The 123,178-nt window shown below is 50.8% G+C and overlaps 6 protein-coding genes and 2 long non-coding RNA genes across 42 annotated transcripts; 4 read left to right on the top strand and 4 right to left on the bottom strand.

Annotated features, from left to right (window-relative positions):
- The first annotated feature begins 12,035 nt into the window (after positions 1-12,035).
- LOC116656783 lies at positions 12,036-17,372 on the top strand. The gene is made up of 3 exons (XR_004311732.1): positions 12,036-12,252; positions 15,599-15,683; positions 17,252-17,372. It is a non-coding gene; the product is annotated as an uncharacterized LOC116656783 (long non-coding RNA).
- Positions 13,187-17,722, bottom strand: HEXIM2 (HEXIM P-TEFb complex subunit 2). 12 transcript variants are annotated; one of them, XM_032457406.1, is made up of 3 exons: positions 17,579-17,722; positions 16,590-16,779; positions 13,187-14,214 (listed from the first exon to the last, which is right to left on the bottom strand). In XM_032457406.1, exons 2-3 carry the CDS (start codon positions 16,626-16,628, stop codon positions 13,411-13,413), a joined length of 843 nt encoding a protein of 280 aa, XP_032313297.1. In that variant the 5' UTR covers positions 16,629-16,779; positions 17,579-17,722; the 3' UTR covers positions 13,187-13,410. The 12 variants fall into 12 exon arrangements, with proteins under 12 accessions (XP_032313297.1, XP_032313303.1, XP_032313294.1 ...); XM_032457412.1 differs by having other exon boundaries at positions 16,667-16,779; positions 17,579-17,721; XM_032457403.1 differs by having other exon boundaries at positions 17,134-17,701.
- Positions 17,723-24,765: 7,043 nt separating this feature from the next.
- Positions 24,766-27,452, bottom strand: HEXIM1 (HEXIM P-TEFb complex subunit 1). Its single transcript, XM_032457394.1, has one exon. The coding sequence runs from the start codon at positions 26,763-26,765 to the stop codon at positions 25,341-25,343; it is 1,425 nt and encodes a 474-aa protein (XP_032313285.1). The 5' UTR covers positions 26,766-27,452; the 3' UTR covers positions 24,766-25,340.
- Positions 27,453-31,402: 3,950 nt separating this feature from the next.
- On the bottom strand, positions 31,403-38,688 carry ACBD4 (acyl-CoA binding domain containing 4). 16 transcript variants are annotated; one of them, XR_004311727.1, is made up of 11 exons: positions 37,166-37,552; positions 36,654-37,060; positions 36,275-36,395; positions 36,106-36,190; positions 35,720-35,840; positions 35,413-35,499; positions 35,182-35,288; positions 35,031-35,101; positions 34,862-34,940; positions 34,030-34,169; positions 31,403-31,700 (listed from the first exon to the last, which is right to left on the bottom strand). XR_004311727.1 is itself a non-coding variant. In XM_032457395.1 (11 exons), the coding sequence occupies exons 3-11, from the start codon at positions 36,739-36,741 to the stop codon at positions 33,736-33,738; spliced, it is 951 nt and encodes a 316-aa protein (XP_032313286.1). In that variant the 5' UTR covers positions 36,742-36,778; positions 37,562-37,608; positions 38,044-38,295; the 3' UTR covers positions 33,006-33,735. The 16 variants fall into 16 exon arrangements, 12 of the variants coding, with proteins under 12 accessions (XP_006173170.1, XP_032313290.1, XP_032313289.1 ...); XR_004311729.1 differs by having other exon boundaries at positions 31,574-31,703; positions 34,862-34,937; positions 37,166-37,554; XR_004311726.1 differs by having other exon boundaries at positions 31,574-31,703.
- A 13-nt stretch (positions 38,689-38,701) lies between these two features.
- On the top strand, positions 38,702-56,492 carry PLCD3 (phospholipase C delta 3). 4 transcript variants are annotated; one of them, XM_032457391.1, is made up of 16 exons: positions 38,702-39,064; positions 42,430-42,636; positions 47,866-48,027; positions 48,154-48,382; positions 48,725-48,854; positions 49,691-49,919; positions 50,235-50,436; positions 50,591-50,714; positions 51,411-51,563; positions 52,821-52,958; positions 53,084-53,234; positions 54,065-54,181; positions 54,815-54,981; positions 55,172-55,307; positions 55,431-55,580; positions 55,775-56,492. In XM_032457391.1, exons 1-16 carry the CDS (start codon positions 38,914-38,916, stop codon positions 55,861-55,863), a joined length of 2,535 nt encoding a protein of 844 aa, XP_032313282.1. In that variant the 5' UTR covers positions 38,702-38,913; the 3' UTR covers positions 55,864-56,492. The 4 variants fall into 4 exon arrangements, with proteins under 4 accessions (XP_032313282.1, XP_032313281.1, XP_032313283.1 ...); XM_032457390.1 differs by having other exon boundaries at positions 50,591-50,735; XM_032457392.1 differs by lacking the exon at positions 42,430-42,636 and adding an exon at positions 39,771-39,833 and having other exon boundaries at positions 50,591-50,735.
- Positions 56,493-56,701: 209 nt separating this feature from the next.
- NMT1 (N-myristoyltransferase 1) lies at positions 56,702-87,060 on the bottom strand. The gene is made up of 12 exons (XM_006173106.3): positions 86,713-87,060; positions 76,769-76,877; positions 74,166-74,310; positions 68,903-69,021; positions 68,262-68,353; positions 67,277-67,393; positions 66,312-66,482; positions 65,217-65,325; positions 62,789-62,959; positions 62,036-62,203; positions 60,927-61,064; positions 56,702-60,176 (listed from the first exon to the last, which is right to left on the bottom strand). The coding sequence occupies exons 1-12, from the start codon at positions 86,841-86,843 to the stop codon at positions 60,156-60,158; spliced, it is 1,491 nt and encodes a 496-aa protein (XP_006173168.1). The 5' UTR covers positions 86,844-87,060; the 3' UTR covers positions 56,702-60,155.
- A 68-nt stretch (positions 87,061-87,128) lies between these two features.
- Positions 87,129-111,725, top strand: DCAKD (dephospho-CoA kinase domain containing). 6 transcript variants are annotated; one of them, XM_014554799.2, is made up of 7 exons: positions 87,130-87,288; positions 88,296-88,408; positions 88,639-88,741; positions 102,942-103,163; positions 103,557-103,760; positions 107,446-107,533; positions 110,517-111,725. In XM_014554799.2, the coding sequence occupies exons 4-7, from the start codon at positions 103,052-103,054 to the stop codon at positions 110,806-110,808; spliced, it is 696 nt and encodes a 231-aa protein (XP_014410285.1). In that variant the 5' UTR covers positions 87,130-87,288; positions 88,296-88,408; positions 88,639-88,741; positions 102,942-103,051; the 3' UTR covers positions 110,809-111,725. The 6 variants fall into 6 exon arrangements, 4 of the variants coding, with proteins under 4 accessions (XP_014410285.1, XP_014410296.1, XP_014410290.1 ...); XR_004311731.1 differs by lacking the exons at positions 88,296-88,408; positions 88,639-88,741 and having other exon boundaries at positions 87,129-87,288; positions 110,517-110,865; positions 111,265-111,725; XR_004311730.1 differs by lacking the exons at positions 88,296-88,408; positions 88,639-88,741 and having other exon boundaries at positions 87,129-87,288; positions 110,517-110,865; positions 111,011-111,725.
- Positions 111,726-113,015: 1,290 nt separating this feature from the next.
- LOC116656782 lies at positions 113,016-118,043 on the top strand. Its single transcript, XR_004311725.1, has 2 exons — positions 113,016-113,231; positions 116,776-118,043. It is a non-coding gene; the product is annotated as an uncharacterized LOC116656782 (long non-coding RNA).
- The last annotated feature ends 5,135 nt before the right edge of the window (positions 118,044-123,178 follow it).

The following is a 123,178-nucleotide window of genomic DNA, read 5'->3' as shown; positions in this document are numbered from 1 at the left end:
CCCGAAGGGATGAGGCCCACCGCTTGGGGACATTCCTCGGCCCCGACATTTTCTAATCTGACAGCTGGGGCAGTCGCCAATCCAGCCAGGAGTGACTCACCCGCTGGGCTCCCTGGGCGGAGGGGGGAGCCCCACCTCGCAGGGAGGGCCCCAGCCAGCAGGTGCCGCTGTTGAGCCAGCTCTGGCAAAACCTGGCAAGGGCTCAGGCGGGACCTGAAGAGGGTCAGCCCTTCGGGTGTCTTCCAGAACCCAACCAACAGGGGTCTGTAAGCAGCCTCGCTCATCCTTGCTCGGATCTAACTTCCCACTCCCAGGCCCTCAGCTTCCCCGCACCCCCTCCTCCACCTTGGATGTCCCAAAGCAGCTCCCTTGGATGACGCCTGGTGGAGGAAGAGAAGGGATAAGCAGGAAGAGGCTTCAGTCCTCAGCCCTAGAGTCTGAGTAGCAAATTAATCCTGTCCTTTTCTCTGCCCCATTTCCCTCTTCTCCACTTCTCCCTTCCTTTCATTCCCTGCCCCCATCCTCCTTTTCGTATTAGAGCAGCCCCAGGCTTTCAAAACAGACACACACCTCCTCAAACCATCCCCAGCTTGCCTGGGCCTTTCTCCAGGAGTTGTTCCACCTAGACCCCAGTTCCTTCCCCTGGGTCCAGGGATCCAGGATAGAGATGAGGAGGCGGGGACAGGGTGCTGAGGCAGGTGGGTAGATGCCCTGAAACCCTGTGTGGAAAGGAGTTGCTCTCACAGCCCCTCTGCAGTAGAGTGGGCTAGGGTGGGGGTCTTCCCTGCTTGGGAGATGGAGCTGGCTATTTACTCCAGCTCTCACCTGGCCTTCCCAGATTCAGGGTGAAAGGGGCCTAGAGAGGTCATTTTCTCCATCCCCCAGTCTCCAGAAAGGACTGTAACTGTGTTAAGTTCTCCCAATCCAATGTGTCAGTAATTCCTTCAACAGCCCTTCACTGAGCACCAGCTCTGTGCAAGGTACAAGGAGCCTTACTTCATGCCAGCGCCTTAAATACTCCCTAGGACCATTGAAGACAGGCCCTATTACTTGTTACTATTATTATTGGCTTGTCCAAGGATCCACTTCAATCCAGTGCTCCTCTGTGACTCCTCCTGACTTGCCCAGTGGGGTTGATCTCATTCAGCTTTGGGGCCACCCCTGCACCCACATGATGTCTCAGTTACTGCAGTTGTCTTCACGGGTCACCCACCCCTGCCAGACCAGGTTCCAGACCACATGACTGGGGACAGTGAAGCCTGGGGGCCCTGCTCTAGCCCTTGATATGTGGCCTTGAGAAAGTTCCTTAATTTCTTCAAGTTCAGTTTTCTCATCTATAAAACAAGGTTAATGGCAGTACCCTCCTCATAAGGTTGATGGAATGGTAAAATTAGAAGATGCAAAAAAGAAAAAGATGCATATAAAGTGCTTACCACAGTAAATTTAACTTAAAAAGGGAATCCTGTCCCCACCTTAATGGCTAAAGTGAAAACAGCAGACAAGTGTTGGCCAAGATGTGGAGCAAAAGACCTCTCATACTCAAATGGTAGAGGTGGAAAACCATTTAGCAGTACCTGTTGAAGCTAATTATATGCATACAGTATGACCTAGCAATTTTAATCCTAGATATAGACCCAAGAGGAATGTGTGTTAATGTACACCAAAAGACACGTAAAATATTTTTCATGGCAGCACTAATCAAAATCACCAAAAACTAGAAACAACCCAAATGTCCATCAGCAGAAGAATGAATTAATGCATTTTAGGGTAGTCATGCATGGAATACTACATAGCAATGGAAAAGAATGAACGACTGCTCCTCACAGCAACACAGATGAATCTGACAGACATAATGTTGGGAAAGAAACTGAGCACAAAATAGGTATATTAGAGCATGTTTATTTTCTTAGATGATCCCAAAACAGCCAACTAATAAAAGTTAGAGGTCAGGCTAGAGGGTACCTTTGGTGATTAAAAGCGGGGCTTGGGGAGTTCTGGGGTGCTGGTAGGGTTCTCTTTTTTTATTGAGTGTGGTTACACAAGTGTGTTAGACTTGTGAAAATTCACTATGCTTAGAACTTATGCACTTGTATAAATGTTGTACTTCAATGAAAAGTTTACACTCATATAAAAAAGACAAATGAATTGAGCTATTCATTCATATAAATAAATCTTAAAACATTTTAAAGCAAAAACAAAGTTATTAAAAGATTTGGGTCATGTGATTCATAGAAAATTTTTTTTAAAATTTTAATGGAGTTACTTACTATGGATTGAACCCTGGACCTCGTGCACATTAAGCATGCACTCCACCACTGAGCTATTATACCCCCCCCCCCTTTTTTAAGATTCATAGAAATTTTAAAAGTACCTAACATTACATTTGGTTTATGCATACATACCAAGGTCATACAAATAACAGACATACAGGGAGATGATAAACACCAAATGCAGAACAGAGGTTCCGTTTTAGTGGGAGAGAGGGGACTTAGGTATGCACAAGGAACTTCAAGTGTTTTTCTAGCTTTGTTTCTGAAGCTAGGTGATTCTTATCATAGGGGTTCATTTTATTATTCTACATACTTTACAAGTTTCTGATTGCATGACATATTTAAAAGTACTCCTGAGCATTAACAAACAAAAACAAAAATGGGAAAGGGGGGAAATTGTGTCTACCTTATCTTTGTCTTTTCAGCTCCAACCTGGTGCCTGGCACTCAACAAATGTTTGGTGAATGAAAGATCACTCGGCCAATAAAAGTGTCAGAGCCAGAGTTCAATGTCAGGTCTTTCTACACCAAATCCCAAGTCAAGTGCATGCCCAACACACTGCTCCCCACCCTACAAGTTGGGGGAGGCTGGGAAGGAACAGCAAGAATGGAGGCCCCAGCCTCACTCAACACTCTCTGTATCTGAACTGAATTATAGAATTACTGAATTGCAGGGTACAGAGAAGGAACAAAACGACTTCATTCATCAGAACTCTGCAAATCTGGTGGCCTAAATTTCTATGAATCATATGGGCAAAATCTTTTAATAACTTGCTGTTTATCCAAAACCTTTTTTAAGATTTATCTCTACAATCACTCAATTCCTGTGTCTTTTTGTATTAGGGTATTTGTCTTCACCATGCAACAGAAAAAGAGGGCTTTCTAAGCCAATGTTTGATCAAAACGGGATTGTGGGGCACATTGGACTAGTGCAAGAGAATCAACAAACAGCTCTCAGCACATTAATTCTTTGCATGTGAAGAGATGCCACTAATTGCAGACACATTTTTATCTGTTTGTTAGGCCCCATGTGGAATGCAGCCTTTGAGAAAAGCACTTCTCAAAACCCACCGAAGCATGCCCAGCCCTGAGAGGGGCTTCTAGGCGTGCAAATGAGGGGCTGCCTCTGCAGCACTAAGCAGAGTTACCGCCTAATGAACACAGCAGAGGGGATTGTCTTTAAGAAAGAGAAATAGGTCCTGCCTACCTCTGTGGGAGGCTATTTTTCACTTACCTCCAGAGCTAACCGTTTTTGAAGGTTTGTGAGTGACACTGGTGGTGGCTGGAGCTGGGAGAAGCCCGTCTGGTCATCCGTCGTATCATCACACACTGATCTGCACAGCAGATTCCTCACCATCACCAATATGCCTCCAAGCAAGGTCTCTGCTTGGCAACACTGATGGAGGTAGCGCCATGCTGTGCTTTACGGGGATAAAATGACGATTCTCTGCAAAACCACTCTCATTCAGAATTTCCATTCAGACTGTGCTCTTGCCACTGGCATCACCCACTGAGGCAGAGTGTGATCAATTAAACAGGTATTCATCCACTCATTTAGCAGTTTAACATTTAATAAACCCCATTTGCACCAGTCACTGTTTTAGATGCTGGGATGACAAAGGTGACTAAGAGGATCCCTACCCTTAGGATCTCGGAATCAAGCAAACAGATAATTATGAGTCCATGTGATTAGGGCCATGATAGAGGGATATTCCCAAGGAGGGCGGGGCTGGCTGCTTTTCTACCTCCCCCAATTGCCCCTCCCCCACAGCCACCCAGCCTGCCATCCATGAGCAACACGGCTTCCCAAACTTGCTTCTCTGAGTTTTGCCCTGCTCTTCTCTCTGCTAGTGATGCCCTTCCCCACTCCCACCTGCCTACAAAGCACTGCTTGCCCCCAATCTCAAGATACAGCTCAAAACAATAAGCCCCAATTTCAGGTGGGTGTTTCATCTGGGAGGATGCAATCAGCAAGGAAAACCCTGGGGATTATTTTAAAGTTTTATTTCCTAAGGAGGAGGTTCATTCTACCATCCTATGTGCCTTTCTGTGTCTGAAATATTTCATCAGAATATATTTTCAAGAGTCAGTTCAAGCTACACCTCCGCCTTGATCCCCACCTCCTGTTCTGTTTCCTTGTCAAGAATCAAGCTGAAAAATCCCTTACTGTCAGTCGAAAGCAACGTCATGTTTCTAAAGATGTATGGAAATGACTGTCACCAATTTAGGATCCTGGATCTCTCGAGGGTGTGGAATGCAATGGGGGAGTGATATGCTGCTGGGACTTCAATAATAGTAATACTGCTATTTCTTTAACCAGATGGTGGGTACATGGATGTTTCCTTTATGTCTAGAATATGATATAGTACATTAAACAGCTGAAAAAAGCAACTCTATCCAGAGTGAGAGGGACAGGAAGGAAGAAGGAAGGGAGACTTCAGAGAGTTTGATAAGAAAGGGCAAAGAGGTGGCTCTCTGCTAGGTGTGGAGGGCACATTGAGTAGAGCAGAGAGCAGCCAAAAAGGCACAGGGTTGCATCTCACTGTAGTGAGCCATATGGTGGTGGCCAAGAGCATGGACATGGAACTGGACTCTCTGGGTTCAAGTCCAATGCAACCTCTTATCAGCCCATGACATTGGGTAACTTACTTCCATTTTTCATCTTGGAAAATGCTTGTGGGGATCAAAGGTGTGATGTAGTGTGGGAAGCTTGCACTGGTTGGTATCTAGTAAGTGCTGTATATTGTCATCACTTGTGTCACTACTTCTTAATCACGTGACCCTGAACAAGTTACTTTAGTTCTCCAAAACTCCCCATCGGTGAAATGGGGATCTCATCATATCACCCAAATAAACTCATATGAATAAATGCACTTTGAACACTCCAGTGGGATTCATAAACAAGAGTTACTGTTAAATAAGAAGCTGTAGGTAAAAAAGATGACAAGAGAAGCTAAGCTCTACGAGGGCAGAGGCTCTGTCCATTGAGCTTACCATAATCTCCCCAGTGCCTGGCACAGTGCCTGCTACAGCATGGACACCCACTCTTATGGACTGAACTATGTCCCCCCAGCATGAAAAAAAGATAGATTTAAGTCCTAACCCCAATACCAAATAAAAATGGAACCTTATTTGGAAATAGGGTAAGCAAGTTAAAATGAGGTCAATAGGGTGGGCTCTAATCCAACCAGACCAGTGTTCTTATAAAAGTGGGAAATTTGGACACAGAGACAGATACAGACACACAGAGAAGGAAGACAGCATTGGAGTGGATACATCTACAAGCCAAGGAATGCCAAAGATTACCAGCAAACCACCAGAAGCCAAGAAGAGGCAAGGAAGGCTTCTTCCCCTACAGGTTTCAGAAGGAGTGTGGCCTGCCCATACCTTGATTCCAGAATCCCAGCCTCCAGAACTGTGAGGCGATACATTTCTGTTGTCCCAGTTCATAGTATTTTGTTATGGAATCTCTAGAAGATGAATACACCCAGCAAATATCTGTTAGACAGACAGACAGTGCTTCTAGTGAGACACGGCATAACTTCACCAGCAGAGAAGGAGGTATGTGTCCAGGCAGGCGATGGGGAAGGTGCCCCTCCTCTTCTGCTGTAGGTGGGGAGCAGCAGTGGACAGAATAAGGCAGACATGAAACCAGGCAGTCCAAAGCCAGCATCTGTGCTCTTCACCTCTGCACTGGAGAAGCCCAGCTGGCTCGAGAGAACCCTCCCTGCCCAGCCTCCAAGTGGCTTCCTCCCTCCCCACCTCTGCTTTAGGTAAGTGAGAAAAAAATGGGGCAGAAGATAATCAGGAAGGCACTAAAAAAGGAAGCAAGGATAGCATTTGATTCTGAAACTCCCAGCAGACTCATAACAACACTTGCTCACAGATGGATGCCAGGAGCAGGAGGCCTGGGTAACCCCCAGTCCAGAGCCCCTCTCTCCTGCCCGGATGGGGCAGAAGTCATCATCCCACAAGAACCACCGGTGGCTGTGCTGCTGTAGAAGTGAGGCTACTGTTCTCTGCCAGGCAGAATTTCAGAACCCAATTGCTGAAGGGGGCCTTGGCATGTTTTCTGGTCTCACCTCCTGCCTTTCCTCATGAGCCCTGACGCATCCAATGATTGCAGCTGGGTGTCTCAGGGACAGTTTGACCCCCAGTTGATTGGTGGAAATTCCTCCTTGCTCTTTAACCTGAGCTCTGCCCATCTCCTAGTCTGCCCTCCAAGGACCCCCAAACACCCTATCTCCCTGTCTGGCGTCTGCATACTGGAGGTCATGCCATCTTGGAGTCCTTTTAGGGATGTAGGCACCTACACTCCTGGCCATGGCGAGCTGGGCAGAGAGAACATCTGGGGTGCTTAGAACTCTGGTTCTCAGCTCTGGCTGAACCTGAGCATCCCCCAGAACGCCTTAAAAAATCCAATGTTCAGGTTGCACCCCAGAAGAATTAAATCAGAATTTCTAGGGGTGGCACCTACAGACTGGGGAACTTTAAAAATTTTTTCCCAGGTGATTCCAATAGGCAGTCAAGTTGAGAAGCAATCATTTATTGGACAAAGGAGTCCAATAAGGAGAGGGAACCTGGGCTCCAGCTGGCTGGAAAGCAGCAGGGAAGCAATCATATTAAAAGGCTTCTAGGGAAAAAGTATGGTAGTTGCTCGGGGCTGGGGGAAGCTGGGAATGGGAAATTATTGTTGAATGGTTACAGAGTCTCAGTTTGGGAAGATGAAAAGAAAAAAGTCCTGGAGATGAATGGTGGTGATGGTAAACAACAAAGTGAATGTACCTAATGCCACTGAACTGTACACTTAAAAATGGTTAAAGAACATGAAAGAGAGACAGATTTAGAAAGATACGTAATGTAGCCTAAAGATAGGAAATTGAATTAGGTAACATCCAGAACTGTCTCACATGCTTCCCTCCAAGATACCTATATCTGTGTCTATATCTGCAAATCTATTTACCTAACTATATCTTTATGTATAAGATGAGATTTGGGGAGTTGGGGAGGGGATCTGAAGAAGGTGTTTTTTTTTTAAGATTTTTATGTCTTTTATTTTCTTGCCTTACTGAATTTTTTTTTTCCAGACAAGCTGCTTCTAAATGTACTCTAGAAAAGTGAAAAAATCTAAGAATATCCAGGAATCTTTCGTAAAAGAAGGATAGGGAGAGAGAATAGAGCTATCAGATATTAAAGCATATTATGCAACTATAATAATTTTTTAATGTGATTGGTTTATCAATAAATGAGATAGAGAACTAGTGGAATAGAAAACTCACAAATGTGTATATGAAGGTGATTTATGATAAACATGGAATTTCAAATCATGGTGAAAAGAATTGATTAATAGTGTTAGGATTTGGGGGAATCCATTTGGGTTGGCAAGGTAGGCCTCCAGCCTACCTGGAGCCAGGGGAGGAGTCGGGGAGAGGCAGCTAAGGCGCACTACCCAGGGAGGCCAGGGAAGTCCTGGTTATTCAAAGGGGATCCTGGGGTGGGGTGAGTCCAGGGAGGGGTGATGCCTGTGGCTACCAACACAGCTGATGTGGATTACAAGTGAGGACAGCTGGACCAGGGGCCCAGAAAAAAAAAAGATCTTGCTTATCATCAAAGTCCCAAGAGGGAAATAGCTGAGGCTGGGACTGAGAAGCCAAGGAAGGGAGATCTCGCCAGAAAGGCCAGTGGGGCCTGAGGACCCAACGGTAAGAGAGAGAGCAGGCCAGCCGGGCAGCCATGGGCTTGGCTCCAGGCACAACTGCTGGGGAGCCTGCAGCTTTTCAGTTTCTGGTCCTCACACTGTGGTATAGGAGTCTGAATGACTGATTGGGCAGGTGTGGGCCTATGGAGAACCCCAAGGAGGGAGCTGGAAGGATTAAGAACCAGGAGAGATTATGAGTCCAAGAAGACCCCTTTCCCTTCCTTCTCCGTAGACTGTTGGGCTGTGGCCGAGGTAGACTCTGGACACATTCATGGCTCATAATGTCCTCCTTACGACTTGGTCTCCTTGAGAATTTCCTCTCAAAGCCACTGGACACAGGTAGGAGGGAGCAGGGCAGGCGCCCCATCCTGGTTGTCCTGAGGCAGAAGAGAGCAAGCAGGTTCCTTGAGGGCTGATCTGGGCCTTTCATCTTGGATGGGGTCCAGGGAGGATCTCTGGGGCAGTTGGTCTCTGGAATGCCCATGCCCACAGGCAGCTGGGACACAGTGGCCAACTGGGGAGCCAGCTGCTCCGCCTGTCTCCTGCCAGGCCAGGCCTGTGCGGTCCCCTCCCTCCCCTGGGTCCACAAAGTCCCTTCTGTTAGAGGGGCAGGGGTGGATGTCAGCCATGGAGAAATGGATGAACTGAGCCCTGTTGAAGGAAACAGTGACATCTCCTTCTTTGGGGAGAGGGAGCCATGCTTGTCACTCCCACCTGCCCTAAAGTCTCAGGGTCCAGGCAGCCCCACAGCCCCCACAGAAGCTGTCATTATGTCATTGTGGGGAGGCCAGTGGAAGGCAAAGATGAAACCCTCTCCAAAAGACAACGTAACCATCTTGGAATGGAGCTAATCACGATTATGCAATCTCCCGCAAGGAGTAAAATTTATGGCTGCTTCCATTTGAGAGCACCTCCCACACAGCTGGCACTTGGCTAAGCCCTTCACTTACTTTGTCTCTTTGAAGAGAGGAGAACACAGCGGTCAAGAGCTCAAATACAATCAGACAGAACTGGCTGCAGATTTAGTGCAGCAGGAGTTGTGTGGCCTTGGGCAAATTTCTCAACCTGTCTGAGCCAAAGTTTCCTCATCTCATGCTTCTGACCCCAAACCCCACAGTATTAATCACTCTGACCCTGGGGCCACCTCCACTGGACCTGGCAGGGAGAAGCCAAGAGAATCAAAGAGGTATATTTTTCCCGCCAGGCACAATCCCAGGCAGAAGCCCCCAGCCAGGGGCAAGCCCCAGAGGGCCCAGCATTCTAGACTGGCCTGAAGCCCCCCACCCCCTTGGGCAACAGAGGAGAGGAGGCCCCTGAGTTAGAAGCAGAACTGGGATGGATCACAGGTCTTAGGACTCCTGGTCCAGTGCTCCCTCCACAATAGGTCTTCAGTCTGCTTTTCACATGCAGGCCCAGGAGACCAGTTTTCCCTTTTCCCTCTTGGCTCTACCACCAGAATATCCAGAATAAATAAATCCATAGAGGCATTAGGCAGGTTAGTAGTTGCCTGGGTTGGAGAAAGGCGGGACTGGGGAGTAGCCACATAATGGGTATGGGGTTTCCTTTTGGGTTTATAAAGTTTGGAAGTAGGTGGAGATGGCAGTTGCACACGTTATGAAGGTACTAAATGCCACTGAACTGTTCACTGTAAAATGGTCAACTTTATGTTATGTGACTTTCACCTCAATTAAAAACAAGGATACCTATAATAGATAAGAGATTAAAGGAAGGAGAAGAGGGAGCAAGTGTTGAGGAAGGAAAGGTGAAGGAGGACCCCTCCCCCAGGTGTGAGGGAGGGAGTAGGACTTGTAGAAACTGGTAAGTTTGGGGTGGGGGAAAGGTTTGAGGGAGGGGGGTTTCCAAGGCTGCAGGGGAGGGTGGCCTGGAGGATGCAGCTGGTTGAGGAAGCAGAGTTTGTTCCTGTGAACTTGGGAGCCACTGCACTTTAGAGGAAGGAGGGAGAACGAGGAGAGGGAGTGGGACAGGAGCTTTCAGCTTCTAAGCTGTTTGCTTCCCCTCAGACTTTAGACTGGAAGCTCCTGGGGGTGGGGGCAGAACCTCATCTTCTTAGCTGTTTTTAATTTTCAGAGCAGAGCGTCATCAAGGTAGATAATTCCTTTAAAAACCTTGGCACCAATGGAATGAAATCGAACATGTTAAGCAGCAGGAAGATTACCCACCACCCACACCGGAGAAGTGAGGATGGCACTGGGCTGAATGTGGGAGTCACCTCTGGGCAGCAGAGGGGGGGCTCCCTGAGACTTCCCAGAGCCAAGAGAGGCTGCCCATCACCCCTTGCAGGCTCCAGTGCCCCCAGAGAGCAGCACCCACTGGGGGTCTGGGATGGGGGAAGGGATTGGCTGAGCACCACAGGCTCCTTTGTCAGACCCAGGAAGGAGAGTGGGGGCAGCTACAGGAAGTAGGGGGGTGAGGAGCTCCCTCCGGAATCTATCCCCCCACTTCCCTCCCCTCCCCTTGCACAGCTTCTGCACATGCTCAGTGTGCCCACGAATTGGGTTGGCTGGGGGAGGGCATTGACTGGCACCCCCACTTAAAGGGCCAGTGCCATCTTTGCCTGTGCCCAACGGGGGCGATGGGACCTGGCCCCCTCATCACTCATACTAAATCACTTTCACCTCAGACCCCCTTCCCCACTTCCTGGCAGGCTCCTCCAGCCCCTCAGGCCCCTCAGCTGCTCTATCCACTCCACCACCTCTCAGTCCCTGACCCCACTGCAGACAGAGACTGTCCACTGGACACAGGAGTTTCCACCTGGGAGAGGTGGAAGATTTTACAATCAGTCCTGTGAACTATCTGCCTCTCTGGGCCTGTCTCCCCTGGCCCAGGTGACTGAGAAGGGCTTGGAAAGCAAATGGGCATGAGGGAAGTAGGCACTGAGCACCTGCTCTGGAAAGGCCTGGGGAGTGGGGGAGGAAAGGGGAGTGTGACCAAGCCAGGCTTTCCAGCTGACAGGGTGCAGGGTAGGGGTGGAGGTGGGTGGTGTCTGTAAACTGGAGCTTCTTCACTGAGGTGGGGTCTGGAGAAGCCCGGCCCTGGACCAGGCAGCCAGGGAAAAGCAAGGAGGCACGATTAACCGGGCCTGGCCATTGAAGCTGAGCTGGCTGTCCCCCGTGCTGAGCCTCGAGACACTCCAGCTCTACCCTGGGGTTCCGGGCACTGAGATCCGGGACCCAGATGAGAGGAAGGGGGTGACACTGACTCTTCTTCACTGATCCCTCTCAGCCCCTCCGGACACTCTCCCAGCTCACATCCTTCCCCTGTTTTCTTCTTGCCCCATTGTGGGCCCCACCAGCCTTGGGAAAATTGACCCACTTCAGTGTGGCCTTGACCAAGAGTCCTTCAGCCACTGTGTGCGTGTGTGTGTTGGGGGTGGGGAGGGCCAGCTGGCAGCTTTCCTGTCTCCAGGCTCAGAAGCTTCTGGACCAAGAAGAGATGAACTCCTCACCTGTCCCCTCTACCCCCTCCCGGTGCAGCTCCTGCCTGCTCAGGGACACCCTGGCCTAAGCCACCTCCTGGACACACACCCCCCCCGACACTCTATCCTTCCACACTGCACCCACACCCCTCCCCTCACACTCCAGCAGCCTTCTGGAATCTCATCTCCCCTCCAAGTTACTTTTACACACACACACACACACACACACACACACAAACACACGCCTTCGGGTAAACAACCTTGTCCTGGCCCTGGCCCTTCCCTCTCCCTCTGGGCTCCATGCTGAGGAATGCAGAAGCTCGGAGGCTGCCTGCACCCTGCCCAGGGGCCTCTGGGTCCTTGGCTAGCACCCCACAGGGGAAGGCAGGCCTCGGGCCAGCTTTCCTGGAATCTGGAAAGCTGCTTCCTCTATGAGTGTTGGGTTTTTCCTCTGCAAAGTGGGGACAATCATTCCTCTGGCCCTTCTTGACAGAGCTGTCAGGAATCAAAGGGAAGGGGGCTAAAACCCTCGGCCAGGGTTCTGAAGGGCAGACCCCAAAGATGGGAGATTTTGCTCTCTTAAAACCCATTCCTTCTGAAAATCTGTTCTCGCCTTGCTTCGTTGTAGAAGACGCTGGCGAGGCCTGGGTGTGGCAGGGCAGAAATGAAAGTTGCCCTGGCAGCACACAAGGTTTGTCAACATTTCCATCCTAGCAGCTCCCAGGCCTGAGCCCTTCTCTTGCCCAGTGTGGCCTGTCAAGATGATCTTTCCTGGAATGGAGGTTAAGCTGGGCTGCCAGGCCTCCGCCCCGCCCCATGCACGGTGGCAGAGCCAACACAGGCTCATTGGTGAGTTGACTAACTTCCCCTCCACCACCACAGCCTGACACTCTGCAGCCACAAGGACGAGAGACAAGGTGTCTGGGGAAGGGTGGGTCTGAGTGTGAGGGGGTGTGTGAGCTTGCTTCAGAGCCCAGTACTGCTGGTGTGTTGGTGGTATCTGCATATCCGGGCTGACTCAGCTCTCTATTAGACAGACAGGTGAGGGGCTCATCTCAGAGGAATTAACCATACAGGTGATTAGGCTAAGAGGAGCAGGATGCCAGGATGCATGGCAGGCATGGGAAAGCCAGGCCACCAGCTCTGCTAAGGATCCAGTCGCTGTCCTCCCTGCCCACATCCCCATTGCTAAGGATCCAGTCACTGTCCTCCCTGCCCCCACCCCCATCCCCACCTTGGGCTTATTTACCATCAGAAGAAAACTTCCCTCTGCCCGTCCAGGAAGTCAGGGGCAAACATGACAACTAACCTCCTGCCCAACCCCTGGCTGAGAGATGTGGGAGGTGGGGGACTGGACAAGGACAAGGAGAAACAAGGTACCCAGACCATGTTGAGCTCAGCCCTCTAACCTGTGGGAGGACAGGGAAATTACAGGGAGCTTGGGAACAAACCCTGGAGGAACCCCTGGACTTGAGCCCAGCACTTCCTCTTCCAGGGGAAACTCTCAGCTCCTCAGGGCAATCTGGCATCTTAAATCAGGTTCCAGCAGAATCTGGAGGCTCCTGACTGAGCCTCCTTCAGCCTCTGCCTCCCCCTTTCTATAACCTTCAGAGCAGTCTGATTCCTCCCAGATACACAGAGCAGATTTCAGGCATCATGGAAACCCTGAGAGGCCTCCAATCTAGTGGTCTGTTGTCCTCCCAGGCTTAAGGCAAGGGGGGACTGGGATGAATGGCTTTGATTTTCAGAGCAGCCCTAGTGAAATCAATGCTAGCCGCTCCCATTTCATCTCACCAAAATCATTTAATTTCTTTGTGAAAAATAAGATGACATCAGAGAACAAATTGTGGAAGTGACAAGGTGGAAGCCTGAACCTATTTTAGTTGTTCTCGGGGTGGGGTGGGGGGTGCAGGAGTGCTGAGACCTGCCTCCCTGAGACGCAGCTGGCCTGAGTGTGTACGAACCTTCTCTTTGGTTCACCCTGGCCGGGCCGGGGGCGGGGCACCTCTAGGTGCCTGGCTCCCCACTGCGGCAGCCGCCCTCTTGGTTCCACATCTCATTTTCCTGCCGAAGCCGCTGGTTCTCCGTCCGGAGCCTCTCGACCTCGGCAGCCAGCTCCTCCACCTGGCGACAGGGCTGCCCGCTGGTGCACCCCTGCAGCTGCTGCAGCCTCTTTGTCTCCTCTTCGGCCTGTGACAGCCGCCTCTCCAGATCAAGATAGTCCCGCACCAGCTCCTGCTTGCTGCGGGCCTGCAGGCTCTCGGTGTGATAGCGCTCGTAGGCCTCCGAGAAATCCCTCTGCTGGAACTCCCCGTGTGCTCGGCCCTGCCCATCGCCATCCCCTGCCTCACTTTCCCCACTGGAGCCTGGGTGGGAGGCCCCTTGGGGCACATCCAGGTTGGGCTCCTCGGGGTCTCGGTCATTCATCAGGAACTGGGTGGTGTTGTAGGGTGCCACGGGCTGGCCTTTGGCGAACATCTCCTCTCGGACCCGGGAGGCCCTCTGGCTCTGCCTCTCATCCCGCTGCTGCTTCTCGGCCCAGCTCAGCTCCAGGTAGGGCCGCCAGGGCCGCTTGCGCTTTGAAAGCTTTGACGATCGCCGGCGGTGCTTCTTTCGGGCCAGTACAGCCTCCACTGAGCAGCGCCCTGGGCTCTGGGTCCGGGGGCCCCGACCGCTCCAGGCCAGGCCACTACTGGCCCCAGGAGGATCTTCCTCCTCTGAGTGGCTCTCCATCTGGGGTGTCAGGGGCAAAGAACCTCCAGAGTCATGAGGCTCAGGGGATGTTTTGGGGCTCCCAGGAGCACTAGAGGTCTAAAGAGGGAGGACAAGGGAGGAGAGATCAAAGCCAGCCTGTCCCTGGTGGTGGAATTCTCCCCTGTCCACCAGCCTGAAGCTGACTATCCCACACCCAGCTCACTTGGTCCCTCTCTAGCCTTGCAGCTTCTGCAACCATTTGTTTGCTTATAGGCTTGGGTTAGACAATATACTGTCTGTCCCCCAACCTTCCGCAAGCAAATTCACAGTGAGAGCAGGAATTTTGCCTGTGTATTTCACTTTGTAATTTCAATGCCTAGGACAGTACCTGGCACAGAGCAGGCATTCAATAAATACTCTTTGAAATGAGATGGAAAGTGGTTCCTGATGTATTTGCTTGAGCAGAAGCCCAAACGGTACTCATTCTTCCCTCTTCCTAGAAAGCTTGTCTTTTAGACAGAGCTGCTTCCTGGCAAGTGACCTGTACAGTCCCACAGAACCCCATGGTTCAGAAAGGCCCCATGCTTTGCTTAATGTTCTGCTGTCATTGTCTTGAACTTCTTAGTAATATTTGAATAAAGAGCTTTGCACTCAGCCCCACAAATAATATAGCCAATCCTGCTTCCAGCTATTTGCATAGCTGATTCTTTTTCATCCTTTAGAGCTTAGTTCCAATGTCACCTCTTCAGAGAGGCCCTCCCTGACCACCCTATCTAAAGCAGCCCCCTACTCCCCTTCCCAGTGACTCCCTGTCGTGTGTGTGACAGTTAATGTCCCACTTAGCATATAGTACATTACCATTTACCATCTGTCTTCCTCCTATAATATGTCCTGTCAATTAACCACTGTGTCACTTTGCAAGGTAAGTGTTCAATAAATACATGTTAAATGACATAAAGCCCAAAAGAGAGGGGATCCAAAAAATATTGGAACACGAGACTCTCTTTTCTTTCATTCTAGGGCAAAGATGGAGTGTATTCTAGGCAGAAGTTGGTATCACTCTTCCACATAAGGGGCAGGAAAGAGCCTGGGAGAGGAAGGGCCAATCTCCAGCCCAGAGAATTCTAGAAGTTATCTAAGAGGTGGAAAGGATTCTGTCAAGAGAGTGTGTGTTCAGGGCATCTGTTTATCTCTGTCCTGCTGAGGGTAGGAGTGCTGAGTGTGGGGGAGGGGAATGAATTGCTCGAAGTTTGTGGTTTGGGAAATTCTAATAATAACCACTACCATTGACCCACTGTTGTATAATGTACAGCACCATTCAGAAACATCCAAGTGTGGATCCACAAAAGTGTAGGGTGTGTACTGGTGGATGTATGCAGCCCTGTAAGAGCTAGAGGTGTGTTCTATGTGTTTTGGAGACCCTGGAGGTCTCATAATTTGGGATTGGGTATGTTGGCGTGTGTGTGTTGTCTGTTGTGTTGTATTGTTATTTCACCTGCAGGGAAATCATCAATCAAGAGTTACAGGCCTTGTCTCCCCCAGTGTCTGGGTCAACTGAGGAGAGCTTCTGTCCCACTTAGGAAGAGGTAAGGCTGCTAGGGGCTCGTATGTACACAATCATTTACCTGTTCCCAGTCCTCAGCAAATCTCCCCCATGATCCTTCCCCCAACCCAATCCAGCCCTACCCTTCAGCCCCACACATGCTGCCTCCCTCCTAAAGGTTTGTCTCTCTGCCACTATTACCACTATTGCAGGTAAGCATTTGCCCTTTCTGAAACTTCTGGCTCTGACATACCATGAATTCCAAATTAAATGAATCCAGAAAACACTGGAAGTAGCTAGGTAAGGTGGGTTAGAGGAGCAGAGTTTCCTTGTTACCTATAGGGAGTCTGGACTAGGGGAGAAGAATGGGCGAAGTACGGACAGTGAGAGCCTATGGGCTGGGAGGGATTGGGCTCCTGTAGCCAGATCTGAAGGTGATGTTCTCTGAGGGGCTGATATAATCTGTCTCTCCCTCTTCTCCTGGGTGATTTTCTCCCCGCTAACCCTCACCCTAAATTGTGAACCAATGACTCAAACTCTTCTCCCTGCTTCAGACTTGGTTCTCAGCCTAGGCAAAATGCAAGGCAGGGTTCTGTCATTTAAGGCTCTAAGTTTAGACCCTGGGTCTTCTGCTTGCTGGCTGCATGATTCTAGAAAAGGTATTTCAGCTCTCAAAACCTTAGCTTTTGGATGGATATAGCTCAGTGGTAGAGCGCCTGCTTAGCATGCATGAGGTACCTCCATTAAAAAACAAAACAAATCCCCAGCATCTCCATTAAAAAACAAAACAGAACAGAACAAAAAAACCTTAGCTTCTTTGAAATGGAAATAGTAACTCCTACCTTGAAGGGCTACTAGGATTTCATAAAATAGCACAGATTTAGCATATTGCTCAGCACACAGTAGGGACTTATTTAAAAATATTGGTTTTCCAAATCCGCCAACACACCTGAGACAAGAAGCCGGGGTCCCATTTGGCAGGATCCATGTTCAGGGTACTCGCGTGGTTGGGAGGGTGGGGCTTACCTTGGCCTCCTCCAGGGCTGCTGGTGACTCTGTATTACTGTTGGTCTGGTTTGGAGTAGTCACCTTCTTCTGTTCCAAATCTTTCAGCAGATGCCTTTAACTAGTGACACCTGCTTTAAATAACAGAAACCTAAGTTTTGAAGGAGAAGTTTCAGGAAGACTCTGGCTACCAAGGCAGCGGCAGCCATTTTGTAGCACCAGACCTGCACATCCTCAGTTCAAAGGATGGGCCTGAAGGGAGCCTCCACCCTGGTGTCAAAACCTCCAGCCAACAAGGGGCCAAATAAGGATTAAGGGGTTATCTTTCCAGTTCTGTTCCTCAGGCCAGAACTTACATCCTATACTCTTCTCCTGAAAGTCACTGAGGCCCAGGCTGCCAGCTAGAAAGCTAGGCCTAATCTTTGTTCCCTCAATAATGAAAGGGGGTGAAAATAGACTGACTGGGGAGGCAAATGTACAATAATTACCTGGAGAGGCTGGGAGTGTAGTGGGTCAGTGGCTCCAACAAGCCTTAGGAGAAGACCTTTCCCCACTGCCTCCAGAGGCCCCAATCTTGACTGCAGCCCCCCCCCCCCTCCTCCCCAGGAAGGGTTCCGGAATTCAATGCCTCAAGAAACACGACTGGGGCCTGGGCTGATCCTGGGGCTGAGGCCTTTTTATCTACAGGGACTGGCCTGCCTTCCTCCTTCCTCAGGATGGGAAACAGAGGAAAGGAGAAAGAGAAGTCTTCGCACTACAGGCAGCTGGTCTGACTTCAGGATGGATTCCTTGGAAGACGGGAAATGATCTGGGAAGGAGATTTTGCGAAGGCAGAACTGACCTATTTGCTGTCAAGGGCTATGCACACGACTATATCTGTGTGTCTTTCTGTGCGACCGCCTGTCTGTGCAATTCCCACCGCCTCAGCCCTACCTCTTGCAACAGTTGCTGCAGCTCTGGTCAAGCAGCCCAGGCACTAAAGTTGGGGGAAGGGGGGCCCGGCCTGGCAGCGCGGTGCCTGCTGGGGATTGTAGTTCTTCTAGCTGAGGAAGGCGGATCAAGAACCTGTCACTTCAACACACACACAGAAAACTCCAAAAACCATCTACCCTTGCGCGAGTAGCGTCCCGCGCTCACCGATATCTTCTTTGATTGGTCCACTCGCCTGCCAATATCCTCATTTTTGTCAACAATTAGCTGTGCGGAAGCACAACCGGAACCGCCTTTCCGATCTCAATTAAAGTGTTCATTGATGGCGTTAATCTTTACTGGGCAGGAAATAGATCCGGCCGAGGTGGGAGGGGCTTGGGAGCGGAGGGATCCTCCGCCCTAGAGGAAGGCGACGAGAAGGAACGGTGGCCGCCGCCGCCATTTTGGGCTGGGAGGAGGCAGCGGAGGGACTCGCTGCGCAGTGAGAGCACCCCATGGGGGGTGGTCCGGGCGCGGGGAGAGGCCGGGCCGAGTGGGCTGCCTGAAGTGGCGACGCCGGGGACGGCCGGGAGTGGGACCGGGGACCAGGGGCGGGTGAAGGTTGGAGTCTCCCTGGCCGGGCCTGGTCCTCAAACCGTCCCGGCAGCCCCGCAGCCTCGCCTCTCACGGTGGGCGGGGTTCTTGGGTAATTACCGCGTGTTTCCCGAGACCCCAGTTGGGGAGAGACCGGGTGAAACGACTCCCCTCTGCTTTTTTCCACGGGAGCACAAATCATGAGGCGGAGCTCCGCCAAGTTCTTTCCCCACCCCCATGCGGCCTGGGTATGGCGGCGAGGCCCGGCGTGTCGGGACGCCCGCTTCAACCGGCGAGGTGGGGCGACGCTAGATTCCAAAGCTTGGCTCCGCGGGGGCGGGTGGAGGTCTCAGCTCCGGCCGCGCGTCCCTCTGGCGTGGCAGTCCGCTGGAGGCTCCGAGGGCAGAGAGCCAGGTGCACCCACCATCTCCCCACTTATACACCAAGGCCATCCCGTGGCCACGGCTGCGGAAAGGAACAGCCTTCTTCCTACTGTAGCAACCACTAATCCCCCTGGGACCAGCCAGATCGGGGCGCGAGGAAATCTCTGAGCGCTCTTGTCCTCGAGATTTCCCCTATCCAGCCCCGATTCTCGGGAACGACCTGACCTCGCATGTCGCCATCCACTGAGGGAAACTTCAAAAGTGTGCTGTTCCACTTCTCTTGAAAGTTTACACCAAAGAGGAGTGGGTTTTTGCTCTCTGCAGAATTGGAACACAAAATAACGGAGTCGCCACGGTTCTGGGAATAAAAGTGGAGTGGCCCATTTCGGATGCTTCAGGAACATCTGTTTGCATTTTGAAATCTGAGCCATAACTTTTACCAAACTTTGGGAGAAATGGCTGCCCTCCTAGAGGAAAAAACGAACTAATTCCAATGTAATCTTTATAAGACTACAAATTCTTTCCAGTTTAAAGAAGTTTTCTCCCACAAACGAAACAAAATGGGGGAATATTTTGCCACTAGGCATTGTTACTAGGGAACCTCTATTTTGAAATTCCAAAAAAAGTTACTTATGTAGATCCCAGATGGCTACCAGAATAGAAGTTAGTTGAGCTACTTCATATCTGTACCGTTTGGGCAGTAGGAGAGACCTGATTTGAAAAAATAAATACTCAACCCTGTATTACAGCTGCAGCAGCTTCTAAAGGATTGAAATTTGATATGAAATTCTTTTCCTGAATTGCAGATTAAACCATCTTGTTTCCTACTGCTCTAAATCTAAATTCAGAGAGACTCACGTTTCTGGGATAGCTTAATATTGTTTAAAAAGGCCAGTTAAAATTATGCCTAGGTAAACTCAAGTAGGAGAGTGAGTGGGCAGTGAACTTTATCTTTGAGGGTATGTTGTAATGAGTCTCATTGCCAATTACATATGGTCAAATCATTCCTAACCATTTGGCTTAAATAGCAAAGTTTCTTTAGAACTGAAGCCCTGTTTCTCTTATTAATAAAGTAGTTTTTTTTAAGGTTGTAAGAATGACAGTTCCATAGCTGTAACTATTTCCTTGCCCCACTCCCACCCCTGACAGATGTATTAGAACTGGATTGCAAAAATACAGTCATCAAGTCAGGTTCTTAATCTAAAATTTGAACCATTTGTGGGAGGGTATAGCTCAGTGGTAGTAGAGTGCATGCCTAACATGCATGAGGCCCTGGGTTCAATCCCTAGTACCTCCATTAAAAAATAAATAAACCTACCCCCCCCCAATAAAGTTAAATTTGAACCACTTATCCTAAATGAAGCTTCCGTACACTTGATTCATACTGTAGGTTAACTTTTCGCTTATGTCATGTTCACACTGTTCTTCAGATCAAGAGAAGATGGAGTTAGGAAAAGCTAAATAGTCATAGCAGCCAAAAGGGGCTTTAAAGAATTTCTTTGTGGTTCTTCTGTCAAGAATTTAATAGTGGAGGATCTCACACTCTTAATGATTCTTCCTCCATTGTGAAGTAATCTTGTTAAACGTTTGGATGCTACTAAGTGGAGAATACCAGGTGCAGAAATTTGCTACTCATTTATAAAGATGAAAGTTTATCTTCTTTAAGGTTGACCCACAAGCTTTTCCATTCCTTGATAAGAAAGAGGCTGGGAATGAAACCAGTTTATTAATGGTCCGTTGCTACTGAGCAGAACACAGGACTGGAAGTTATGAACTTCAAGTTCTATTTCTGTGTGTGCTACCATAGTCTTAGTTGGCTTGGCTAGAGGCCAAATCCTGAAGATGAGGCCAGACTGGTCATTTTGTTGCTGAGTCTATTGTTCGTCTAATGTTCAACCAGACCTTCAACTTCCTCCTCAGCTCTCCCCTTTCAGATGAGTTGCTTTGTGGTTTATGACAAATTCTACAAACCCTCAGTTTCCTAATTTGAAAATGGTATCAATGCAGCCTCTCTTATAAATACCTGGAGTAACTACTCTTCAGTGGCTATGTAAACATTTACTTGCTATAACTTTGTTATTTGGAAACTTTAGAACTTCTGCTTCAAAGGTTATTTGGGGCAGTTGGGAGGCCTGCCTTACCAAAGTGTGGCCTTGGTTGCCATGGGCCCTCTAAATAAGCTGAACCCGGGTCAGTCTCTCGGGGTACCAAGCAGTTGTTACTGCAAGTCCTGGAGATTTTATGTTTGCCTGATTGCTAACTCCTGGGACTAGTGGCTGTGTGTGAGCAGGATTCATTGACAGAGGAGTGATCCTTTGCAGCAGTCCTCCTCTTTAGGATAAAGATGCTTGCTTCTGACCTATTTGATTTCCACAGTTAATCAGTTTTTTCTCTCTGTGTTTAGCTCTCACCATCCTCTTCTCTGTCTTTTCTCTTTTTAAGTTCAAGTGTTTGCTCTTTTATCCCTTCCGTCCCCTAGTTTGGTCTTCTGCCTTTGCCTGATGGTTGTCCTGGAGTTATCCAGGTATGCAGTACATGTTTAAAGCTGACTTCAGAACTTCAAATTAATCTCCTCTGACACTCTGGACAAGTTCTACTGAGACACTTACAAAAAGCAGTGATGCCATCATTTTGTCATATTCTTGTGTGTGGAACACCATAAAGCTCCCACATTTTCCTTCAGGAATATCCTTTTTGCTCACTGCAGACCCAAGGCTTTTTAACACTTCACACAGAGTCACTGGATGTGTCAAATAGAATATGACTTCAAATGAGAGTTCACAATACCCTTCTGAATCTTTGCTCTTGAAAAATTTTAAGCCAAATATAACTGCTCTTGGTTCTGTAATGAGGGAAGGAATCACACTAGCTATTTCAGAAGACTTACCAACAGTTTCCAGTAGCAGCTCAACCATTTGGAAGAATTTTGTTGGTGTGCAGAGGCTTATTAGTAAACTAGTAGGATTATTCCTGCTGTTACTCACATTATATCATTTCTCATAATTGAACCGCCTCTAAGTAAAACCCAAGAGGAAATTTAGGAGGATTTGTGAGTGCTAAGTTATTCATCTGTCTAAAACCAGCCTTTGTTTTTTCAACAAGAAATGTAATGACGTTGTAAGCTTTCCAGCATTCAAAGACAGCTGGCAGACATTGGCCAAAAACTGAATTTTCGCCTCCTAGACTGTATATTTTGTCTCACAGACTATGACTGTTACCTTTTGGTCAGCAGATCCCACTGTGTTCAGGGCCTGAATTCGACATTTTGTTTTAAAAATTGCTCGTTTCTAGCAACAACCATTTATACTTTACATGAGAAGGAATAGTAAAGTGAAATTTTATTCCAATAATCTTACTTGACAAGTGTAAAAAATAATTTTTAAAAAGCCATAAACTCAGGTGTACTTAGGTACAAGTACAGTACTGTTCAACTCTAGCCAGCTTTTCCATCACACTGTTGTGGATATTTGTTGCCAGCTGTTGGTGTAAGTGGCCAAAGCAGACACCTGTGGTTCATTACCTAATGTTTGACTAAGCATTGATTTTCTGAAGGTAGACTATTCAGTTGTGGATTTTGGTTTTTTTATTTGTCAATTCCCTCTTTGGTGTCTCTCACTTTTGAAGTGATGGGGATGAAGTATATTTATTTACATTTCCCTAAGCAAAGGATTTTTATTTCACTCTGGACAAAGTGAAAATTAAAATAACTGATCAACTGTTCTAGTCTTAAAAAGAACCAGTAATCATACCAGTGGTACCTTACTTTTGTATAACCCGTTTTCATGCTATCTCGTTTAATCCTTAACAGAAGTTATGTAAAGTAGGCATGGCCCTGTTTTGCTTCAAAGAATGAGATCCAGAGTTTTAAGAGAGGTGTCCAGGGTTCCACTGCTAGTATACATCAAAGGTATAACTTGGAACCTGATTTTTTTTGACATCTGGTCTAATTTTATGTTTCTTTTCCTTGGAAATACTACTTTTATTTTTCAGAATTAAACCAATCTGGAACTCCCTGGCTTTCTTCCCCCAGACTGAAATCTAAAGGGCCTTGTCTCCTGAGGGTAGCTTTAGGTTGTAGGCTAGCCCAAGAAAAGTTTTTGTTACTCAGAGGAGAATTAAGCTGTCCAGCCAGCTGTCTCCAAAGTTTGGGAAGTGCTTTGCCTTGCCTGGATACACTAGGCCCCAGTATGAAAAAGGGAACAAACTGATATTGCCAATGTGTAAGCAGGGTCTTTTGAGTGGCTCATCTAAAGTGTTTGGCAGAGAAGACTTTAGTGAAAGGCTAGGGTGGACTTGAGGATCATGTCATCACAACTCCCTGTTAATATAGGTAATTCAGTCTTTTCTCTCTGCCCTGAGAACAATACGCGAGTCAAGTGTTTCACTGTAGAAAGTGTTGATAGAAAACTGACATTTCATGCAAATAGATGTAATAAATATAGTGAAGTGCCAGTGACTTTGAAAGCAAAATTCAGAAAGTTGCATATCTCAAGGTTAATCAAAGTAATTTATGAAAGAGTTACTTAAAACTAAGTATTTGAGAGGGGAGGGTATAGCTCATGGCAGAGTGCATGCCTAGCATACATGAGGTACTGGCTTCAATCCCCAGTACCATTAAACAAACAAACTGAATCCTCCCCGCCCCCTGTCAAAAAAAAAAGCCAAAAACCCCAAAACCTTAAAGATTTGTGTATTTTTAAAGACGATTGAGTTTGTCTCCTAAAATTTACAAGCTTTTTCCTGGTGCACTTAAACAGTTATAAGTCTTACACATTCTTTCCAAGACTAATAGGGGAAACAAGATCATTATACTTAAATCCATCTTAAGAGAGGTTATCACTGCTGCATCCTATATAATGCAGTCAAAATGAGGCTTCTGCTCTGTACTGTAAAGCCAGAGGGCAGTGTTGCTGCTTTTCCAAGCACTGTTTCTGAGACTGCTGCATGACATCATAGCAGAAGGGAAATTGAAAACACTAAGAAAACTATTTCAAAATAGACTTTTAATGTAATTTTTAGGACAAAGGAAAAGCTGATCATACATTGTCTCTAGTGGACCATCTGCCAGAATAGGGCAGCTCATTCCAGCTTTGAAGGCCCTGAGTTAGTCTTAACTGCCATAATTTCCCTTGATTCATTGATTTGTGTATGCTTCTCATGCATTGTAAGGTGCATTTCATTCTGGAAGTTCCCACCACCTCCACTATTCAATTTAGCTGCCAAAGCAACCTTCCCAATAGGAGGGTTTTTTTCATTTCCCTGAAGGGGTTCTTAACCTTCAAGTTTAACAATCTCATGATTCTTTTGAACCCTCTCCCCAGAAGAATGTATATAATCCAAGTCTACATATAATTTCATGGGGTTCATGGGCCCCAAAGCCCCCTGTGGCTTCTAAGGCCCCAAGTGAAGGAACCCCTGTGCTAGTGATTTGACAAATGCAATTGCCCCAGAGAAACACTGACACAGGGCAGGTAAAGATGGGCTAGGTTAACCATGGTGACAGGAGGGAAATAATCTTAGAATTTCTATTTTGATTTGGGAGCAGAAATTCCCAAGGTATTCCTGTATTTTCAAGAGCAGAACTACTGAAGGACTAAGCACAGTTAGGAGACTTGGTATATCGGACTGTACAGGGAATGTGCATGGTTCCCACTCGGCCCCTAAGGATTTAATTTAGCTCCTTAACCAGAAGCTTTACATTTGATTTGCAGTGAGGGGGCATTTCTAATTTTAGTCTGACTCATGAAAAGGTGGGGAGCTCTATTCCTTTTTTTGGTATAGGGAGCACCTAAGTATTGGACAATTAGGATTAAATCCTTGGAATGCCCCAAATGGCCGTTTCCTCTATAAATCCAATATTCCCTACCTCTAGATATATTAAAGAGCTGTCCCATGTTTATCCAACCATCGCTTGCACTAAGAAAGCAAGAGGTTTACCAAGAGCCTTTTCCAGGCATCCAAGAACTCCTTCCAGTTTCACTGGAGAGAGAGAATTACTAAAATCCAACTTGTAGGAATGAAATGAGGCTGGCTGTCAGTTGTATAACCTAATAAACTGCCAAATTAGGTTTATATTTTTGTTAATAGACTTTTGAGTGGCTATTGGGAAGCAGAATTAAATTTTAAGCTGCTGATTGTAGTCACTTTCTACTCTCCAAACACTCAACACTGGTTTATTTTTCCAGCATCAAGAAAGAAAACCAAGGCACTAGGCAAGCACACTTAAGTGTTGAAGATACTTAAACCTTTATATTTTGCCGGAACTGTATATTGCAGCATACTAAAACCCATTCAAGAGAAAAATCGGCAAATTGAAAATTCTCCCATTAAAGAATTGGTTTTTTGAAAATTGACAAATAATTTCTCTCTACCCCCCGAAAAATGCAATCACGTAAATCAGTACTATTTCGAATTAGCTCTAGAAATCACACTGAAACTATGTTACATTTACAAATATTAAATTTATTATAACTAGAATGAATTTAATGGTTCTAAGATTTGGCCACCTTATAGCTCCATTTAAGGAGAGGATTTTTAACAGAAAAATGCATTATAACTTGGTCAAATTACTTACACGTTAAAAAAGAAAACTTCTAAAAAGGAAAACAAGAAAAGCAACCCTTCGGTTTCACATAATTAAAGAACAGGAGAAAGCATATCATAGCTAAATTTATCAAACCAACCAAAGCCAGAGGAGATTTCTGATTATGTGTCATAAAAAGGTCCACTGTCTTATATACACATGTATATAATGTTACATTCCATCACTGTAAAAAGTCCCCTTTGCCCCCTCCCCCCAAAAAGTTTGTCTAGTCTCCAAACTTGGACAGCGGCGCTCGCTCCTGCTGCCGGTGCAGTTCGTTCTCCGTCAGCAGCTGGAGGTTCTCGGCACGCAGCCGCTCCAGCTCCAACTCCAGCTCCCGCACACGCGCGTCGTCGCCGCCCAGCCGTTTGCTTTCGAGCCGCAGCCGGTTATTCTCGTCCTCCATGCGAGAGAGGCACTTCTCCAGCTCCAGGTACTCTTTGATGAGCTCCTGCTTGCTCATGTTCTGCAGGCTCTCCGCGTGGTACCGCTCGTATGTCTCCGAGAAGTCCCGCTGCAGAAACTCGCTGCCATCTCCTCCCATCCCGTCGCTGCCCCCATCCTCCTCGCCTGCTTCTTCCATAAAGTCTTCATCACTGGTGTCGTCGGATTTGGCAGCGGCCCGTTTGGGATAGAGGCCGGTTTTAAGATCTGGCTCCTCCTGGTCGTGATCATCCATGAGGAACTGCGTGGTGTTATAGGGCGCGACCGGCTGGCCCTTGGCGAACATCTCCGCTCGAATCCTCGAAGCTCGCAGGCTCTGTCTCTCATCGAACTTTCTTCTCTCCTCCCAGGTCAGCTCGTAGTAAGGTTTCCAAAGTCTCTTCTTCTTGGAAGTGCGTCTCCTCCTATGTTTTTTCTTGCCCAGCTGTCTCTGCTGCTGTCTCCACGCCGCTTCGCCCCTTGCAGCAGAAGCCCCCAACTTGTTGGTCTCGGAGTCATGACAAGGCTGGACAAGCGGCTCGGCCTCGGACCTCTGTTCCCCTCCCGCCGTCGGCGGGGGGGCTCCGCCAGCGGACAAATCATCCCCATTCTGGCCCTTCTCACCCGCTTCCGGGCAGCTGGATTCTGGGCAGACCTGGGTCTGCAGGGAAGGTGGCTGGAACTCCAGGCTCCCTTCCCCCCACTGCCCCGGACGGCCAACCGATTGGGGGGACGCTCGCGATTGCCACCTACTGTCCTTATCAGGCACCCGCTCCTCCGCGCCTGGGGGGCGATCGGGGTTCTGCTCTTCATGGACAGCAACAGCACCTGTACCGTTGCTAGTTTGAGGCTGGTACTGATACTCTGACAAGAGTGGCTCCACGGCCTGGGGCCTCTGTTCCCCTCCCGCCGCTGGCTGGGGGACTCCGCCAGCAGACAAGTCGTCCCCATTCTGGCCCTTCTCACTTGCTTTCAGGCAGCTGGATTCTGTGCAGACCTGGGTCTGCAGGGGAGGCGGCTGGGGCTTCAGGCTCCCTTCCCCCCACTGCCCTGGACGGCCACCCGATTGGGGGGACGCTCGCGATTGCCACCTACTGTCCTCCTCGGGCACCCGCTCCTCCGCGCCTGGGGGGTGATCGGCGTTCTGTTCTTCATGGACAGCAACAGCACCTGTACAGTTGCTAGTTTGAGGCTGGTGCTGATACTCTGACAAGAGTGGCTCGGCCATGGCAAATAGAATCCTCTTCTCGAAGTTTGAAGAATTTTCGCTGTAAGTCCTTAAGGAAAAAAGGTTTTTCTTTCCTTTTAAAAAATGTCCAACACAATCCTTTTCGGTCTATAATTCCTGTAGTGATGCCTTTAGCCAGTCCTTCTGTCAGCAAACTCCAACTGCAACCTGGGGGAGCTCAAGTCAGTAAAGGGTTAAGCTCCCAGAGTGCGGCCAGCGAGCGGGTCCAAGGGGGTGCAGCAGCAGAAACAGTACGTAATGTGCAGGGGGTGGGGTGGGCCTCAAGCCTCCCCGCAGAGCGCCCCCGCGATGGAGGAGTTCGTGAGCAAGGAGATGAGGTTAAATCCAACGGGTTAAACCCAGCCCCGAAGGGGTTAAAACTACCCGATGACGCTGACTCCGAGGGGCCGGATCCACAAAGGGTTAAATCCCCTGCCGCAGAGCCCACAAGGGGTTAAAGTCCCAGAGCCACCTCCTCCCACTTCCACGGGTGTCGCTCCAACCCGAGCTCCCAGTTCCCTAGGCCCAGCCGAAGCCTCAGCCGAGGACAGACAAACTCATCTCCCCTTTGGCTCGATGCTCGGCTCAGCTCAGTTCTCCTCTGCCTCCTCCTTTTTCCTCCCTCCCTCCTCCCCCTCCGACAGTTCTTCTTCCGCCTCCTCCCCCAACTTCCCCTCCCAACCTGCCTCTCCACCTGCCAACTTCCAACTGCTGCCTCCCAGCCCTCTGCGCCCCTTTTATATAGAAGCCGGTCCGCCCCGCCCGTGCGCATGCGTAACGGAGTCCCCATCGCAGGAAGCTGGGAGTCGTAGTTCCCCTCTTTCAGGCCCGCCGTCCTCCCGCGCCGTGCGACGTAGCCAATCCCAGAACGTGTAGGGGGCGTCTTCCAGGTGGCCTCCTTCCATCGCTGATCCCTCGCTTCAGAAACGTGAGCGGCCATTGGTCAAGAGGCACACGTCTCGCCGAGGAAGGAAGACCAATCGCAGAGAAGATGGGGCGGGTTCTGGACCATACCATTCTGCTTCAGGAATAGGAGAAGATTCGATGGCCTGTGAGGGCCTATACAGAATATTTTTATGAAAAGGTGCGTGTTAAAGGCTATTATCATATCCTGTCTTCAGGGGAAAGGTTTTGAAGGTCATAAACATTTGTTAACTAAAGCCAAAATGGTTTACTCCTAAAAAAGTAGTCCCTAAAGTGTAAAAAAGGATTAAATCCTATAAAGAGAGACGATGGCCCACAGCTAATAATTCTTTATTCTTAAAATTACAGGAATGGCTTCAAGGTTTGTGGCTAGTGACTAGGATTGGCACTTGCGGAAGGATATTGTGAACACATTTTGGAAAAAGCGCATGAAGAAGTAAACAAATGAAGAATAAAAAGTGCCGCCTTAAAGGGGCAGTGTGACTGCGTTAGAGCAGCAACCTCGGACTAGGCCTCCGAAGATGAGAAGGCAGGTTCGAATCCCGGGTGACGTCCACTTTCGGACTGGCCTCGGGACCCTTGGGCGAAAGTGGTCGAGTCCCAGCCCCAGCTTCGTCTTTAAGGGCTGCCGCCGCCCCAGGAGCCAGTGCAAAATGGTGGGCCGTGACAGCCTCTCGCCTGGGCCGGGGAAGCACCGGGTGTGCGGGCCGTCTTCCCAGGAGATCCCGGGCGGAGGAAGACTTCGCCCCTCTTCCTCCTCCCCGGGCCTCAGCGTCTAGCGAAGAAAATGGCTCCTTGGGGCCGACTCGGTCTCCGCTTGGGAACCGACCAGGAGAATTTCCTGAGCCCAGACGGGGAGTCCGGGTCAGCTGATGAGCCTCTTTGTTGTGGGAGGGGTTCGGAATTAATAATGAGTTAAAATAATCAGCCCTGACTAGTGGAGAGGGAAGGGGGAATCATCCATAGAGTCCTCATCAGCGGGCTCTGGGCAACACCATAGGGAAGCAGAGCCAGTCGATTCCCCAAGGAGGAAGACTTGCCCAGAAATGGGGGCAGGGAGATTCTGGTCCAGAACTGTGGCGTAGATTCCTGGGGGTGGGGGAGACCCACACACATATTCTCCGTGTGAAAATTCTGCGTTTTCCAAGCTCCCACCCAAAGGACAAGGCTCAGGAGTAGCCTAAACCCTCCGTCCAAATCACTTAGGCCTAAAATCCAGTAATCTGTTTCTCCCATTTGCCACACACCCAGTGGCCCATTCTTACTATTCCATCCGCAGTAGCAATGTATTCCGTTCCAACCGCTTTCCACCATACAACGTTCTTTTACACACAGAACCATTTGCCCCACCACAGCCCAGAGAGTTAGGCAGGATAGGGATTATTGTCTCCATTTTAGAGATAAGAAATCTTTAAGGGTCAGAAATTAAGTGACTTGTCCAAGGTCACATGACAACTAAGTGGCAATTCTGGCTACAGCAAAGGCTTTTGTGACCTGTTCCATTTTTCTTTCTAGCAGACAATTCCCTTTTTTTCATAAGAACTCTGGATTTAGTTCCTTTTCTTCCTTAACAGCTTCAGCCAACTTCAGGCCCTTATTTATTCATTCAGCAAACATTCGATAGGAGGGCACTGTGATGAATAAAATGCCATCCTTGCTGCTCAGGGACTGTGTGGAGAATCCATCAAACCACAGTGAGCCAAAATGGCCACTAAAGAAAATCCTGGTAGGAGCCAAGCTGCTCAGAAGTTGAGAATTGTGGACATGTTTCATGGGGGATGTGGCTTCTTGGCTGTTTCTGAAAGATGAAACATCAGGCAGAGTGGCATGAAGTACGGCATTCAATGAAGAGCAAGCATCGTATCCTAAGAAAGGTCTTGTGTGGGGACTCAGGAGTGGTTTGCAGGGAAGTGGTGATAGGCTTGCCCAAGAGGAGAGGCAATCAAGAGAGCCCCTGGGGTACATCCAGATGTTTTGAGATTGAACATTCTAGCCTGTTTTCCATTGGCTCCCAAGAACTCAGGTCTATCTGAAAAGCTTGCTCTTCCTCTGTGCTTTGTCATCAGTCATGCAAGAGGCTCCCTGAGAGCGAGAGCTGCCCCTCACACGAGGAGCTCCCTGAGAAAAAGGGATTTTGCAGAGAACTTGACTGGGAGTCAGAGACCTCCAAATTGTTACCTCTTCAGACTCCAGAGGACTCCTGGGTACCCTCAATCAGAGACTTGGAAGGTACAATTGAGCCCAACCTCAGTTTACTGGACAGGGCTCAGCGAACAGGCTCATTTGTCCTAATAGGGCAGGAGTGGCCAGACTGACAGGCTGTGGAATTCTAGAATTCTGTCAAACAAGAGGCCAAGCACCTTGACAGTTACTGAACTTTAACTCTTTGTCAGGTGTTTTACATGTCCTGGTCACTTAACTCCCAGGACTGCCTTATGATAAAGAGATCGTCATCGTTATTTCACAAACAAGGGAAGCCAGGCTCAGAGCAGCTAAGAATCTTGCCCAGGTCACACTGCTAGTGTGTGCAAGTGATAGAGGTGGCTTCTGCCTGCATCCCCAGCACTAATTTGGTCTCTCTCCCACTGCCTTCCAGTTGTCCATCCTTAATACAGGTGTTAACTCAAAAGTTCGGAACCCAAGCAGCCTGCAGCACCCCGCGCCCCCAGAGGCTGGTTGCATCTTGACGAGGTCCCACCCCCCACAAAGCCTCGCCTCTACTCTTTAGTTCGGGGTGGGGATGGGACAAGGCTCCTGCCACCCTTGGCCTTCCAGAAAGTTCTCTTAGAAAGCCTGAATGCAGAGGCCACGGGAAGGGGGCACCGGGAGCGAGCAGCTGAGGAGGGGGATACGGGCAGTGGGCACCTCCAGGACCGATGTCTCGGGCCCCGACCCTACGCCCCGCGTGCCGAGCAGGTAGCAGTCGCCTTTCCCTTCCCACAAGGACCAAGCCTAGGCCCTGGCTCCGCCTGGCTTCTCTTCCCCAACCCCCAGCTCGCTTGGCTGCCCCCTGGACGGGGCGGAGGGCGGGGCCGCAGCCTTGGCTCCACCCCCAGGGGCGGCTGTGGGCCCCCAACAACGCTTCGCTCCGGGCGCCTCCGCTGCCCCTCCGCCTGCGCCTCCCCTCTGGACGCCAGGCTGTGTGTTCCATCCACAAGCACCGGGAGCGGGGAGAATGCTCCCTCGGGAACAGGCCTCTCGGGGCCGTCCACTGGCAGCGAGGGAGGGGACAGGGGAGAGAATTGAGCCTCGTGAACCTCGGACCCCTTCCCGCCTCACTCCGTGGCAGCCCAGACGGCAGAAGATAAAGGTTTTATTTTATTTAGTGAAACATTCATTTGCAAGTGAATCTTTAGTGAAGACGTCCTGAGTATTTGTGGGGGTAGGGCGGCCAGCAAAACGGAGCTGACTCCCCTCCCCCAGGGCCAACTCTCTCCGCCTTTTCCCAACTCGCCCGGGCCTCCTGGCCTCCCTCCCGCAGCCTCCCAGCCAATCATTCTTCCAGGCCCTGGCCCAAGTTCCAACTTGCCCAAGAGCTGAGCCTCCTCGGGGAGCGGCTAGGGTGGGAGAGGAGTCAGATGACCCAGAGAGTGGGGAGGGCCGACGCTGAGACCCAGCAGCCCCGCCCCGGAGTCACCGGCCAACCCATAACCGGGCCAAGCACCACAACTGCAGCCTCCCCAGGGAGCTGAAGTGGTCGGGGGAGAGGGGAGAGGGAGTCCCAGTGAAGCTGCAGGAAGAGTGGGGTCTAATCCGGCCCTCCATAAGGGGAGGGATGCCAAGGCAAACACTAATTGGAGCGGGAAGGGGGATGGCTCTAAGAAGGCTCAGGGCACAGCAGGACAGGGGGCTCATAGCCTCCTCAGCTGGCTGCAGAGACCCCTCCACTGAGAGTCACCTCTTCTGTGTCCGAAACTGTCGGAAGAGCCACTGGACGATGAAAGGCCACAGGAGGAAGAAGAGCAGCGCCGGACCGGAGAGCCTGAGGGGCCAAGGCCTGGGTGGGGGCCTCTGCTGCCAAGAGGAGGGAGTCAGTCGCCAGCCCAGGCCTCAGCACAGGCTGGGCCCGCCTTAGGAACCTGCTTTTGCCTCCCTCTTTCCAGTCTGAGGACTGGGACTCCCAGTGTGTCCCTGACACGTTCGGCCCCAGTTCTCTCCCACATCCTCCTCCCAGGGCAATCCAAGGTGCCAAGAAGGCTGGAGGGGCTGTCTCCTCTGGGCCATAAAGCAGTGACCCTGTTGGTATGGCCCAAAGACCCCATATTGTAAAGGATGTGCTATATATTTCATATGAGGACCCTGGGTGCTCAGATTTTAGTTTCTAAATACCCTTCTCTGCTAAAAGGAGGCAGGGCTCCGTGGAGAAATGGCAGATATCTGGTCTGGAGCAGGGAAGTAGAAGTGCATGTGGGGTGTCTTGTACCAGGAAGCAAGGAAGCTTTTAAAGATTAATGAGGTTGTACTGTAAGAGCATAGGACCTAGATTGAAAGGGAGGGTCTGACCAAAGTTGTGACAGCCTGGGCATCAAAAAGAATGACTGCAGTTGATGAAATACTTAATCTTTAAAATCCATGAGTTCATAATGATACTCAAAGAGAAAGTTGGAAATTTATCACCATTCAGGTGGCTGTTAAATCAACTCCTTTCTTTAAAAATAATTAAAGAGAAAGAATTAGGCACTTATTCTGCCCTTCCATAAGGCACTGCATTTCGGGGAAACTACAGAAAAATGACAGCTAATAAATGTTAAAGGAATCATGGAATTTGAAAGTCAACACTTTTTGCAACCACTGAGTAAATTACTGATCCAGACAAGGATTATTTATCAATAGTCAAAAACTGTGTGTCAAATGGCTTGATGGAGAATGGACATTCCCTGGCTACGAGAGATGGGATCAGACTGTCACCCCTTCATCCATGCTAGTGTTTCATGCTGGAATCATTAGTGTTGGGACATCCAGACATGTGTCCCTTGATAGAAGAAAGAACATCACCCCTGTTTGTAATCTGGTCATGTAAACTAGCCTCGAGGCTGTAATCAGACAGACCCCAAAAGTGGAACATTCTACAGGATCACTGGCCAGTCTCAGCAAGTCAATAGTAAGGAAAGGGGACTGATCTAGACTAAAAGAGTCTTAAGGACAGGAACCAAGTGCATCATGTCCTTCTGGCCTGGACAGATGGGGAAGCTGGAAAAGGCGATTTGAATTTGGATTGGGTATTTGATGATATGAAGGAATTATTGTGTGTGATAAAAATTGTTGACTTTGCTAGGTAATAGAATGTTCTTATTTTCACAAATGTAAACCCAAGTATTTCAGGGTGAAAATCTTTAAAATCTTCAGCATATAAAATTAGTAAAAGGTAAACAATAAATAAAGCCCTGGGGGGGTAGGCGTTGAAAGGTTAGCCACTGTGGATCTGAGGCAACTCCTGCCAAGGGGTTAGGGGTCTTTGGAGTGATTCCCCCATATCCAGGAACTCAGCTCTCTCCTGCCCTCTCCATCCCAGGCTACTCAAGAACAGACTTGTAGTTAATGGTGGCTGCCACCTTTGGAGGGAGATAGACCTGGGGTTACTCCAGCTCCATCACTTAATGTTAATAGTAATGGTAACAATGAATCCCATTTGAGAAGTCCTGCACTGCAGAAGTACCTGCATGCATTATCTCATCTAATCCTCACAGCAGCTCTCTGAGGTTCTTCTGGGCTGTGTGCCCTCAGGTAAGTTACTCAACCTCTCAGAGCCTTAGTTTCCTCATCTGTAAAGGGAAATGAAAAGAAAACCTATTTCATTGGTTTGTTGTGTGGATTAAATGAGATAATGCAAGCGATGTGTTTGGCACACAGCTGGGGCTCCAGAAGTGGCTGCTGTTACTTGTTTTACAGAAGCCAGGGTATAAGGGGCAAGCAGATCTAGAAGTCCAGAGGAAGGAGTCGGGGATGCAAGGGCTGATTTTTTTTTTAGTGGGGTGGGAACAGAAGAAATCCTGACTGAGGGGCAAGAGGGACCCCCCGCCAGCTCCAATACAAAGAGCAGACACATTCAGATCCTTCCAGTCATTGGAATTCCAACTGTCCTCAGTTTCTCTTCAGGCAGAGGGAAGTAAGAGCAGGAAAGGAGGGCCTTTCCCACTCTCCTTCCAGGGCAGAAGCACTTTAGACCCCCTGACTTCCTTGCTTGCACCATGAGCCACATCATTCTCTGGAGAAGGCAGAGGTGTGGGCATGTAGAGACATGGGGACAAAGACAAAAGTAGCTGGATGAGGAGCCCAGAATAGAGACCCTCAAAGTTCTGCCCCAATCTTGCTCTGGGCCTTTGGGGTGGGGGGTGCTCACCGGCCTAGGGGGGCTGGGCATGCTCTCCAGGCTCTGCAGTCTCCCCTGGACGTCCTGCATGCTCTCCTGCAGCGCCTGAACTGTCCCCATCAGCCATGTGTCCAATTCCTGGGGCCCCAGCAGGCTGCTTCCCAAATTTTCTGCAGAGGACAGACACAGAGGGAAGGGGACTCAGGAGGCAACTCAGCAAGGGGCAGGGTGGTGGCAGGCTGGGGCAGGTCCAGGAATGAGTAAGAGCACAGTGCAATCCCTTGTACCAAGTGTGAGTCTTGTACTGTCCATCCATGGCTGCCAGGGGTTTGAACCCCAGCGCTACTTTGGGCAAGTCAATAACTTTTCTAAGTCTCATTCATCATCTGAAAATTATATCATCTCCCTCACAGGGCTGTTCGCCCTGAGGAATAAAGGAGATAATATTTATGAAAATACCTCTATGGGAGATGGCACGCTGGAAGTTCTAGAAGGGGATAGGGCATTGCTCACTGTCTTCCTTTGAGAGTCCCAAATGGGAGGCCCAGCGAGAAAGGATGACTCCCAAGGCCACAAAGCTGTAGGTGAGAGTTGGACTAGGACTCCGCCCCCAGCCGCCCTTCCTCAGAGCCAGCAACGGGTACAGATTCCTGGTGGACCTCAGAGAGGAGGCCAGGCAGGGACTTTGCCCATCCAGGCCAGTGTCTGGCTGTTTGGCAACCCTTCCTGGGCAGAGGCTGCTCTCCCCAGTGCCCAGTACTGGACTTTCACCTCCGCCCCAAGAGAGCAGCCAGGGGAAGACCCAGGGCACCAGAACCACAGGGAAGGACAGAAGTGGGTGAAGGGTCAGGCAGCGGCTCACCTTTCTCTGCGGTGGGCATGGGGCTGTTTCTGGTATCAGGCTCTCCTCCAAGGGCGCCCCTCTGCTCTGCATCAACCTGCTGAGATGAGTCACAAAGTCCCAGGCGGCTGGTGGGAGCAGCCAGGGCACAGTGGGGTGGGGAAGGAGAAGGAATGGGGCTGGGTCTCACCAGCTCAGGCTCCAGCTGCTCCAGGGAATCACAGAAAACCTCAGAGTCCAGGTCCCTGGATGGCTTGTACTCTGGGGAGGGGGTAAGTAGGATTAATGACAAGAGGGAGGCTTTGGAGGGAGGAGAGGGGTATGCAACTGGGAAGAGGCACCTGTTCAGGGGACATTAGAGATACTGCCACAAGGGGCACAGATGGATCCCTGAGTGAGGCCCTGGAACCTGTCCCTTGGCCTTCCGGAGCACAGGAGGTCTCGGCGTCTGTGGGCATGAGGTGTGAAAGGCATAGCGTGGCATCTAGTCTTCTCCCCTCTACACTGTCTAAAGGTCCCCCCAAACCACTGGTCTGGGTTTGTCTCCCTGCCCCTCCTGTCCAGGCACTGACCTGGACTTGGAGGGGCTGGTTCCTTGGGGAGGCAAGGAGGCTCTGGGGCAGCTCCAGGATCTCCATTCAACACCTGCTCTTTCCAACCTGTGGAGACACAGCACCCAGAGGTGGGGCTGGAAGAGATCAGGCCCCTGTTCCCCTTTAACCATGGACTCTTCCTGAGAGCCACCCCATCAGAGGCACTGATTGGGGTCCTTACAGGGACATCACCTGGAGCCCTCTGTCCCCAGGTCCCCTTCCAACTGAGCAGCCCCCTAAGACAGGTCAGTCAGCACTTGTGGAGTTCCCAGTCTGGGGGCCTGACCTGTGACCCTTCTCAGGAAGGTCTCCGGGGGCCTCGGCATGTCAGGGATCACCTGGTACAGGGGCTCGAAGTAACCAAACATGTCCTCTGCCACCTCACCCAGGGGCACCGTGTCGATCACCTGTGTGGGAGGGGGTCTAATGGGAAGGGCTGGCCCCTCCCACGACTGCCCTCCTAACCCCTTGAGCTGGGCTGCCCCTACCCTGCTCCTGCCCTGTCATATCCACTTTGTGCCCAGTCAGGAACCAGAGACAGCAAGAAGGTGGTAATTGCCACAGAGGTGCCAAAGTGCAGGAAACATAATGGGGATCAGACTGTGGGGTGGGGGGGGCAGGCCACCTGGCTGAGAGCTTGGGCACAGAGAGGAGTCTGCAGCCTCTCCCTACCTTCTGTGCTACCAGCTTCATCTCAGTGATGTAGGCGGACATGGCCTCCTCCCTGCTCATCTTGCCCAGGCTATTCCAGGCATCCCTAGGGTGAGGTGGGGGTGGGCAGAGGGGTGTGAAAGACTGGTTGACAGCTGAGGCTTGTGTGCCCAACTGATGAGGAGCTCACCATTTATAACGTCCAATAGGGTCCCAGAATCCAGGCCGGGGGACCAAGCAGGGCCCCATGGTAGCCTGCTTGTAGTAGCTGTAGAATCGCAGCATCTCTTCATAAGACGGGCGGTAAGAGCCTGGCAGCGGTTGGGAAGTGGAGGGCAGAGCATCACCCCTAGCTCCAAAAGGATGGAGGTAGGGGGAGAACCACCCCTGGTGGGGCCAGAGATGGTGAGGGGTCCCATCCAGGGTAGATGGACAAGGACAGGTGGCAGAGGGAGCCCCCAAAGACAGCTCAGGCAAGGACTTGCCTGCAAAAACTGCAAGGATAAGAGCCTCCTGGGAGGCGGATCTCAGTTGTCTTGACCCCCCAAAACAGGTCCCCATATCCTCACCATTCTTAGGTAAGTTCTGAATGACGCTGACTGCAGCCTGGAACTGTTTCTGGCAGTTGGGTTCTGGACTTTCATACTTGGTACCCATACCCAGCTGAGCCCTGGAGCTCGACTTTTGAGCCACTCTGCACGAACAAGCCTGTGTGTGAGCAGGCCGCCTGTGTACCCCTCCCTTCCCCGGCGCACGCCTCTGTAAGCCACTGATCCACTTTCCAGAGGGGCAAACTAAGCTCTTTAGATGCCTGAGTGAGGTAACCGGGAGGTCAGAAGCTGCGACTGAGGAGACTCCTTTTTCTACCCCAAGGTAGAGTGGGCGGGACCAGAGTGGATGGAGAGGACCTCGGTGTGTCGATGGAAGGGCAGGTGGCAAGGGTGGCAGTGCCTCTCTAGATGCACATCTTAAACTCCTAGACAGGCAAACCAGTAAGCCAAGAGGAGTCAGGGCGGGGCGAATAGTTTCCCACCCTGGCCCCCAATACCCCGGCCCAGCCCCTCGGCCGCCCGGCACTCACCCTGCAGCGCCCAATGTCCGGACACCTGGGTCTGCTCTCGCCACTAGCCTAGGCTTCGGACTGATCTCCGGGCGGGGATTGGCCGGGAAAGGGACGCGGAACAAGAGGGAACTTAAGCCAATGAGAGAGCCCGTTTCAGATTTCTTCTATACCTCAACTACTCAGCGCAGCCCTTTCAAGAGTATGCAAATAGTTTAGTGGTGCCTCTCCCAATCAGGCGGGGCGAAGCTGCGGTTGGCTCCCCAACCCTAGACTGCCAGAGGCGGCAGAAACGCCCCCTAATGGACATTGTGAACTAACGCTGACTCCTTGCGCCCCCTGGTGGAAACCCTCTTTTGTCAGGTGAACCCAGGCCCCGCAATTCGAGCCACGCAGTTCAGCTCTTCAAACACTTACCAGGCCCTGTGGATACAAAGGGGAATCATGTCCTGAGATCAGGGGTTCTGGAAGAGGGACATTGGATCTGAGTTTGGGAAGGCTTAAGAGTAAGCCAGGAGAGAATAAGGAATGTCATTCCTGAAGGAAGGAATTGCAGGATCAAAAGTACAGAGACGAAGGCTTGATATTCAGAAAGAATATCCAGAGAGGTGCGAGGACTCAAGCCAGCACGCGGAATCTCTGGGTTGGGGCTATCTGAGAATGAAGCAGAGCAGTAGGTGGCAAATCTAGGTCCTGAGAAACTAAGCTTTCTCTTTGGGATGCCACGCTCCTGGCCGCCGCCCAGTGGCGGTGTGCACCCAGCTGTCCGCCCCCTAGCCAGGGCACTCGCTGCAGAAAACGCAGATCCCACCCTTTGCGCACAGATACGCTGGTAGTTTCATAAGTAATCAGTGCACGAAAGACATGGTCACCAAAACCTGCACTCAACGCTCACTCACAGGTTGATGTCACGGACAGCTTACGCAGCGTGCGGTGGCCGTCCCCGGACGATAAAACGCCCGGTGGGGATGCCAACAAGCCCAAGCTTCGATCCCCAGAACCGGCGTTCTGCCGGGGACTCCAGACTTAGCTCCACCCCATCCTCTCCAGACCAGTCAGCTTTGAGTCTTCTACAACTGGCCGGGCGCTGAGAGAGTTAATCCTATGACGTAACGACCGGTGCCTTCCTCCCTCCCCACCTCCCGTCAGTTCCCGCTCCCCACTCCTCTGGTTCGGGCTGCCCAGCCACCCCGCTAAGCTCTCGGGGTTCTATCGGCTTCCCGGGCCCCCGGACCCTAGGCCCATAACGAGCTGGCCAGCAGACCTGGTCCCCTGTCTGGCTCCCTTCTGAAGCCACCGGCGGGACGGGGAAGGGGAGGGTGGAGAGGGTTCCTGAGTTTGCACTGAGTCAGGGTCCCGGGAAGGGAGAGGGCATCTGTGCCAGAGGGCAGACCTCGCCGCCTCAGAGGCCTCCTCCTCACCACGGGGGCTCTGGACACCAGTAGGCCCGGGATCCGAGGATCGCTCGGAGAATGGGAAGGCGGACGCAGGAGCCGGGGGCGAACGCGGAGACTCGGGGCGTGGGCCAGGCCACCTCTTCCAACCTCTGCGAGGTCACCGCTCTCCGCCCCGGGTCACCACCCCCTCCCGCCGCCGCCTCGCGCCGGCCCCGCCCCGCCCTCTCTCTCCCGGTCCCTCCTTTCCCTGATCCTCGTCCCTCCCTCTCTCCCTCCTCCCGACACCTCCTCCTCCCGACTCCCTCCCGAGGCCGCTAAGTTTCTTCGTTCGGCTCCGCGCGCAGCCCCGGGCCCGGCCCCGGCCCCTTGACCATGCTGTGCGGCCGCTGGAGGAGCCGCGGACGGCCACCCGAGGAGCCCCCGGTGCTGGCCCAAGTCGCAGCGCCTGTCGCGCTCCCGTCTCCACCCGCATCCCAGGACGGCGGCGCCAAGAGGCCCGGGCTGCGGGCGCTGAAGAAGATGGGTCAGTGAGCGGCAGGGGCGGGGTGGGGCGGGCGCGGACGGGCCCGGGGGGCTAAGACAGGGAGGGTCGGGGTGTTCCGGCGAGCTATTCGGGGCTTCCCAATGGAGCTCTGGGGAATCTGGTGAGGGAAGGAATGCCAGCACCGTTCCAGTGGGTGGGTCGCACCTGGGGTCACGCCAGGTCCCCGGGTCCGAGATAGGCTCCAGGGATGGCCTTTGTGGAATTCCCACCAGGAGGTGCCCGCGGGACGTGTGGCGTGGGAGTTTGGGCGAGGGGCGCAGACTGGGGTTCCAGAGGGCAGGGAGAGTGGAGAGGAACAGGCTTGAGGTATCCCTAGCCCCCTCCCCAACACCTTCTAGGGCAACCCCCCCTGGGCATCCTGGGTTCTTGGCCCCCTTAGGAGGGAGTGAGAGTTGTAGAAGGGGCTGGCATCTCAAGCCAGCCCTCCAACCCTGCAGCCTGCACTGGGGTTACAACAGCCACACAGCACTGGTAGGGCTGGTCCAAGTGATGAGAAGACTGACCTTGGAGTCAAAAAGCCAGAGCTGCCCTCTCAGTCTTGGGGGAAGTCACTGGGGAAGGAATGTAACTGTGGTTCAGGAGGCATCTCCCAGACACAGGCAGGCGCTGGGTGGTTACAGATGTGGTGACCTTCGCTCTTCTTCACCTTCCTGAGAAGCAAATAAGTATAATCCTCATTTCACAGATGAACCTGACTCCAAGAAGGCAAGGAATTTGTCTATGGCCACACAGCTAGGAAAGGGCAAAGGTTGGTGTGGACCCCACACTGCTGCTGGCACCCTCTCAGAGTCTAGGCAAAGTGGGACTGACTGGGTGGTTGAGGGCTTGAACGAGGGGGTGTATGCGTGAGATTATTTTATAAAATGTAAAGTACATAAGACTGAAGTGGTGTAGTGGAGTAGCGGTCGGTAGAATAGTTAACGATGGAGAGGTCGGAGGTGGGGCAGAGGGAACAGAAGAGCAGGGCTGCCAGGAGACCTGCGTGAATCTTTGGGCAAAAATCAGGGGTCCCGTTTGCTGCACTGGCCTTCTCTTTACCACTGCCTCTCCACCTCCTTGCTCTTCCTTCTACCTTCTCTCATTTATTTGACCTGAATATATTGAGCTCTGACTATGTTCTGAGCACCATGCCTGGCACTCTCATCACAGAGAAAGAAGACATGATCTCTGCTCTACCCTCCATCAATTACATGTGCATTCAACAAACATTTATCCAGTGACTGTAGTATGCTCTGCCCTGGGGGTTCAGCGGTGAACAATACAGACACAGTTCTCACCCTCAGAGAGCTGAAGCACCAGCATGGATGTCAGACAATGAAGCAAAGAAACAGGGCTCTGAAAGGAGGGGCAAGTGAGATGCTGGGCAGCCAGTGAGGGCCCCGCTGTACCCCAGATCTGGAAGGAGACTGGAGTGAGGAAAAGAGGGAGAGGCAGGTGGAGGCTGGATCCTCAAGACCCCTCTTTATGGCCTTTCTCTGGAGGGCAGCAGGAGCCCGGGAGAGGTCTCAGGCAGGAGGAGAGAGGCAGGTGTTTGGTAGAGTAGGGGTGGCTTGGATGAAAGTGGAGGTAAAACAAGGAGACAGCCAAGCTATAGTGGGGTTCAGATGTGGGCTGGTGCAGCTGAGATGGATTCCAGAACCACAGGGACGTAGATTGGGCTGGACTCTGCAGTTGGCGGGATCTGAAAGTTGTCTGATCGGTGGCAGTGTCATTCTCTGGGCTAAGGGGCAGTGGTTTGGGGAGAGGAGGATGGCCAGGGGGAGCTGTGGTGCCACCGACACAGCCAAGGGCTGGTGTTAGGCCAAAGAAGCAGCCCTGGGAGTCAGCCACCTGTGGGGGTTGTGGATGCTGTGCAGGGCTGAGGTCATGCTCCTGCACACCTGTCTGCCTCTTCACTCACACTCATTATTTGCTAAGTGCCATCAGTGAGCCAGGGCGCTATGCCAGGGGCTGGGACTACAGAGATGAAGAGCACAGAGCCTTGCCCTGGGGGAGCGTACGGTGTAGTGTCAGGGGACACTTGTAGACAAATTACAGCTGAGCCCAAGACTCAGCACCCTTTGGCTGAGTCAGACTGCACAGGAGCTCTGGGCACCCTGTCACGGTGACGCTGTAGGGAACTATGTGGGCGTCAGAATGTCATCTGGGCCACCCTCCCTCCCCACCACTGCACTGTCCTGCTGAGTGACTGATGAAAGAGAGGAATGTCAAGTCTGTGGGGAATGCCCTTCTCCAGGCCTCGCTGAGTCCAGGGACAGGGTGGACTTGGGCCCAGCTCCTCAGGATGTCAAGGCCAAGGCCCTAGGTCTGCCACCCGGCTAGCTTCCACTCCGACCCACAGCTGCCTCTCCTGAAATAATCCTCAGGGCTTCGCTTGTCACTGCCTGACCACACCCCTTAGGCTAACAGAGAACAGATTTCATTTCAGATCCGGTCAAGAGACTAGGGCAGGGCATGGGTCAGAGTCAAAGACTCAGAGGGGCCTAAGGAAAAAAAGGGGCCTTTTGGGCCACACTGCGGGGAACCAGGATGAGAGGGGAGGAAGAGCAGCCCCCATGTTGAGAGGGAGTTATTTGTGTAGCCTGGGGTCCAGTCCTCTGGGGGCACCCATCCCCATCCCCAGGCTGGGCTGCTGGCTTGCCTGCCCCCAGGAAGCCAGGGAACAGTTGAACAGCAAGAAGAGGAGCCCAGTGAGCGCCAGACACAGCGCTGAGCTCGCCTTAGCCCAGATCCTGCTTAATCCTTGGCCACCCCCACTACCCCCTGGAAAGGTGCTGCCCTGTCCTCACATTACAGAAGAGAAATCCCAGGAGGAGGGGGTGAAGTAACTGGCCAAGGCCACGCGGCTAAGAGGCAGCACTGTCCCTCTGCCGCCAAAGCCATCATTTTCAATGATGGCTCTTTATTGCCAGAATTAATGAATACTAATTAACACCTTTACAGCAAGGTGCGGGCACTTTTCACATATTAGCTCTTTTAAAGTCACAACTGTATGGGGCAGGTAGAACCATTAGCCTCATTTTACAAGTGAGGAAACTGAGGTTCAGACAGGTTTAGTAACTTGCCAAGGATTCAAAGCTGGGAAGTAGCCAAGAGAGGATTTGAACCCAGAGTCCATGCTCCTAACACTGTAGATGAATGAGTGATTTATGCCAGGATGGGGGAGCCTGCTACACCCCTCCCTCACAGTGGCTCTGCCAGCCTCCAGGGGTGTCCTCCTCATAGGGTTGCCAAAAAGAATAGGATACCCTGTTAAGTGTGAATTTCAGATAAACAACAAATAATTTTGGACATACTGATACTAAAATATTATTTATTGTTTATCTGAAATTCACATTTAACAGGGCATCCTGAATTTGATCTGGCAACCCTATCTCCCCAGAGCCCCCGTCTGTCCCTGTGCCTCCAATGCTCCACCCCGCCTTTAATCCTCCCTGGGAGCAGAGCACTGAGTGGGCAGAATCTGCTCCCTTCCCTGGTCTGCACACATCACCAGGGGCCACAGGGCAAGTGGACTCTCCCGATGGCCTGCCCAGGACGTCTCCTGCAGGGTGAGTGGGGCTGCCAGGGGTGAGGTTGGCAGGTGGGGGTCTTCAGAGTAGCCAGAAGTCCCACCAGGTGCCTGGGTGGTGGGGAGGGCTGGTTAGCCCTCCAGGTCACGCCAGCACATGCCAGGCAGGACTAGGGGGCTCACTCTGTGATGCCTTTTGGCCTCCCTCACCTCTCCTCCTTCCTCAGCTCTCAGGAGCACCCCCTTCCTTCACAATCTCTGCCCTGAAACAGGCTTTCAAAACTGGCCTGGCCCTGCTGCAAAGGGTGCTGCCACCTTTATTGCCTTGTGTCCGCAGGGGTAGGGGAAGCACTGCCTGCCTTTCCTGACTTTGTTGATCCTTTAAGGAATGTTATGGATTCTGGCTCTGAGCTCTGCTGGGCTCTAGCCTTGGGTGTGGCAGCCAACTGGGGCGAGGGGGACACTCTTGGTACCTGACGTGCTGGGACTACTGGCTGGCCCGAGAATTCAGGTGGGAAGGTGTTGGAGACTCCTCATCATTGCCTGTGCCCCCAGAGCCCCATAGCCTCAGTCACCGGGAAAAGCTGCTCTTCCTCCCCTCCCCCCATTGGCATGACGCTGTCGGCTGTCGCTGTTCCCTGCATGTCTCACATTCCTGCTGGAGCCCCATGTGCCCTTCCTGAGTGCGCATTGGCTCACGCACACTCTCACACACACACACACACACACTGCCTAGTTTCTACCCCAAGCTGACCACCTTCCTCCTACCCGCCAACCCCATACACGTACACATGTACACACCTTATATGCACACACCACCCCCTACACATATCTTCATTCCTTACACACCCTGCTGTCTGCATACATGCCCCATGACCACACAGCGTCTCCTACTCCCGCCAGCAGCCAGCTCTGGCCTCTGCCTGCCTCCTACACAGCCCCTGCGTCCATCCTGCCTTGGCTGACCCACACTGCTTTCAGCAAACACAACTTGTCCTCTCTGATCATCAGTGGCCCATCTATGAGAGTGGGAACCAGACATGAACTTGGCCTCCTACAGCCCCTTCCTGCACTGCCACTGAGCTGTCCCCAGACTTAGCCACAAAATTGCTCAGGCCCCAGATCACACCCCACCCAAACCGCCCAGGCTGAAGGTGGTCGTTGGGAAACTGCAGGCCTGCCCATTCCTCACCGCCTCCTGGCCTCTCTCTGGAGGCTGAGATCAGCAGTCCTCCCAGGGAAGGTGTCTGGGCCCAGCTAACAACAGGGAGCTGGGCTGGGCAGGAGAGGGAACCAGCTGGAGCCCACGGGACTGAGAAGCACAGATGTAGCAGAAGACCCAGGTCCCTCCTCCCTACTGGGCACTGCCTCGGTTTCCTTGGTTTCTTTCTTCATTAACATTTGTTGGTGCCCCCTGTGGACAGGCCCCACACAGAGTCTGTGTGCTCCTTTCAGCCTTTGACACAGAGGCCTTTGGCTTAGCACCCCCACCCTGCCCCAACTCGAAATGCATTCCAACTCCACCACTTACCGACCCATGACCCTGGACAAGTTGGCTAGCTGCTCTGTGCCTCCTTAACAGCTTTACTAGAATTAATTTACATACAATACCATTCAGCCATTTAAAGTGGACAGTGATTTCTGGCATATTGCATTATTAATTTTCCAAAAATTGTGGTCAAATATAATAGAATACAAAATTGGCCATTTAAACCATTTTTAAGCAGGAAATTCAGTGGAATTAATTACATTCACAATGATGTGTTAGTTCCAAAACTTTTCCATCACCCTAAACAGAAACTTTGTAACCATTAGGCCACAATCTCCCATTCTGCCCTTTCCCCAGCCCCTGGTAACCTCCAATTTACTGTTTCTGAATTTTTAAAAATTGAAGTGTAAGTAATATCAAATCCGTTTCAACATCCCACTGTGTGTATATACCACATTTGGCTTATCTATTCATCTGTTGATGGACACTTGGGTTCTTTCTACATTTTGGCTATTGTTTGTCCTCATTTTTACTACTATTATTTCATGATTATTCCCCTCTCTGCTTGGTCAAGTTGGTCATGGTGCTGGCCCAATCCAGCTCCAGGTTCAAGGCAGAGATGGATAGAGAACCCACAGAAACCACAGGAAGCAGGCAGCTTGTGCACCTGCTCTGAGCAGGTAGCAGTGAGGTCAAGGAAACACCTGTGGGTTTGGGTCTGGCAAGACCTATAAATGTCTCCTGGGTGGATGGACAGAGCCAGGCCCCTCCCAGCATCACTGCCTGGGGCCTGGGCCCTCCTCCTGACCTTACCCCCCTTACCTCTGTTGGTCCTGCCCTTCCTGTCTGACACCCCAGACCCCTCACTACCCCAGGGTTCAGAAGCTCAAGTAATGGAGAAATAGAGGCACCCACCCAGGGACTCAGCACCTGGCCTGGCCTGGCATGTCACCCTCATTCTGTGTGGCTTTTTCCCCCAGCAGTGGGGTTGGGAGACAGTGTGGTCCAAGGGGCAGTGTGATCTGGGCACCAGTGCTAGTTGAGTGGGCAGAATAGAATGTCACTCCTTCCCCAAACAGACTCCTGGGGAGCTGGGAATGACGGCCAGGAGCAGGGGCCGCCTCAACATGGGACCTGTCCCGGTTGGGGGCTGGTCAGGGGTTCTCACTGCCTTTCTTCTTGCCCTGTTTGCAGAAAACTCTGGACAAAGCAGGCCGTCAGTGACTCACCTCCATTTCCGGCCTTAGTCATTCACCAGCCCCTTTCCTCTCCATCTCCCCCCACCAGCTCTGGGCTTGGCATCAGACGACTGGCCGGGTCAGGGGAGGTGGCCCCAGCTGAAAAGCCCGTTGTCACAGGAGCTAGAAGTCCCCTTTCCCACAGCTGAGGAGGTAGAGGAGGGGTGGACTCAGTCCTGGTGGCCCTGCAGGTTCCCCTGATTGCCCTGCCTCCACCCACAGGATGAGAGAATTCAGAGGTTGCCTGGATATGGGGATAGGGGGCTGAGGATCTGGTGAGTCTCTTGGCCTGGCACATGCCATGTTCCAGCTCTTTGGAAGAAGGAGGGTTCCACCTCCCCTTACTGGCTAGGTGGCACCAGAGTGGGCATGACCCTTCCAGAAGGCCACAGTCTAAACCCTTAGAGACCCCTTGGAGCCATTAGGGTCACAAATTGACCACAGCCTCTTAAAGATTACAGGTTTCTATTCCTGCTGCTGAGACCATGATTCTCAATCACAGTTGTCCTCAAAGTCACAGGGTAGCATTTTAAACATACAGATGCCCAACCCCCAACCTGCACCTCCTGGATGAGAATCTCTGGGTCATGGGTTTTACAACCTCCCCCAGGTGATTCTAATGCACAGCCAGGATTGAGAACCACAGGCCTCTGCCCTGAAACTGGGACAGATGGTATAGGGCTGGGGCTAGAATGCACTTAGTCCCCCAGCTCTCTGTCCATCTGCCTTCCCTTTCAGAAAACACTGGCTGTAGCCTGGCTCTGATACAAGCACTGAGGTGAGGATATTCCAGTGTCGGGTTTTATTAAAGTCCACTGAAATTACAATTTTGGCAGGGCATTTTAATTAAAGTAAAAAATGTTGGAGGTCAGGGAAGGAGAATGCCTATTTGAGGACAAATCAGGGAAGGCTTCCTGGAGGAGGAGGTATCTGAGCTGGTCTTTGAAGGACTCCATTGTGAGGAAGAGGCAGGAGAAGGATCCCATAAAAGCTCCTAGAGAGAGTGAGAGGAAGACCCAGGAATTTAGACTTGATTCTTTAGGTCAGGGTTTGCAGGTGGGCAGGCAGGGGCTGTGGGGCCGAACCCAGTACCGGGAGCTTATTAAAATAAAGGGAGGAAGAGAAGCACTATCCTATTTCCTTTTTCCCACGCAGTGGTGTTTTAGGGCTTTTTGTTTCAATTTGATTTAATTGCCAACATTGAAAAATCTGGAGGCTTCACATACAAATCCAGATTCCGGTTCTCTGGAAACTCTGGGCCCTCATCCACTCCTGGCTGCCCCCCTTGCAAAGGCCGTGGACCCTACAATTTGGCTGGTTCCTGCACATTCTATTATCCCCTGGCTCATAAACCTTTGGTTCTGACGCCTGCTGAGGTGAATCGAGCAGGGTGTGGCCCCACCAGGATGGGTAGCAACTTGACTGAATTTTAGATTCCCTAGCAGGTATTACTGTGGTCTCCATTTTATGAATGGAGAACATGAGGCTTAGAGCCGTCACAGGGTGGTACCACCAAGGCCGTGTAACTGGGAAATAACAGAACTAGGATTTGACTCCCCGGACCCCTGAATTTAAATCTGCTGTTTCTTACCCTCCCAAGCCCAGGGTGGTTGCCGGGAGTGGGGAGAGGGGGAATAGAAACAGGAGCAGAGGGGTCAGTGTAGTGGCCAAGGGTGACAGTGCTAGAGCCTGACCTCCAGGATTTGAAGCCTGCTTCCCCTTCCCACCCATGGAATTCTGGCAAGTTCCTGAAGCATCTCTGCACTTGTTTCCTTATGTGTTTATACATGAGTGGGGTCTGGCATGTAGTACGTATTTTGTAAACATTTTATCTTATTAAAGAATATGGATGCTGTGACCGGAGAACACATGTGGGATGAGGGGTTACATGGGGTGTGACAGTGACTGGGTAAGGGGGAGCACCACATGTCACAGGAGATCATGCTTTGGCTGGACCTCACCAGGGCATCTGGAGATCAGCCTCAGGCTGGCCAAGACAGGGATGGGCCTGGTATGCTTGGCCTGTCACCCAGGAGCCAGAGTGGCCTCTGCTGTCCTCCCTTGTCTTTGGGAAAGCAGAGGAGCTTGGGTTGCAGCAAGAAAGATTTAGGTTAGTTAATGAGACTACCCTCTTGATGGTCAGAGTTTCATGTCAAGGGGAAAGGCTGTTGAGAACAGATTCTGGGCTTGAAGGCTGGAGGCCCTGATGGAGGGGAGAGGCAGAAAGGGTAACCTTTAGTGAGGCCTGAGTCCCAGTTGCTGCCTGAGCAGATGCTCTGCTCTGAGGGCCTCCAGGGGAGGCTGCTTGGCAGGGAGGAGAGTGGGCCTGGGTGGGACACACTAAACACAGGCCTTGAGGCCAAAAAGCCTGAGCCAACGCCGGTACTGGGGCATATTACAAGGAGAGGAAAAGTGACCTCGAAGGGTTTGCAGGGGTTTGAGAGGGAGGCTGCAGCTTCCAGCTAGGAGGAGGGTGGAGAGAGCCGGCAGGCAGGGTCGGACAAATCCGGCCAGGATGCCCCATGGCCTCCTGCCCCCGCAGGCCTGACTGAAGATGAGGACGTGCAAGCCATGCTGCGGGGCTCCCGGCTCTGCAAGATCCGCTCGAGGACGTGGCAAAAGGAGCGGCTGTACCGGCTGCAGGAGGATGGCCTGAGCGTGTGGTTTCAGCGGCGCATCCCGCGCGCACCATCGCAGCACATCTGTGAGCTGGGGCTGGGCAGGTGCGGGGCTGGTGGTGGGGGTGCTGGGGACAGTATCGGGTTGGGGACAGTGGGGGCCTGGCCCCAGCGCCCTGACCCGGCCGCTCGTGTCCCGTCGCTCCCCGCAGTCTTCGTGCAGCACATCGAGGCCGTCCGCGAGGGCCACCAGTCCGAGGGCCTGCGGCGCTTCGGGGGTGCCTTCGAGCCAGCGCGCTGCCTCACCATCGCCTTCAAGGGGAGCCGCAAGAACTTGGACCTGGCGGCGCCGACGGCGGAGGAGGCCCAGCGCTGGGTGCGCGGGCTGGCCAAGCTGCGCATGCGCCTTGACGCCATGAGCCAGCGCGAGCGCCTCGACCAATATCCTCCCAGAGAGGGCAGCGGGCCCGGGCGTGGAGGGGGGCTGGCTCTGTCCCGGGAGGACCCCAGGCCCAGGGGAGGCATGGCCTCGTCCTTAGGGAACCCACGGTCTGAGACAGTCCCTTGTCTTCAGAACTGAGGGTGGCAACGCGGCTTCTTGTCTCTGGGGAGCGCGGGTCCCGGAGGACACAGCTGTGGTGCTCAGGGGGTCCACAGGCTGAGGGGGAAGCACAGCCTCCAAACCCAGGAGCCCCCAGAGTCGGGGGTGTGAGCTACCAGTCAGTTACGCGACTGCCGGGGGCGGCGCCCAGCCAGTTGCTGGTATTTCCTGAGCACCCACACCTGGATCCACTCCTATCTGCACCGGGCCGACTCCAACCAGGACAGTAAGATGAGCTTCAAGGAGATCAAGAGCCTGCTCCGAATGGTCAACGTGGACATGAATGACATGTACGCCTACCGCCTCTTCAAGGTAGGCACTGCCACCCCTCTGACCTCTGCTCTCTGTCCTCCCCCAGCATCTGAGTTACCAGTTCTCTCCCCCCACCCCCCAGCTTTTTTGGGGAGAGTGGCCTCTGCAGAAAGGCCACATCTGGGCCTGGGTGGCGTTTTACCCTCCCCTGAAACTTCTTTACTCACTCTCAGGCAGAGCCCAAGGGTAGGGAGGACCTTGGGCTCACAGGCACACTTCTCTCCACTGTGGCATGTGTGGCACCCCGACGTGTACCCATGTCCACCCCACGTGAGGGAGCACAGACAGGGGCATTCAGGGGTGGGCTCTGCATCTACGGCCCAGTCGGAGCACACGGAGGCACCTGTGTGGATGTGGACTGTGTGACCAGCCTGTGACAATGAAAGACAGGAAGGCCATGGCACCTATGGAGCCAGGCCAACAGCTCTAGTCGACTACACCATGTAGTTTTCATTTGTGTGTTGCTTATTGCCCCTGGGGGTGAACGGGTGAGGGTGAGAACGGTAGGGGTACACATGGGAAGGGGCATTTTGGCACAGAGGCTCACCCTGCCCTGAGGTCACTATTTTTCCTCCCACATTTTGATTCTTGGGGTAGGTTATGGTACAGAGAGACAGGCACTGAACATAAGAGACCTTCCTTAGAGTCCCAGCCCTGAGTTTACCAGCTGTGTGAGTCTGAGTAAGACCTGGAGCCTCACTGGCTCTCAGTTTATCTCCCTGTGAAGTGGTGGACATCACCTTCCTTCCCAGCTGGGGTGGATGACAGGTGTGTCAGCACAGGCCCGCCCTCCCAGGGTGTCCTCCTCCTCTGAGTGTCTCTCTGCTGCTTTCCAGGAGTGTGACCACTCCAACAACGAGCGACTGGAGGGGACTGAGATTGAGGAGTTTCTTCGGCGGCTGCTGAAACGCCCGGAGTTGGAGGACATCTTCCATCGGTACTCAGGCGAGGACCATGTGCTTAGCGCCCCTGAGCTGCTGGAGTTCCTGGAGGACCAGGGTGAGGATGGTGCCACGCTGGCCCGTGCCCAGCAGCTCATCCACACCTATGAGCTCAACGAGACAGGTGAGGGATCTGACGATGGGGTTTGGGCCAACACAGCCTGGGGCTTGGCCTCTGACAGGTCCAGGTTCCCAGCTAAGTGGTCTCTGCTGCTACTGGCTGTGGGCACCGTCTTTGGCAGGTTACCTCGCCTCCAGCTGCCACATCAGTAAAATGGCATAGTAATGTCACGGTGTTGGGTTGAAATTAAATGATATGTAGAGTCTAGTCAGTAGGCAGGTGCTCATTATTACTAAGTTGAATGAGCTTTAAGGCATGCAGCCAGACATGGGAGGGTCCCCTCTGCGGCCTGACGCTCTCCTCTGCCCATTCCTGCAGCCAAGCAACACGAGCTGATGACACTGGATGGCTTCATGATGTACCTGTTGTCACCTGAGGGGGCTGCCTTGGACCCGGCCCATAAGTGCGTGTTCCAGGACATGGACCAGCCCCTCGCCCACTACTTCATCTCCTCCTCTCACAATACCTATCTGACTGACTCTCAGATCGGGGGGCCCAGCAGCACTGAGGCCTATGTTAGGTACCATAGTTGGGGGACTATGGGGGTGAACATGTCTGGGAGCCCAGCTTGGGGGGCATATGGGGCTCAATTCCCACTGTGGGCTTCCTGGAGCCTACCTGGGGCCTGCCTGTTGCCCTGCTTCCTGACACGTTGCCTGTCCATCCATCTACAGGGCCTTTGCCCAGGGATGCCGCTGTGTGGAACTGGACTGCTGGGAGGGGCCAGGAGGGGAGCCGGTCATCTACCATGGCCACACCCTCACCTCCAAGATCTTCTTCCGAGATGTGATCCAGGCAGTACGTGACCATGCCTTCATGGTGAGCCCCAGGAACCCCAGGCCCAGACCCAGAGCTTTCCCAGTGAGCCCAGCCACCCTCCGTTCTTCCAAAAGAAACCCCTGCCCAGAGAATCACTTTTACCAAGTATGGCTGGGACCACTGGCCAATCAGGTAGAATAAAGCTGGGTAAGAGGCTCCCTTCTTCTACTCTCATAATTAGTAAATGTATTAAAATCACAGAATTGCCAGAAGAAAACCTTGTGGGTAAGGAAGGACATTTTAATCATGACTCACAAAGAGAAAGGCATAAAAGAGAAGCTCAACGTTGCATCTACATAAAATTGCAACTTCTGCAAAGCTATACACATCTTACCATCAACAAATGACGGGCTGGGATGAAAAGTTTGCAACCTAAATGACATGATCAATGTCATTAATATATAAAGAGCATTTATAAAATAAAAAGATTCCTGCAGCTGCTCTCATTTCCCCAGACAGGCCATCCCTTCCCAAGGCCCCAGATCTGACCTCTGCCTCTCCACATACACCCTGACCCTGGGGTGTCCCACATCCCACCGACTCAGTCTTCCCCAGAGTGGGTTCTCCAGAGCCCTCCTTTGCCTGCCTGTCTTGAAGGGGGTGGGGGTGGGGTGTAGCAGGGTCCCAGTGGGGGAGGGGGGAGTGGCTCTGAGCTGCTGCCTCCTCCCCTGCCAGCTGTCCCCATACCCCGTCATCCTGTCCCTTGAGAACCACTGTGGGCTGGAGCAGCAGGCTGCCATGGCCCGCCACCTCCGCACCATCCTGGGGGACATGCTGGTGACGCAGGTGCTGGACTCCCACAACCCTGAGGAGCTGCCGTCCCCAGAGGTGACACTCCCAGACCCCTAGCCTGGATGGGGGGAGGGTCTGGCTTTGGGGCCCACCATCCACCTCCGCTCATGCCACCTTCCTTGTGCAGGACCCTCCCCTCTCTCTGCCTTAACCTTCCCTTGCTTCTCTGTTCATCTGACATCTGCCGCCCCAAGGTCTTGTCACTTGTCTGCCTTGCATTTTGACAAGACACACCCTACCCTCTCACCTGGCGTGGAAGGCCCTCCATGACCTGGCCCTGCCCTCCCTGCTCTGCCTCCTGCCCATGGAGGCCCTGCAGGCTTGGCCATTCCCACCTCGAAGGCTGACATTGTCTTCACCTGGAGCTCCCTTCCCAGCCACCTGTGCTCGCCAGGCGCCACCCGCTTAGAGTTCTAGCTCAGCATCAAGGGCCACTTCTGTGGCCTTAACAGCTTCCTCAGCTCTCTGGCCAGAAGTGGTCCTTCCTTCTTCTTCCTCTTTTTTATGTATTCTTATTTTCTAATTGAAGTATAGTTGGTTTACAGTGTTGTTAGTTAGTTTCTGGTGTTCCGCATAGTGATTCAGTTATTGATCCTTTCTTCTTTCCTCTCAAGCCCCCAAGCATTTTATCTGCCCCCTCAGGACATTTGTCCTTTTTGGGCTCCTTGAGAATCTCTCCTACTCCCAATCCCAGATATGCAGGGAATGTTGATTCACCTTTGTGCGTGATTTGATTTTTTTTATTAGTATGAAAATCACATACATATGGTAAAAGAAAAAATGGAGCTGCAACAAAAGCATACAACAATGAAAAACGGTTTTCCCTCCACTCAGACTCACCCTGTCCTATTTCCCATGAAGTAACCATCTTCAATGGTGTCTTGTGTATCCCTTCAAAACTTTTCCATGCATATATACCTATATACATAGCTATCTTCTCTTTCAAAGGATACATAAAGAAGATCATGTGATCACATGTTCTACACTCACTTCTTTCATATGAAATGTTTTTTAAAGAGGGCTCCTCATTCAGCCCTGAACTGCCTCATTCATTGTACTGGCTGCTATGTTGTATCTTGATGCTTGGAGGGACCTCATTAGCAGGCCCCCTGTGGGTAGCCCCATAAGCTGTTCCCCTTATAGGTTTTTTCCTATTAGAAACGTCACTCAGCTGTGTTCCCATTCCCTGCTCACCACCTCCAGCCAGCCCCTCACCCAGTGGTGGTTGAATGACAGACCAACCAGCCCACATAGGGGCAGGAGAGCTTAATTCTTCCATGTTGGCTTCTACAGCAGCTGAAAGGCCGGGTCCTGGTGAAAGGGAAGAAGCTGCCAGCTGCTCGGGATGAGGATGGTGGAATTCTATCAGACCGGGAGGAGGAGGAGGAGGAGGAGGAAGAGGAGGTGGGGGCCGCAGAGCAGAAGCGGCGGGTGAGTGGGCCTGGCTGGGCCAATCCCGGACTAGGCAGGGGCTTGGTACTACTGTGGAGCTTGGGGCAGGAGGATGGAGGCGGTGGGTTGGATCCAGCGGACCCCCGCTGAGGCTCGTCTCCCAGGCCAAGCAGATCTCCCCGGAGCTGTCGGCCCTGGCAGTGTACTGCTGTGCCACCCGCCTGCGGACCCTGCGCCCAGCCCCGACCCCGCCCCAGCCCTGCCAGGTCAGCTCCCTCAGCGAGCGCAAGGCCAAGAAGCTCATCCGAGAGGCAGGTAGGAACCAGGACATTGGGCATTTGGGGGCAGGAGGGCAGTGGGGACGTGTGGGCTCCTGATTGGGGTCGGGTAGATGTTGATCCACAAAAGAGATTGAAAGGGCTTCAGGGACAGTAAAGAAATCAGGAGGACCCCAGAGAGGGGCTGAGGGGATGAGTGCCCAGCACATGCCCAGCACCGGGCCAAGTGTATGTGGAGGGAAGAGGACATAGGGAGGAGGGAGGCTGCTGTATGCCTTCACCAGGCACACAACCTAGTGGTGGGGCCAGACACAGACGGATAATTACAGTGCAGCGCCATCAGTTAGGCATGACAGAGGCTGGGGAGCCCAGCAGGAAAGGGTGAGATCAGGGAAGGGTTCCTGAGCAGGTGATGGCTGAGAAGACACCTGACTGAAGGATGAGGAGGAAGCAGCCAGGTAAAGAGGGGAGGGGATTTCCAGACAGGAGGAGCAGGTTGTACCAAGGCCTGGAGGCATGACCGACAGGAAGTGCTTGTGGGATGAGTGATGAAATACAGGGGATGTCAGCCTGAGGCCTGGTGCCCCACCCACTGAGTCAGAAATGTGGGGATTTGGGGTGGGATGCAGCGGCAGGCTGTGGCGGGGGGGTCCCTGCCCCTCTCTGGACTTCGGCAGACTCTTTGTGAGGACCCTCACCCCCTCATCAGAGAGGAGGAGGATTGGGGGTAGGGGGAGCTGGGGATGTGTGTTTAGCCTGTTCCCAGCATGTCCCTGGAGGTAGGGGAGGGGAGGTGACAGGCCCTGGCACCGGCTGAGGGACACTGTCCCCAGGGGCCATCACAGTCCTGCCCCTACTCTCCCCCAGGGAACAGCTTCGTCAGGCACAATGCCCAACAACTGACCCGAGTCTACCCGCTGGGGCTGCGGATGAACTCTGCCAACTACAGCCCCCAGGAGATGTGGAACTCGGGCTGTCAGCTGGGTGAGTAGGGGCAGCAGAAGCAGGGAGTGGGCAGGGGGCTGCTTCGCAGGGGTGGCCTCTTGATGGAGCCACACAGCTTTCCAGAAGGTGGGGAAAATGGGTTTTGTTGATAATAACATTAAAAAAATTGTCAGCAAGGTAAGTGGGGAAACACAAATCGGGCTTGTTTGTTGACATTATAAAATATCACATTTTTTTTTAATGAAGGTGGAAATTAACAACTTCCACTCCCATGTATCCCCAACACACAGACACACACACGCACACACACCCCTAGCAGTCCCCACTAAGTCAGCACTGACGAGGGTGGGCTCTGGAGGGATGCTGAGCATCGCCAAGGGAGAGGAATATGGTCCCCTTGTGGGTAGGCGGGGAAACCTCTGGCTTCCTTGGGCCCTGGCTCTGGCCCAGGCCCAGGCCCAGCCCCTCCCTCCAGCCTTAAGGGGGCTGGGTCCCCTGTGTGGTGCTGTACCCCACAGCCATGGTGGGGGTGGGGCAGCACTACCCAGGCAGTGGGACCCTGGGTCCTCTCTCTATAAGGTCTGTCTGGGGGGAGGTCAGTGAGACCCCTGAAACTGAGCAGTGAAGAGGGGGCCACTAAGAGCCCCTGCCCTGCCCCCGCTGTGTCCACAGTGGCCCTGAACTTCCAGACACCAGGTTATGAGATGGACCTCAATGCTGGGCGCTTCCTCATCAACGGGCAGTGTGGCTACGTCCTGAAACCCGCCTGTCTGCGGCAGCCTGACACAACCTTTGACCCCGAGAGTCCCGGACCCCCCAGAACCACCCTCACCATCCAGGTCAGCAGTCTGGAACACACCCTACCCAGGGTCAGAGCTTGTTCTGCAGAGGTCCCTGTCTGCAGAGGCCTGGGGATGGCTCGTGTGAGGAAAGTTCACTTCTGAGTCTTGTGTGGGAGGGTTGGTGTGAGGGCCAGGGGCCTCCTGCTCTGAGGGGGGCCAAACTGAGGCTTCCCTTCATCGCCTGCAGGTGCTGACTGCACAGCAGCTGCCTAAGCTGAACGCTGAGAAGCCAAACTCCATCGTGGACCCGCTGGTGCGCATTGAGATCCACGGGGTGCCCGCAGACTGTGCTCGCAAGGAGACCAACTACGTGCTCAACAATGGTGGGGACCCTGCTGGTGCAGGGGGGCGGTGGGGGCGGAGATCTGGGGACAGACAGCAGAGAAGGGCGGGAGGTGCAGGGCAGGCTGCCCCGCGAGCTCTTGACTGCCAGGCCTGCGCCCTAGGCTTCAACCCCCGCTGGGGGCAGACCCTGCAGTTCCAGTTGCGGGCTCCGGAGCTGGTGCTGGTGCGGTTCGTGGTAGAAGATTATGATTCCACCTCCCCCAATGACTTTGTGGGCCAGTTTACGCTGCCTTTCAACAGCCTGAAGCAAGGTTGGTGGGGGTGGAAAGGGATGGGGGCTGGGCCTCCGAGACCCTGTTCACGTGTGCCGCCCATTTCCTCCAGTAGCCTGCCCACCCTGAGCTGGGGCCCAGCCCCTCGGGGTGGGATGCGGTCTATGCCCCCACATGCCCGGCCCCACAGGGCCGTAGGCAGAGAAGCTGATGCCTGGCTACCCACCCCACAGGGTTCCGCCACATCCACCTGCTTTCCAAGGATGGGGCCTCACTGTCACCAGCCACGCTCTTTGTCCACATCTGTATCCAGCGCTTCTGAGGACACGGCTGACCCACCTCAGGTTCCACAGGTGCCAGTATGCATTCTGTGGTGGAGGCCCTCTCCTCCCCTGGAGTGGAGGGATGATGGGAGAGCCACCCCCTCCAGCCTGCCCACTCAGCCTGCTCGCCAGGCTCTGGTCTCAACTGGGTGCTGAGGGCTGCCTCGGCCCCTCCTGAAGAATAGGCAGTTGATCTCCTCCCTAGGCCTTGAGATGGCCCCAGCAACCTGGGGCCTCAGCCCACCCATCGTCACGTCATGGCTTGTGAAGAACCAGGCCTGTTGCTGCCAGGAGACTTGGGGAGCAGGACACATGAGTCCTTAGCTACTCTCTGCTCCACAGTGGGGCCATCCCAGCCTCCTTCCCGCAAGAAGTCCAGCCGGCCCCTTGCCCCTGTCTCCAGGCATTAGCCACCCACTAAGACCCTCCTTCCCCCTCCAGGGTTTCCTGGGCTCCTCCCTCCAGCTCGTGAACCTGTGCTCCTTTCCCTTGTTGAAGCAAGCAGGGAGAGGGTGGCAGGGGTCCTGGGGAAACCCAGAAGTCGGTTTTATAACTTGTGTCATAGAAGACCCCTGGAGAGGACAGTAGAACAAGACTATTTTAAAAATAAAGAAGCAAGTTTATTTTACCTTTGCCACCTGCCCCAGCACCTCTGAGGCCACACCCTATAAGGAGGGAAGGGGCAGGGGGAGTGTCCCTTGGGACCCTTCCCACAGCAGGGCTATTTGTCTAAGACAGCCAGGGGTGCTGGAGGAGATGCCACAGCTCGAAATAGCCTTGACTCCATAGGTTCCACTGCCACCTGCTGACCAGAGGAATACCAAGAGGGCAGGAGGGTTTTGTTCAGCTGCTTCTTTTATTAGAAACAAGTGAGATGTACCAAGCAGAACAACAATGCATTTGGTATTTCTTTCCCCACCCCAGAAACGGATGCCCCTCCCGAAACCCAGAGAAAAGCCAAGACAGAAAGGTGAAGCTTCCCCCTTCCCTGTTCCCGGATGTGACGCCCTGCTGGCAGTCAGTCAATATTTCTGAACTGAATTGTCAGGAATGAAAAGTTCCCCCACAGCCTCCCTAGGGACAGTGTTTGCAGGTCTGCCTTCACTTTACAGTAGTAAACTGAAGCCCTGGGTCTCCTTTTGTTCTGGGGCAGGTGGGCCAGGCCACAAAAAGGATTGGGTGAGGAAGCACTGGCCAGAGATACGCTCCTGCCCTCGCTCGCCAGCCTGGCAGTCACCATCTCCCAGGCTGCAACTCTATGAAGCTATCCAGGCCTATGGGCCAGCCCTTAGGCTGGGTAAATGCTGATCATCTTTGGGCAAATATTTCAAGACCATAGGGACATCCACCCTGGGCTTTAGTGAGCCAGCAAGTAAGCGACGGCAGTTAGAATGGAGTTGCAGGCAAGGCTTCAAATTTTCCATAATCCTAGGTGTTAAAGTGGCTTGGTGTGGGCTGGCCTTCAAACCAGATGTCAGTGTCTTCAGAAGTAGGCGTGCATCGGGGAAACAAGCCCTTATGTAGACCTCAGTCCAGAGCTGGGGCCTCCCTTCTACTCAGCTCTCTCCCTACAGAGACAGGAGGCCGTGGGAATGTGCCACAGGGTCTCGGGTCAAATGCAGTTAATCCAAAGGCAGGAGGCAAACATCTGGAACACAGAGTCTGAAAGCCCAGCGCCAGTAAGTAAGTACTGGCAGCAGAGGGTGAGGGCCACGCCCAGGAGGTCCTCCGACAGCGGCTGCCTGAGGCAGGTCCCGGCTAATGAGCTTGGAGGCCCCGGGGTCCTTCCCTGGTTTGGTTCAAGCCAGTCAAGGCTCCTTGTGGGGAGGCCCCCAACCCCAAGCAGTGGTTCTCTCCGAGCTCTCTGACCTGAAGTCCTGGAAGGGGTTGAGTGAAGAACCTAGGGACCGTTGGGACAAAAAGACTAACAGCAGCCACCGAACAAACTCCTGCAGACCTGGGTGGTGGTGCTAAAGGCCGGCAGGGTCCCCACCATAAGACAACAGCAGACTCCAAGAAGCAGGCATGAGTTTTGAGGAAGACACTGGGGCCTCTCCAGGAGATGTGTTTCTTCCGGAGCAGACACGGGCCTCAGTTTCCATTCCATGACTGGGGACAACCAAGGCAAAGCTCACTCCCAGGGCTGTTGTACACCTCAAATCTCAGAGGCAGCTCAGGCTGGGCCTGGGCCCAGAGCTGACCAAGCCTATGACAGGGAGCCTTTCCAAGTTCCAGATCCTACCCAAGGTAGGAGAGTCGGGCACTTTGTTCTTTGATACCCTTAGAAGCCTGCACAGGGAGGGCTACTCTGGGCCTTGGGGAGCAGTCTGATGTCTGTGAGGCTGTACAGGCAAGCCTTGCCTCTCCGACTCCTGCCATCTGCGGAATGCAGTGCACATCTTGCTAAGAACAGCAGCTTCTTTGGTCTGAGTATCTTGGAGTCCAGGAGTCAAAGGTCAGCCACCATCGATGCCTACAGTTTGCAGCACAGGGACGACGGGAAGAAGGGAGGCCCCTTGAGGCCTCTGATGAAAATCCAATACAGTGGAGTTGCTGGCTCTGGCAGCAGTCTGCAGAAAGCGGGCACCATCCCTGCAGGGGCAGGGGCAGCACAACCCCATCCCAAGTATACAATTTCCTGCAGCTCTGGGAGACTGCAAAATTAGCCTCTGGCAAACCTCACCAAAACCTATAGCCTGCAACACAGGCCTTTTGGCCCGCAGAGCATGGCTTCAGTTAGTGGGACCAGACTGAGCCTGGCCTGCCGGCTAAGGCTTCCTTCCCTCTACAAGCAGCCAGGAAACCCCCTGGCCCACACATCGCACCATCCACCCATCACTTCCTCCTAGAGCAAAAGTTACATACAAGCCTGGATGTGGCCTGCTGACAATTCCCCAGCCCAAACCTCCCCAAGCCACTTAGCTGAGTACAACTGAGGAATGCCCACACGGACAGCCACGTGATCAGAGGCTCCATTATTTTGGGGGAAACTGGCAGCATCAGTAACTATCACCACCACCACCACAAAAATCCACAAAACATCATCAGAGAAAATCAGACTCAGACAATGGCGACAGGAAATCATTTCTGTTGCCAAGCCCAGACAGGCGTCTATTACTCCTTGCCGCTATTTGCAGGCTGTGCTCTTGGAAAAGAGCACAAGAGATGGCTAATGGGTTGGAAGGCACAGGCCGGGGGCTGGTGGCTGGAGGTCTGGGTGTGGCCCCTCACCATCCTTGCCCAACCACCCTGGGGGCATCAGGGTGCTGGCTCTTTGCTCTGAGACGAGCTAAGCAGAGCTTGCACTGATGTGGTCTCCACCAGGTCCTAGATGCTACAAGGAGGTTAAAGGTCCCCTTCAAACTGCCAGTCACCCCAGACAGTGGAAAAATACAATCTCCCAGGGGAGTTATCCCTATAAGGTTGGCAACAGCTGGCTGAAGAGTCCTGATTCAAAAATCAGTTGGCAGGATGACTTCCTACAGGGAGCAGGCCAAGAGGACTGGGAGAAGTGCCTTGATTCATGAAATCTGCTACCACAGATCATCCCCGCTGCCCGGGTTCAGAATACAGAAGAGGCCTGGCCCCTGTAAGAAAGCCTCCGAGTCGGGTCAGCCCCAGCTAGGACATCACCCGCTGTTCCATGAGAGCTGAGCTCTCCCCAGAGCTCAGCACAGCCCCACCGTCTCACCCTGCCTTCTCGAAGCCAATCATTCCAGCTGATTCAGAAGGGAACTGGACAAGATTTCCTACATCCTCTTTCTCCGGCTCTCCCGAGAAAAGTCAATGCCTGCTTTCAGAAGAAACAGTTCACTGTACCAATATGTGTTTGTCTAGCACTGTCCTTAGGTTCTAATTTGAAAAATGATCTGGATTCAGTTTTTCATCAGAGACCAAACATCCTTGTACATTTGGAACATGAAAGATATTTAAAATATTTATATATATATATAATATATATATATATATATATATACTTTTATTATTCACCCGTTAACTCCATAATATGCCAATCACGAGCTAGTTTTCAGCAGTTACATTCCCTTGATCACGGCTGCATAATGATGTGATTAATTGGAAAACAGGGAGACCAGAGACACGGCCAGAGGTGACATCACGCAGCCTACACCATTGCAATACAATTGTCAAGTTCAGTGGCGGTTTGGTAAAGCCGGTTCAGTTCTGTTTCCTTTGCCAGGGATTCTCCCGTTTGTAAAAATTGGACCAAGTGGGGTTCCATTTCCTGCTTTGAATTCTCAGTGGCTTTATCCAGAATCTCACTGGCAATTGGTTACTGTAACACCAGCCCAACCTAGGAGAGCCAAGGGGGAGAGGCAAAGTTGAGCTGACAGTTGTCCAGAGACTGTCCCACTTCCCTGCCCAGACCTGAAGTTCCAACGACAGAGCCTGCAGAGTGCCACCACACTGTGTGAACAGACTCACGGAGAGCCCGGGGCTCTCACTCAACCTCTGGGAGATGCCTTACACATCTATCAGATCCTTCAAGGAAAGCAGCTGTCAGCATCCTGAGGAATACTGGTCACAGGGCCTCCTTCCAGCTTATCTGTCAGTTATCCTGTAAATGCTGACTACACCCATGGCCCTGAGCTGTCCTTTGGAGCTGGCGGAGAAAAAGGTTACATTGGGATGAGGGCAGCAGCCCAGCAGAGGAAAAACCCCTCAGATCCTTAGACTGTCCCTTCCTGACTAACCATGGGCATTCAACTTGCACAGTGTTCTGAGACGGTCTGAAGCCCTGCCCCAGCCAGATGAGGCGGCTCACCTGGTGGGAAGAGAAACCGGAGACAACCTTCCTGCTTCTTTGCGGCTCTGGGGCCAGTGCCCTCAGCCATCCTCACGCCATCGGCTGCAAGGGGACCACTGACCCTGCAGGTCTGGCCACCAGAGGGAGGGGATTTTCCAAGGGCCCAGACTGATGCTAGCTCCCAGGCCTAAGGCCCTGTTTCTGTTGGAGACACCAGCTCCCTGACCCAGGCCAGCCCAGCTGCCTGGCTGCAAGGGAGCCCCGGTGGGAGGCTGCAAACAGCACGTACATACATACCTTCTCCGCTCCCATGCTGGGGCACTTCCAATTGTAAAGATAATACTGTAAGTTGCCATCCCCTATGCCGAACTTGAGCTTCTCCAGGAAGGTTTTGTTCTCCATGAGATCCAGTGCATTGAACACGTCAAACCCTTTCTGCGTGGTGGTAGGGAGGAACAAGGACAGGTGAAGGCAGATGAAAGCTGCCTCACCTTCCTGCTCTTTTCTATCCCATCAAAATCGTCCCGCAGATGGCCACAATCTTCCTTCAGAAACTCCTGCTGCTTCCGTTTACATCCAGGCTCCAGCCAGTGGACCCCTCTGGTGGTGGGTCTCATGACACTCTGAGCGCCACCCGACCTGGCCCCTCCTTGGCGTCCAGACCACAGTTCCCATTGTTCCTTGCTATGCCTCCCTGAAACATTCTAGTAATTCCCACAGTCCTCTCTGGAGACCAAGCCCTGAACTCTTTCCTCTAAGAAGCTGACTCCTATGAGCCACTTGCTGTCTGCACTGCTCCCTCACTTCCTGACACCCCAACTCTCAGGCCTCTGGTTATGTACCACGGGACTTCATAGCATTTGATACACTGCTCTGAGACTGCTACAGACACTTCCTTCCTCAGTCTCGCCAACCCAATCAGAAGCTCTCCCGGGGCAGAGACCAGACTATCCACTGTTTGGCCGGCCCACAGTGGGCTGGGCTGCGTGCGGGCAGAGCCCTGGGTGCAAGACTGACTGGTGACCTCTCGGTGAAAGAGAAGCTGGGCCCTCCCCCGTGCTCTACAGTCAGCCGCTCCAGTGACTCACCACGACAGACACCAAGTTCCCCATTCCCACGCTGTGGAAGGCGGGAGGAGAACCCCTCTACTCCCCACACAGGCCTGGCTATTTAGGCTCCTTGGCAGCACCTCCCATGAGAATGAAACTCACTGAAGGAGTTCAATGCCTTCACTTCAGGTGGACGCTCCTAGTTCCCTCCTACTTTCAGCTGGCTGAAAACTGCCGGCTGCTCTCTAAGTGGAGCAGGAGGGCGAGGAGGCCTCGAGGCCCCCAGCGCGTGGGCGGCTACCAGCTAGCCATGCTCACCACCGCCCCGCTGCCCCTTCCCTCTGGTCTGCTCCTCACCATTTTGGCGAGAACAAGGGCGTCGCTCATGAGGTCTAGAAGAGGGGTCTGGGTGTGAACGTTGTAAAAAGAATAAGCAGCCTTTAGACTCTTGTGGGTCGGATGGTTCATGATGGTGGAGGGAAGTGTATAAAAGCTCAGGAAATCGGTCACCTCACCGTTTGCATTCTGAAGGGAAGACAGTGGAAGAAGGCAGCGTCACACATGCACAGGGATCCTGCAGACTGGGAACAGAATGTTTTCTACTGCCCTGCACCACCCTCAGGCAGCTGCCCCGCCAGATGAATGGGTGGAAACTGAAACAGGATACGCAGGGAGGAGGAGACATATTGGCCAAGGGTACTTGAGGCCAGAGCCAGGAGGAAAATCCAGGCTGGCCTGTGGGCTGAACCTGCTGTGCGCTCTTTCCCTGCCTGCGTCGCCAGGGGCTTCTTGTGGCTCATGTGCCCCCAGACACCTGGCCAGCACTAGACCAAGCTGGGACAGGCAGGGGATGGGAGGGTTATCTGACTAAGATGGGCTCAGGCCTCTCTACTCTGGGTCACCAATGGGGATGGGGGAGGGGGCGAAGAAGGGCTCATGCCAGGTCCAGAAGATCTCATTTTGGCCAATGCAAGCTATGACTTCCTGTCTTTAATGTGGACCAAGCAGGGATGGCCAAGAAGTCTAAGGTGCCAACACTCCCGTCCACCAGCCTGGGAAAGCTAGACCCTGTGAAGGGGTCACAGGCCCAGAACACCCTTCCCCACTCACCTCCACCACAAAAGTATCAATGATATTCTCCTGGGGGTAGAACCAGTGTTCCACCTCCTCCTGGCTCATGACTGGCGTGAGGTGAAACTGCTTCAGGTACCGGGTGAGGAGCTGGTGCACTACTGGAATGTCCTTTTTTTCCATTGGTCGAAGCCCAGCTGTTTTGGGAGTCTGGAAGAAAGAAACCAGAGAGCTTCAGATCTGCTGACCGTGAGCATCTTGGTTCCCTTTCAAGTCCTACAGGAACCAAAAACCTCACTCTGTTTCCCTTCCTACCCTGACCCTGGATCTCACCACCCAGGCCCTCAAGAGAGAATCCTCGGTCATCCTAGGCAACTCCCTCTCACCCACTGTCCATATCCACTCAGGCACACGGCCTGCTTCTTCAGTGTCTTTGGCCCTTTTCCTCATGGTTAAGGCTGTCATCCTTGACAAAGGCTGTTACATCAATCTCTCATCCACAGGGCCCAGGCTATCTTCCTAAGAAAACCCAATCCATCACACCCCACCCTGTTCCAAACTCCCTAACACAGAGCACAAAACCTTCCATCCTCTGGACCAGTGGGCTGTTTTGGCTGTGATCTTCTGTCCTCTAGCCCAGTGGTTCCTAAAGGGGGAACCCAAGGAATATCTGACAATATTCGGAGACATTTTGGTTGTCACAAGTAGGGGTAGGAGTGCTACTGGCATCTAGTGGGTAGAAGCCAGTGATGCTGCCAAACATCCTACAGTGCACAGGATGGTCTCCATGATGAAGAATTACCCGACACAAAATGTCAATGGTGCTGAGGTGGAGAAACCTAACTACCCCATGGATGTACTGGGGTAGGCCCAGCCTAGTGCTACGCCTGGGCCTCAGCAAATCCTTTCTTCTCTCCCCTCCTCTGGGCCTCACAACCTTCTTCCACTGAGCTGGAGCTCATCTCTTCCTACCCTGCTCTCTCTCCTGTAGACTTAGAGCACTTCACAGACAGGCTCCCGGCCACAGGCATCACCGAACCCCAGGGCCCAGCAGAATCTACACTGGATGCCTGCCCTGCCTCCCTACTTGGACACCGCTACACCAGTAGTGTCCCAGCAGGACAATGCTGCAAGTTAAATTCAGAAGAAAAGAACCAAACTTCCAGGATTTAATCTCAAACCAGAATCCCACCCCATAGCTGCTTTTTCTTAGAAATTACTTCAGTGGAATGAAGCCATGTGATGCTCTGGAGTAAATGTTGGGCTGAGGGAACATCCCCAAAGGCTTAATACACAAAGGCAGGTCAGCCAAATCTGAAAACAGTAACAGTTTATATACGTCAGTCACTGCCTGATAAAACTGCTTCCCAGTATAGAACTGCTTTTACAACTGCAGTGCCAGGACCTCTAGCTGCCAAAATCCCCTGCCAATCCTGATGTCTCTAGGGAACACTTACTGACCTTGTTTCTACATGGCAGTGCCCACAATGACACCTCAAACCCTGGACTGAAAAAGCCGCCATGCTGGGGTTCTCACCCACAGGCAGGGAGATCCAGAGACATTCTTCCGGCTGCTACACCACTTTAAGAACGCTCTCCGCCTGCCTAGAATGCAGGGCAAATCTGTCACGATTACAGAAAGGAGAAGACACCCATCATGGCTCCCCAGTCCGGTTTTTGGGGGCAGTGTCTAACTGTGCTGCAGCGGTCTCTCCAAAGAAGACACTAATGACCCCAATCCAATGGTGGATTAGCTCGATTCAAGGGTGATTAATCCAGTTTGGTGGCTAACGGGTCCAGGTGGGCAGCCCTCTGATTAGCAGGCACTCAATAACCATGCTGACACTGCCTGGAAGAGCTCTGAGGGAAAAGAAGGGATTTTAAGATCCATTAGGATCCTGAAGCCAGGCACAAAAGAAGGACAAGGAGCATGTGTCTCATTAGCAAACTAGGCAAACCAGGGCCCAGAACAGAAAACCAGCTCGTTCCAGGTTGGCCCTTCAGTGGCAAAATCTGGGCGGGAGGACTGGGATTGGAAACCTGGGCTTCCCTCACAAGCTCAGGTTGTCCCTCCTCCACCTGACTCAGCAGAAGCAGCAGCACTGGCTCATTTACGCTGGGTTCTAGGATGTGCTGCTGTTCAGCGAGCGGGTGCTTCTTTCCATCATGTTTCACTCAGGCTATGATTACAGAGAATAGGTGTTTTCTGAGTCTGCCAATAGATGGCAGAGAAGCCAGCCCAGGTGCAGGTGCAGGAGAACAGAGAAAGTCCAACTAAAACAAAGCCCTTGCTAGAGATAACAAAACGACAGAAACGGAAAGGCTAGGAATCCGGAAACCATGGGTTGGGTTGCTTTTCTGAGAAGAGAACCCTCTCCCCACCCTAAGTCCTGCTCCTTTCCTGCTGAGGGCCAGGCCCTGCTCGGCCTCCCTCCTGCCCCTGCCCCGTGCCCCAGAGCACACTGGCCTCTGGCAGTCGGTAGAGCTTCATGGTGCGTTGCATGGTCATATTTCTGCTCAGGTGGGAGAACTTCACTTCAATCAGCTTCCGTGGGTTTAGGGATCGATGCCAGTACCTGTAGGGACATAAATGTCCTGTCCTCAGAGGATTCTGGCAAGTCTCACTAAGAGGGCATGGAGATCTCATGATGGCCAGCAGGTGGCGTGAGAGACCCACCAGGCCCCACTTGAGCCAAGGACATGGCCCCTACTCACCACCCTCCCCCAGTTAAGTGCAGAGCTGCCACAGCTCTTCCTGTACTTTCTTTCTCAAGTTCAAAAGCCACTCCTCTGTTATAGTAGTTGTCTGGGAAGAGCAATACTCCCTCCTGGAATCAAGTCAATGGCAAAGACTTCTAGTTCTCTGAGTATTCAGCCTCTGCCTCCCGCCTCTTCTGCCATTTGGTGTTTTTATTTTCGAAGTTTTTAAGGCAGAAAGTGTTCAATTGTTTCAAAGAACTTTCAAAGGCAGACATTGTGCTTAGTTCACACAGGGATCACACATGTTCTCTTTGGCCCACACAATATTCAAAACAAAACTTTAGGACGTTTACAATAAAAATCCAGATTTGGGCTCATCTTTAAAAACAAAAACAGGGGGAGGGTATAGCTCAAGTGGTAGAGCTCATGCTTAGCATACAGCATACACAAGGTCCTGGGTTCAATCCCCAGTACCGCCTCCAAAATTAAATAAACCTAATTACTCTTCCCGCCAATCAATCAATCAATCAATCAATCAATCAAAAGAAAAACAAAACCCCAGCAGATTGACCCCCGCCATTTCCAAATGGCAGGAATCAGGGGGAGCTGAGAAAGTCTAACTCCTTTTGGCAGGACAGGCACCGAGCAGGCTGCCAGTCCCCCCTGCCTCCCCCTTCTCTCCCCTCCACTCCCCACCTGGCTCCTGTGGGCCCCACCACCCATCTTATGAGATACCAGAGCAGTGAGATGCTCTTGAGCACACACCAAGCTGAGGGGCAGAGCTGTGACGCACAGTGACACAAGCTCCTCAACTACAGTGGGCACATCACTATTTCAAGGACCTTGCAAAGAAGACTTTTACCTGCAGGTGCCAACAGGCTTTGGTAATACCACCCCGGCAGTGTAAACAGCTTGGAAGATGCCCTCCAGGTGAACCCGCCGGGTTATCTCACGGATCAGGACTGGAGCCACCCTCTTGGAGCGAAGCTTCTTGTGAACACAGAGGAAGTTGATCTCCACCATCTTCTTCTCTCTGAAGAGGGAGGGAAAAACCCAGGGACAGGCTTTTTAACAGGCAAGGTAACCCTTTCAAGCATGTAGTGCCCCCTTCCCGTAGGGACCGGGGACTTCAGCACAAGCGGGTGTTCTGCCACCACCTGCACTCAGCAGTCAGGACTGGGACTCCCTCCCGCTGCTGTGCTCTGCTGTACCAGCCATGGAGCCCGCCCTTTCCTCAACAGAGACCCTACTTCCAAAGGTAAGTGGGACTCGAGCAAACTCCTTTATTTAAGGCACCACCAGCATCTCCCTGATGAAGCCCCAACAGTAGGCAGGGGGAGTCCCACCTCTAGCTGTCAGGGAACTCCACAGAATAAGTCAAGAGTGATTTTAGGATTTCAAGGTTCTGACTCCCACAAGAATCCACAGCTTCAAAGCCCAGAAGGCGCTGATAGAAGGTTCTGACATTTCCAGAGAAAATGAAGAGCAGAGCTTGAAGGCCTCGTGACTCTGGATGTGAGTCACAGCAGCTCATGTCTGAAGCAGCTCAAGTGCATCAACACACGACTGGTGCGAGGGCAAACACTGAGCTCCCATTTGGGTAGCACACCGGCCCTCAGGCTGACCCTTCCAGCCCAATTCAATTCAAGCAACAATTCAGAGCCAGATAGCAGTTCCAATTATGAATTTCTATTCCCAGCACCCAAGTTCCCTCTCTTCATGGCAACTTCCCTCTTTCTCTTATGGAAGGTATGCATATTTTTTTCCACCTTCCCAGATTGAGCAGGGTGGGGGGGACGGGGGGGACACGGGGGGGCTGGTGCTTACGTGTCATAGATATGTATATTTGCTGGGATGGCGCTGATGAACCCAACCAGTTTCCGACTTGAGACCACTCGAACCCCACAGTGCCACTGGGGGAGCCAGCCAGGCGGCCGGAGAGCCCTGGAAGAGAGATGGGGCTGTGGCTGCGGTGCTGCCTGCCAGCAGGCTGGGCAGACTGAGTCTCACAGAGAGTCTGGTTCTAACCTCCTTGTGCCCCCGCCCCCACCCTGAGAGGTAACAGCTTAATTCTCGGCAGGGCCAAACCCTCCTGGATACCAATGGGATCAAGCCATAGCCCTTTCTTCCTGCTCAGTCCACTCGGCCTACTTACTCACCCAATCCAGGGCTGTCATACTGAGGATTTCCCACCAGATCCAATTCACTGTGCTCACTCACTCTGACAGCCTGAGCCAAGGCACTGGCCTCCTCGGCTCCAAGTCCAGTGGGTCCTGACTGTACAGCCCCTGGAGCGCTGGTCTGCATCTCCCACTGGGCACCATCACCTCCCCTCTTCCCGCTCGACCATTCTTCCTTTCCGTCCCCTTTCAGGCAGACCCCCTCTGTGCCAGCCTCATGCCTCTACCTTCCTGGATATCCAATGAGGCCCAGGAGGACGGACGGCTCAGCCAGGCAAAGCCATTTTCATACAACTGAGAGTGCGCAGGAAACAGGCAGAAAACAACCCTCTTCTTTTAAATCTTAGGCTCATCTCTTCTTCCCTTCTTACATACAGTCGCCATATAATAAACGATCTTTCCTTCTGGGTACCAATGCCACAAAGGTCTCCCTCACCCAGTCACTCTGTCTTAAATAGGTTTTGATTCTAAGCTCCCCTGGAAGTATATCTCCTTCAGACCCAGGAACTCAAAAATTACATATTAATTTGCCATTCAAAGGTTGGCTCTTAGCAGGAATGAAAAATCTGGTACCCTGTAGTGGTTCTGCTGTATGTCTGACTCCCAAATCATAAGAAAGCCTTAAAACTCACCACAAAAGAAATTCTGGGGAATAATCAAATCGGAACATGTTGTCATCATCTTCCACGTAATTCTCATTCAGAAGGGTGTATAGTTCTTTCAGCTGCAGAGACATGAGGAGCTGCCTTAGAGGTATTCTGCCAGACGGGGGACCAACTCCAATACCCTGGGGCTCCAAGCTTTTCAGGGCAAGGCAAACCACCAGAAACTATGTTTAATCTCACAAACCCTTTCCATCTAGGTGCAGCAGGGACTGTTTGGAACAAAGAGCTGTAATGGGAAACTGAGCCACCAAGGGGGAGAGTGGAGACTTAAGCACGTGAAGTAGCAGACCAAGAATGTCTTCCAGCTAACTAACCACCCCTTCGCTAAGACAAGGGACTGAATGAATGGATGAGCAAGAAAACTGAGGGCATGAAGAAAAGGTTTCCTCTTTGGGGAGCTGCATGGTTAACTCTCAACCTGCCAGAGAAGCCAAGCGCTGTTTATGTGGAGTCGGGGGCAGGCCCCAGAGGGTCTGCTCAGACCTGCTTGGCTCAGCATTGAAGAGATCCTTGAAGAAGGCTTGAGTGAAGCGGTCTCAGAATGACTGCAGGGCTCTCTGTGAAAACAGCGCCCAGTCCTCACTCGTGGCCTGTCCAGGCCTACTCACCACACCACGGTCCCCCAGGTCCAAGGCGTCCCAGGTGAAGCCCTGGGGCAGGGTGTAGGGCTCCTGGCGGATGTTGTCTTTGTCAGGCTCCACGGGACCGTGTGTGTTCACAACTTCTCCTGGAAGAAGAGCACAGCCATGAGCCTCACCCTCTGCCTCCTAGGGGAGGGAAGGGGCTCAGCTCAAAAAGCAACCTCAGCAAATTCTTCCTGTCCCTAGGAGTCCTCCGTCTGAAGAACACTCTGTTCTTGGCAACTGCAGACCATCTCTCCAGTGATCCTTCGCCCCTGACCGAGGGCCAATTCACGGCAAAACTTCAGAACAATCCCTGGGATCCAAGGTGATTGGTTTCTTGGACATTCTTTTAAATCTCCCTTCAGTTACTGAATGACAAACATTTCTCTTGATTAATTTGGCTTCCTGCCTCCTGGTTGGTGCAGAGAGTCTTGTCATGGCCCTGGCCCAGGTCCATCGACCTGAATGGATTTATAAGGAGTTGCAACAAGGCTGCTTTTGTGTCTACAGCAACAACAATGTACCGGGCCCGTTCCTGAACTAGATGATGGCATTGAGGCGCCAGGCTCACTCCCGGCCCTGCCAGCCTCAGCTCTCAGCAATGTGGGCCAGTCAACTGCTGCCGCCAACTCAGGCCCTCAGTGTTTACAAAGCCCTGCGAGCGCCTTTAGGCTGAATCACTGAGTCTGCACCACGCTGCTGGGAAGCTATCCTTGGACACAATACCCCCACCCGGGACAGACACCCCTCCCCTGCAGAGTGTGTGGGAGTGCTGGGGCGTGCTTAGATAGCCCTGACTCCCAACCACAGCCAAATCAGACTCATCTGATAAACTTGGACGAATGAGCCACTTAATTTCAGCCCCTGGGATTATTTGGCCCTGGTAGTGTCTATAATTCAGAGCTCATTCATGTTCACAATGTGGAAGAATACAACATTTAGTACATTTTAAAAAGTCTTTACAAGCGGCCCACTCAGTACAGGGCTCCCAGCACAAGGCCCTGTATGTCTTAGGCATTCAGTTCATGTTTTTACTGACTTTCAGACTCCTGGCCCCAACACACCATTCTAACATGGAACAGAAAGCTCTAGACCCTCTCAGTGATGGATCTGAGGGGGCAGGTGCAGTGGAAATGAATGCATCCAGCCATGAGACAAGGACAATTCCACCAGGACTGACCATCTAACGCTCACCCAGCACATTTACTCAACACCAACCAGACCTCATACGCTAGGATAGAGGTGGGAAAAGACAAGGTCCCTGGCACCACAAGATGTACCATCTTCTGGGGAAATAGTCAAGAAATGAGTCATTACCAACATGCTAAAGGTCACAAATAAGAAAGAATAGGCAACAATGGGGACACACAGCAGGGAAAATTCCGGTTAAATCCTATTTATAAATTGGCTCCCAAACAGGTTTGCTTGGGGGAAAAGTTATATTTTTCTTCCCTAGTTTAGAAACTGGCCTTTTGATTTATTCATAAGTAGCCCTTGTGAATTAGTTTAATATAAGTCAGTCCACTTTCAATTCCCTGTCACATATAATTTTTTGAGCCTACCAAGCCAAGGGCCAGACCCTTGGAAAGTACCAAGGATTTCTCTAGTCTTGTCCAGGTGCTAGTCAGTATTCCCTATCTTGCTTTGAATTTATATCCTTCCCAAAAGGCATTTTTACACTTCAGAACCTTTTTATTTTTTTTTCCTAAATGATTTCCATGGACAGGATACTGGTGGTCTTCCCCACTGTATTACAATAATCTCAAGGCCAAATCATTTCATTTAGGCTGGTTACTAGGTCCCGCAGGCACCAAGCATTGCCATTTGCACCTTCACCACGTGGTCAAGGAATCCTAGAATGCGCCAGCTCTAGGGCAGGAGCTGGTGAATGAAATGGATGCAGGTACTTATCATCATGGGCACCAGGCAGACAAGCAAGCAGGCACCTGCCACCCAGCATGATGAGAGCCCACAACAATGATGCAGCAGTGCTAAAGGACCTGTGGGCGGGGGGGGGGGGGGGCAGGAATGGACGGGTCAGGGACGACCTCTCTGAAGAAATATCTAAAGATGTGACCCCAAGGAAAACTAGGAATTAGGCAGGCAGGGTGGGCTGGGTGGCAGGGAGGATGGGCACACTGAGGGGACAGCATATGTCAAGGCCTGGAGATGGAGGGGGAACTAGGAACCAGGAGACGAGGCTGGAGAGGAGAGCCGGGGCCCACCGTGGAGGGCCCTGCGAGCTACAGAGGCTGGACTTTATCCTAGGGCTGTGGGGCATCCTTAACAGATTTTTAAGGGGTACAGAGGGAGGAATGACACCTTGAGGTCTGAATTTTACAAAGAGCACTCAATAAGTGCTTGTCCAGTGACATTACTGGGTGAACTTTTATACAGTGTTCAAATGGATAAGTCTTCATCTAGGTTTTGACAGACCAGCTCCCATAGATTATCGCAAGGCTGCTTGCTATCTGCAAGACACAGATGACAAAGCAGAGTGAGAGGAAACACTGAGAAAGCAGAAGCCACTTTTAACAGACTTGCAGACTAGGGTGCCAGCGAAGCCGAGAAGCAGCCCAGGGTTCCTGTACTGTCATCCTGCCAGTGCCCAGCACCACGGCTTCTGCCTGTCCTGCTCTGTGGACAGTGGCCTGCCCTCCACCTTCTAATGGCTCTTGAGCACCCCCGGCTGCTCTGCAGAGCACAGCAGGAAAGCAGCCAAGGACCTCCAGGCCATCACCAACCAGCAAACAACCAAGGACACCGGGAACTTTGAAAGAAAATTCTGGACTTTCAATGGGTTTCTTCTGCACACTCTACCCTCAAATTCTCTCTCTGCCTTCCAGCATCCAAGATCCAAAACTAAGACCACAGTGCAACAGTGAAGGACTTGGGTGAAAAGAATGTGAGATTTGGGAGACCTTAAGCCCAACCAGCAGGACAAAGGAAGCTTCTCTCTCAGGGCCCAGGGCAACCAAAAAGTAGTTACTTTTTAAACCAATCTAACAGTGGCCAGATTCCAACCCACTAAAGTCAGGCAAAGAAAAGGGACCCCCTCACACCCCTCCTCTAGCGTGGGAAAAGGAGTGATTTTCAAAAAGAACAACATGGTCTGAGAAGAGGGATCAAAAGTTGATTTGGGAGCACAAAGAACTGTTATACGGCCAAAAACACTGGCTGTTTAGAGGCCTTTCAATGGTGAACCTAGGATGATTTTAAAGTTCTGAAGAATTCTAGATCTCTGCAGTGGAATACAATCTAATTCTAACTCTCCCCACAAGTTGTGGAGGGCCAGAAACACAGTACGCTGGATATGCCTGAGTCTTATTAGCCCCCATTTAAGTGGGAAAAATTAAAGCAAGAAGCTATAAATCACACTACCCTAAGGCACTCAGAAGCAGAGGGTGACACCTCAGCCATGCAGACCAACTGATGCCCGTAACATGGTACTCTCTACGGGGTGACTCACAGACACAAAGGAATCCTTTGTTTGGACTTGACTGACCGAGGACCTGAACAGCAGACTGGCCGGATGCTTGGAGTGATCACTCTTCACAGAGCCCCACACCACACAGGGCACAGAAGAAATAAAACTGAGCCTCATACTACCTTCCAGAGAACATCTGGGTCCTTATGAGCAATAGTGTGGCTTTTCCAGAAGCTTTCTGAGAACAAAACTAGAGCACTTTCTACATTTACAGGTGGAGAAGCTGAGGCAAACAACACAGAGTAACTGGACTGAAGTAGAACAGGGGCCCATTAATTCTAATCTGCCTCTTCACCTGAAGGTTTCATGTCTATGAAGAACGGAGCTAAGTCACCCATTTGCAAACTCCTAATGAAAAAATCCAACCAAACCAAAACCCCATCTGAAAACAGCCAAGATGCATGGCAGCCCCCACAGAATGCCTCTCCATGCATTTCACTCAGTGGGGAACGTGTAGCTCTTGATTTGGACTGTTCCTTCAGTGAGGAGTAGTCACTGAGACCCATTACTACTAATGCCTTGGTAATAGCATTACTGTGACCCAAAGCCCTGCTGGAGGGCTTAGCCAGTGGCCTGTGACCTGGCTGACCTGGGCAGCCCGACAGACATGGTGGATGGGTCAGGAAAGGGTTCCAGAAGAGTGCCTGTTGCTAATTTACCACTCATAACCATCCAGGCACTACTCTGCTTTCCACCCCCGGGGGCATCTCTGTTACTTCTGGTCTACAAACTTCATCTGCTCTAGAGCAGAGCTTCTCAGACTTTCAAAGTGGACAAAAATCCCCCATAAGTTCTGATTCTGCAGGTCTTGAGATTCTGCATTTCTACAAGCTCTAACGCAATGCCCACCCTGCTGGTGGGAGGCGCACACTCTGGAGTAGGCGAGTGCTGTGGGCACAGCTGCCCCTCTCCCCTCACCTACTCCTCCCCACCAAATACAGTGTCAGGTCTCACTGCGTTTCTGGAGGGAAGTAGTAACATGGACAACCTGAAGGTCACTTAACATTTGTTGTTAAAACACATACATTTTTTTCCCAATATACTTACTTTCCTAGTCATGTAGAAAATAGGAACTGGGCCATCAATGGATCCAGAATCATGATGCAACCACTCCAGAAACCTCTTGTCAATGGGAACCCCTGAAGTTACCCATCAGGGCTAGCAGTGGCTCAGTCTCAGCAGGCATTTCTAACTCTGCTACGTCTAGTCTCTTCTGGAATCCTGTTAGATTTTCTGCCTGACCCAGCCCTCTGGGAGTTCATCAAAGTTTTTTTAAGAGGCGACCAAACCTACATATAGTACTCCAGGTGTTAAACCATCACTGTTAAGCAAAATGTCCCATTATTTTGCATTTAGTAAGCCTGCGTCGTATGAGAGACAAGCGAAAGAGGCTGGGGACTTGGCCTGCTCCAGACTGAACATTTGCCCAGATAAATAAGACAGTCTATAAAATCTGCGTGGGAAGACAGACCCATGGGCACACACCCCCACTCATCATGTGCCAATGCTTTGTTTTTCTTTGTAGATTTATATTTGATGATGAGGGATTAAAAAGACCATTATTTGTTCTCAATATGTGCTACTGTGAAATGATAAGGCCCCTGAACAATAGTCTTTTCTATACTGCACTTTAAAGACTACTCTCTAAAAATAACCACCAAAGAACTCCAGGACTCTATTGTCCTCCGTCACAAATTCAGCATGGAACCCTTAGCCTGGCTAAGGCACATCCCTTGCCTGGGGAAGAAAGCACATACGTACCCAGTTTGGGGACGGGCTGCGTGTCCCAGAACTGGTAGCTTCGCTTGCTAGCCTCCTCCATGGTTTTTGCAGGTCCTTGACCCACTGAAAAAAGCTCAATGGCCTTTTGTATTTCCTGGATCCTCTCTGCTGGCAAAGAGTTCATCTGAACAAGACAAAGTTGGGGAGAGAAAGGGCCCATTAGTTAATAAGAACTTTTGATGAATTCAAGTCCAAGCATTAAGAGGGTACAACTCAAGAAGGGGTGTGGTTCCTCAGTCCTAATCCCAGAAGTCATCTATTGTAGGACAACTGGTGAAAGAGCGATTGATGACGAGCAATGTGACGGGTGGGTGCTCCCTACTGCGCTTCTCTTCTTCTTAGTCTTATGATGTTTGACAGCAAAAGCAATACATTCTCAGTGTAAAACTTCAAACAATGCAGAAATGTAAATACATATAGAAGGTAAAAACTCAAAAATCACATCTCTCAAATATAATCCTTGTCCCCCACAGTCGTAATGTGGGAGGTAGGGTGAGAAGAGGCAAATGTAATTCCAGATTTTTTTTGCATGCAAGTTCCAAACACACACGCAACTTTCAAAAACTAAAATTGGGCCATATAGTATTATTTTACAGACTGCTCTTCTTTAAACACTGTGTTTTAGAGAGCTTTCCACATGGTCACATGGACCTGCCCATTCCAACAACTGAGTCCTCCGTATGCACAGACCACGGTATTTGGCCAAACCCCTATCAATTGGCATTTCGGTGATTCTGGTCTTCAGTTTTACAGATAACGCTGTTGTGAACTTTCTTTGGCATCTGTTTTTGCTCATTGAATATGAACTTCTGAAGGATAAAGTCTAAAAACAGCGGCTTGCTGGGTCAAAAAAGATGCGTGTTTGAGATTATATACATTGTCAACTTGCTCCCTAAAATGAGAATATCAACTAATAACCCAGTGAAGAGCATATGAGAGCGTGTTTCTCCAGACCCTCATCATTAGATTTACCAAATCTTAATCTCTGCCTATCTAGGGGGAAAAAATAGTGCTTGAATTTTCATTCTTTCATTGTAAGTTTAATCATCTTTTCATACATTGATGAACCTTTATTTCTCCTTTGAGAACGGCCTGCTTATTTCATTATTTTAAACAACTGATTCATGTATTGCAAATACTTGCCCAGCCGTTGTTTTCTGACTTCTACAGAGAAGTTTGAAATCTGTCACTTTTTCTTTTAAGACTTCTGGATCTTACATAAGGCTTAAGATTATATAAATACCTATAATTTCTTTCAATACTTTTACTACCTCTTTTTTTTCTTTTTTGATTTAGCTTGTGAAGGAAAGAAAGAATATAAATAACCATGTTTGCAATGCTTATTCCTGGGAGGTAGGACTATGAGTGATTTTAATTTTCTTCCTCTTGCTGTTTTTTCCTAAATTCTGTATGATGAAATGCATCACTCTCATAAAGAGAAAAACGGAAGGGCAACGTAAACAGTGTCTTGTTGAGATTTTCTAATTTCAAAGAGAACCGTTTCGATACAGGCCTGAGCACAAATCCCCCTGGAGTCATCCAAACACCCACCCTAGACAAACAAAAAAGAATCCTTAAAGCTGAAGCAGGGCCTGGGCTAGGATTCCTGACTGAAACACCCAGGTAAAGACACTCCTCTCATCTTTAAAATGGGAAGACTCCCCACCTACCTTGTAGGGAAGTTGAAGCTGGAGGTTAATTTAAATGAAGTGCCTGGAAAAAACCTAGCTTGCCAACATGGTGGTCTACAATGGTGGTACTTTTTTCTCATTGAAAATAGTGGGGGTTAAAAAAAAAGACTTGGAAGTCGTATCTCAATAAGGTAGAAAATTCAAGTTGGAGCATAACGTTTCAGGCACAAAGCAAAGTGTAGGCATACTGGTGAGACTGGATTTCTTGTGAAGCTTATGAACTGAGGCAATTCTACAACAGGAATTATGCCATGTTTTGAGCTTCCTCCAGGGCCTACTTTGAAGAGGACAGCACTTACCTGAAATAAAGTTTTTTAATGTTTTTAAATGTTTTATTCATAAAACAAAACAATCTGTTCCCATACTTCTGGGTTTCATGTCAGTGTGTCAGTCTTAGATCGTAAGGCCAGTGGTTCTCAACAATGGAACTCAGAAATGGGCTCTGTGGAAGCTCCAGTTCTCATTATAATGACCATGGCATCAAGAGAATGCTTGCAACCCATAAAGGTCTGCCTTCAAAGGAAGAGGCCTTTTATTCTCACAATGGTGGTGAAATCAGAGAGAAAAAGCCAAGAACACTGCTCTAGGCAACAGGAGCTGTCACAAAGGAATCACTCTGTGGCACCTAGCACAGCAGCTGTGTACCTGTAAGTTCTGAGGGGGCACCACGCCTGGGAGTCACTGTCTAACCTGCCGCCCCTTTTAAGGTCCGACAGCAGTTCCGTCACCTAGGTCTAGGGCAGCAGGGGGCAGCAGAGGGATCTAACGCCTCCATCTTTAAGTCATACCAGTGGAGATCATCAATCTACATTGTTCCTATACATTTACCCCCAAACTCTCTCATCTGAAAAAGTGACTCTCAGTCACAAGAAAACAGAGCCCGCTTGTTACCTTCACAGGCTGATCCTGGGCTGAGTCTGTCTCATTGCCTTTCTCTTTCTTCTTTTTTTGTTTCTTTTTCTTCTTTTTGGCTCCAGTGTCGTTGGCTGGGCTGAAACCACTGTAAGACAAAGGAAATACTGATGCAAGTTTCTTAAAAAAATCATCCGTTTTGAGCTACACTGACAAAGAGCTTTCTGTGGAGCCAGACCTTCCTTAATCAAGACTGCTGGCTTCAGAAGCTGACTAAAGAATCCAGGCCCCAGAAGGGGCATTCAGAGGACACTAGCAGACACAGCTCTCCTCTCCACTGCCACCAGTGCCCAGAAAGGGAGCGATGTGCAAGGAATGTTCTATTTGTTTGGAAGAAACTTTTCTGTTCTTGCTTTTATTTTATGTGGTTTATTTTCTTTAGATTGCCAGGTTGCTGGCACCAAAGGCACATGGTAATTGTTAATGGGGCATTAATACCCCCAACACTTCCTTAAAGCCCAGAATTTAAAAGGATGACAGCCCAAAGTGGTCCTTTTGGAAACTTTTCCTCATCTCCACTCCCACCCTCCCAATGCATTAGGTTTTATGAGTTGCCCCTAAAGCAAAAGACAGTACTGGAAAGGGAGGAACAGCAAAAAGGCAGTTTAATGTTGCTGTGATCTGTGTCCAAAACAGTTAATCATGAGAAATGCCCAAATCAGGCCTGTAGGATGGAGGACAACTGTCAGTTGGTTCAGGCTGGGTAATCACTACAGGCAAAACCCAGCACCAGGAATCTTGGGAAAACAACAATGAACACCCAGCCACTCTCACGAAGAAGAGATTTACATGAAATGTGTGTGCGTGTGAACCACATTAACAGGGATTTCCTCTTGCCACTTTCCCTCTGCATGACACACCCAGTGACTGCAGCAAAAACAGTTTCTTAGCCACATTTAACAGTTTCCTGCAAGCTTTTATTATCATTTTTTGTATTGTCTCTCAATAGCTCTATTGAGACCCAAATCATATATTACACTATATTTCTCTAACACTTTTCAATCGTTTTGTTCTCAAATGTTTTCTCCCAATTCTTGTTCATTTTAGGATAATAGATTTGATTGTGGGTTTCCTTCATTTTATTCACAAATTTTAAGGTTCACCTTGCACCTTGCTTCCCTAATTACTGTCACAGTTGGTTTCTGCCACGTCTAAACTGGTTTGGGCATTGTCGGACTGGGAGTAATACTGGATTATCCCTTCTGCCATTATCCCTGGAAATCTTCCATTAAATTAAATCTTCCATCAAAATTAGGAGTCCAACCCAAGGGTACAGTGAACCATAATCTGCAGGATCAGCTAAGTGCAGGTTATTGTTTTAGCTGTATAGTCGAAACCAATTTTCAAAGAATTAAAACAGTATAAAGTACATTTTCAGTACCATTATGGTAAATACCATTTAAGCTTTATTTTGTAATTCACAAGGCTTCATGGTCTTAAAATGCCCTGGAGTTATTACAAATATTGTCATCTCACAGCACGTGGTAGGGAGAAGGCAATCAGTGACAACATGCTGCCATTTCCTGTCGTAGAATGTCTTCAGACTTCTCTCTTCTCAGTCCCGGCAGAAATATTAGCAACCAGACTTCATGACCTTACACTCAGACTAAAGCTATCTCCAGCCCTTCCTGGATCTCCCTGACTTCACAACTTCTCTGCATCATCCTAAACTCTACATCCTAAAGTCTACACAGCAGTGGGACTCACCTCTGTGAAAATGGCTTTCCACGTGTCCTTCCCATGCTTAAAAGCCTACAGTGACAGCAGTTTCTTATCCTACAAGGTATTGAGCCCAACTTTCCCTTCAGCCCATCACACTCAGTTCCCATCTGGTTGATCCACCCTTACCTCCCCCGCTCTGGAATAACTGTGCCCGCACCCATCTGGCCAGGCCTCGCATCAGGCCCCTGATGCAGAAAGACTGAAGTCAGGGAGATCAAGTAGAGGCTTGGAGATCAGTTCAAGCATAACGTCGAGAAGTCCAGATGCAAGTGCACCTCCTAGGCATTATATAAATGAGACACAGAAAGCATAACACGGAAGGAAGACTGATAACATGCCGAGGGGGAATAAGGTGAACTCCTTAAAACCAGATGCTCAGCAAAACCCCTCGAGGCCATGGCAAAGAACAGGAACCATAAAGCCATTTATAGACTGAAGATAACATTTTCCTCTTATTATCTCAATTTTGTTATCATGCACAGGCCTGTTTGCAGCCTATAACAACTCAATATGGTTTTCTTATTCCAGAGATAGTCTCACTTCAGTCTCAGGATTGTATGCGGCATTATAAGGTTTAAAAGCTGGTTGACATTAGGAGACAAAGCAGCGACCCACTGCTGATACAATGTATAAGTCCTTATTCACTTCAGCTATGAAATGAATTATCTGGTCGCTGTATATGAATCACCGTAAGAATTGTTTTTATGGAAAAAAGAATCAAAAAGGTCAATGTGAAAAACTGCTGCATATGAACCAACTAGATACTTACTAAACATCATTTCACATAAGGAAAAGAGAAGAAATTACTTTCTCCAACTGTAGAATCTTTACAAGCAGGCAAAATCACTAAAAAAAATCCCTTCCTGCCTTTGCCCTTGCTACTCAGTAGAGGTGCTTCTGTGCAGCCATCTCTTCATGGACCCCATTTTTGTAAAAGGGCCTTGGGATGAACTCTTGTTCTGTTTTATGCATTATTAATACAAGGGGCTGGCAAACTCTAAGACCCAAACTAAAACCAGAGAGCTAATTTCATTTTCCTTGTGTTGGCCTGAATTTGCACATGCAGCTACTTAGCAACAATCCTGTCTCAACTTGTACATCAAGCATACAGAGACACCTGAAGAACAAAGGGAAGTTTAAAAGAGTCACTGTCACCGAGCTACCAGGTACTGAGCTAAATCCATGAGAACATTATGAGCTCACAGTGGCTTTATAGTCAACAACCCAAACAGGAAGACAACTGACTCGAGAGAAGAGACTTCCAAGGAGCCCACTAGGGTTAGCTCTTTAGGTGATTATAATAATTTTAATTATCCATAAGAAATCAAGCTCAGAGGCCTAGAGAATAGGTCTTCAAGAAGCATCTTGGAAAGCCAATACCATTTCACAGAAGGATGGTCCTCAGTTTGGATTTGGGAAGAATCAAACCAGAGGACCCCATGGAAGCCAGGCTAGTACTCCTCAAAAGAATATGGTTTCATTTTTAAAGGGACCTGGAATCCACACCCACCAGTAGCTATCCCAGGGCATGCTGAGATTCTGTAAATTAAAACAGAAATCTCTCAGAGATCTCTCTAAACCTGCCGGTCACCTTAACATACTTCAAAGAGATTGGCCAGAACACTGGAATACAGCAAATCAAAGTCTAATGTTGGTTCATTTGGTTCCAAAATAATAAGAGACTTAGTGATACTTGTTGGTTTTTTTTCAGCAGTGGGGAGCAGGATGCCTGCAATGGAAAGGGAGATGGGAGTTCACATAAAAATTTTTTGAAATTCACATTCTAAAGTAAAATTTAAAAAAATTAAGTAGATCAACTCAAGTCATTAATGACCAACCTAGTGAATACGAGATGAAAGAGAATGACAGATCCAGGAACAGGGAAGAAAAGCAATGAAGAAATGTCATTTTTAAATGAAGGCCAAAATACTCTTAAGTTCAAACATACAAGGAATCCTATGGATGCTCTGGTATAAAGTCAGAGCTGCGTGAGGAGATGGAAAACGAACCCCAGCACTTATTTCTAGAAACAGAATGCAGCACCAGGGTGTGCACGCAGTGGGAGGGAAGGGGAACTGAGAGAGGAACGGCAGGAGCAGCGAACTTCTAGACATGAGCAGTGCAGGCCTCCCATCCACCCCATCCAGGACAAAATCCACGGTGGCTGAGAAACAGAAAGCTGTTACTGCCAGAGCTAAACCACCAGAGCTGGAAGGAATCTCAGGGCCATCTGGCTTAACCCATTGTTTACAGAAGAGGAAACCAAGGTCCAGAGACATGAGGCAAACTGGTCATCAACTAACCAACCAGTAGCCAGGGACCAGTCACCAATCCAACGACTTGGCCCATAATCCTCCCCAAACACTGAAGTCTCATTCCCTGGAAGAGTTTATCTGAGAATCTTCAAGAGCCCTAAAACAAATTTTTGTGTAACAGAAGGGCAGATATTAAAGACAATGAGGAGAGTTAAGCCACGTTTTATCCAGAAAGCCTCCTCTGACTACTCTAGCTCTCATTCCAACTGATGTCTGTTTAAGATGACGATCTCCCACTTGATTTAACACTTTATAACAATGTTTTGCCTCCTGGCTTCCCAATGAGATTAAACATTTCCTGAGTCTAGGGACCGCATCTTACACAGCTGTTTCCCACAGCACCTCTAGTTGTGCTGAGCACACAGTTGAGAGTTCAACAAGTATGTGCTTGACTGATGCCTTCCTGGCATAATCGACTAAAATAAAAACTGGAATAGCTAGAGCCCAAAAGAGGGTCAGCAAAGTATCTTTAGCAATGTTTCTATAGGACAGCTGTGTTAATACTCCATGAAAGGAGTTGAGCCACTGTTTGAGACTCTAAAGTATCAAATTTCTTATTAAATCATCCACTTTCTTATTAGTTGTCTTCTCCCTCCTTAGGACCTGTTCTATTCCTGTAAGAGTTTAAGAAGCTCCACTGTAACTACTTCTTAAATGCAGAGCATGAAATTAGTTTTGATTATGATATCAAAAGAAAAGAGTTTAGAAAATAAAATTTGTAACTTTCAGCTACTTGCTTTCCACCCCTAAAAACTAGAAGGTAATTCATTAGGCTGAAATTCAACATTTCCAGAGAAACTTACTGAATAAATTGTAGCCTCGAATACCTTTTTGATTCCACTTGCAGACATCAGGAAACCCTTCTGCAAATCTATTTAGGTATGATATGTTCACCAGCAATCCTACTGGTACAGTACTCAGGAGGCCCAAAGCCAGGTGAATGCAGGGGCATTTACAAGGGTACCCAGGTGGAAACCACATGGGCTGAACCAGTATCAGCAGCTGATCGTCTGTACTGCTGTGACTGCAGGATCGCCTAATGCAATCCCAAACCCTGCAAACTCCCACTAATCAGTTATTCTTATTAAAAAAAACTACTTGTGAATCCTAAGTGACAGTAAAAATAAAAACACTTTACTACTGCCATCAAGGTACCCAGGAGGCCTGTGAAAAGAACAGCAGGTTGTGGGAAGGGATTACAAAAGATTGCTTTTACTGCCACCTTCTGCCTTTCCTGGGACAGTTAGCCAGAGTTTTTAGGGTGAACAAGCCAATTCCCGTCATGGAGGAAAACTACTCTGTAGGGGGTCACAAACGCTCTGATATATTTGGTAGTTTAAAATGGGAATGAGACAGAGATGTACATTCTACATACTCTGGGTTGGTTTGGTGAGCTAGACTGCAACCTGGCAACTCCAAGGTCAACTCAAATGCTGTTCAGAGACCGTTTTCAATAATTTTCTGAGCAGTGACTTGATGCGGGCAGCAATTTCACACACTGGAATGAACTCTGAAAAACATATCGATCTATCAAGGAGAGTTTAATGGGCCACCCACCTCCATCACCAACTGGCTCCCTAGCTTGGGAAAGTCCATGGGTCACTGAATGGATCCAAACTGCTGCGGAGTCAGATGAAGAAGTCAGTGCAGCAGGAAAAAGAAATCCAGCCGGTTCAGAATGGATCCTCCAGGGCGTCAGAGGGAGAGGTGGAAACGCGAATCCCAAGCCTCATTACAAAAGCAAAATCAGTCTTTATAAGCGAAGTCTACATGAGCTAATCTATGTAAAGGGTTTAGCACAGCACCTAGCATAAAGTAATTTAGCAATAGATAACAGTGACTGAACACTTAACAATAGTGATGACTCCTCAGCTGCTTCTCAAAGTCAGCAGCAGTAGAAAACATTCTGAGGCAAGTTCTGACCCTAACAATATTAGTTTCATTTCTGCTTTGGTGCTCTCAATGGAGAACATCATGTTTTGTGTGCCTTAAATGCAACAATCACAAGAGCACCATTCTTGGGAAATTAGAAGAGAGGCTTGCAGGGCAGAGGTTTCAGATGAAACGTTAAAGAGGAAGAGTTAGAGAAGCATCTTCCTACAGATTACTTACTAGATTTAAGGTCCCAAAGACTATGGAATCTGCAGGAGAAGGGTTAATGGCAGACTTAGTAAAGCTGGGAAATTTTAGAGTGAGCACATGAGTTAAACAATGTGAAAAATCAGCAAAACTGTTCTGCCATGAGCAGCAGTCTCCCTGAAATAGGCTCTCATTTACTTTTCATTTCTTCTGCTTTCCAGTCTCTTCTCTTTGAAGAAGCTCTTGATTAGTTTCTTTTTAAATTGCCACTTAATTGGGAAATAAAATTAGAACACTTATTTGATATCAGTGATGAGGCTTCTCTTTTCATTTCTGCTTTGATCTAGTTTTGAAAAACCAAAGGCTGAAGGGAGAAATTAAGAAAAAGGAACTAAAAAGATTTCTTCCTTCTAAGAGCTATAAGCCATCAAATAAATGCAGAAAGAACCACTCTGGGAGAATCTGAAGAATAAAACAAAAGCAAGTAAGATTAGCTTTATGGAATCCTTCCAAAAAGACCTTTCTTTTCTCTTAAGTTTCTTCATAAGGGATAATATCTCATGATTAGGAAGTGAGGGAAACTTGTAAGAACCCATCTGAACCTGTCCCTATGGAGTAAGATTGCAGAATGGGAAACTGACATCCATTATCAGGTATTCTTGATCCATGGCTTCCCAGTATCTTAATGATATTGATGACACTGCAAAATAAATTCTAAAAGAATCCTAGGAAGAAAACAGTCTAAATGTTCTTTCCTGTTCTAAAACACCCAGATAACTTTGTTAACCCACAATTAAAATCTATTGCCAGCTGATAAGGTTTGTTCTTTAGTGATAAGTCTCACTAAAAACAAGCAAGCAAATTAAAGCATTTAGATGAATCACAACCTGCAGGGGGATGCAGCAGAAAGATGATCTTAGTCTCTCAGTTGCTCAGGGTAACTTATGTCAGGCAAGTTAACTGGGAGGAAAATGCTACCCTCTTTTTCCCCCTCTGTTGAGTGGATTTAAAAAAAAAACAGCAGACAGAAAAACTGCAGACTGACACATTTATGTACACACACATATATCTTATATGTATGCATGGGCACATATATGTATATATGAAATTTACACTCACCAAATGTTTATTTAATTATAGAAGAAACACATGACTAGAAAAATCAAGAACTAAACTTATACACAAAGGGGCGAAATAAACTAGCCTAACTGCTTTCCTTATTATTCCAGTGCATGAACAGAGCTCACTTCATTAGTGTAAAGCACTGAGCCCATCCTGAAAGAAAGGCTCAAGAGAACCAGGGTTAGTTTGAACTATCATTAACTTTTATTGCATATCACCTTTTAGAATTGTTAGCATCAAAAGGAGATATTCCTCTTCAATTCTTATATCACTTTTGAAAACATTCTAAATAATATTGACTAAAGACAAGAAAAACTTCAAGAAGCCAAAAAACAGTGGAAAACCTCCATGCCAAGTTAGAGGATCCTTGATTTCTGCGAGTATTTCACAAAAACTGTAGTAAGGCTTACAGTGAGAATTCTTTGAGGAAGAAAAATGTATATGTAAGAAAAATCTTACATCCCTCCCCTCAGTGAGGAGAAATGAAGCTTCACTGAGATTGGGCCACAAACTTTAACTAATCTGTCATTCATTCATCCAGCAAATACTCATTAACACCCACTAATTGCCAGGCATCTCAAAGACAGGATCCCTGTTCTGAGACATCTCATAGTCAGGTGAGACAGGGACTGTTATTTAACTAATATGATGATAAAAGCTACAAAAAATACAGTAAGTGACAAGAGGGTGAGGGAAAGCTGGGGGAAGGAGCTTTGAAGATTAGAAGAGGGAAGGCTGCGTTCCAGATGTTATCTCATTTAATCTCTACAACTGGGGGTTAAGTAACTTTCCCAAGGTCACAGGACTATTAAGTGTCAGAACTAGGCTTTGAACTCATGTTTGAATGATTCCAAAGTCTATGCTTTTTCCAGTGTGCCACACAGCTTCTTCCCCAAACCACTTCCTCTGATAATTAATGGGAAAATGTTGACTCTATCCCAGATTCTAAGTGCCAGAACTAGACTCTGTCTTCCAGGCTGGGTCCTCTGTTTTTCACCTGCTACCTCCAACCTCATTTATACAGATGTCTAGATTCAGGATGCTAATAAACTGAATTTGTTCACCCAGACCACAACCATGTACAGCAATAACAACAAAACACCTCCAAAGGTTTTTTTTTTCTTTTCAGATTACCACTTTGTTGTACTATAAACAAGACAGAATTTTCTGCCAAACAGTTTTGTAAAGTGATTCATAGATTATAGGGGAAAAAGCCAATTAAAGAGCTACAGACACAGGTCAGGGCAACAGCTTAGCAATGAAAAATAAAAGCAACTACACACAGGGCAAAGGAAGAAACCACACTTTCACTTCTGAAATGAATTTCGAATTCAATTCAACAGCTCTCACATATGATTGGGATCTCGACTCAGAAGGGCTACACTTTCCCTCCTTCCTGTTCCTACTTCCTCTTTTTCAGCTCTTTCTCAGGAATCTCAAACTTCAAAACAAGGCTTTTACTACATTAGATCTATGTGCAAAAGAATAGTCTTACAAAACCCAAATTTGACAAGCTTCCTTTTTCCTCTACATTCTTGTGACTTTTAACGCCAACTGAAGAACATAAAGCTGGATCCTTTAACCTAAGCATTTATCACAGATTATAAACCACTTAAATAATCCCATGGCCTCAGCGTAGCAACATTTCTCTTTAAAGTTTATCCAAAGATCTCAACCTTCTACATTTACCTCCAGGACTACCACCAACCAATACCGCAAATGACAGGATGGCTATGAAAATCAGACTACTACAGACTCGGTCAAAGTTATATACCCAAAACAGCCTCTCATGACTCTTCATTAGAAAACATATATGTAAATATAGATAGGGAGAGTGAGCATCAGTGACAGCCACTGTTAACAACATGGAGAAAGAGAAATGACAGGGTGTGGCTTACAAGAGTGAAAACTAAATTTGGAAGCTCAACACTCAAAGGCTTGACGCATTTCTTCGACTCGAAGAACAGTAGACAATTCTCTATAAAGTACAGGACACGCAGTATTAAAACACTTCCAAACACTGTCCAAGGAAGCACCATCACTCAATTTCTTGAAGCTAGAGGCTATTTCGCAAATTAACAGAGCAAAGATACTGTAAGATCTAATTATACATCGTTCAGGAGACATGGATTATTTGGAGCAACGGACACCATATACATCACACAGTAATTACGCAGGGTTTATAAGGGGAATTTACATCTTGGGATTCTCTGGTAGTAATATTTTACAACATAATTATGGTTGGTATAGCCTGATAAATTTCCTCATTGAAGGTGAACTCCATAACCATTCCCAGGTTTTTATTATTCGTTTACTGCTAATCACGTTGTTCACACAACACCTCTGTAACGTTCCCTTTGAACTGTACTGTTGAATTGACCCGTGTTGTGCTATCGAAGACCATCGTCCAACATGCTCTTTTCCCCGGACGCGCCTGAGGCACACGAGTGGAACATTACACAGAACTTTTATATAATAAAAGTATTGAATGTCTCTGGGCCTTAATATACTAAACACCCCTGATAAATGACAAAGACAACAACCAATCGCCAGGCAGGATTCCAATGTCTCAGCCAATAAGAACAGGGGGGTGGGGTTATACTAAGCTCCCGGTGACTTCCCCGCACCCCAGAAACCCAGGTTGAGGGGGACTGGACGGGAATTGGATTCCGAGGATCTCGTTACCCCCGGTTGTAGCTGTTGTCCTCCTCGTTCTCGCAATCGCTGCAGTGTTCGTGGCCGTTTCCGTTCCCTTCCATCATCTGCGGCAGCGGAGGTGCCGGCGGCTTCACTGCTGTCTCACTGTCGTCCGCCATCTTGAGTTGCTAGAGCCGGCCTCCGCGCCTAGCTACATGGGGCGTTCCTATTGGACGAGGGAAACTTGCGCAATATTCTGGGTTTTGTAGTTTTTTGTGGCGAAGGTAGCAGTAACTAGGGGCAGCTCATACCAGGGAAACTGAAACAAGATGGACTACAATACCCAGAAATCAAGAGGGAAGGCTGTCGTGGGTGGGGAGCCAGCACTACCCGGAAGTCCTGGGAGTTTGGCCGCGCCTGAGGTAATAAGTACCCAAGGTTGGCGAGGCCCACGCTCAGCCATCCGGGCGGCCGCTTGGCATGCTGGGAGTTGTAGTTTGATGCAGGTTCAGGGTTTCGGCCGTGGGCTCCAGAATCCAGGGTTGATTTCAGCCTGCCCTTATTAGTGCCTGGGCCACAGGTGAGCCGTTATTGGCTGCCGTTAAGGACCATAACCATTCCCAGGTAAGTAAGAGGGCCTGAGGCCCGCGGGTGCGACCTACTGGGAGCCCAAATGCCTTGGGCCTCACTGGAGAGCCCTTCCTGCAAGAAGCCAGGTTGGCGCCTTTCCTCATTCGGGACTCTTGGCGGCCCCTGGTCGTTGGTAGCTCAACGCCTCCTGAGAGGCGGTGGATTGTGGTGTGCCGAGCACCGATCCTGAGTAAGGACACCTGACTGCTTTGTCAGGTCTTGCCGTTTCCCGGCCGCCAGGTACTGGTCTCCACGAAGCTCTTCCGCTCACAGTATGCCTTTCACTCTCCGCAGCAGCCCTCCATAATTACTCTTGAATGAGCACTTATATGCCAGGCTCTGTGTTAAGGGTTTTAGAACATCTAATTTAATCCTCTCAACAGGCCCAGAATGTAAGAGCTATTCCCGTTTTCCACAAAGAGATGTGGCCCAGATTGGTTGGTAAATCGCACAGTCACGTAGCTAGTAAGTGGCAAAATCAGTATACATATCTGGATCTAACTACTCTTAGGCCCTCTGAATTCTTTACCACCACAAAAATCCCATAGTCTGATACATATCCCGAAGGAAATCAGTTATTAGAAGGTAATTTTGACGTCTTAATGTATTTTCAGCCTTGACTGAATGCTCCAGCCCCTTGGGTCTCACCCCTGTTATTGAGTATTGGCACCTGGGTCTTGAGGCAGAGCCCAAAGACAAGGTTTCCGTTCTAGAGATTTCCATTCAGGTTGCGTTGTGGTAGGTTTGAGGGAAGGACAAGTTCTTATCATCAGAGAGTTCCGATGGCCAAAAAGGGAAATAATCTTTGCTTTGGGGAAACTCTCAACATGGGAAGAGGAATAGAGTGGGAAGAAATAGTTCCCATCTGACTCACGGAAACAAAACAAATAAAAGACAGCTAAATATAGTCAACTCTTCGTTTTTGTATCGTGGCAAGAGCAGAAGTAAATACAATACAAAGCAGCAGATAATCCCCAATCATTTATGTTTGACTTTGGAAGGCAAAGACACCTGCTCAGGCTGAGAGCTGTCCCCCACACTCATCTCTCCAGAGCCAAGACTGCTGTCAGCATGATGCCTTATATGCAGTGCAGGCAAGAGGAGGAGGTCAGAGGTAATAATAAAGGCTTACATGTGTTAGATGAATTTAACTTTTCTGTGTTTTATCTATTGTAGCTTATGTGACTTTGTGGAGTAGATAGGGAAGGGAACTTGAAACTCGTGCTTGTTAAAAAAGAATATATGTATGTATCACAGTAATACCTAACTGCAGACTTTGGACCAGAAACCACTACTGGTATTCTAATTCCCAACCCTACATTTTCTTTTCTCATTGATTCGCAGAGGTTGAATGAAGTCTAATGAAACATGACCCATGAAGAGTGGTTATAGAGAATGATGGTGCTGGTGTGTGTGGACCCTGCCATTCTTGCAGTTCACAGCTTAAGTAAGACACTCCCCATTGTATTTTACTGCAAACTGAGCAGTTTTTGCTCAGTGGAGAGCCTTTCTGGGAGGTAGGCAGGCAATGTGACTGTCATGACCAAGCTCAGAATGTCAGTACAAGTCCAAAGTTCTGGAATCCAAGTTAGAATCCTCATTTAGATTTTGTAGGATCCGAGATTTCTCTATAATAAAATTTAAATTTTTATGTTTTTAAAAAGAAATTGAGTTTATGTAACACTTTTTAAACTACCATTTGATGACTGAATATTGCCACGTGAATTTGATGCCTAAGTTTACTTTTGAGTTTATAGTCATATTGGTACAGGGTGATCACCCAAAGCAGTACCACGTTGAGTTTCCTAAATTTTGTCTATGGGTGTTAATCTTAGGGTTACAAGAGTTCTCATATCTGTTCCTCCCTACTCCCCCATAACAGAGAGCCTTCCACTTTCAGACAGCTCTCATTGATGGAACGTTGGCCAAGTTCTGCCTTGTGGAGTTACGGAGAAACATACAATGCCACGTCCTAGATAGTGGTTACTTATTTTTCAGTTAATATCTGGTTCCCTAAAATTCTTCTTTTTTCCGAGGTAACATTCCCAGCTTTCTGGGCACCTCAACACACTAAAATAGCAGGATTTCCCCATCTAGCTCTGCTGGCTCTTCCTATGCACCCATCTGGCAGGAGCATTATACTAGGGTAATGAGGTACAGCAGGGCCCAGAGGGTGGCTGAGGGATGTGCCTGTGAAGCTCCGCAGATTCTAGAATTTACTCCCAGTATAGATACCTCCATTATCCCTTCCCGGTTGTTACTGGAGACAGTAGAATATAGTGGTTAACAAATCAGGCTACAGTGTCTGACTCTTTGGGTTCTAAGCTTGGCTCTGCCTCTGACTTAGTGAGTGACCTTAGGCAAGTCACAACTTTTCTGAGTCTCAGTGTCCTCATCTGTAAAATGAGTCAGTGCACACAGAACACTTAGTAATGTGTCTGGGACAGTCAGTACCCAATAAATTATTTCACCTCCCAGGAAGTCAGCATTACTACTGATGATCAAAGAAAACTTTTCTCATGATGTCCATCCCAGATCAAGGCCCTTGCTGTCCTCCCAGCAGATCAGAGATCCCTTTCTTCTGGTGGGCCTAGAAAGGCGTGAGCCAGGTTGCCTTCATGATTCATTTAGCCAACACCTTGGAGCACTCACGACACGTCAGGCTCTATGACAGGAACTAGAGAATCAGGTATGAAACAACACAGTCCCTGCCCTGGGTTCACTGCACATTTGGTAGGTATACATACTGATAGTTACAGCACAGTGCAGGAGAGAGTGGGGACCACTGGATGTAGCAGGAGTCTGGAGCAGGGGGGACCCTTAACCTGGGGAAAGTGGTCCTGGAGGAAAACATGGCTAAGCTGAATTTTTGTAGAAGAAGCAGACAAACTGGGGTGGACATCCTAGGCAGGAGGTATGAAAGTCCAGCTGCCTGAGAGTTGGGTGCTTTTGAGGAACCACAGTGAGAATGCTTATAGGGTGGGAAGCATTTTGGAAGCTGAGACTGGAGAGGCAGCTGGGAGTCAGACCATGAATGGATATGGATGCCATGTGGAGGAGTTTGGGCATTATCCTGAAGACTCTGGAACCACTGAAGGATTTTTCATTGGGGAAGAGCTATGAAATTTTTGTTGAAGAAAGATCATACTGCATACAGCCTGGCTGTCCTAAGGGCGAGAGTTTTTACCCTCTGAAGAACTGGGCTAGTGGGCTCAATCGTGGAAGAAGGGATATGGAGATGGCCTTTGCCAGCCTCCTGTCTCCCCTGGAGCTCACTTTCAGGAAGGGTATCCCTTCCCTCCTTCCTTCCTTCCTTCCTTCCTACGACAGTCCCTGACACAGGGCCTTGAGCACAGGGGGTCCAGTCTTCTACTTGGCACTGTGGGATTTAAGAAAAAGTGTGCCATGCATTCCCTACTCAGAAGGCAGTGAAATCATAAAAACCGGGCACACTTGAAAACAAAATAACAAGGCCTGACTGGATATGATTAAATGAACTACATAGATAAATTAACTGAAGTTGGGGGTGGGGCAGGGGGTACAGATCTCTGGGGCAGCATTGTTAGAAAAGGCTTCCTGGAGAGAACAGACTTTGAACTTGGCCTTGGAGGCAATTTAAGTGCTGAATGCCCCATTATAGCTTCTGGGAGCCCTGTGGACCCACTCCTAAGCTGGAGCCACAGCTGCAGTTTTACTTCTGTTTGTGTGGTTATTCAATTTGCAACCATTTTCCCCGACAAGATCCTGTGTTCTGTGAACAGGTTAGATTGTAATCACCTCTGTATCTCTTGGGCCAGCACACAGTGGGCCCTCAGTTAATATGTGTTGGATTAATTAATCTAGGAGTGAGTAAATGAGTGAATAGTGAGAAAGAAGGAACAAGGCCTCAAGGTGCAGAAATGTTACAAACAAGGGGCAGACGCAAGAAGGCCCAGGCTGGTGACCACTTACGCTCATATAGTGCTTAATTGCTCACAAAATGTGCTAACAGGCTATCTTGTTTGATCCCTGCCATGAATTGTCTTGTATGACCCTGTGCAATAAGCAGGAGTTGTCTGTTTTACAATGAGAAAACCAGAAGTTCAATCACTTGTCCAGAGTTTCACTGCTACTTCCTGTGAGTTCAGACTTGAACCTGGTGTTTTAACACGAAGTCTGGTACAATAACTAAATTACCTTCCTCCCTTGCCTTTCCCAAGGGGGAACATATGGTGAGACATATGTCTGGAGGGGTGATCAGGGGCCAGGTCACAGAAGGCCTTGAGTTTCTGGCTTATCTTTGGAGTTTGCAGCTGGTGACAACCTATGGGAAGGTTTTTTTTTTCTTGTAAGCTGTTTAATAAAGGATAAATATTAATGATATTTGTGAGGTATGGTATAAATTTAATTGCATATTAATATTTATTTAAAATAAACATATGGAAAGTAAGTTTAATTTTAAAAACCTAGAGTCAAAGACCCAGGAGTCAAAGGAGTCATCCCTATTGGACTCAGAGGGTTGTTCACCAAACACTACTTGAAGCAGCTCCATAGTCCAGGCATCATGCAAGATCTAAGGACACAAGGTTGACTGAGATGCAGGTCATTGTCAGGATGAAGGGGGATTGTGTAAGCAGCCAGCACCAGCTCAAAGTTTATTATTGCCATCCTGAACAATGGAGGATGTATGTTAGAGCTGAAAAAGCTCTTCATGGTATCACCTCAAAACTGCAAAGGCAGAGCTTCAGTTCAGAGGAGGTTCCTGGGTTGAAACCCCTACAGCAGCCCTTCAGTCTTTCCTCTGGGATAGTCCAGAGCAGAGATACAGCTGCTGTTGGCAGATTGGACCAACAGGATACCTACTTAGAAAACAGGGTCCCCATTTGTACACCAATAGCTCACAACACTGTAAGGCAGAATCTGGGATTAGCAGGATCATCTTGCAGGGGGTTCCTAACGGTATACCCCAGGAAGGGCTTGACAATTTGGGGGAGGAGCAGGCATCCTTCTATTCCTATCACTGCCGTGGCCAGCCATGATTACTGATGGGAGTCTAAGTATCCCCCTGATGTGTCAGGAGTAGGAAAAGGTTGAGAGCCACCAGACTAGGTTATCTGAAAGTTGTTTGGTCCAGAAAGGGGACTGGGCCATTAGATCTAACTATGGAATGGAATTAGAATTGTTTTGTATGACCCATAGGGCCCTTTTTGAGACAGCATGAAGCTGCCTCAAAAGACAGTGTGTTCCCTAACACTGGACATGTCCAAGTAGCGGTAGCAGAGATGACGTGGAGGAGATTCAAACACTGGACAGGTGTTTGGACCAAATGGCCCTTTTGATCATGAGTTGCAATCCTATTTATTGGGTGATGGCAGCCAAAGAGAAAGGTTTCAGGGACTGGAGTGACAAGAGAAAGATGTTGGATTACTTCATTCTTCTATGTGTTGAATCTCTACTATGCTGGGCACTGTTCTAGGCACTAGGGATACTAGGGCCTTAAAGGAAGCAGAAAGCAGAGGTGCAGTTTAGGGAGAGGGAAAGGAGGCAAGGTAGGAGTTAATAAAAGGCCACCCACTATATATGAGGCATCATTAGATGCTTTTATGTATTTCCAGTTCTTTCAACAAGCAGCACAGTGGCGATTATCTGCACTTCGATAGAAGAGGCAGAATGAGAGGCTCAGTGACTTGCTAGGCTTGTATGGACAGAATGAGCTCTCCAGCCAACTGTTACTGTAAGGGAAGGTGTTAACCTTTAAATAACAGTTTCCTTTTGTGTAAAATGGGGATGGTGACAATATCCATTTCAAGGACTGTTAAAGATTTCAGTGAGATTATGCGTACTGAGTACTTTTAGGACCTGGCCGGTATAAGGTGTTCAGTTAACTACCGTGGCTATCGTTGCTATTGCCAGAGACTGTACAGCTAGTACTGAATTTGAAGCTAGGACTCTCCAGGTTTTTTCCCCAGCGTGGGAAGGCTTTGGCTTCCAGAGGGGAGTAACCCTACTGTCCTCACCTGCCCAGCGATCTAGGGCTGTGCGCCTTCGCGGCTCTCCCCTCTTAGGTCCCGCCCTCCCCCGTCTCTGGTCCCGCCTCCTTCCACTGGCCGGATATCCGGTCAGCGTGCGCGCGCGCTCCCGAAGCCCCGCCTGCCCTCCGGGAGCTACCCAGTAAGAGCCTCTGAGATTGGGCAAGCGACTGCGGCCCAGGCCGGGTCAGAGGCCCCGGGTACGTAGCGCGCCGCATGGGCAGGTGGAGCGGCGGGGCTCCAGGGAGGGAGCGGTCCGGGCAACTGCTGCCCGGGCTGGTTTGTTCACTCTCGCGTCCAGACTACCCCGCCTAGAGGACTGGGTCTACCCCGGAGGCATTGTGGCCGGGCTCCGGGCGCACCAGTCGTGCTGCGTGGTGGAGCGTAGAGCACGCGCTTTATTTCCAAGCCATGGTTACAATTTATTGAGGACATACTACGTAGGAGCCCCTAGGTCAAATGCTTTTACATCCATGGCTCACTGCCTCGACAGCAACCCTACTAAGCAAGCTGTTGTTTTCCCTGTTTAGCTGTGGATACCGAGAAAGGTTTACAACTAGAAAGCGGCGGGAATTGTGTCTTCAAACCCAGGTTCAGTGCAAAGCTACTGCACTTTAGACCTGTGTGGTCAGACCTAAGTTTGATTTTTGAGCCCAGCCTCTGCCACTTCCAGTTGTGTGACCTTGGGTACCTTTCCCATTCTGTTCATGAGAAATGGTGGCATGGAGTTCCCACTCATCCACTGATGAGTGAAAAGGGCAGCCCAACCACCGGCTTTTCTTCCTTTATCCCTGGCTTCCCAGATGGAGGCATTGGCACCTCTGGCGCTGAGTTTGTTTACGAAGTTTTCAGATTTTCAAGTCTCCCTTAGTCATGGGGAAGTTATCACCCGAATGAACTTTGACATTTAGTCCTAATTTTAAACTTTAGGAAATGGAAGCCTTTGAGTATGGTTTCTTTGGGGGCCGGGGGTGCAGATTTTGCCTAAATAAATTAGATGAATTTGGCAGGGTGCAGACAGGACTGGGGACACGATCAAGTGCTGGAAATCTGGCTGATGATAGGAAGTAGACAGGCCGGTTGGGGTGATTTTTCCTTAGCAGGGTCCTAAATTCCCACCAAATCTTCTGTCTCGAGCAAGATCTGAATCTGTCCTCCTTAGTAATTTGTTTAAAGGGTTCAGAACCTCACTTGGTGCTTGTGTAGCAGTGAGCTTCACTTTGTTTTGAAAACTACCCACTCTCACGTTTTTAGATTGCTAAAATTTTTCTCCGAAAGTTTCAGTAGTTGGAAAGGAGCTGATTTCTGGTTAATTGTAAGTACTGACATTGAAAAATAAAACTATTATTTCAGGCATTTAAATTTTCAATGGAATCTAAATACTGTAGTGTTTTGACTTCCCTCATCCTTTGAAAAGAATACATGAACCATTTTTTATTTAATGGTTGAAATTTTACCACTTTATTTCCTCCACAGAATTTTTTTCTAGTAAAATCGATTTTATGCCCGAGTCTTCGGTTTGTGGTCCTACTTCTCTGCAACAAAAATGCAAAAATTAAAACATTTTTGAAAATTGTGTTGTTATAATATTAAATATTTTCTTTTGGATTGAGTTCTTAACATTGTGAAATAGCTAGTTTTGATCATTGTTAAACATAAGTTTTATTTGAAATGCTTCTCTTTATCAGCTGAGTGCAACTTTTCTTTTTTTTAATTCGTATATGCACCCATGTATATTTGCTGGGATGAGCAGAGCTTTTTCTTTTTTTCTTTTTCCTCATCCCTGTAAGCACTGAAAAAGTTGGTTCATGTAAACAAATACACAGGACTTGAAAGCATTTTGTTGTGGCAATATTACTAAATTCTTTGAACATCTTTTGAGTTATGGGCACAAATCACAATGATCTGTCATTAACATCAATTATTAATGACCTGTCAGGCAACAATTCTTTTAGGTCCTCCTTTAACTTTACTGAAGGCAAAGGTTTAGAAACCATCTGATTCAGGAGGAGGATTTGTCACCTAGTCACTATAAGCAGTCAGACTCTCAGCATGAATATTGATATGTTGAATTATCCCTTTGTAGTACCAGGGGTACTTTGCACTGTGGGACAGTGCACCTTAGTAAGATTTGGCATGTGTTGGTAGTTATGCCTTCGTTTGGAACATGGGACATGGATGAGTGGGAAGGGAGGCCTGGGAAAGGATAGCCTGCAGCACATTCCAAGGCTGATCTATCCCCATAGGGAGATGCCTGGGGAACTGAGTTGAAATTTATTACTCTTACGCTGTGTCTTTCTGTCCCTTGAAACATCTTCATGCATCCCCAGGAGTACTCCTTCCCCATTAGGGAGACCACCTGGAACGACTGTGGGCAAATACCTAACTTCTTTTAACTTTATTTTCCTCACCTTTAGAGTGGGAGTAAATAGAACCGACTTCATTGGATTTGCTGACCAGATGGGATCCAGGATGTCCAGGCACATAGGGAGTGCTAGTGCAGCAGGTGGCCACTCTTAAACTCGAGTTCCTGCCTCCTGGGGAATACCTTCCTTGCCTCAGTTTCCTCATTTGTGAGCTCAAGATATTGTCAGCCCAGGAATATGGGAGTAGGAGTTGATATGGAAAGGTTTTGTGATTCTTTTAGTAGGTTTTCTGGAACACATACGTTCTGTTAAAATAGTTAACGTTGAGTTCCTGCTTACCCATGAGCTGGGCATTTTGTTTCTTGCTTTATGTATTTATTCAACGAGTGTTTTTTGTCAGGCCCTGTTTTAAGCACGTTGACTACAAACAGTGCTCAGATTCTAGGAAGAGAGGCAGATTACACACACACACACAAAACATAGACATAAAATATTTGAGTGTGAAAAGTTAATAAGTGCTGTGAAGAAAAGTGGAACAGTGTGGAGAATAGAGAGGGAGAAGGGTGCAATTTTATGTTCAGGACATTCTCTGATAGGGTGACAGTTGGGCAGAGAAGGAGCTGAGCCGTGCAGCCCCCTGGGGGAAGAGCCTGCTACATGGAGAGAACAGCACAGCACGTCCCCAGGCCCGAGGTGGGAGTGTGCTCAGCATGCTTAGGGAGGAGCAGGGTGCCTATTGTGTCTGGAGGGCATACGGGGGCGGTGAGGGGAGTGGATGGAGATGCCTGGAGAGGATAGAGCCATTGTCGGTCATGAGGCCCCTGAAGGGCTCCGTAAGGACCTGACTTGTACTCTAAGTGAGACAGAGCCCTTGGAGGGTTTTGGCAGAGGGATGTCATGATCGGACTCAGGATCACACCAGCTGTCATATGACGAACAGACTGTCAGGGAGCAAAGGTGGCAGCAAATCACTCAGGCTGCTGTGGGAATCCAGGACAGATGGTGGGGGGAGACCAGGTGTGTCTGCTAGGTTGTGAAGGTGGAGAGGGTGCAGGTGGATTGGATGAAAATTATGAGAGAGGAGGCAGAAGGATGCCGAGGTTTTTGGCCTGAGGAACTGACAGGATGAGGTGCCCTTTAGGGAAATGGAGTAGACCACAGTGATTGATGTGTCGCACTTTGAGTTGGGGAAGACTAGGTGACCATGATGTATGTCACCTAATTCAGTCCTGATGAAACCCCTGTGTGTAGTCATTATTAATCCCATTTTATATGCAAGGAGATAGAAGCCCACAGCAGTGAAGTAAGTTGCCTGAGGCCACACAGCTACTTAAGGGACAGAGCTGCCATCCCAGCCCAGGCCCCTTTGATTTCAAAGCTCCTGAGATTTGGCATTCCCTGTGGTCCTTTTCCTGCATAAACGCCAGCATGGTAGGCCAGTCCAAACAACCTCCCTGCCCACCCATTAAAAACTCCCTGGAGAGATGGTGTTTGCTTGGAGAGGGCTTTCAAAGAAAGACCTGCTCCCTCCCTCCCCTTCATGTTGACAAGGGCAGAAGGGAGGGGGAGACTGACCACAAACACTTTTGTGGGGGCTTCCTTAGAGTCAGTGGCAGCCTGGTGACTTAAGCCCAGCAGACGAAAAGAACTTGGACTCAGGTTTAAACTGCAGCCTCTCACTAATAATGAAAGATCAGGAGTGGGGAAACTGTAGATAAAAATAGCACTTACTAGTTAACTGGAAAACAATATATTTTTGCAGCCACAGGTTCCACAAGAAACTAATTGGGTCCCAGGGCAGGGAACGGCTCATTTTCATGAATGATTATATTGATCATTGCAGCAAAATGGATATGTGCACTTCTGAAGGCAATTCAAAGGAGAAGCATGTGGCTGGTCAGGCGTGCTCAGGGTGAAATCCTGAGAGGCTGCAGTGAGGGGAGGAAAGAAGCTGCAAGCTAATGAGAGAGCCACCTCCTGGCCTGGGCAAGTGTGAGGCTGTTGACTGGGAGATGCAAAGCAAAAGAGCTCCCTTCCAACCTAAGTCCCCAAGCTCTCCCAAGGGAGAAAAGAGTGTCCATTCACATATCAGCTCGTTATTCTCCTGAATCTATTGGGTGTTTTGTTGGTTTCTGGTTTTTTTCCCCCCAGGAGAGATTTACTAGCAGTGAGTAGCAAGTTCTGATGGAAAAAAGCAGGCTGGGAGCCTCCCCTTTGCAGTGACTGGAAAATGTGACCCCAAGTATTTCCACACCCCATTTCCTGCTCATGGAGTCATTCCATAATTCGTTCTATGCATAGTTTTCAAACACTCTCAAACTAAAGGGGAACATTGGTTGAGGGCTCCATGTGTGCTAGGCACTGTTCTAAGTGCTAGAACAGTCTATGTATTAACTCAGAGTAGGTGTCCTTAGCTCCATTTTACAGACGAAGAAACTGAGTCAAAGATAGGTTAAGTAACTTGACCAATATCTCTCACCTGGTAAGTGACAGACATTGGACACTAGGCTAGGTGCTGGAGACAGAAGGGTACAAACTGGTTGTGGATCGTGGCTTATTTTATCTAACACATAGTCACACAAACAAATAAAAGCACATTGAGTACTAGGAAGGAGAGGAAATGGAAAGAGATGTCAGGGGCCTGATTTGGGTGGGGGTGGTGATGAGGCTGCACTGAGAGGCAACCTGCTCCCTTGCTGCTTTCAAGTCATCACTCAGAGAGACGTCCTTGGTCCCTTGTTTAAAACCCTGACCTCCATTGCTCTTGATACCCTCCCCCTCTTAGCACCACAACACATGGTGAGCTTTTTGTTTATATACCACCTCTCACTACCGCCCTCAGAATATGCTTGGGGTGGAGGAGGCACCCTTGTTTTGAACAATGCCTGGTACCTGATTGGTTGAAGGAATGAATGCAGAATGAATCAAGAGGAGTTGGCCAGGAGGTGAGTGTGGTGGGCAGGGGAACAGCATATGTGGAGGCTCCGAGGTAGGAAGGATCCTGCCTGTTCAGGGACAGAAGGCACGTGTGTGACAAGCACAGGTGTGAACAAGGAGTGATGGGATGGCAGACAGTGGGCAGGTCACACGGGACCCAGAGACCTCTATGAGGGGTGAGGAGGAGGAGGAAGAAGAGTGAAGGTTTTAAACAGGGGAGTGATGAGATCAGATGTCTACTTCAAGCCATGACCCTGGCTGCCTTGGGAGAAGCAAGGCAGGGACTGGAGGGTCTGGTCACAAGGCTTCTGCATTAGTCTGGGCACAGGGTGCTGGTGGCTCAGGTCAGCAGGGTGGGCCCAGTAGAGTTGGAACTCCACAGACAGCACGGGGCAGTGGGGCTGTTTATCTGGAGGCCCGAGAAGCAGTCCACTTCCATTTTTCCCCTAAGAAACCCTGCCAGAGGAGATTCCAGGAGAGACCATTCTTCCCTGAATATATTTTCTTTGTCTTCTCCGAGCTATTGGAATTCAAGAAGTAGAAACCAAAAGGCGATCGGGAGAGGTTCAGGGAGAGAGGCCCACCATTTGTGGAGTGCAGTGAGAATTCCATCCTCACTTCCTGGGGCTGCAGACACCACCCCTCTGACTCCAGTCCTTACCTCTTGTTTATATCCTGCTGCCTCTCCACTGACATGGAGAGTGAGGGAAGAGAAAGGACTGGATGTTGCTCCCCTCCTTGGCTGATGCATCCCAGGCTCCGGATCAGATCTCTGTAGCTGGGGACCCAGCGTTATCCTTCCTTCTCCAGCAAAGCCAGCGCTGTGAACAGCCTCTGATGCTGAAGAGGAAGAGTCCCAGCCACGAGTGGTCACATCATTCTTTGACTACACAGGTGAACGTTGTACACCTACACTCTGGGGAGACTGCTGAACCACAGTGGGGAGGAAGGAAGCACCAATGTGACTCACAGTCTCCCCCGAGGCTGCTACTGCTATTAGCCTGGAAGTCCAAGCCCTTCATTCACAGGTGTGGAGACTGCAGCCCAGGGAGGGCCAGGTGTTTGGGGCTTAGCTGTTTCTCATTTCTGGAGCACTTCCGTCCCTGGGCTGGGTAGGCTGCTAAGAAGGCTTCCTGCAGACACACAGATAGTTTTACGGCAGATTACAGAGGCTGGGGCCCAGGCCTCCAACCTCTGGTCCACAACCTTCCATTTTAGCCATGATTCTGGTGCCTGGGTAGCTAGGATGCTAGGTCCCACCCGAGATTCAGATTCAGGGGGCTAGTGGGGAGCCTGGGTTTCTGCACCTCTTCTAGTTTCGCAGGGGAGTCAGGTCATAGCCAGGTTTAGCAGTTGATGTGAGGTTCCCACTGCCTCCGTGTAAATGACAGTGGAATGAGGGGAAACTGGAATGGATTCTGGAAAATGATGATTTTTGAGCCAGAGCAAGAAGAGGGTTGTGAACACAGGTTATCAGAGGTGGTCGCTTCTCCAGTAGGTGCCTGGGGTGGAACTACGGGACAGATCGGGGGCAGGGGGGCCTTTGAGGCAGCTTGGAACCTAAACCTTCATTTGCTCCTTGCTGAGCCTTGAGGGAACAGTGGGCTCTTGGTTGGTGCAGACCTGTGAGGGGGCCACCCCTCAACCTCCCCAGGCCCAGGGTGAGTACCATGTGACTGCTCCCATTCACCTGTCAGTGCTCTATTCTTGGCTGGTTTCATTTGTCACTGTCTGTCTCTCTAAGTTTTCCCTAGGGGCAAGACCCGTGTTTTCCCTTGGTTCCTAGTGCCACGCTGCAGAGCCCAGAGGGGCTCAGTCCACGGTTAGTGAAGGAGTGAGGTATGGAGGGGCTTGTTGGACAGGAACAGCTGTTGTTTGTCCATCCCCTTTAAGCTAGGGACCCATAGCCGCCCTGGGCACGTGCTCCTACCTCCCCTTGGCCTTTTTGACAGAGGCCAAGCAGCTGTTGGTCTGTTTCTGCAGATGGTCATCCAAGACAATAAAGGGGAGGTATTCACTAGGTTACCCCTGTAGCCTGGGGCAGAACTGAGCCTGGAATTTCTATCTGTGCCCTGGTTGCTGGCCACAAGACCTGGCCCCCTATCCTGCAGAGGGAAAACACCAGTGTGGTCATCAAGAAGTCATTTTTCTTTGGCCCCACGTTGATTTGCCTACAGACAGATGTGCCATCCTGATTTTGTCTTACTTAATCTAAACATAAATTAATTTTCCATCCTCTGAGTACCTTAAGGCAGGGGTCTAGTCTCGGAGTTAGGAGCTCTGAGTTCCATCCAGGCTCTGCTAATAGCTGTGGCTCTGGACAAGTCCCTTCTTTGATCCTTGGTCTTTCCCTATAAACGAAGAGCCCATCTCAAGCCCTGTTACTCAGCAGAACTGCCTGGTGCCTCCACCCCAAGAGATCTGATTCAGCAGGTCCCAAGAGGGGTCCCGGTCCCGTGTACAGGCAGGAGCTCAGGTCTGCTAGGCCACGTGGTCTTCCAGGCCCCTCTACCCTACTCAGCAAACTTGAGTGATCAGGTGACAGTGACCTGCTTTCAACCATGAGGGGTCAGGGCCCTGTGGAGAACTGGCCCTTGCCCCACCCCTCAGCTGTGGCCTGTTCTCAAGTCTCACTCCCCTGCCTCCAGACTGGTCTTCAGCGGAGGAGAAAACGACTCATTGCTTTAGAGACAACAGGACAGAGCTGGGATTAAAAACGCTGGTGCTAGATATTCTATTTCAAAGCTAAAGCTGAGTGGATGAAAAAAATTTTTTAACAGCTGAACCCAATTCTTAACTCTTTTTGTAAGTTGGAGGGAGACCAACCTGGGGCGACACTAGTCTCAGAGAGACTGAGGGGAAATGCTCTGTAAATGATTTAATAATTCAGTTCGAGCTCTCCATTTGGATGATAACTCTGGTGGGTATCCTCCTCTCTCCGCTCCAGCTTCCCTGGGTAAGAACGAGCCTGGGCTGATTTAAACTTCTGGATCGGTCCCCCCCTCACTCCAGGCCATCCACCCACTCAGCCCGCATCCAAGTGGCCTCCTCCCCCTGTCATTTGGTGTGTCCTCAGGGGAGGCAGATTCATTTCAGTATAAGCTCAAGCAAAGTGTAATTAGGACAGAAAATCTGCTGTTTAACAAAAAAAATTAAATAAATAATTTTACTTAAGTCCTCTGACAAAGTCCTGGAGAAGTGGTTTGATGCTGAAGGAAGGATGAGAGAAACCTGGCCTTCGATTTAATTTCTCCCAGCTTGGGAACGAAATTCAAGACATGGTAACCATGTTTACTCCTGAAAATGCAGCCTGACGTAAAATCTATTGTGAGACAGTCTGAGGTTGTGGGAATGGGGACCTAAATTCATGGAAGTCTTTTCTCTGTGCTCTGCAACATGACTGTAACCCCCGCCTTCCACCCTACCCCACCATCCTCACTTCCTTTCCTGGGCTTTGACCATGTCAGTGTCAGGGTGCCAAGGGCTTAGATGCATTTTCTCATGCATTTTGCACAACAGCCTTACGAGGCAGGTTCTTTCATCCCCATTTAACCCCATTTTACTCCATTTTATGGGTGAGAAAACTGAGGTTCAGAGAGGCAAGTGACTTGCCCTGGGTTGCACAGCATGTAAGTGGAGGAACTGAATTTGAAGGGGTCTGCACTCCTAGCCTCTGTGCTGTACTGCATCTCCTGGTCTCAGAGCTGCACGTCAAGATGCCAGGCTCAGTTACCTCCACATCAGGCCTGCCATCCTTTCCTCATTCCATCTTGGCAAGACCTGTACTTCTGTAAACTTCAGATTTAATGACCACCCAGCCACCGCTTGCCGCTAAGCCCCCCACCTGTAGTGCTTCTTGGCTGCGGAGGAGGGATTATTGATGTAGACTAACCCTCAGGCCGTCCTAGTGCTGGTGTGAAGGTGGGGCAGGCGGGCCACACCTTTCCTGTGAGCCTTGATGTCCCAGACTACAGAGTGGAGGCTGGGGGCATTCTGTGGGCATCTGGAAAATGCCTTGGGCTCACCACAGAGTGACAGGTTCTCCTACCTACAGGAAGCTTGCCTACAGTGGGGTACTGCCACCTCCAGAAAGCACTCTGCTTAACAGCACCTGACCTTGTTCTGTCTGCTCGGCATTTTGATTGCTAAATTTACACAATGTTAGTTTGCCTTCTGAGTGTTTTTTAAAAGAATACCAGAAGAGTTTTCTGTCTCCAGTGGACCCAGATCGGGACATGGCTCTGGCTGGCCGGGCTGTGTCTCTCCCTGGCCACCTTTGCCTCCCTCTGCCCTAGTCTTTTGGCCTCACACTGACCAGGTCTGCTCTGTCTGACAGGTGGGTCCTTCTGGTGTTCCTGTGGGGGACCGTCCCAACCTGCCAAGCTTCGCCTCCAGTGACTCCTGGCTCCTGGCTTAGCCTCACTGACCTCCCTCTTTCCTGGGAAGATGTTCCTGGTGGGCCTGACAGGGGGCATTGCCTCAGGCAAGAGCTCAGTGATCCAGGTGTTCCAGCAGCTGGGTTGTGCGGTGATTGACGTGGACGTCCTTGCCCGGCTTGGTGAGCTGGGGGGCGGGCTGGGGGTGGGACAGGGTAGCGCCCTCTGCTGCCTTTCTTCCATCGGGCCTCACCTTTCTAAAAGGCCTTTCTAGGCCTCAGAGTGGGGGAGGGCTTTGCCATCAGCCCTGGTCTGGCCCCCTGCTCCCTGCCCCAGGCTGGCCCTCTGGCTCTTCAGTCACTCTTCCCTCCCGTTCACGCCATCCCGTGACCAGTGCCAGGGGTTCTGTGCACTCTGCTCTCCTCCTCAACTGCTTTCTCTCCCCTCATTTTGTTTTTGCTCCAACTGAAAGAAGCACCCCTGGGTTCCCCCATCATTCTGCCTCTGGTCACTCAGAGTCCTCTGACTGGCCTGGAGGCTCCAGACAGTGACCCAGACTCCTCCTCGTGCCACAGTCGTCCAGCCGGGATGCCCCGCCCACCGGCGCATTGTGGAGGCCTTCGGCACCGAGGTCTTGCTGGAGAACGGCGACATCGATCGCAAGGTCCTGGGGGACTTGATCTTTAACCAGCCCGACCGGCGGCACCTACTCAACACCATCACCCACCCTGAGATCTTCAAGGAAATGGTGAAGGAGACCTTCAAGTACTTTCTCCGGGGTAAGAACCGGGACCTGGGACAGGGTGTGGCAAAGCCCGCTCCTCCCAGGGCCTGAGCCCTTCTCCTCTGCAGAAAGGTTGGCTGGAGAGCAGGGAGCTGGCTATCATTCAGACTGTTGAGCTCCCTTTGTTCACTGGCATCCCCCCATGCAGTCCTGTACCAGCCCCAGAGGGCAGAGGTGATGTCCTTTAACCCAAGGAGGCTGATAGTTTAATGAGAGGAGATACTTGAGGCTTTGAGCCATGAGCCCCAGAAAGTTGATTTTTCTAGGAGAGATGGGTGAAATAAGAGCTGATGAATAAAGGAGTCATAAGACCTGAGTTTAAGTCCTGGCCCTCACGGTTTCTGGTTTCTAGCTGCGTGACTATCGGGTGAGCCAGCCCCTCTGCCCGTTTTCCTTGTCTGCATAGTGAAGCTAGTAATTCCAGCCTCGAAAAGCTCTTAGGGGGTCGAAGAGTCCACTGTCATCACCATGCAAGTGGAAACCGGGATCAGAGTCTGATTTGGTGCTGTTTGGGAAAGTAAGTTTTTTTGTTTTTGTTTTAATTTTCCTTTTTATTTGTTTATTTATTTTTGGTGAGGGGGGTAGTTTGGTTTATTTATTTATTTATTCTTAGAGGAGCTACTGGGGATTGAACTCAGGACCTTATGCATGCTAAGCATGCACTCTACCACTTGAACTGTACCCTCCCCGCCTGGGAAAGTAAGTTTGCAGAGTGGAAGCTGGGGAGGCTCCAGGATGGCCAGGGCAGGTGGGAGTGGGGTTCTAAGTGGAGGATTATCCTTTGGGGCCCAGCCTCTGTGGAGAGAGTTAGCCTGGCGTGGCAGGGACATCCAGCTCATGTGCCAGGACTGAAGGAAGGGGTGAGTGTTTGAAAAGCAGGGGTCACTTGGCAAGAACCTTCCCCTGCAGGTGTCAGCAGCCTTCCCTAAGCCACAGTCCAAGCGCTGTTGTTCAGGATGGTGTTGGGCAGGGGTGGCCCAATCCTCACTGTCCAGGATGGGCCAGTCAGCAGGAGAAGTGGGAGAACCGAGAGCAGTGGCTTGGGATCAGGCGAGAGGCTGGCCCAGGGATCCTGCAGAGCTGCCTGCCAGCCTCTGGGACACAGAGCCTCCAGCCCAGGCTCCAAGTTGAAGGCCTGGCTGCTTGTTTCTCCAGTCCGTCACCAGGCTGAGACTTAGCTTTCTAGAGGGTATGGAGGAGCCGTCTTGGTTTTCTTTGGGCTTTGCACTGTGGTCATGGCCAAAGCACTTACTGTCTCATGCATCAGGTTCTCCTGGACAGAGTGGGGACCTTCCCCCAACCCCCATCCCCCTCTGGCCAAATACTTCCCTCCAGAGAGAAAGGGATGACTTGACCAACATCCTTGATGTTGACCCCCCTCCCCTTGCCTGGCTCTGGCCAGGCAGGGCTGGCTCCAGGCATCCTCCCTGCTGGACCAGCTTTTACTCTCCATCTTGCCACAGGCCTTCCTCCCTCCCTCCTCCCTCAAGAGATGTCTCTGGACTCCTGCTGCCTTTGTCCTGCCCCTTGTGTGTGTGCCAGGACTCCTCCTGTTCCTTCCCTCCATCCCCCCACCCCCCAGGAGCAAGGCCTTCTGCCTTTCATTCTTGCCCTTTCGCATTCACTCCCAGGCCAGGCGCAAGTACATCTGCAGGGCTTTGAGGTGGCAGTGGCTCTCTCCTCCTGAAATTAAGCATTGGATAATGTCACCCGCTCCAAAGTTCTCCCGCTGTGTCATCCACCCAGCCTCCCCTCTCCCCAACCACCACCACTTAAATAAAAGCCAGAAAGCTCGTTTCAGCTCGATAAGGTGAAAAATGGGGACGACAGCTGTGGCTTCCACAGTCCCAGTTTTCCCCTGATGAGTATAACAAATACAACTGTCAGACTTGGTATAATCAAACGTCAGATAAGATCACCAGCTGTTGGGAGGTCTCCGCGTAGGCAGACGGATGTCTTAATAGAGTCAGGATGGTTTGCAGAGCTTATCAAGCAGGAGGGATGTGACAGCTGAATAGCCCTTTGCCAGCGATCCAAAGAGCTGGCCGCGAGCTCCCGAGAGGGGCTGAGGAGAAAGGGCAGTGAGGGGAGGGGAAGGGATGGGAGCCGAGCAGAAAAGGGAGATAAGAGGCCCGGGGAGGATCTGCTCTCGCTCCTCTGGCTCCTGTTCTGGGCTGGAGAGGAGTAGGGGAGCCAGCGCTGCTGGCCTCCCTCATCCAGGGAGCAACAGTCATAATAACCATCATCTATGGAGCGTTTAGAGAGGGTCTGAGTGAGGGGTGCTGGGAGGTTTACATGATTCACTCATGCAATCCTTACCTCTTCTTGTGAAGTAGATCATCGTCACTCATTTACACAGGTGAGGTTTGTTAAGGAGCCCAAAGTCATGTGGTGGGAAAGTGCGGGCTACAAAACCAAGGTGTGTCATTGGAGCCCATTCTCTTAACCCCCTGGTTCAACTGAAGAGAATTGGGCTTCCTGAGCAGTGGGTCCTGAGGGACAGGAAACCCAGTGGCTTGGGCTGTCACCATGTTTCCTGTATCACGTGGAGTGCCAGTTTCCCCATGATGCTCCTGGGATCGGTATGATGTGGGTCGGCTTCTGTGGTTGGAAATGTTTGCAGTGGGACATCATCCAAGCCAGGCAGGGGTCTCTGGTCAAAAACCAGTGCCCATCCCTTTCTCTCACTCCTGGACCCCAGCTTTTCTACACTTACATAGGGGACACCAGTGTAAAAAGAACTAGGAGCCCAAGGTGTTTCTGGGCAAGTAGCCCTGGGACATGCCCGCTCCCAGTGGGTGAGGGTGCCGCCCTTGACTGGCCTTGGCTTGTAGTGGGACGGTAGTCAGTGCCTTTTATCCCACTGGATTTGGTTATACAGTGTTAGTCACAACCACCCCACCACCTCCAAACCAGTACCTGTAATCCCTGGCTGGAGGTCTGACTCTGATGCCAAGAAGCAGCCTCTCCTTTGGGGGCTTCTGCTGCTCCCCCACAACATGAGTTTCTCCTGGAGAGGTGGCAAGGATAGCCATGCAGGACTCCTCAGCAGGGAGCCAAGCTTGGACCTGGCTTTTGGGGAAGAACCTATCACTTCTCTCTCTCTCTCTCTCTTTTTTTTTTTTTTTTTTTTTTTTTTTTGAATAAAGGTGGGTGAAGTAGGGCAGAAAGAGCCCAGTTACTCCTGGAAACTCTCTTTAATTTCCTACAGCTCTGGCTGTGTCATTCTTCTATTTAGAAATAACAGCTCTTTGGATTCAAGATCAAGTGAACTCCACCCTTTGTGACTGCCCTGACCACCTTGTCAGCTCTGTGTCTCTCTGCTCGAGACCTCCACTTCAGCATGAGCTGTTCCCCTTCCCACAACCCTCACCTCCACACACTCATTTTCAAGTGTCAGAAGTCCTCCCTGCTTTTCAAGGCCAGTACAAATACCATCCCTTCTATAAGGTCTTCCCAGACCATCCACCCAAAAGTGACTTTCTGCAGCATTCTTTTCTGAATGTCATTGGAACTGGCTGGCATTCAGGTTATGCCTCTCCTGGGAAGGTATCCCCCTCTGCGGGGGAGCTCTTAATGGTAGGGGACAGTGGCTTCAACTCTGTTCCCACACCTAGCACATAGTCCTTCCTATGTGTGCTTGCAGAATTGAATTTGTGGGTTTCCTGGCCTCTCCCCAGGATACCGCTATGTGATTCTGGATATCCCCCTGCTGTTTGAGACCAAGAAGCTGCTCAAGTACATGAAGCACACGGTGGTGGTATACTGGTGAGTGTATGGCATGGCCTGGCATGACCAAGGCTGGAAAAGAGGACCCCTGGGGTAAGGCAAATACCTGTGAAATGGTCCGCTTCATTTGCCCTTTCCCCACGGGGTGGCCAGGAGGCCCCGGGGTGTGGGCAGCAGTGCCCAGAGCCTTAGAAACTGACTTCTGTACCAGACCCAGATATGCCTGGGGGTGGCTGTGGGGAGTGATGGCCCCCAGGTCTCTCTACTGCTTGTGAAGGGCTCCCTCTGCTGGCCATTGGAGGCACTTAAGCCCAGATGCCAGCCCTGCCCTGGCCTACCTTGTTCTTATTCACTGGTTCCCTTTTCCCTCCTGCAGCGCTTCTCAACATTCCAAACAGCTCCCATATTTATTACTTCACTCAGTTTACCTCTCAGCATGAGGTGATTAGGACGGAGTTGATATTTCTGGGCTATAGAAGAGAAAATTCAAGGGGGGAGTTGCAGAATTTGTCCAGGGTCACCCATTGGCAACACCTACAAACAGATAGTTGTGGAGATGGATCTGTCAGAGCCCAGCTAAGGAAGGAGCTTTGTTCTCAGAATCCCCCAGGACATGACGCAAACCAGAATCCAGGTTTGGCAAACAGAGGAGGATCAAACTGTCAGAGAAAATGAGTCATAGTCCCAGCACAGTGAGAGTGTAGATGAGGCTGCAGGGTACCTCTGCCTTCCAGAAACTTCCTGGATGCCACCCACAAGTACAGTAGACACAGAGGTGGGCACTTGGCTCTGTGGGTATTTTGGGCACAGAGTGGCTCTCAAGAGACTAATGCTTGGGAGGCTCCCAGCACACTGGAGATGGGGCCTGGAGGGCTCAGTGCCCTAAGCATCGCCCTGCCCTCCCCTCCGTGGGCTGTCATCTAAAGGCCGTCTGGGTCCACTGAGCCCAGTGCAGGGACAGGCATTCTCTTAGCTCCCCCGTTGGCCCGTGTCTCCCCACGTAAAGCTGCAGCCTCTCTGCATTCTTTGTTCCCTGTTTGTGAAAGACTGTCACCCGAGGCCAAGCAGACCCTGTGAAGACAGAATTCTCTTTGCCTTGGAGTTTTAATACAACTGAAACTTTGTACCACGGGATCCAAAATGAAAAAATCTTCAGAGTGTAGGTGAGAAAACAGAACGGGCTGGTTGCATCTGCAGTTCCAGGTGACTCCACACCTTCCTTTGCCACCTCCCTCTTCCTGCACTGTCCTTCAAGGTTGATCTGCTTGCTGAAAGCAGCGATAGCTGTGGTCCCTCGCAGATAAGTGGGGCTTTGTAGATTCTTCCTGCTCCCTAGGAGATCCTCCAGCCCCACTCACCAGCCAGAGGAGCCCTTCCTAGAATCCCAGGTGCTGTACATGTCCCACTCTGACCACATGTGGTGGCACAACTAGCAAGAGATGCCCAAGAGACGAATGAGTGATTATTTACTATTCATAAAAGGGATCTACACTTTATAAATATACAGAGCCTCTCATGGATGCCTTTAACTGGCAAACTACCCCAGTGCATTTGAAATAATACGGGAGATTTACCAAAGTGTAATTATACCAAAACGTGATTATTTACTTTTTTGAGAAACTTGCCAATTGTGGCATAAACGTTTGGGCAAAAGTTCCATTACCACAAAAAACATCAGTCCTTAAACTAACCATATAGGACTATCCTCGAGCTCCAGGAAGGGCTGTTGGAGAGTTCTGCCTTTACACCCCACTGGTCTTGGTCAGTTTCTGAAGGATGTGCACTCAATGGTGGCCCAAGTCATCTCCATTCTCACCCAGATTTACCCAGCCACAGGTTTGCAGAGTAAGATTGAACCTTGTTCTCAGCCAGACAGGGTATGGCCCCATGACCTTGATAGTACGCTGTCCCCATAACAAAGGAAATCAGAAGTCTTACCTACTTTTCAAGGCCAATATAAATGCCATCCTTCTACAAAGTCTTCACTGATCAGCCAGCCAGAAATGACTTTCTGCAGCACTTTGTTCTGAGTGGCATTGGAACTGGCTAGTGTTCAGGTAATGCCTGTCCTTGGAAGGTCTGTCTTCACATCCCAGTTGGCCCTCGGGTCTAGGCCACTTATAGGTGGTGGCCAAACTGTAGTGATCAAATCCTTCCATCTTATAACTGGGAAAATTCAGGCTTTGTGGCAAAGCAGAGACCCCAGATGGCAGGAACAGCTGCTGCAGCCCTTTCCCCCTTGTTCCCATCGCGGGTCCTAGAGCTCGAGGGGTGTTAGAGATGACCCCATTCCAGAGGACAGCTGGGAAGTTCCTGGGTAGCCAAAAGCAGGACAGGGAGTTTGCCGAGAAGCAGGCCAAGTGGTAATATCAGAGTGGGCGAAAGAGGGTACCCTTTGAAAGTCCCTTGGAGTTGGGATCCTGGGTGTTGCTTGACTCAATCTGTGGTGCTTCATCCTGTCCCAGGGACCGAGGGGATCCAGTTCTCAAGGCCTTGCTCCTGTTGGAAGCACCTTGGGGTGTGTCCATCCTACTTCATCAGTGGCATCAAGCGCAGCGGCTACCATCTTTGCTCTAAATGTGCAGGGTGGGAGCGGGGAGACAAGAAGCGGGGTCTCTGTGGAGGCCCGGGAAGCTGTTTTTAATGCAGCAGGCCCAGGCCCCCAGGGAAACTACAGGAAGCATGTAGCTTGCGGGCACGGGCCTTTCAGTAAAGGTCACCCATCCAGGGATGCAGGCTGTAGCTGATTCCAGGTGTTCAAATCCTCCCATCTTAAAACTGGGGAATCTTGAGTCTAGTAGCAAAGCAGAGAGACTTCAAATGGCAGAAAACAGCTACTATCCCCTTTCTCCTCCCCATTTATGTTAAGGGGCTTTTAGGTAGCCCCTCATGCTACTAGTGTCCTCACAGAGTGAGGTGGGGGGAGCCAGTGCGCTTCCAGGGCCAGTCACCCATGTAATGTGCTGGTGGGAGGAAGGCCGAGGCCTGCAGTGCCTGAGCAGCTCTTCTGTCCGGTCCTTAGTGACTGGGACACTCAGCTGGCCCGGCTGATGCAGCGGAACAACCTGAACCGTGAGGACGCAGAGGCCCGGATCAAGGCCCAGCTGCCCCTGAAGGACAAGGCCCGCATGGCCCACCATGTGCTCGACAACTCAGGCGAGTGGAGCGTCACCAAACGCCAGGTGATCCTCCTCCATGCGGAGCTGGAGCGCTCCCTGGAGTACCTGCCCCTGAGGCTCGGAGTCCTCACAGGGCTGGCTGGCATTGCCAGTCTCCTCTACCTGCTCACCCACTACCTCCTGCCTTCCCCCTAGCTGGACCCTCGGGGGCAGGAATTCTCAGGTCTCCATCTCCTCAGAGGCTGGAACCAGGTAACAAATGCATCCTGTCTCCTCCCAGCTCAACACACACACTCTGAATCTGAGCTGGAGCCCTGTGCCGGGTCACCCTTCCTTGGAGTGCATCGTGTCCCAGGCAGAGAAACAGCCCTCTGTTTCTCCTTCCCACCTTCCCCAGGGTCCCTCCTTTTGGAACCACCAATCAGTGTCCATGAGGGGGTGTGAAAGCAACAACAGGTGACCATTAGGAATTTCTTGCGGGTGAGGATGAGGAGCACTCTCTGTGGCCCTCACTTGTGTCTAAAGCTGGGAGGTTTCCTGGGCTGGAATCTGTCCTAGCACATGCCCCATCATGGCTAAAAGCCCCTCTCTGGACCATGGGATGTCATTTTGGACCAAGGGCTGCCACCTTCAAACAAGATTCTCCCATAGGTTGAAGCCCTTGGCCAGGATGCAGTAAGGATCCCCTTATGGGTAAGAGGCCAGGCCTCTTCTGGGATGACACCCTTCCCACCATGGCATTTCCTCGGCACTCCCTGCACCCTGCTCCTACCTCCCGCTCCTTGTACTCCTCGCCTGAGTCTACATGCACCAGGATGTTTCTCACCTCTGTGCCTTTGCCTGGCTGCTTCCCCAATCTGGAATACCTTCCCCCCACCTTATTTTATTTTTTCTGCAACTGGCTAACTTCCAGCTCAGGCACCATCTAGAGCCCCAGGCTGGGTTAGGTGCTGTGAGATCCCAACCACCTCCACATTTTACCTGAATCCATGAGCCAAAAGCCCACTAGACTGTAAGCCCTTTGAGGGCAGGGACTGTGTCTTATTCATCTCTGTGTTCCTGGTGCAGAGCCCGATTCACCCTGGTGCTGAATAAAGTGTGTTGATCTGAAATGCCCTGGGCTGCTGCTGTTCCCCTAACATGCAGATTGACTGAGCTTCCCAGACTTGGCTGATACCATTTGGGGTTACTCTTGGTCTCCCACAATAAGACCTGGGCCCCTCACTTCCCCAGCCCTAGAAGGTAGTTGCCCTCTGACTTCTCCTGGGGCCCCAGGAGGACTCCAGCCAGGTTCCGCTGTACCTGCATGAGGGGTGGGTGCAGGTGCTGGGGCAGCATCACACCTACGTACTCCATCTTCCTTCCCCAACCCAGTTAGACCAGTGTAGACATCAGCTTCCCATTGCCAGAGCCGGAAGACCTGCTGATGAGTTGATCCTGTGGCCAGCAGCCTATTAAGGCCAGAAGTGAGTGTGACAAATGAGAATTCTGTGGTGGCCATATTTAATGCCCCCTTTCCCAGAGCTGCTCATACTTCAGAGACCAGCTTATTAACTCACTGCAAACCCAGGAGGGGCAAAGGCTGGTTGAGGAGGTGGCGGGCTGTGTGTGGGGTAGGGACCAGGGCAGGATGAGAATGGCAGGAGGCACCTGCTTCTCCAGTTTGGTGGGAACTGGTAAGAAGGAGGAAAGATTTGGACCCCTCCCAGTGCCCTAGTCACTGAGAACATGACTGTGAAAGCCTGTATGTAACATGCTGGACACTGCTGGATGTGTGACACCCCAGAGGTAACATAACATTGATGATTGCTGATTCCAGGCCCAGTGAGAGAGATTTGATTCCAGTTAGAGTCAGGCTTCAGAACTCTGCCCGCTGTGCCCTTGGGCCTCCCCAGGAGGAGCAGACCTGGGATCGCTCTGGTCCACTGGGCTATGTCTCCTACTTATGTGACCTGCCTTTGGTTTATTCCTTCAAGTAGGCTTCATGATGCTTACATCAAAGAACTTGATAAATGGAGGATGGCAAAAATCCTTCGCAAAGTGTGAAGTTCCAAAGAATTATTTTCTTCCCTGACCCAGTCTGCTGAGTGATGCAAGAATGTCAGAGGACCGCCGGCCTGGAGGGTGTGGAGAAAACACCATCTGTCCTCCTCTGCCCTGGTCCTGCTACAGCTCCTACTCCCCCTCCTCTTGCCTGCCTCCCCACGGCCTCCCTTTCCCACACTTGGTGGCCCAAGGCGGCCTTACAAGGAGACCTACTTTCCCCGGGGCGTGACTTCACGTCTAGGTTGCTCTGGAGGAAAGAGCAGGAGCCAGACCACCAGGAGCCCCAGCCCCGAACCCGGGCGGGCGGCTTCCCCTCCGGCCGGCAGGTGGCAGCACCCACCCGGGTTGGGGTCGGGCCTCGACGGCGGGCGCTTGCCGAGCGGTTACTAACTTTTCTCCCGGTGCCGTTCCCGCCTCTCCTCCGGGGCCGCGGACCGCGTCAGATGCCCCGCCCAGGGGCAGCGGCGGAGACGCAGGGACGCTGTCCAGCCCCGGACGCTAATTAACAAGCTTGCCGCGTCCTCTTTGCTGGAGCTGCGAGCCCCCCGCAACCCGGGCGCCGCGGGGCGGAGGTATGTGTCCCGATTCCACCCCGTGCGAGGGGGACTGGCACGCGACCCAGGCGTCTCACCCTCCAGCCGCGCGCTCAGGCCCTGCGCTCCATCCCCCTCACTTTGGGCCTCACCACCCGGAAGCGGAGCAATAAAGAGGCCAGCGAGGGCTGCAGGCGCACCGGCCTCGGGTGAGGGAGGAAGGGGACAGTCTGGCCCCTAAAACCACCTCCATCCCCAGGCCCAGGCTGGCCCGAGGCTAATTCGAAGAGCAGTTTCCAAAGCGCATTTCCGCAGTTAACCTCCTTGAACGCTAAGAAGGAGGGCAGGAGGCCAGGCAAGAATTTTAGAGGCTCAGAGGTTGAGACACAGAGGCCCAAGTAACCAACAGGTGTAATCACCGGGCTCTGGACTCCCAGCACAATGCCCCTCCCACTACCTGCACTGCCCCCATTAAGGACGACTTGGGTCTTTATCTAGGAGTTATTGTCAACTCTTTCTCAGATGTTCAGTCTCTCTCTGTCCTTGGGGAGGGTGAAGGGAGGAGCATGGGAAGGTTTGTGACACTCCCTAACGAACCACCATGGCTAGAAATTGGATGGGAGGGGGACAGTTAGGGCTGCTGAGCGCCCCTCGTCCTCACAAAGGCACTCCAGGTCAGAAGGAACCAATCCTAGGGGAGGAAATGGGGTGGCAGTAATGACCTGAGGCCACAGGGCCACATGGGGTGGGCAGGGGAGGCCCCAGAGATGGTGAGAGAGGAGCAAGACAAAGGAGGTGGTGACGCGCTGTGGGCTGCTCTCCTGCTCCTTCCCCTGGAGGGGAGATGTGGCCAGTGGCTCCTCTGTGCCACCAGAAGAGCTGAGGCTGCACCCAGCTGGGGCCCAAAGAGCCTCTTTCCTTTGCTCCCTCTCCTCCCCTCCCTGTCGCTCAGATTCCAATACAATTTCCAGCTAACCAGCATGTCGATAGAACAAGTCGGGCAGCCGGATTGCTGGCCAATTACAGGAAATCATTCTGCTCCACAGCTCAGCGCCCAGGGAGAGGGAGGGAGGGAATGTGAGGGAGTACGTCCCAGCTTGCAGGTGGGAAGGGGCTCTGGCTTCAGGTGGGTAATGCTGCAGCCCCAGGGAGGGACTAGAGTGGGAGAGCAGGGGTAGATGGGGAGGCTTCTGGGGGCGGTCAGCGTAGGGGGTCGTCCTCATACTCACAGGGAGTTCTGGATCCAGCTACCCTGTGATGAGACTCATGTCTCAAGCCACAAAGAGAACTGGGGACTGAGGGCTGATGAGGAGGGCCCAGGAGGTGGGGCATCTGCTTGGAGTAGAGGGGGACAGAAGAGGGATGGTGAGACCAATCTCCCCCAGAGCCCTGCGTTTGGGAATGAGGATGGCATCCAGGTCTCCATGGCCCAGGGTGGCCCTCCAGGACCATCTGAGTACCTGGAAGCTGGGGCCCACACAGCTAGGACCTGTGCTTCCACACCCAGCCACAGACCAATGGGATCCTGGGGACCAGGGAAAAGAGGTTTAAAAGGGAGGAGGGGAAGAAAGGGGCTGCAGCCTGCAGCTGAGGGGACCAGCAGCAGCCTCAGTCGGTGAAGGGGTAAGTCTGGAAGCATCCTTCCACCCCAGAAGGTGGGACACAGAAATGTGGGAGGGGACAAGGACCTCCTCACTTACCCTCCCAGCCCCTCTGCTTTACTTCCCAGCTCTGGCCCTCAAGAAACTTTCACTCAGATGAAAGGACCCCAGCCCTCCTCCTCCCACTTTCCATCCATTTGATCTACTCCTACCTTCTGTGCTGACTTGATGCCTCTTTGTCAACTCCACCCCCACCTCCATCCCTCCTCATATCTTTCCCAGAACTGTCTTAACTACCCCCTAGGCTGCCCTACCCAGCAGAACCTGCGGTCTCCCTGCTTCCCAGCACCAATGATTAGCTCCCTTTACCAGCACTGGGGTCTCTCTCCCAAAGTAGTGAAAGATCCTTGATGGACAGAAACTTCCCCAGGGACTAACTCCACCCACTGGATGGCTACTGTTGCTGTGTTTGTGTTGAACCCCAATATTAGGCAGCTGTGACCCAATGATCCTTTCCCCTGCTCCAGGCTGTAGCCACCTCCCCAGGCCCCCTCCCCAATTCCCCAGCATCTGGCTGCTCCTCCCCATTCCAGACCCTCTCCTTCAGGCCCCACCAGAGGTTGTGCCTTGGTTGGATTCACCCTCTTGGCTATTTGGCCAACCCAAGGGTAGACAGCAGGGCAGACGCTGGAGAGGAGATAGACTCTTTGCCTAGTGCACCAGGCACCCAGCGATGCTCAGGAAAGATGCTGAGTGAATGCTGGTGACTAGCAAGGCCATCATCAAAGTAGTGGGTGCATTGGGAGACAGGGTCAGTGCCTTGGGGCCCCTCCTTCTCTGCGATCCCTGCCGGAGCACACAGGATTGGACGTCCATCCGGAGTGGGAGTGTCAAGGTTGGCTCTGTATGTGTCCCCCATTTGGCAAAAAAAAAAGCGGGCGCCCTCCTCTGCTCTGCGGGGCTGAGATCAAGCCACGGCTCCGAGCTGAAAGCACCGCCTTCACGGGCCGGGCGCCCGGTGCTCAGCGATCCGGAAGAGGGCGCCAGGCCCGCCCTCGTCCGCGGTGCCCCCAGCCCGGCGCGCCGCGCTGGGCAGCCCGCAGGCTCGGCGCCATCGATCGGACCGCGGGGACCCGGGCGCGCCGCCCCCCCCCACCGCTTGCTTTTCGCTTTTAATTGAAGTTTGTTTGAGCAGAGTGCGGAGCGGGCAAAGGCAGAAACCAAATATTTATTTGCTGCAAATTGGCACCTCCAGATCAATTACCCGGCCCGTGTCAGGGCCTGCGCCGCCCCCCTGCGCCCCGCGGAATCTCAATGCCGCGCTGCCCCCGCCCGCGCCGCCCGCCTCCTTTCCGCTGCACGTTTCTCATCAGATCCAGCCATACATCACCCGTGGCCGCGAGGGGAACAGATTTTCAATGGGAGAAGTTCCCCTAGAGGATCCTCGTTGCTGATTCCCGCTGCGCCCTGTGCTGTCTGGCCCCTGCCCTCACCCAGCCTGTCTAATGGGGACAGCCTGGGAGGGGCAGTGAGATAAAGAGGGAGCTCCAAAGCAAGGACTTTGGGTCGCACGGACTTGACTCAACCCTAGTAACCCCTCTCACCCTCTGGGTGACCTAGGAGATGTTACTTTTGCTCCCTGAGCCTGGGTTTCCCCCATCATGCGGTTCAAACTTCCCCTTGCAGGGTTATTGTGCTGGTCAACACCATAAATGTGCCCTGGCTGGCATATCGTGGCTCTACTTCTCTGCCCTGCTAGGGGGTAAAATAGTTTCCAGAATGAAGTGAAGGACACTGGGTTGTAAACACCTCAACCTAGCTTCTGGAAAATACCAAAGGGCACTCAGGGGGCAGCCAACCCCCCTGAGTCCCTGGCAGAAGCTGGGCAGGCGAGGGGACCGAGGTCAGGCTCCATCAGGGAAGGTTTTGACCCCTAGCCCAGGTGCATCTGGGCACATTCTGAAGAGGAACTGCTTGTCCAGTACCAAGGATGAAGAGCTAGTTGGGCCTGGAGGTGAGCCGAGACAGCCAGGACCCTAAAGCTAGGCCAGCAAAGCCGACTGGAGAGATCTGAAGGTCACCAAAGGCTGAGTACCAGGAGGCTGCGCCCATGGTAGGGGCATGGAGGTGAGCTCTGCAGAGGAATTGGGAAGTTGAGTTGTTGTCGAGGCTTCCTTTTTCCCTGCTGTATGACCCTGGGCAAGTTATTTAACCTCAGTTTCCCCACGTGTAAAATGAGGCTGACACCCTCTCCCTCCCAGAGCATTCGTGAAAAATAAAGAGATGATGGATGGGCAAAGGAGGGAAACTCTCCAACGAGCATGAAGAAAATGGTGCTGAGTCTGTGTGTGAGTCCCCATGTTCAGCATTGCTTCCATTCCAAGAGCTCCCTTGAGGGAACTAGAGTCAAATAGTTTGACATTTTTAAATGGCTGCCCCGCCAAACAGAGTGACAAGTGTTCTGGGTGGGAGGAGAGGTGTGGGGGGAGGCTTAGTGGTCTGAGAGCACTTCCTTTCCTCTATCTCACCTTAAAGAATGAGAATCTCCAGACTGTCCTCCTTCCCAGTTCCACCTCCCCCCACCCAGAGACCTGTGCTCTCGCCTGGACTCCTCAGGGCAGGAGTCACTTATGCCTGGAGGAATGTTTTTTTTCCCCCATCAAACTCAGAGTCCAAATGGAAGCAAAGGCTGAAACCCCAGTGGGAAGTAAACTAACTCATCACCTTCTTGATTTTCCCAACTGTGAAATGGGACCATAGGTGGCAAGTCACTAATGACGAGGTGCCATTTAGACTGGTAGGTGACCTCTAGAAGTTACTGAATCCATTGCCTCACCTTCCACATACCTCCTACCCACCCCTCCTTCCCACACCTGCAACAGGATTATTATGTCCACAGGCAAGACAACTCCACCAGCCTCCTTGGGGATGACAGCCACCGTTTGTCAAATCAGGAAGTCCATCTGACAGTCTACCTTAAATGTCTCACTTCTTCCTTCAGGGAAAAGTTAAAGAATGGACAATAAAAGATAAACACTTATGGGTGGGCGAGACCACACTATTTTTTTTTTTTAAATACCCCCAAAGAGGGCTGGGATGGGAATTACTTTCGGACACAATGCTCTTTACACTAAACATCTTGGTGATAAATATAGCTGTGTAATTCTTTTTTCTCCTTGGCAGAGAGAAAGGCTGAGGCTGGGCAGAAAGGCAGAGGGACCCGAAAATATAAATCAATATATGACTTTAATATATGTGCTCTCAGTGTCTGTGTGTGCTGGGGGATTATTAGTAACCTTGATTCCAGCTCAGTGTCCATGTGAGGCGGGGAGACGCATGGCCCCCAGGGACGAGAAGAGAAATTAGGAAGCCAAATTCTTCTCCTGATTGACACCTCGGTAAACACTATCCCCGGCAGAAGGGGAAGAAAAAAAGATCAATGCTGGGTATTTTTATCACGTTCCAGGGACGGACAAGGGGGAAAATTAAAGAAACAGTCCCTTAGCCTCATTGAATATGTTCATCTCCAAGGAGGCGGCAAAAGGGGTAGAACACAGGTGGGGAGGGCTCAGGGACGATCACCAGTGGGAGGGACAGTGGGTGTGTCCCAGGAAGCGTGGCCAGAGCTTCTTTTGCTCTGGGGCACTTATGTGAATGGCGGCAGGTACAAAGGAGCATGCCAGCAACGACAGGGCAAAGGCACCAGCTTTGATGCAGGAATCATAGGCCAGATTCTAATGTGAGATCAGACTCTGGCTTCAATGGAGGACCAAGAGCCCTTAGTTTTAATGGGGCTTTCAGAGGGGTGTTTCTAGCAGGAGCTTCCCAGAGTGTGGGGGTGGAGGGGAGTGTCTTCAGCAGGGGCTGGGAGGAGTGAGTGGCCCAGGGCAGGTCAAAGCCAACTTGGAGAGAGAGGCATCTCTCTGGATTGTCTTGGAAAACGGGTCTCAGTCAGAAAAACCTCCACCCCTTTGTATCTAGCCTCCACCCTTCCTGGCTGTATAACCTTGACGGAGTCATTTGACCACACAGAGTCCCACCTTCCTTATCAGTCAAATGGAACAGGTCACCCCACTTGTCTCATCTCACAGAGTTGTTAATGAGATTATACAACACAGTGTACAGGAGTGAGGGGCCAGTGCTATCTAGAGCAGCTATGTCCAACAGAAATATAATGCAAGCCGCATATGTGCTTTGAAATGTTTTAGTAGCCACATTAAAAATGTGCAAAGGTGGGTGGTGTAGCTCAGTGGTAGAGTGCATGCTTAGCTTGCGCAAGGTCCTGGGTTCAATCCCCTGGGCAGGACCTGGGGCTGGGGTGGACACCGAGCTCCCATTTCTGACATTCCCCGGCCCTTGGAGCAGCCTAGTGTAGAGGGAAGAGCCTGCCAGCTGGGCTTGGAAACTTTTCATTCCTTGTGCTTCTGCTTTCCGGCTGTGGGATCTGATGCAAGGCCCCTGTCTGAGCTCCACTGTTGATCAAACAGGGATGATCATGATCTACACCGTTTCAGCAGGGGTAAAATATTTCCTGCACAAAGAATGTACGCTTGGGAAGCCATGAGCATGTGCAAGGAAAAGATAAAGTTAGAAGGGAGGGTAGGGGAGCCCCTGCCAAGGCCGCCCATCCTTGGTGGCTTTTGCTGGGCATGTTGTCCGGGTCTGCAGGGGCCACCCTACTTCCAGGGGAGGCGAGCTTTTGCTGCAGGAAGAGGGCAGGAGCAGAGGCTCAGGAAGGCTGTGATTGCCCAGGAACCACACAGCACACCCAGAAACGGCTTAGCTGGAGCTCCCTGCTTTGGGGCCAGGACACCTGGGTCCCATTTCTCAGCAGCTGTGAGCACTAGGATTCGTGGGAAGGAGAGAACAGGACTGTTTCAGGGCAATTTCATGAAGGGCACTCAGTGCTGGCAGGGAGGCAGCCCTCCTGGGTCTAGCTTGACATTTTCTGCTTATGCTGGAAGCCAGGGAAAGGGGCCTGGCAGCTTGGAACTCTCACACCCGGGCTGGCAGGTCCTGTGTCCAAGTGGCCTCAGCCCCTATTATCCACCAGTCCTCCCTGTCCTGGCTGCAGAGCTGTCCTGCCAGGGGAAGGCTGTGGGGAGAGGCTCTAGCTGCCTAGGACCTAGCACCCCCAGCTCGTCTGCTGGGGCCTGAGGGCCATGGTGAGCCTTCAGTTATAGCCTGCAGACTCTGCAACTAAAGGGGAGAGCTGGGGTTTTAGGAGATCTAAACCCTAGAAGGTCCAGCAAATGGCTTTCAGGAGATCTGTGAACACACCTCCTATCCCCATCATTGAAGGCTAACCCTTGAGACTGTGCATTTTTCTAAGCTAAGGGTCTAAGCTTTTGTCAAGGTTTAGATGGATCTGTGACTCCTGAAAGAGTGACAACTACTGCTCTAGACACACACACCCTCACATATACACACACACACACATATATATGCATATACACACATACACAAGTGTACACACACACACACACACATTCTCTCTTTTCCTGTTTCAGGTCTCTTCTATCTTGGTATCATCCTGCACAGAGCAAATCCACAGACATCCTCTTTCTAAAACTGCTGTAAACCCATTCCTACCAGTTAGAGACTTGCATTGACTCCCCTTGCCTACCAAATTCGGCTATAGACACCTGGGTGTGAAATTCAAAGAGCCCTCCCACCGTGAAGCCCTCTCTTTCTGACACAGACAGGAACCTTGTTTCCAGCCCAGCTTATGGGGCCAACTAACCTGCCGTATACAGCCCACCCTCCCTGCCTTCACCCAGGCGGTTTTCTCCTGGAACATCTTTCCTCTCCACGTCCCCTCCTACTCAGAGGTATCTCAAGGCCTGCAGAACCTGGCTCACATGCCACCTCTTCTGTGAAGCCTTTCTCAGCCTCAGAAATGCCTGCCTTCCTCTAGTCCCTTGCGTGTACCACACCCTAGACCCTTATCTCTCACAGCCTCAGACTCTGGGTCACCAGAGATGGCACTTAGCTTGTTGCCCTGTGGAAACTGTAAGCCCCTGGAAGGCAGGGCCTATTGGGGGTATCTGCGAGTCCTCCTCTCTGAATCCATTTCCTATCACACTTCCCATCTTGCCCACCTCTCCCAGCCCCCAAGGTAATAACCAAGGTCAGATGTGAGAATAAAACAGATGAAACAACATTTTGCAAATCACAATGGAAACTCTGCTCACATGCTCCCCTCCTCCCAATATTCTTCCTGGACTCTGGCCCGCCCTTGGCTCTGATCCTTCTGACCCCCCCACTACCCCCAGTGCAGATGTCCAGAGCCTGAGCCGCTTGACTGTAGAGACATGTCTCTCTATCTCTGAGTCCAGATCTCTGTCTGTGTTCCCAGGAGACATTTGCCTCCCCCATCAGGCTGGGATCCCTGGGAATGTGAGGATCTACCTTTTCTTTGTCTTTTTTTTCCCTTTCTTTCCTTTCCCCACTCCATTCAAATAAGGATTTCAGATAGCTCTCAGAGACACACGTGACAAGATAAAAAATGAGAGAGGAAGCTGGGGTGGAAGAGGTCCTGCTTTCTCCTTTCTCGGGAGCTGCCTCTGGCACCCAGCAAAGGGCACCTTTCAGGGGGCCCATCCTGGGCCTTGGCTGAGCCCATTCATCCTCCTTTCCTGGGACCTCAGGTGCGGACTTGGCTAGTGTCCTCCTCCCTGGGCAACCCTCCAGGTTCCACCGCCAACCCTGGCCCTGCCAGCCTAGCTCACCTGACCTGGCCCTTCCCGCTCTGGCTTTCTCTTTTAAGCCCCCATCTGCAACCACAGCACATCTCAGCTGTCTGATTAACTCAATTGATTAATTAAGCTCTAATGAGAGCTGTGACTCACCCCTGCAGCTGCTGACCAGGAGGCCAGCTGTGCCAGGAAGGGCATGGGGGCCACAGGCATGAGCTTCGGAGGGCCCAGGGGGCAGGAAGCCCAGTGGTTGGGGCCACTGGTGAGGGGAGCACAAACCCTGCCCGGGGTTAGGTCTCCTCCAGAGTCCTCATGTGTGAGGGGTGCTCTGTGGGCTCTCTTGGCCTGCTGGTCAGATCCAGAATGACACTTCTGGCACCAAGCCTGCTGAAGGCAGGGAGGGCAGAGCAGGTATTGATTGCCTGAGAGATGCAGAAATGGGGCTAGACCCCCTCGAGTCTCACCTTGACCCCCATGGACTGGGGTGCCCAAGGCCCAGAAAGTACTGGCCATGTGGAAGCTGGACACTGACCATAGGAGCCAGGCTTAGCCCAGCCAGCAGCCAACTCCAGGGCTGCCCCCACCCCCCACAGCTCCCAGCCAGACGGCAGAGGCCCTTCCCCTAACCCTACCCATGGCTGCTGGATCCCAGTCCCAAATAGCCACAAGGGCTCTGCAGAGCAAGTCCTGGGTTCCACTTCTCCACACCTCCAGCCTCCCCCCAACCCTGACCACTGACCCACCCCTCCCACGGACTCTGTCCCCTTGTCTAGGCTGGGGAACAAATGCCCTCCGTTAACAACAATAATCAGTGGAACAGAATTTTCCATCTCACAGAGTACAACCTTATCCACTCCTCTCCAGAACCCTCAGAGGCAAACAGAGTTGGGAGTCTGTTCTAGACACGAGGAAACTGAGACCAGCTTTGCCCAAGATGACACCTGGCTTTTTCTTGCTTCCCAGCCATTGCATTCATCTTGGGAAAAAACTCCTTTTCAGCTTTGAGGCCTTGACTTAGAGGGTATTTCAGCCAGGAAGCCCCCTGTCTCTCCAGCTGCAGGTAAGGGCCCTCCCATTGTGCTGGAGTTCACTTGTTCACATCTCCATTGGGCCACGAGGGCAGCTGCTGCGCTGTCAATCCCCGCTCATCCCTGCATCCTGCTCAGGGCTTCACATGCAGTAAGGACATAGTGAAAATTCACAGAAGGAAAGAAAGAAGATACGAATAAACTGCCACAAGTGGCAGACATTCTGATCCCCAGTCTTAGTTCTGGGAGGAAGGACCCCGCAAATCAGGGCAAGGCAGCCCAGTGTGGGCATTTCAGCGGTGGGTGGGTGCCCCTGGAATCCACGGTGTGCATGCGCCGTTGTACCAGAGAGCAAGCAAGTAAGCCCTTCTCCTCCCCTTGCTGGGAGAATGTGATGGGGCTGACCCAGGGAATCATGGGAATTGGGAGTGGGCAGGGCAGGAGAGGGTGGGGAGGGTGTAGCTCTGGGGTACTGGGGCTTCCTTCAGGAAGGCAAGAGGCCTGGAGTGGAGACAGAGCACTAGCTGGAGAGTAGACCTGGTTGGAGTCCTAGATTTGCTCCACCTCGTGGGTGACTTTGGGCATGTGGCCTGTGACTTGAGAAAGTCTGATGACAGCGCCTCTGGACCTGCTGTCTCCTATTGTGGCCTGGGAGCCCT

This window comes from Camelus ferus, chromosome 16, assembly GCF_009834535.1.
Source record: "Camelus ferus isolate YT-003-E chromosome 16, BCGSAC_Cfer_1.0, whole genome shotgun sequence".
In the NCBI taxonomy this organism is placed as follows: domain Eukaryota; kingdom Metazoa; phylum Chordata; class Mammalia; order Artiodactyla; family Camelidae; genus Camelus; species Camelus ferus.
Note: the sequence above shows the minus strand (reverse complement) of the source record. Positions and strands in the feature narration are given on the sequence as shown.

What these genes read in the sequence shown, in the direction of transcription:
- HEXIM2 (XM_032457406.1), bottom strand. Translation starts at nt 16,628, where the DNA reads ATGGATCCTGCCAAATGGGACCCCGGCTTCTTGTCTCAG. An exon ending in ACCCCGGCTTCTTGTCTCAG is followed by an intron (nt 14,215 to 16,589) that starts GTGTGTTGGCGG and finishes CTCCCTCTTTAG; the next exon opens with ACCTCTAGTGCTCCTGGGAG.
- HEXIM1 (XM_032457394.1), bottom strand. Translation starts at nt 26,765, where the DNA reads ATGGCCGAGCCACTCTTGTCAGAGTATCAGCACCAGCCTCAAACTAGC.
- ACBD4 (XM_032457396.1), bottom strand. Translation starts at nt 36,741, where the DNA reads ATGGGTACCAAGTATGAAAGTCCAGAACCCAACTGCCAGAAACAGTTC. An exon ending in TGAAGCTGGTAGCACAGAAG is followed by an intron (nt 35,841 to 36,105) that starts GTAGGGAGAGGC and finishes CCTCCCACACAG; the next exon opens with GTGATCGACACGGTGCCCCT. An exon ending in ACCAGCCCCTCCAAGTCCAG is followed by an intron (nt 35,102 to 35,412) that starts GTCAGTGCCTGG and finishes CCCCCTCCCCAG; the next exon opens with AGTACAAGCCATCCAGGGAC.
- PLCD3 (XM_032457390.1), top strand. Translation starts at nt 38,914, where the DNA reads ATGCTGTGCGGCCGCTGGAGGAGCCGCGGACGGCCACCCGAGGAGCCC. An exon ending in CGCACCATCGCAGCACATCT is followed by an intron (nt 48,028 to 48,153) that starts GTGAGCTGGGGC and finishes CGCTCCCCGCAG; the next exon opens with TCTTCGTGCAGCACATCGAG. An exon ending in TTTCAACAGCCTGAAGCAAG is followed by an intron (nt 55,581 to 55,774) that starts GTTGGTGGGGGT and finishes CCCACCCCACAG; the next exon opens with GGTTCCGCCACATCCACCTG.
- NMT1 (XM_006173106.3), bottom strand. Translation starts at nt 86,843, where the DNA reads ATGGCGGACGACAGTGAGACAGCAGTGAAGCCGCCGGCACCTCCGCTG. An exon ending in GACAACAGCTACAACCGGGG is followed by an intron (nt 76,878 to 86,712) that starts GTAACGAGATCC and finishes TTTGTCTTACAG; the next exon opens with TGGTTTCAGCCCAGCCAACG. An exon ending in AATATACATATCTATGACAC is followed by an intron (nt 66,483 to 67,276) that starts GTAAGCACCAGC and finishes CTCCCTCTTCAG; the next exon opens with AGAGAAGAAGATGGTGGAGA.
- DCAKD (XM_014554804.2), top strand. Translation starts at nt 103,052, where the DNA reads ATGTTCCTGGTGGGCCTGACAGGGGGCATTGCCTCAGGCAAGAGCTCA. An exon ending in CTTCAAGTACTTTCTCCGGG is followed by an intron (nt 103,761 to 107,445) that starts GTAAGAACCGGG and finishes GCCTCTCCCCAG; the next exon opens with GATACCGCTATGTGATTCTG. An exon ending in CACACGGTGGTGGTATACTG is followed by an intron (nt 107,534 to 110,516) that starts GTGAGTGTATGG and finishes TCCGGTCCTTAG; the next exon opens with TGACTGGGACACTCAGCTGG.